Source organism: Ixodes scapularis, unplaced genomic scaffold, assembly GCF_016920785.2.
Source record: "Ixodes scapularis isolate PalLabHiFi unplaced genomic scaffold, ASM1692078v2 ptg000460l_1___fragment_1__unscaffolded, whole genome shotgun sequence".
Classification (NCBI taxonomy): Eukaryota; Metazoa; Arthropoda; class Arachnida; order Ixodida; family Ixodidae; genus Ixodes; species Ixodes scapularis.
The window spans coordinates 1,856,366-2,000,544 of record NW_024609981.1 but is presented as its reverse complement, the minus strand read 5'-3'; the positions used below and the strand labels follow the sequence as shown (position 1 = coordinate 2,000,544).

The following is a 144,179-nucleotide window of genomic DNA, read 5'->3' as shown; positions in this document are numbered from 1 at the left end:
ACAGCGGTAGGATTCAAACTGATTTTTATGTGCCCGCGACGCGCGAGCCCCGCCTCTTCTTTTTCTTTTGTAGACCGCCTTGTGCTGACCGTGAGGGTCGCTATAACGTCATCAGTGACGTCACTGATGACGTCACCGGCATCCGCATCGTCATCATCACTGATGACGTCACCGACATCCGCATCGTCATCGTCATCATCGCTGATGACGTCACCGGCATCCGCATCGTCATCGTCATCATCAGTGATGACGTTATCAGTGACGTCACTGATGACGTCACCGGCATCCGCATCGTCATCATCACTGATGACGTCACCGGCTTCCGCATCGTCATCGTCATCATCACTGATGACGTCCCGGCATCCGCATCGTCATTGTCATCATCACTGATGACGTCATCAGTGACGTCACTGATGACGTCACCGGCATCCGCATCGTCATCGTCATCATCACTGATGACGTCACCGGCATCCGCATCGTCATTGTCATCATCACTGATGACGTCATCGGTAACCGCACCGTCATCGTTACTGATGACGTCATCGGCATCGTCATCGTCACGTGACCCCCCTAGGTCACGTGACCCCCACCCAAGGTCACTTGACCCCCCCCCAGTACCCTTCCCTCCTCCTCCTCAAGAGCTGCGCTCTAATTCGCCGTTACAGGGAGTTGTAAACGGCTTTCACTTTTTTCTTTTGCTTTGCAGTAAACAATGACTTCCTTCGGTTATGTGGCCTAAGACGAACTTGATACTTTTTGGGGGCCAGGAGTCGTCGGGTGCCGAGATGGAAGCCACATTGTTGCTTTTCGTAGTACACAACTTTGAGGCAATGACTTTGAGGCAATGACTTTGAGGCAATAACACAAAAGTTAACAAAAAAAAGCGTTCCCCACTTTTTTATGTGTTCGCATTTTGCAAAACTGTAGATTCGTCTGCCTCTTCCCCATTTTTCTTAGAAAGTAAGCTGTTCTTCTGGGGCTGAACGAGAACACTTTGTTTTACAAATATACGAACGCACAAAAAGCGCGCGAGCGCCGAGCGAAGTGCGGACGTCAGTTTTAAATATAAACACCGCAGTGCGAACAATAATAAACATTTAGTAAATGAGCTTTTCTCTGCATTTGTCGATTTTGCAGTGAGCTTCTCTCCGGTCTCTCCGGTAAGGTTTTCTCCACCGCCCGTTCTCCGGTGAGATTTTTTGTCCGCCGCTCAACAGTAACAGCCGACCAAGGGCTCATCGCAGCCAAGACAGTGCAATCGACGAACACCACAATAAGAGGCGTGCGGGTTCTTGTCTAATACATTTGCCTCTATTTCATAAAATACTGAATCAAGAGTGTGTTGGTTCGGGTCAAACAAAGAATCCTCAGCGCGACTTTCACAACTTCCAAAATAGCAACGTGTCACGCCTACTTCCAAAATGCTTGTTCTGTTTTTAGCTTTACTAAATTTTTTTTGTGGAGGGCAGAAATCCGCCTCCACAAGCTGATATGCAAGGCAATTGTCGAAATTAAAACAAAATCGACGAACTCACGTATGTTTCTTCCACATTTAAAATAAGTAAACATTTTAAATGCATATCTGCAGATCAAATCGCCTATCCTATTTCGAACAGAAAGAAGTAGTAAGACAGTATCTACTCTTTGACCCTTCGGTAGCTTTTGTCTGCCGGCATTTGCTAACTTCAGGCCTCACGCAAGGACCGCTTGAAGCCTGAAATCTTTCACTCCCCTTTTCTTGGCACAGAATGCCGACAAAGAATGGAACATCCTCCCACTGAGGCGCTCCGGTGATTGAAAACTAATGACTTTCACCTACCCGCTAAATATCTCCGCCGCCAAAGAAGAAAAGAAGAAAAAGAAAAACAAGAAACTTTTTACTTGTATTTCTGCGACCCCAAAATACCAACAAAGAAAGAAACATCATCTGAAAGACGCGCTCGGGCGATGTACAACCTATTACTCACTATCACGATAACCCGCAAAACAGCTTTGCCCTAAAAAAAAAGAAAAATGTTTTTAGAGGCACTTTTTTTTCCTCGAAATCCCGACTGTCAACCCGACGACCTTGAAGATGCAAGTAGTCCGTAGCGCAATAACGCATTGCGCAATTTTGAGAGCAAGTATTCCTGGATACACTCATAGATGGCGCCAACTGACAGCTGGATTTTTTGACGTTTTGATAGGCTACAAACTTAGTTAAAATTTATTACAATGAGAATCTCTGGAAAAAAGATCTTGTTCTTTAATATTGTCGAACCTAAATTTGTATTTAGGCCCCGGTTTATTTTTAAATGTTTATGAAGCACGGAACGAGAAAAAAAGGCTTTTTCAATCATATTTAAGTTCCCGTAAAATATTTTAAGCTTAAAAATCGAAAAATGTAGCTCCGCAATATTACTCAGTGTTTTACTATCTTTCTAATAAAACCAATCCCAAGTCAACCCGTTCGGTGATTCTCGAGAAAAAATACTAAAAATTTGCCATTAGAATTGCATAGGGCTCGGGAGGTGCGATATCCCCTAAAGCAGCTGCCTTTACGAGCCGATGAGTCTGATCAAAGAGCGTCAAAAACAAACTTCATGGCGTTCGTCCTGTCTTTGTACGCGCTATATCATCACCAGACGCCTCATGAAGAGGAAAAGCTATTTTTTGGTGCACGAGGGAGTTTTTCCTCTACGGAAAAGACTCGCACGTCTAGCATGAAGGTTCGTGATGGGATGTGAATGGGCCTTGGGCTGCACTTAGACCTCTGATAAAACGAAGTATAGCTCAATCCCAAGCACAATTGCATACATAAAAATTTAAACTACAGTCGACGTTATCGATCTACAAAATATGACTGAGAGTTTTGTTTTTCTGTCTGTGATGAAGACCTTGTCCCCAATAATGACTGAAAGTGAGGTCGACTACGACACCAGAGAGAAGTAGTTTGTTATTTCCTGTTATTTTGTAGGAAAAATAAATCAAAGCGAAACCACACAGGTGGTTTTGTTTTTCTAGATTTATATACACTGTGGTCGGGTACGATCGACCTGCTGGTGCCCGCGACTGTCTCGGGTAGAGCAATTATTTTTCACCTCGGCTGGCTTTTAGAAGCTTTTATAAAATACAACTAATGCCGACCTTTGGAGGGGCTTAAAAAAACAATTTGAACTCAAGGCCAACGAACTGTAAAACGTAAAAAGATCAAATACAAAACAACAAAGTGCAGCACATCCCTTGCCGTCTTCCTCTATAGAACGCAGTAGCTCTACATTCAGTCCCATTGAATGGCAGATCATTAAGCGGACGAACAGCGGGATATCCACTGTTACTGGAAACAAAATGGAATCGGTAGGTTCTTGCTTTCTTAAGTCCGAGATTTGCTCTTACATAAGTGGCCTTCTGAGCATATAATATACATCAGAAAGAAAATATTATGTTCTAGAGGTCGATACTCTAAGAATTCAGGAGCCTTTATTTTTCCCAAAATATTAGAGAATGTCAATCTCTGGAATCTAGAAAAAAAATCACAAAAGTAGCAAACTGGATAATCTGTTCGGTGATAAAAAAAAATTTCAGCTTTGGAATTGAGCACAATTTTTCACGACGCTCGTTGCCACAGTGGGGGACATTCAGTTCTTAGTTCTAATCCTGCATTCAATCCCCGCCATTTGTCTAGCTTCCTCCGTCGATTGCAGCGATCACCTCTCCCAGCTGTTTTGTGGAAAAGCAGTCACTCCAGATTTTTTAGAGTGCAGATAGCATAGTCTTTTGAGCATGATTACGATCGCCCTTCTCCCAGATTTATTGGCTGAACTGAGACCAGTGAGTGGTGCTGTGAGTACACTATGGCATACATTAATGCGCTTGTAACGGTGAAGTGGGTAAGAGACAACAGAGCGCTTTAGGAAACACTCTGTGCACATCCGACGCTGTACGATGGGCCCTCCGGTACGAACTGTGCAAGCGCTACCACAGAAGACTCGAATATGCGCAGTTCGTACCGGAGGGCCCATCGTCCCGTATCAGGTCTGCAAAAATGGTTCCATAAAACTCTTCAATCAGCGTCTATTTCGTTTCCTTAGTTTAGTAACGGTGCCTGGAGCTCTGCCGGATGTTGCGATCCTGGTGGTTGGTCCTAGGAGTTCCGGAAAAATGCAAGAGCAGACGCGAGTGTCGCTGTCGTCACGGCGTCTCAACTCATGGCTGCCGAATCTTCCGCGGTCTGTCAAGCTGGAGAGCAATCTGCATAAGAACAGGCGTCCGCCAAATCGAAATCGACTATTTAAATCCCTAAATGTCAAAACCGTTGAGCAAATGTATCCTTACAAGCTTCTGTCAACGTATCGCAGGGCTCTTCAACACAATAATGTTCATTTTATTAAACTAGTCAACCTAAAACATCGCGTCATCCTACGCAACCTAAGACAAAATGAACCCTGGATGATTCGCCCAACGCGTACAAATTACCTAAATCAGACGCTCCATTTCAGATTGTCCACCATGTTAAATAGTTTGTACAGAAAAGGTCGCCATTTTGAATCACTATCACATAGGGAATTAAAAGAACTTACTTTTCTAGGCGATTTTTGAATACTGCTGATATTTTTCGTTATGAACTGGATGTATTATTTCATGTACGATTGTATCATTGCTTTAATTATTCGAGTTCTTCTTTCACTGGCCTGTGTGTTTTTCGTCTATATGTTTTCAACAAATTTAGTATTGTATAAATCAAGTTTCTGCATTGGTGTGTACTAGTCTCTGTACACTGTGTAGGTGTAAACTAAATTTTAGTCGTTAAATTGTTTGAAGCTGTCGCAAACTGTACGGGGGCTGGGACCCTTGTCAAGCTGCTCTTTAGCAGCTTTTTGCCCCAGTCCCTGTTGTCATGTAAAATGTGACAACGAATAAATTTGATTTGATTTGATTTGATTTGACCACCGCTGCTGTAACACCGCCAGGGTCTCGACCGGCGATAGCGTGAAACTTCTATGAAGTCTCCAGGCGGAAATCGAGGGAGCACTGTTTTACACGCGGTGAACGGACCATTCAGAGGCGCGTTAAATCTGCGTAATCACCGGTGATTGTTTCCTTTAAAATCTCCACTGATCCTCGGGTCGTCACCGCGTCCGAGTAGACCATTCAGTCGCCACCAGTCAGGATTCCATCTCCTATGGCAAAACCGTAGCGCTCAGTTTTCGGTACCACCTGCAAGAGACCCAAGTGCGGCGCAGATTGGACGTCAGCGTTCGACCGGGACTCGCAAGAAATCAGTGAGAATAGGACTTCCTGGAAAATGCGGACTCACCACTGGAGTCGAACCTATGTTCCGCTAGAACCTCTTGCGGGTGACGCCGAATAATCAGCACTATTTGTTTGTTTGTTTATTTTGAGTGACCAAAAACAGCCAAAGCCTATACATTGGGGCACTTGTTAGTAACATTTCAGATAGCATATAAACGCAAACAAGAAAAGTATGGTCGCTTCACACACCTCTAAAGGAAAAACACAGGAATTGAATAGTTGCAAAGCATGAGCATTATTTCAATACATGAAGCAAGCACTTCCTAAAATGAGGTTGGTTAGGGTTAAAAATGTCAATGCCATCTGATTCCAGATGATTGAAGTAGTTTTGCAGTCGGCCCGAGGGTAACGTGAAATCGCTGTAATTGACATGGAAAGTGCGACTAGAACGAACATTTCTACCGTGTGTATGATAGTTAATAGATGTGACCAGAGAGCTAATATCGTAATTAGAATGTATGTATTTAAACAAGAATAAAAGGTCGCGCGAGCATCGTGTTGAAGCAAGGTTAGTGATTTGCAATTGTCTAAGCACTTCGTTGTAATCATATAGATCGTGTGATGGGGATCTAAAATGATAGGTTCTGGCAAATCTTTTCTGTACGCGTTCCACATTATTGGAAGCTGTAGCACTAAGGTTGTTCCAAATCACAGTGCAGGGGCCCTAAGCTGGACGCTTGGCGAAAACGATGGCGAGAAATCTGGCGGCTGCGATTGGCCAACGCCACACTTTACCTTGGCGCCGGCCAATCATAGCCGCCGAATTTCTCGCCGACTTTTCCGCCAAGTGTCCAGATTAGGGCCCCAGAAGTCCTGTTTCCGATGTGGTCGGAATCGATGGCATCATCGATTCCGACCACAGCCGACGCTAGAATCTGATGGAGTCAATCAGGCAGCGTCAAAAGAACATCGTCACGGCGTTTGTCGCTTTTGTGCGTTTCCTATCGCCGGCTGAAACAATCAGGAACGGCGAATGCTTCCGTGATCCTGCGCATTTCTTTCTGCGTGCGATTGGTTTGCCCAGGGAGAGCAGACGCACAAAAGCGACGAGCACCGTGACAATGCACTTTTAACGCTACTTGATCGGCACCATCGGATCGTATATCGTTGGCTGCGGTAAGGCCCAATGTGCAGTGGAGTGTGGGACCCTCGCTGTGATTGCGAAAACGCGCCTGTGGACGGTAGAGACCTCAACCGATACTTTACTGCGTCTTTCTCCTCGCAACCGGGACGTAAAGTGAACATTTAGATATATGCTACTGACCGCTAAGGGCAATGGATAGGTCTAAACAGATAACGCAATTAGTTTTTTTGAGAAACTAAGATTTGTGTTTTTGCATGCATATTGTAATATATTTATTTCCTTTGCATTGTAAACTATGTGGGTTAGACTATTTCTTTGGGAAGGCTGCAATGCCTTCCTCTATGCTAAAACATTATTCAATAGAACAACATTATCTGAACTCGGAATACACCATTTTAATATCACAGTAGCCCATTTGAAGCTTCGAAGCAAAAACGAAAAAAGGGAAGTTTTTGTGTTTTTATCAAGTCGTGTAAGTGTACTTACTAGAACCAATTACCAGAATATCCAGGACTGCATGAACGCTTCTAGAAAGATATCCAAACTCAGATGGCACTTACCATCAGATGCTTCCCCCTTTCAATGTGCTCCTGAGGGGTGCCGAAATAATATTGACCTTCGGGGCACACCCTCGACACATTACGTCAGTATTTTCATTCACTTTCGCTCTTGTATGCTGAAAATAAATTCTATAAAAAAGGCACGGAACTTTCGTCTAGCCTTCATTTTGGATAGTGAGGACGGTTGTGTCATTGGTTCCCCGAAGACACAGCCAACGATGCCGCCGAAATCATACAATAATCTAATCAAAAACACTCCGACTCCAGTGCTAGCCTAGTCCACCAACTGCGTTGGAGCGTCTAGAATATATAACGGTAAACTGGCTGAATCACGAAGCCTGCGAAGCCGCGGGAACCCGAGAAACAGGCGCCAAGAAGATCGACCAGCCGGCGCTAGTTGCCCAGAGCCCAGCCCGTACCGGTACATCACATCGGTATAAACTGACAAACGCCAAAACCTACGGCTCCAGTGAACCCATAGAATCGCTAAAACGTGGCACATTACAGCACCGGCGGGGAGGTGTCACGTGCCTTGCTCCCACGCCTGAATTGGCGCATTGGTGCCGTAGAGACCAGCGTTTGCCGAAATCTGCTGAAACCGGCTTCTTCACTTACTTGTGACCTTGAGACCCGGCGCTCCAGTGGCGACGGAAGGTGCCGTCCGCAAGAAAGAAACCTGCGTGGACAGGAGCTCGCCGGGATGGCGAACAAGGATTCGGAGTTTCTGTTTTTGTTGTTGCTTGTTCTTTTGTTTTTCTCCTTTCACTTCCCATGGACTGGTCCGTCCCTGGGACAAACCGCTCGCTGTTGCTCGGTTGCAAAACTTGTAGAAAGCTTCCCTCATCGATCGGAAATTGCCTGCTCTCGGCACGACGGATCACATTACACTGACAGCGAGTCTTCATACTTTTGCCTCGTCGCACGGCTGCAAAGTTCGCTTGCGTGCCGTTTATACTTAATTGTAATTGAATTGAAATTTATTTTCAATTATCTTGTATTTGATAGGGACAAAAGCAACATAAGGGAAGTATAAAACCAAAAACTGTACGCGATTAATTGATAACTTGCGTTTTAGCTGTCAGCACGTATTCGAACCGTACAATGCTGGAAGTCCATTTTGCTTTCAGATTGAGACCCAAAAAGCAGACTAGCTAGAAACGATTACGTTGTCATACTACAAAAAAAAAAGAAAAAAAGTCCCTTAAAACTAAAATCGGCAAGTACCTTTTGTTGCCGCGAAAGTTATATTGTTTTCAAGTTAGAGGGGACGCAGTAATTGTCACTCAAGGAGCCAACATCTTCACGCTTGTCAATTCACTATTTCAGCTACGAAGGCCACCGGCACAGACACGCAAAACGTGATTGACTAAGTCTACTCAAACACGTGAACATTCTTAACCAATATTTGTCGACGAATCAAAATGCCTAGGGTGACTTTCGTGTAAAATTCTCTCATCGCATTTCCAGTTTGCACGAGGCATCCTTCGCTAGTGTACAGTCAGTGTTGTAACAACACAATAGAAGTAACGGCATAGCTGATAACGCGTTACTTGCTGTCTTTTTTTACATATAGTAAATAAATAATAACAGCTTTTCATAGACTTTTTATACATAGTACGCTCTAAGGGCTGAAGATAAGCCTAACTTCAGAAAAAGGAGTCTGCACTGTTGCATTGTGAATGGTCTTTTATCGTTCCCAATGTCAGAGGGCACGTTCTTTTGGGTCTAAATCTGTTTTTACTTTCAACATTCGCTGAGCTCTCGCAGTAGAATGCATCCACTGGTGCTCCCAATCGCTTTGTGGGAAAGTTCATGATTCCATATTTGTCCAGATTTCTTGGAATTTTCCCCGATTTTCCCGGATTTCTCAAGACTCCTTACAGCGTTCGAAGAACCAGAAATAACCGATATTGAATATCACTTTTTTTCACTTGCAGCATTTTCCTGCCATCGCCTGCCTGGAACCTCGGTATTTGTTGGAGTATCCCGTCGCAGTGGCCGCCATCTTAGCGACCATTGCTGCTGCTACCGTGTGGCTTCAGACAAGACACCAGAGAAAGGGCATCCTCCCTCCGGGCCCCAGAGGCACTCCGCTTCTGGGTTTCCTGCCCTTCCTTGGCAAAAACCTTCATGTCATGTTCAGAGACCTCGCTGAAATCTACGGTCCTGTCGTGAGGCAAGTGTCCAATCCTTTTACACGCACGTGTGATCACCTAGTGCTCTAAAACAAATGACTGCGCGCCTATCTTTTTTACGCACAGACCTTTTCGAAACGATGTGACTATGCTCTGTGCCGCATGAATGTAAGAACACACAATAGGGGCGTTACGCTCACAAATAGGAGATTGGAAGATTGGCGTAAGAGATTTGTGCAAGTGCGAAATTGCGCACAAAAATGAATGTTTTATGTGTTCGTTGTTTTCGTTGAATCCGAAAAAATCAAAAAAAAAATCCGGAAAACTTCGAATTTTGATGTTAAAACTGTCAAATAAGAAAAAAAAGACCGCATTACACGTGGTGAATGATGTTGATTGGGGCGAAGCTCTGGTGGTGCTGATACGCTGAGCTGCAGCATGCCGAGCTTTTCGTTCGTTTTCATCCATGTCAGAAAGAGAATATGGGGTATGGAATGTGGTTATATACGCATTTGAGCATTTGACCGCAGCGCCCTCTGTTCTATAAACGTTGAGCCAATGCATGCAAAGTTTAACGCGATTATATACGCATTTCACCGCAGCGCCCTCTCCTGTATAGAAGTTTAGAGGCTACATGCAACGTTTCATCCACATCCCCACCTCTTGAGTTACTACCACATCTCAGAGCTCCCTACTCGTCCTGCAGTCGTGGCCGAGTGGTTAAGGCGATGGACTAGAAATCCATTGGGGTCTCCCCGCATAGGTTCGAATCCTGTCGACCGCGCAAACATTTTTTTCTTTTGTTAAGAAGACAGATGGGATGGCAATCGATGTGAGCACGGACGCCGGACAAGGCTAGACACTAAGAAGCTTCGCCCCTAAAGAGACCGCGTTTTACAAATAAATTTTATCAGAGCACAGCGTCAGTGGTCTGAAGGAGGCTTAAACTTGAGTTACGTGTGAAGTCTCGAACTTCTGAAAGAAATGTTTGTCTTTTAGCTTTTTAATGTTCCTTCAGGACAACAGGTCGTAGTACCCGGACTTCATTTATTTAGTTTTTGCGCTTTCTCTTTAATCGGGAACAAGTAAAATAAACTCGAAATTTTAGAGAATTCGTAATTTAACAAAAATAAACTCCGATAAACTCCGAATTTATGCGAAACTAAATTCCGGGAAACACCCACCGAATTTCACGAGAAATAAACTCCGAAAACACAGAATCCTAGATATAAATTGAGCTTCTTGTTTCCGTTAACTGCTGGTAAACCCATAAATATCGCACCAAGCCGGTCTTGCCAAAATCGGGGAAAACCGAAAGACTTAGAATGAAGGCTGCGCTTGAATAAGAAAAGCCCATTCTGCACAGGAAGAGTTTTGGTTTACAGCTTCACTTTTTGTTGACTTATAACAGAACTCGTACTGAACTGTCCGCGAGGTGGCTTTTTTTCCTTCGGAAACGACTCCCCTTATCCCGTTCCTTTGTATTATCAGTACACAGATGTTTTCATAACATTTGAGCCTTGACCACGTTCCTTACAGGTGGGGGAACCCATGCTCGTATCCAGTTTTCTTGTACATGGGCCCCGATAAACACCGATTTTCTTTTTGTCCACACCGAAAACTGATACCGAAAAACATTGAATCTATGGGGAGAAGATAAACCCCGAAAAAGCACACCCCAACTGTAAGCAAAATAATCCCCTAAAGCACAGAACCCTAAAACTTATAGACCCTTTTATTTGCAAACGCCACCAGGCGGTTTTCCAGTGTATGACATCCCAGCGCCAAAAGAACAAAGAATCGCGAGATGTGTTCAAAGTTTTCTAATATTCTTGCAAACCAACTTGTCCCCTCCAAGAAGTTGTATCGCACAATTGAATTTCCTCGCTAACCCTCTACCTTTACTCTTTGTGTAGCATTCATACTTTTTAGCACTGGTGACATAAGCAAACTGGACGGGGTTGCAAAAACGGAGTGACCGGAAGTCGCTTGGGACGCAAGCAGCGGTTCGTGCTTGTAAACAGTAAAAGAGCCTATACGGTTTAAAGCCGGGGTCACACTGCATATACATCATACAAAAGACAGTCTGCACACAGATTCGAACGCGAGTCGCCGCGAGATTCGTGCTTCGAATGCCACATAACAATGAGTTCGAGAAGAAAACTTGACACGCTGCATTCGAACCACGGATATTGCTGTGACTCGTGTTTGCAGACTGTATTTTGTAGGATGGTGCACATCGCGACACTGCTAGTGTGAACACGACAACAACACATTTTCGCATTTTATTAGCAAAGAGTATTAGTGGGCACACAATTTCACTCCTTATATTAGAGCCCCAAATGAGCTCTTTCTATAACAATGATATCTTTGATGACAACCTTTCGGTTCTTAGAGAACTGGCGATCGCTTGTTCGTGCTAACAGTGTCGCGCTCTGTACGAGTAGCGTGACCCCGGATGCTTAGGAATACTAAACCAAACATTTCATTGGCCATAAGTGCCGCAAAGTCTTTCCACGAGCCAGCGGCCGCCGGAGTGCGCGAGCACAGCCAACGAATTTGACGACAGAGTCCTCCATTCACGCTGAGAATGATAGTGAAATGTGTGAACTCCGGGGAAAAGAGAAATAAAGACAAGCTTTGCATCTCCATACAGATGCAAAAGGTAGGCGATTCATTACTCTAAAAAGCACGTAGTTTCCACCTGTGGTGATGAAAAGCATGTCTTTACCCTTCTTTAGCACGGCGCCCGCACATATCCCTGTCATCTTACGCGGTACTGGGGGACAATGACGTCAGTTTCGTTGTATGCGCTCGCGCACACCGGCGGCCGCTGGCTCGTGGAAATATCGTGCGCAACATATTATGGACACTAAAGTGTTTGGTTCAGTATCCCTTTAACGGGAGCACGGTGTAAGATAATAGGGAGCTTTCGTAGATCGTCTTCGCCATCTCGCAAGGCCCTGCGCAACCCGCTACGATAGCGGGAACTCCACAGTCCAGGCTATCGGCGCGCAGGCGCAGTAGCAACTTCTTCGTTGCGGAACGCTTAGCGGAGGGGGCGACGCGGTCTACGAAAACTCCCTAATACTCTTCAGGTGAGGACAGTTCGCTCTTCACTCTCTCTCACTATCGTTTCAAGCGGCGTCGGCAGGTGACTCGTCGACCCGTGGGCACGTACAAGACGGCTCGTGCCGCCTCATGTACCACATGAACGGGAGACAAAATTTCCTGGGCCGAATTTTAAAGGAGGTGCAGAAAGGCCTCTATGTATAGACCTTTCTAAAAAAGGGCTCCTGGCCGGCTTCATTTTCAATGTTTGTACGCATGGTGCATGCATGATTTGCTCGCTTTCCAAAGAGATGAACATGCGCGTGCTGGGCTGTGGAGATTCCACGCTCGGCTGAGGACATGCATATATTGAAAAGGTGCATAGTAGGCGCAAACTGCAGCCCGTTAAAGCCTGATTCCCGTGGTGGCTTGTATACTTGCAATTCCGCAGTTGCGATGTCGCTTCTGCGGGAAAATAAATGCCCGAGGGAAGTTGCTGCGCCCGACCTCCCAGCCTCAGATTCGCAAGCAAAATCGCACCATGTCGAACGGGCTTGAAAGGTAAAATACCGCTACCATCCATTAATTTGTCGTCGCTTAGCCGCTGCTTTAGATACCGTATTTACTCCAGTAATAGCCGCACTGCTTATGAAGTAAACCTGAGGGTTCGGTTTTCCGCGGAGCACGCGGATTGCCAATCACCGCGATCGGCAGCATGATTCCAGCGGTTTCCAGGACAGAGATAACGTCTTAGCGTGGTGATACTATCTGTAGAGATTGCATTTGATTGAAGAATCGTGTTCTCGATCTGGTTATTCGCTATGTTATTTATTCGAAACACGATGATTGGCTGTGTATGTGTTCTGCGGGAAAGTAGACGCAAGGGCCTTGTTCATAAATAGTGCGGCTATTACTCGAGCAAATACGGTATTCTTCCTGTGAACAGGTGACTTGGATTGCTCCTTTTCAAAGACATCCGAACGTCTGGTATTACATTTAGGAATGCCACAAAGTTTCGTCGAATCTTGAGGACTGACTGCTTCGGCGAACCTCCGAAGTTTTGGCAAACTCGGTAAAGTTCAAGCAACCTCTACGCAAAATTTCAGAATGTTGAGAACCACTACTAATACAGGTGCTTTTTTTTAAGTTTCATAGAATAATCACTAATTATGCCCTCCCAATAGAGAAACGAACATGTTAACTTTTATTAAATTAATCAGGTCGCCAAAATGATGCACCCTCCTTTGCCAGGCGGATCCACTTCATTTTAAATTTTCGCGAGTACGCATACTAAATAAATTTTTGTCGTACTTTCCTCTAACTTGCAGCTGAAAGTTCGAAAAAAAAAACTAGAACCAACCCGATTTCTGAAGGTACGCAACACCCTTATTGCAACCTGCATTGCCAATTTTTTCTCCTTTTCCAGAATAAGAGTTGGAACCGCCAACATCGTGGCCCTGAACAGCTACGACTCTATCAAAAATGGTCTGTCCAACAGCGCCATACAGGGTCGCTCTCGCAGCGTGTTCCTTGACCAATCCAAGTCGCCAGGTGTGCCTTGTTCTACTTCTGACAGCGATAATAAATCATGCGAAAAATGCCTTACTAAGAAAGCTTAATTGGATTTTCAGAGAATGTGGAAATAATCTGAGCACATGCCTATGATAACGATCCTAACCGCATGATATTTGTAGATTAGAGATACTTCACCACAGTGTATTTCCTAAGTACCCCTAGTGTGCCGGGAAATATTGTGAAGAGGTGGAAACGTTCCTACGCTAAGTGACGCAAGCTACCGGCCAATATACTGACTAGAGAATCTAGCATTCGGCCATTCATTCATGCCTTTTGTACTTTTTAAGCTTGCTCACGTAAAAAAAAAAAAAATCTAAAATTAAAAAAAATTAGTTTATTAATTCAAACGCATTGGGTGTGTAATGACAGCGACTAATGCAACCTGCTCGTTTCGTATCCTTCAGGCATTGCAACTCTCAACGGAAAAGTGTGGCTAGAGAACCGTCAAATGTGTTTGAAGCTGCTTCGAGAACTTGGAATGGGAAAAGCGTGCCTCGACGAAAAGATTAGGGTAAGATTTGGAAGCAATGAACTTCGGTTGCTGTTTGAGCAGCTGCACAACTATGGCATCGTCGTCGACGCAACGAAATACGTCTTCGGAACATCCGAACTAGACTTCCTGAGGGATAGAGGGACCCCTCAAGGCATGTATCTGTTGCCTTCTGAAGTCCAGGTCATCAGGTACTTCCCGCAGCCAACTTCATTGCGCACGCTACTGGAATTTTCGGGTCTCGTTAATTTCCATATACGTTTCATAAACAACTGCGCCCAAATTCGCAAACCACTTACACACTCCAGATAACCGGCACCGGTTATATGGAACCGGAGGTCACTAGAGGCATTCACGAGTGCGAAACAAGCTCCCGTCAAAACAACACTCCTTGCATATCAATGACCTCAAGCACCCACAAGGCTCCTGGGAAGGGACGTTCCCCCACAAGTTCATGTTCCGTCCTCATTCCCCTTTTAAAGTGGGAAGAACAACACTGCGGTGACAATGCATGCGGTCAGGTATTTTGCCCCAAAAATAGAAATAGTAGGGTGTCTAAATTTTTAGCGGGGAAGGGGGGGGGGGGGGGGGTGGGATCGAGAATGGAGGAATCGTTGCAAATCAAGGGGTTGCCTTCAGAAAAACAAGGGGGTGTGTAGGAAAATCACCGGATTCAGTGTTTAGATAAAATAAACTCCTTTCTGAGTCTCCAACTTTTTGAACTTAGATCATCTGCTAAAAGGCACCCAATTACTACTGCTCAAAGTTTTAAGATTAAGGAAAACGAAACTCATTTTGTTACTAGACGTCCGGCATTTTCGTGAAGTGTGTAATACATTGTGACATCAAATCATCAGAAGAAGGAAAAGCCCATCTTTTTTACGCGTTATTTAGCGGTTGTGCACACGAAAATCGCTATAGCACGGTCGCTGTAGCGATCTAATAACGAAACTTATGAGACGTCGTAATATGTATTACCAACTTCATACAAAGCTTACATATGTGTGATCTCATTTACTTCGATATATCGGTATATGGCGCGCACTTTTCAATAATTACCCATAAGTGAACCAGAATTTGCAGGGAATTCCCACTAAGCTCTAATTTTCATTGGATGTAAGGGCATTTGAACAACGAAAACAACCCAAATGTATGTGCCAACACCAAGCACGATCATTCAGACGCTCACTGTTCGGGCGCAAAGCGCACTTGTTTGCTCAGACATTGATCCAAACACCATCACTGTCCAATCATTCGAATAACAGGCATTGGTTCTCCATGAAGCAGACGAACAAACATTAGAATACTTTATGTTTTTGGTATAAATTAACTGACATAAATAAGTAAGCTGTTAGTGACGACGTCAGCGTAGCATTACCACGCCACAACCTGGTAACGGGCACCAGCCGTTAAATTCGGCGAGCAATCTCTCTGCCAACAAATGCAGCTAGCTTCATCGGCTCGGAACATCTTGACCTTTGATAGCCATCGCAATAGCATCAGCTCCGCACCTGTGATCACTGGCGGGTAACGCCTCAGTCCCATTTGCTGTCTTAACCTTGCATGTGACCGTAGCGACAACCAATTGCGGTTTTGCGTTGGACGTCTCAGTGTAAGACCCGGTACATAAGTGACTGCAGCGAAATTTACCGAACCGAAAACGTATTCGACATACTTATTACGATTTTATTGGGTATGACTAAAGTACTGCAACAAATATGCTATTCCGTAATCACTGAGAGCAAAAAAAAAAATGCAGCCTGTAGATTGTCATGTTCACCTTTCTTGCTTCCTGATTCGTTCATCTTCATTCTTATCGGTCAATGCCGCAGTCTCGTTGGCTGCGGAGCCATAATAAGATACTCGTGGCACGCCACGCCCCACTGCAAAGTAAGTAACGTGTAATATCCGCTCATCATGAATGCAGGACGAGGTACGGTGTCTCCTGAGTCAAATTTCGGAGCTGAAAGGAGAGCCTGTCTTTATCAGCAAGTACACCACACCCAGCATATCGAACAACATCACGGGCCTCCTGTTCGGGAGAAGGTACGACTTCGACGACCCGCGGCGCGTCTACCTGGACGAGAACATGGACGGCGCCGGAAAGGCCCTTTCGTCCGGATCACTCGTCATGTTCCTCCCCACCTGGGTGTACACCATCGGGGCCCACCTGCCCCTCACAAGGATCTACGCTATAAAGCGCTGTTTTGCGAACATCGTGAACTTCACCAGGTGAGCCACCTCTTCAACGGACACGTGTTTCCGTGTTCACGACTCGGGAACAGCCCGTTGATAGTTGCTCTTGTACGACCCAACATATTCTTTACCTTCTCTATGAGTAAGTTACCTATGTTTTCGCTGCCTCCATTTAGGATAGTGCTGAATCGTGTCGTCTGCTACGACCGTCGCCATTTTGACTCCAGCGCTCTGCTCCTTCGCTTCCCTGTAAGCGTCGCGTACAGTAGCGAAGTTCGGCATTACAGAACTGATTCTAACAATGAGTATACTTTGCTCCTGTCACAAGAAATGAAAGGCCTATGCCTTCCTTGTTGCACTGGCCGCCGATCACAACGATTTAGATAAAGCCACTTTCTTGAATGTGTCAAGGTCCATCATTTTCAATGCCAGAAAACAACTTTCAGATTCTGACGAACACGCGTCTGTGGCCAAGCTAAAACAAAACAACAAGAAAACACTCTTAGAGGTCAGACGTCGTCAGGACAGGTGAGTTTGTCCAGCAAGTACACAAAATTGTGAACGACGACCCCAGAAAGTCAAGGAGGACTATTGCCAAGCGGCTTGAGGTGGCAATCTAGTATCAGGTTTGTGCTGCATGGGGACTTTAAATACCAGTCGTACGTGATGAGGAAAGGGCAGTTTATGTTTTAGCAAAAACAAAAATCTGTCATCCAGTCCAAGCGCCTGTTGTACATGATCAGGTACCCTGAGGAACCGGACTTGCTTTGGTTTTCTTTTCACGAGAACTTTGACCAAGACCAAAAGGTGTTCGGGAGGACTGAATTCGCCATGAGGTCCCTACAGTCATGGTGGATAAAACTTCTGTCATTTCTAGTCATCGTAGCTGTTGTGAACAACGAGGGTCACGGCATGCCGCTGCCCGGCATGTAACACGGCCTTAGGGTCAACTCGAAGGCATACATCAAGACACTGGGCACTGTAGTCAAACAATGGATAGAAGGGGTGGCCTATGGAGGCTTTGCATTCTTCAACAAGACTGCTTCATGCCCCACGGGCCAAGCGACCCAGTATTGGCTGGCTGGCGACCTTTACAACCAGGTCATCCCCGAACAGGTGGCCTCCCAACTCTCGAAATATAAACTCCCTGGGACAACTGTCTGAGGCGGCGTCGAGAGAGCGACCAACAAGCGGCCTTAAAACTCCAAAGTCGTAAAAGGCTGCCAGTGTGGACACTACGGCCAACACCAACGAGGACTCCTTGATCAGGGCATGCAGCCGTTTTCGAAGCCGTATCGAGTCAGTCATTTCCGCTGAAGTTGGTTTTATCATATGAAGATCCCGAACACGAATTGGAAACAGTATCTGCCAATTTGTTTTACAAATATATTCATATTTTCATAAGCATCTTTTTGATTCAAACCGCCGTTATGTTCTCAGATACCTCGTGCACCTTATGTTACCAATTTAGTGGTTTTTTGGGGCCTTCAAGATTAAGCGTTCATTAGTTACGACAACCTTCCTATGGCTTACACGAAAGTTCCAGGTGACAGGCGCTGGAACACCTGTTCAATTTTCTTCCTTTTTTCATTCCAGGGAACGCACCAAAGAATATCGACTGTCACTGGACGAAACTTACGACCAAAGTTTCATCAAAAGCTACCTAGAAAAGACGACTGATCACCAAAAGCGTCCGTCGCCTTACTTTAAGCGTATGTGCTCGTATTTTTCTTTTTCAATGCACCGATCTGACTAAGCGTTCTACGCATGCGTGGCTCCGCCACAACCATAGTTCATACACCGTTCCAAAGTCTGCAAAATCACAGTCCAGCGTGGGAACGCCACAGCCCAGCACGCGCATGGTCATGGCTTTAGAAAACGAGCGAAACACGCGCGACATGCACGAGCTCTGAAGAAGCCCGTTTTTAAAGTGGTCTATTAGCGGCGAGATGCTTCGGTGGCGCCCTCATTCGGTTACATTTCGTGACGTCATTACCTTGTGAACAACAAGCTCGATGGTGTTTGTAATGGGCATTCTGGAAGCCTGAAATCATAGTGGTCTCAAAGCAACCCCGCCAACCCCGTCAAAATTGAAGTTCTTACATTCCTCTTATTTCCGTCGATGAGACATCCCTTGCTGACGTCATAGTCAGCATTCGGCCAATTGTGGTGGGCCGACCACAGCGACGCTTTCGATCGCTCAAGTCGCCAATAGGAGTGGGGATCGGTGGCCGAGTGGTTTAGCGCACACCAGCTCGGAGCACGTGGAGCGAAAGCTCGCGCTGCAGAACCCAGGGATCCTGGGTTCGAGCCCCACCCCTGCCCGTTTCGATCTGGATGAGCATCGTACCGGCGTGCGGTCGTGTATCACTACTGCGTGGTGCACGTTAAAGATCCCAGGCTAGCGGCTGTACCGCACTGGCTAAATTTCTCATCTACAGCTGGGAGACTCGTCGCCCCTGTGAGGCAGACCAAGTTCTAGGCTGTATAAACACACACACAACCCAATTTTTTTCGCCAATAGGATGCAGGAGCCAATAGGCATATTGTTAAATTACCCAAGCATCAAGGAGAATGCACGGATTGGTGTTCCACGCGCCACACTCGCACGCCTTCCCCGTATAAAAGATTCGAAGTAAATAACAAAATAAAGCGTTGACAAACCCGTGTGCAAGATGCAATTTGTTTTAGGCATTTGCTTTGGAAAAGTTACTACTTATGAGGCCAGCACGTGCGGCGCGGGGAACACCAATCTCTGCATTCTCCTTGATGCTTGGGTAATATAGCAGTAGGTCTATTCACCAGGCAGCTCGTGCCCACCGGCTCGTGCCGTCCCGTGTTCTGATCACGCAGACCCTCAGCGAAGTTGTCGCGCGTGCAGGGTAACTATGATTCCCACGATGGCCGTGTTCCAAAATGTACTCGATCTTACACCAGGGTGTAACTAGGGTAAGGGTTTTGCACCTTGGCGTTTATAAACCTAGCCTTGTCCAGCGATATTCAATCTGAGTTGTCACGTGACATGACCCGCCGGAGTAACTCGGATCCGTTTGGGCAAGATTTGGAACACAGCCAACGTAGCTGGTGTGACGTCATTTTCGGCCGTGCCAGTGTTTTATATGCCGCGAGCGTTAAGTTCGCCGTCTTAGTTGCACACCGTAGAAGTTGTAGTTCGAAGAAACCAGTAAGTGGATATAACCGTCAGTACCCAACAATGGCGACACTTGCGAGTTATGTATTGACTATTGAGGACCTAAACACCGAGAGTGTTAGTGGCAAAACGCACACTTGTTCTCTGAACTTCTGCTGAAGAATACTAGCAAACAAAGAAACTTAAATGATGTCTATGGATTAGCGTCCTTTTTTTTTAATCGTTTACTCCTGAATTATATTTCTCTCGGTGTATCAAAAACAATAAAACCGTTATAAAGCTTGTAGGTACGACAGGAGCGGACGCCTTTTATCTTAAAAATACGTTCGTTAAAATATTTCGAAAGCAATAAACCACAAAAAGACTATCGAGAAGTTCCGTATAGTATAGTATCCCGAATCAAATTTATGCCTATATATGGGTGCGCCCTGGAGTTTTTCAAGAGGTACTTCAACGGGTACCCTGGGTACATGCCTTCTCTTGGTCTCGTAAACCAATTTTGCTATTTAGGCCGTGACCCAGCAATGGAAGTTGGATATCCCAATTCTTATGAAATGTTTACTTTTTATATATTTTTTTAAATATTTACAACACCTCTCGGTGTTCTTTGTAGTTGTCACTTATAAGTGTGCACGTATTACGACATCCTCTGCCTTGTTGCTTTCCTCCTTTGTGATGCACTGCTAGTTGACTCTCAGGTAAAATAAATTACAAAAAGGGAAATGGAACTTGAAATTTAACCAATGTTGTTCCCATTTATGCAACATGAAAAAAAAAATGCCTGAACTTCTGAGTCATTGCAATATAAAAGCAGATGGAAAACGTACTAAAAAAGGAAGAAAGACGTTAATCTATCGATTCTAGCAAATTCAATTAAATAGCGAACACCAGAGTACAATCGCGAAACATTCGAATACTAACATATTGTCCCGAGTGGCAATTGATGAGGCGACGAAAACTGAATCAAACTAAACGTTTAATGGGACCAACTTGTGCACAAACAGAAAGGAAACAGAAAAGAAGAGTAGAGCGTCGCGGGCATCGAAGTCGGTGTAACAGCAGGATCGAACGCTGGGGCGAGACTGACTGCGGATCGCCACGCAGAGCCCTTTATGTACACGCGTTGGCACTGTGGCAATCGGCGTAGAAGGTTCGGTGCGTTGAACTTTCGGACTTCGAACAAGCCCAACAGGGTTCTTGAATTTACCAGAACATTAAACTGAAAGAATAGATAAGAGACGCGTAACTCCCAGGAATCGAACACGGAAGTCAAGCGCGGTAACCACTCGGCCACGCACGCGCTCGCTCGCCGGCGGGCGTGGCAATATCATAGTTGACGAGAATCCTCGTATCTCTGGCCTTACTGCATATGCCCAACCTTCCCTAGCCCATCGCCAGGCTGCACAGCATCTACAGAAAGGCACGCACTCCGTTGTTTGTAATTCAATGTATCGCAATGGTACACACAACATTGTTATTGACGAAGGAAACACTCAAAGTACAAATACCAAACTGCCACGCTTTCGCGCTAATACCATCTGATCATGGTGCCATGTCATGTTTTAACCCCGCCCAACATTTTTCTGAAAGCCTTGTCGCCACACTATACTTCGTTTCAGCTTCGGTCCAGACGCAGCCAAAGCTGCAAGCGCGAGCTCCGGGCTTTCAGCATCCCTGCCAAGCACACGCGCTCGTGCAGTGCAAGCACTGTTTTGGGCCACATGCTCGCGCTTGTAGCATCGGCTGCGTCTGGACCGAAGCTGAAACAAAGTATAGTTTACCTATCGCGTGTCGACGCAGCGGAGTACATTCCGGGCCACGTGCAGACTTTCTTCGGTGCCGGCACCAACACCATCAACCGCATGGTCCTCTGGCACCTCCTCAACTGCGCCGACAAGCCGGACTCGGTCCAGAAGCGGATCCAGGCCGAGATCGACGAAGTGATCGGCCAGGAGCGCCAGCCGACGTGGGAGGACCGCCATCGAATGCCCTTCACCGCGGCCTGCGTCTGGGAGATGCACCGCTGGAAGCCCGTTTCGCCCTTAGGAATACCCAGAGGGTGAGGGGCGTTCTTTTTATATCCATTCCATGTAGCGGCGTAGACGTTCCATTTTACCGGAGGGGGGGGGGGGGGGGACAGGACAGGCTGAGAGATCTCCGGAGAGAGAGGGGGGGGTGCAACGTGGGCATTATTTTGTGTACATGCCACTACTAGAAACTCGTTACATTGCACGTAAACAGCGTTTCGGTAAGGATCATGGCCCAGGCCCGGGGGGGGGGGGGGGTGCTCCGCCCCCACACCCTCGATCTCCCCAGGGGGGGCACGAGCCCCGATGCCCCCCGTAGTCCACGCCTATGATTCCATGGTTGTTATATTTCATTGGACACCCGTTCGCTGTTCTGTGTAACTGAAAGGAACGTTGTATGCGTGAGTTGAGAGAAACTCTGTAAGATAACTTTTCTTTGCATTTTTGTACATTGAGGGCACAACGTCACAGAGTCTAAAACATTGGAATATCGACTGGTCACCACAAAGGTAAATATGAACTGAAGATTAAAAAAAAAAAAAAGAATAATACCGGATGTTGAAATAATTTTTGTCCCATTCAAAAGTTCCTTGCGTTCTTTTAGGGATAAGAGCGCGCGGGGGCACCAGGGCGACGAGCTCTGGTTGATATGGTTAGTGAGTAGACGCAGAGCTAGTTGCCTTTGTTTCTACTCACTGTTCGAAAGCGAACGCCGGACACGGTCGTTCGGCGTTCGGCTCACGTCACGTTCACTGTCGATCATTGGAATTCCACACCAAAAGGGGAAAGCAAACCATATCGTATCGGTCATGCGCACGTTTATCGACTACGATTCTCAAGGACTTAAAATAAGATTATCTAGATATAGCCATAGCCTATGAATCGAGCAACCTTATTACGGAGTGTTTGGAGCATCGGCCACCAGTATTCGCCCCTTTTTTTGTTTCGCAACAAACTCAGCGGCGCCATCTATTGGGTAGACGCACACGTCAGGTTCATGTATATTTCCTAATTTATTTTTCTCACAATTTTTTATCATAAGAGCGAATGAAGTATGACAGTGCTATAAGTGGCCAATTCCAGAAGAGATCGCGCATATTTGATATCGAAAATACAGCGAAACCAGCCGTCGATAGTTCAGAACCGCAGGTGGTTGGACACAATTTGCACACTAGCGCCACCACGTTTCAACTCACGCGAGAAAGAGCGAATATGAGAATCGTTTGGTCCCAATGCCTGCACATTATCCATTGGCTAAAATGAACCCCGATATCTCAGGGCTGAGGAGGACACAGAGATCGACGGCTACTTCATTCCCAAGGGCACCGTTGTGATAGGCAACATCTGGGCCGTCCACATGGACCGGAACCTGTGGAAGAAACCCGAAGAGTTCGACCCGACGAGATTCCTCGACCAGACGGGCACCAAGATTTTACCCAAGCCCGACTACCTCATCGCTTTTTCCGTTGGTAAGTTGACGTGTCTTGCGGGCAATTTCTTTTTTCTTCATTACCCTGTCTTGTTTGTCGTCTTCTACATTTATGCGTTCCAGGGCGAGGAGGGGTTTTTGGAATAATAAACACGACTTCCAGGATTCGCGTCCGCGCAAATTCTGGAAACTAACTTTGCGTTCAGCGCGGGTACTGGCCCAATACCACCTAGTGTAGACATGGCCTGCGCTTTTAGGTTATTGCTGGTGAAACGCTCACCCAACCCGAGCGGCAAAAACGCTGAAGCTCAATGCTGCCCTACAATGTTATTTTTAAAACTCCGCAATAAGGTTGCTCGATCCATAGAGTGAGCTACATCTAGCTCACTCTAATTGAAGTCCTTGAGCACCGTAATTGAAGTCTAACTGAAGTCCTTGAGTATATCATAGTTGGAGGCTGAAGCTTAACGACATTGTGTGCTAAAGCGGATGCCCGTATTTTGCCGTCGCCACCTGCTATCATCGCGTTCGTTGTGAGATGCCACAAGAGGAGCTGCTTGCGACGCGAACGCCAGCTAGGTGGCGCTGTGGGGATCCACTAGTGGTGACGTTAGAGAAAAAGCCTAGGCTTTGCCTTCTTGGTGGTATTGACTGGACGCGAGTTTAGCGTTTGCTTTCTGGGCCTTGATGACTCGAAATGTTCTGGCCGTAGTTGACCTGGTGTATGCCCCAATATAATTTCCCTTTTTTTTCGGATTTTATCTATCCGCAGAGGAGGCAGAGATAATGGCATGATTGAGAGCGCCTCTGCCCCCTGCAGTTCATACAATGGAAAAAAACATTGCAAACAAGTCCCAGTGAGAGTAAATAACAAGACAGCGATTGTCATAAAAACAAATAGAAACAGTTATTATAGAAATATTTGAAAAATACATGAAATACAATGACGCAACTCAAACAACTATACGCAAGCGGCACAGCTTGAACAATGTGGGGCGATATGCTTTTCGTAACACAGAAGTAAAATAAAATTAAAATAAAGATAAAAATAGAAACCAATTTTTACATATCTACTAAACGTAATACACAAGGATTTATAAAAGAAAGGGGAAACAAGCCAAACCAACACCAAACTTGAGGCTACAAAACTGAAAATGAAGATATAAAAGATTTCTATACGTTACGTTTCATTGAAAATAAATATAAATTAATATACATGCCTTAAATAGATGAAAACTCGTCTGAAGATTTCTTTTTTTGTGACCATTTGAAAAGGATAATTGAAATTAACACCAATGCCGGGGGAATTTATTAATTTAGTCGACATGTACGATAAACTGTGCCTGTCATGGTTTGTTCGTATGCTTGGGATTCTGTGTTTCGGGTCTCGTAATGAGTAGGCCCAAGAATGAGGTGTCTGTGTAAGATTGTTTTTGTAGATACACTGAGATAATTAAAATTGATTTATCTGGTTTGTTTTCGATATAATATTGACTCGTCTGAAAACACCTGTGGTTTAGATGTAACCATCTTGAACGCGGATACTGTTCGCCGCGAGATTCGTCCGCAGCAGATGTTTGCTAGTAGCTCAGGTACCAGAGAGCATTACCAAGCCATCCATAGGAATCAACCGATGAAAAAAAAGCACGTGGTCCACACTATTGAACGAGACGCTCGTGGCCAGAGCTTAATCGCAACTATATGGAGACGTTTCCAATGTTTTCATACACGTTATTTATAAAAATGGAGCCTTCCGTGTAAATGTTTTCAATACACACCAAAATTGAACATCGCCTGAAAATAAGTTGACGTGTGATTTCGTTCGCGTTAAGAGAACCTTCCTTGTTATCAGCGGATATAAGCCTGGCTGTTTCGCTGTGCCTCGTTTACCATAAAATGACTAGAATGTAATTGATTTTAAGCAGCATGAGGGTTTCATTTGAACTTGATAAAACTCGGGGACTTGTGGGGAGGGGGGGGGGGGGGGGCTGAAATGTCTTTTAAAACATATATGCCAAAGGTAACTTCCTGAAATTAGAGAAACTTCCCCTTAAAAAAATTACAACCCAAGAAATTAATTGAGAAAACAAACTTAAGTGCCTCGACGTGTCATAAGTCAAAAACCAATTTGATCTTTCTGTTCACAACTTCTTTTTGTTTTCGAACCCTAAAATTCATCCAAACTGCAAGAACTTTTTTTTTTTTTTTATCTAGCAGGTTCTTTTTTATAATGAAACAACCACTTGTTACTTTGTGTATACATAGATTCTATGATGCTATATTGTGCGTGTTGCTTATGTTTTTAAAAATAGTGTTTTGCTCGAGAGCCCCGATAAGTTGGGTCGAATTCATATATAAGACCATTTAAGTATATAACATTCGCAGACATTTCTTTAACGAACTTTTTTTTTTGCTTTAAGAACTGAGTCATCTGCCTTAATTATGGTTAGTGTTTCACCTAACGTCAAAAAATAGACAAATTAAGAAGCGGCTCTATCTTTAATGTGCCGTGTGTTTATCTTTTTTAATGATGAGTGTGCATGTAGAAACTGAGAACGAGCAGAAGATGAGAGCGCGCGGGAATACCAGTGCGCCGAGGTCTTGTTGGAATCATTAGCGGGTTAGCGTAAAACTAGGTTCTTTGTCTATACTCACAGTTCGAACGGATTCCCACGTGAAGCGCCAGCCTCCGCCTTCGAACACTGAGCGTCTGCACACTAATTTCTTTTGTATACAAATAAAAGAGTAGAATGATGAAATGTTACGCTAGGTGGCGCAAGCTGCCGCCCGTTACAAAGGGTACAGCTATTACCATCCATCTATCCGTCCATCCAATCATTCAATGATGTTCCGAATTTTCCGAACGCTCTCATTTCCTCCTGCCCCCCACTGTCTACCTGCGTAATAAAGCTCTCGTTTCAGGCAAGAGAATGTGCCCTTCGGAAGCACTGTCATCGTCGCAAATCTTCGTCTACGTGACCAGCATCCTTCAGAAGTTCAGCGTGCACCCCGAAGACGACACTACCCAAATCAACCTGATCACCGATTGCGTCACGTTCAACACACCGAAGCCCCAGAAGTTACGCTTCATCCGTCGATGACTTGCGAATGACAACGGAGGCGCCGTCAGCTCCTTTCATCCGTGTCTGTCTGCTTCTTGCCGAAAAAAACTTCGCATCGTGTGTTTGAAATTACTTAAGAGCGTGCACAGGGTTTCTCCGTCGGCATACTTCGGACGCAAACCCGCGTATGCGACTCGGAATTGACGGCGCGGGGGGCGGCAAAATTGTTTCTACGGGACTCCGAGCCACGGGCATTCACTTCTTGCGCACCCGCCTTCGTCACGCGGCACGAGTCCGTGCACGTATCTCCAATGGACTTCTTCCAAAACCGACGCGCCCCTTCGCGGCGAAATACCACGCAGTGCACTCTGGGAACTAGTTGGCCACTCAGTTTCGGTTTCGACTGAGCACTTTCATCTCGTGCTATCACGCCGCGACCGAACGCGCTGCTTGCGTTTTTGATTATCTGACTTTTCACGAACGTACAATACACTCATTCTCGAGCGATACAAAACGAAGACCGGGGCACTTTCCTTGGTTCCCGAAACACCGGATATTGTGCGTGCGTATGCGAACGTAGTAAGTCGTGGTTTAGTCACCTCACCCCACGAGTGCATCTTTGAGCTCAATGTCGGTAATCCCGTCTAGTACCAGTGAACTACAACTGAAATTTGTTCGTCTGGAGCCTTACACGCATTTTGTTTGCCAAACGTCCGCTTCTTGTTACTTCACTGGGCAAAAAGCAAGCCGCATCCTCACAGGGTATCAAAGTTGAGGCCAGCGTTTACGCATGAACTTTTAAGGAAACGCAATAAATTCGACCTCACTACTGCACAAAAGTTACTATGATGTCTTCCTCGTGTCATCATATATCTCCCACTCAAATTTTATGCTGATAGAAGGTTAACTTTTCGCAAACGCTGAGATCGGCTAGCTACGACGGAGGCCATACAAGCGTCCCCTACTCCTCGCTTAGCCTTTTTGGACGAGCTTTTACTGACGCCCGAGATCTGTGCCGGGAACGGTGTCTGAAATTATCTCGGCATACTCAGTCAGAGAGAAAGCAAACACATAACAAATATCATGGCCATTACCAACCGTCAAATGCGCTTTGAATTCGTTCGAGCACTTGTCTGAAGAATGTCGCACCGTGCGCCGGACGGGCATGAACCCCAATGCGGTGCGCATAGCGGTTCATGCCCGTCTGACGTACTTCCGGCGAACGGTGCGACATTCTTCACACAAGTGCTCGACTTTTGCATTCTTAAAACAGTCTGTATGCGCGAATGTGCCTATATGATTTCAGGATAACTTTATGCGCATACGCGATGTTGAATATTAGTGAAATGCAAGCGGGTGAGGACTTCACTTCGTGCAGTGCTGCGTGTCAGTACAGATAAGAGATAAGAAGTGTTTTAAAATTGAGCTTTTCGATGGCACCTCCGAGTTTTACCTCGCATAATCAGGCACATTAAGAAAAACAGTAATTGCAAAAAGAAATATTTCGTCTATGGACGCACGAAGCAAACAAACTTTCTGATCAACAACACTAATGTAAAGGCGCGAGCTCGATATATGCATACTTATTGTTTGCTACAGCTTGTCGATTCGTACACAAGCAAGATCCCCGAGCACCCGAGCTTCGCAGCGTCGAGAATCCCAGCACTGGCTCGTCCACATACCTCGATTGGAGCGCTAACAGGAAGGCTCAAGTACAAAAATACAACAAGCATGTGTTAAGACAAGCTATACGTCTCGGGCTTGTGCTAAAGCTTCGAGGTCTGGCCATTTAGGCTAGTTTCGAAACCACAAATGACGCTCTCGGGACCAGAAAACAATCTCTTGTCGACGTGTCGACCGAAACCGAAACCATGCCACCCTCCTCCCTGGCCAACTAGTTCCCAGAGTGCAGCGCGCGCTGTGTTGCATGCAGGGCTTTATGGAAGTAGTCTATTGCCGCACAAGCAGAGACATGGCTGCGGCCAGATGACCTGCTTGCAAATGTCTATAGCGCACTTAGTAGAATCTGGTAGAACCTTGGTGGAAAAAAATAAAAAACCAGGCATGTTTCGACTCATTTGCAGTCATTTCTTCGTGCGCCCTTTTATGTTATCACACCCCAATTTATGGGTGTCGGCCATCGCGCCTTTTTTTATTTTCCTTTCTGACGGCCGTATACCGAATTCGGAGGGCGTACTGTGCAGTCACAACACCCTAATGAAAAGGTGTACAGCGGAATCACACCCTAATTTAAAGGGGCACTCAAGTGGTTTTCTAGTTCGTGTTTTGATAATGACAACTGAATCTAGACGCCCTAAGTATCCCTAAAAACCAAATAATATAATCATACGGTGATTATTTTTTTAATAAAAATATAATTGAAGGCCGCCAAACCTCGGAACCACCCAAAAACGAAATCACTCTCATTGGTCACCGTTCACACATCAAAACGATCTCGGGCCAATGGTGTTGGACGACGTTCCGTCGCACAGTGATTCTGGGTTAGCCGCACCTGCCGAACTTCTTTGTCATTTGAGCTTCGATCATGGCGGAATTCTCTACGCTCGAGGACCTGACGCCGCTAGAGGTTGAAATTCTTCGGCGGGCAGCCGACCTGGGGATGATTACCTATGACCAGGGGCGGATTCAGAGGGGGTTCCGGATGTCCTGACCCCCCTCTTGAATTCTGCGTGTGTAAAAATTTAGGGAGTGAAAACGGGAAAAGAGGGGGGGGTCTTAAACATATGATACGCTGACCAACACCTGACCCCCCCCCCCCCCCCCCCTCAAGAAATACCTGCGTCCGCCCCTGCTTACGACGCCACTCCGACGTGCGATGTCTGGCCTCGAGATCGACCTAGAGGTGGCGCTACGGTCGCGCTATCGTCATCATCAAAGCGGGGATAGGAGAACGGCCGCCCCATAGGCTCTCCACGGTCGCGCGCGAAACGGCGTAGATTCTTGCGTTTATTTTGTCGCATACTATCGGTGGGAAAACAATTCTAGCGGAAAAAGATGCAGTACTGTTCGGTACTTCAGTGAAGATCGAATCGTGTTCCCAGCGTGCGGCCCAAATTTATATAATCGCTTCTGTGGGAGCGTCGTCTGCTGTTGGCAGACGTTGGAAGGCATGGATCGCCACGACTGATGCCTGTCTCCGGCTGAACTGGAATATTTATGTTAATATTTGTTTCTTTTAAGATGGATGTATCGGTTCATCAACGTGGGAATTAGAAAAAACAATAAATTCCAGCCCAGATAACATAATACCGGTACTGTGGGCTGTGAAATCGCAGCTTCTATGCTTTTTTAACGTCTAGTTTTTGCAGTAATATTAATATTTAAAATGAAGATAAAATGGCGCTGCATTGGAAATTACCATGCTTTTGAGTTCCTCTGCCCTTTTACTGTGCCATAGTGTGGGTAATGTTTTTAGAGTCTGAACAAATCTACCGCGTTGCGATGAGGGGAGAGTGTCTCTTCTAGTTAAAATCTGCAAACTGCGCGGTTGGGAGGACAACTGAAACAAGTGTAACAAACTGTTCTAATATATCTGCCGTGACTGTAATAAACGAGTGTAACCAAGCGACGCAGCAATGTTCCTATTATTAAATGCTTTTCTCGGTAGTGTGGGTTCACCCGCTTCAATTTTCTTGCTGAGAGCCGCGGATGTCAAGAGGCTAATACTATAAACTTCTGGCTAAATAATCTTCTATTCAAACCAGGTAGACTTTGCAACCCAAACAAACGACGCGCACTTCAACACAGACAGCATCGGCCGCAGTGATACTTTTTTACTGATGAGGGCTAGCAACCTTCACAAGACTTTCCGATCACCCCCCGCCCTCACCATAACGTATAACGGGACTGGGCAGTTCATCGATTAACTTTCAGATTATTCAAGTAATGCTTTAATTGCAATTTTTTGGCCGGTTAATTGGAGTCTTGTGCTGGAGAAAGTCAACAAGGAGTAAGAAATGCCTGCTTTAATATTTTTTTACGTCCTTACTTCTTTTGTGACACAGGCTTGCACGGTAAAACACTTCAGCGTGGTTTACCATTTATCATTTCGCCGAGGGTGATTATACTGTTTAAATAATAACTTAAAAAATACTTCTCTTTAAAAGGCTTCCGTGTTCATATTTATGTAGGACTCACAACGTGAAGTTTATAATGGGAATGCAATATGCCATTTATGACATAGTAAAACCATTAAAAAAAATTCGTTTTAATGTCTTTCACGCAATATGACCGGGGGAAAATCAACATACGGATTTATTGATTGATTAGTCTATTGAAGGATAGCGATCAGTCGGGTTAATTTTCTAATCAAACCACAGACCCACTCAACATTCAATGCTTTATGAAAGCCGCGGTTTGTGCGAGATAGCAAAGATACGTGGGACCAGCGATTGTATAAAAAAACAACACACTAAGATTATGGAAGCCTCCGACTTAATAATCATCGCTTTGCTGTATTTCTACGCATGGCAAACGATACAACACAACCTTTAGCAAGAAGAAACGGCAACAAAAACATGAAACATTTAATAAAGAATGTCAAGCTCAGCCTGAAACGGGCTTGCGTCGTCGAAATCTATGCTTCTGAGCGTGCGTCCGTAGCAGACGACGCACGGCGGCATCCCCGCTTTCGCGCGTTTCCAATTTCGGCCGCACGGTGGCAGCGCTTTGAAGTCGTGTTCTGGTTCCGAGGACGACGAAACGCAGACCATTTTGGCCGTTCTTCGCTTTGCGGTTGGGGCAAGTCGTAACCAAACCAACGTTTAGCATCGCAGCGTAACCTCTGGTACGGGATGTCAAACGATGTCGCCACGTTGACTTTCGTCTCGGGAGGACGGCAGGCTGGTTCAGACATGTGCAACGAGCGCGTTACCTACGACTGCGTTCGTTGCAACCGGAGCGACCGGAACGACCGCTCTGCGCCACACGTACACACACCTGCTACCACTGCAACAAGCGCAGCGGGTCCGCAGCACGGCGACCGCGTCTACGCCGCCGTCAGCTCTTTCAGAGGCGCCTCTAAAAAGGGGACGCACTGCCACTCAATGCCTTAACAGACAATTTTCTATGGCCTGAAGCTTTTTTTTTTTTTTCATGATAGGTTTGCAGGGTACAGCGGATGAAAAGCAAAGAAAAGAAAAAGATGCAGTACGCCGTCTCGGACGATCAGGACCCTAATACACGACTTTGCCAATAGTACAAATATCGCCACACGCCTTTTCTACGATTATAAAAGACGATGTAGTCTTAGCAGCGATATAGCAACGTAGAAATATGGTTCATGATCAGATAGACGTTGCGAGCGTTCAGGATTGCTAACACTATTCACTTTTCTGCGGTCATGAAAACACATTTCTCGGGGAGTCTGGTATTCAGCGCACAGCTTTTACAGCGGTGAGGACACGAAACATGGTTTTCAAACCCGACGGGAAAAAAGGCGGTAGCCAGAGGAACGCGAGAAGCACGAGCGAACATTCCATCGCTCGAGACAAGGGTGTTTCGGCGTCTCGCCGCAGCGGGGCGCCCGTTACATGCCTCTTGCAGAGCCGTTTATACTGAGAGAGTTTGGCCGATGGGCGGAGCTTGTTGGCCGCTAGAACAAGCGGATTTCGCGATGAAACAATATGGCGTTACTTCTTTGTCTTGTTCATTCCTGTGAAATCGCGTAGGGTTCCTATGAGTCAGATCCACAATATGGCGGACGGAAGTGGTCATCCCCCGGTTGTCAGACTACGCTGCTGTGGTTGTCAGACTGTCAAAATCTCCTTAAGAAGGCCAAACTCTCTCAGTATAAACGGCTCTGGCCTCTTGCAGAGCTGTTTATAGTGAGAGAGTTCGGCCTTCTTAAGGAGATTTTGACAGCCTGGGCCCGTTTGCTCGAAGCACTAACCGCGGCTAAAGTTAGCCGCAGTACCTAGGAGGGGGATTTTGAGATCACGTGACAGGCTCGGTAGGGATGCGGGGAAACATGGCGGTGCCCCAGTGAGTGATCGCCGCTCGCTTTGGAACTAATATGTCGTTGTGGTTGCAATATTGGGCGCGTTAGTCAGCAACGAATGGTGCAGGAGGCTTTCGCTTTGCCTTACCTCACTTAAACCGCAAAGCATGGGCAATGGTGCATGCTACGACTGTAGTTTCACGCGTCGCACGTGCTGGCGTCTGCAGTAGTAACCGTTCTAAAGCAAAAAGTATAAAACAAATTTTGCCTTGCACGCGCGTTCGTTAAAGCCTTATTATGATTTTTTTACTTCAAATCTTTTATAAGAGAGAGGCCAGCGCGCGTGAACCGTAGAATTACACTTCCAGCGTTCTCCTCGCGATGCTTGGATAATTTAGAAAAAAGTCTGTCGGGACGCTGTCTGCTTTTGTGTGCTATCATCAATCCGCTTTCTAAAGACGTTGCCATGCCGACAATTATCGCGTTCATTTAGGCTTAGGAATGCCCCGAATCGAAACACTACCTAAAAAATGCGGCGATGTCATTGCCCATGCTTTGCGGTTTAAGTGAGGTAAAGCAAAGCAAAAGCCTCCTGCATTATTCGTTGCTGACTAACGCGCCCGATATTGCAGCTACAACGACATATTAGTTCCAAAGCGACTGGCGCTCATTCACTGGGGCACCGCCATGTTTCCCCGCATCCCTGCCGAGCCAGTCACGTGATCTCAAAATCCCTCTTCTAGGTACTGCGGCTAACTTTAGCCGCGGTTAGCGCTTCGAGCAAACGGGCCCTGGTAACCACAGCAGCGTCATCTGACAACCGGGGAGGACTACTTCCGTCCGCCATTTTGTGGCTCTTACTCATAGGAACTTTATGCGATTTCTCAGGAATAAACAACACAAATAAGTAATACCATTTTGTGTTATTGCGAGATGCGCTGGTTCTAGCGGGCAACAAGCTTCACCCATTTGCCAAACTCTCTCAGGTTAAACGGCTCTGGACTCTTGTAAAGCCCCTCTATACTGGGAAAAGGGGCGCCATTCATTATTGTGGACATGCTCAAAAAACGTGCCGCGCGGCAGTTCTAGGAAGAACATGGCATCTGAAATCTAGATAGAGTGTACTAGAAGGGACGAGTGGGGCCACCGAAGTGCTATTTAGGTACAGTCGGCACGGAATGAAACGCGAACAGTGGGTGCATGGTTTTCGCTAGATGTTGCACCTCCTGAACCAGATGGGAGCTGCAAGAAGATGGCTCATCCTTCGATGTGTTAGGCTCTTGCTCAGTGCATCCAAACCTTCGGTGTTGCGCCTCTAGGTGACTCACCGTGGGTAGAAAACCATGCGCTTCTTGTTCGCGTTTCATTCCGTGCCGACTGTACCTCCACAGTCCACATATGGAAAAAACCGGCTAATCCAAGTCACTTCGCTCGTAGCGCCCTCTCGGACGCTACGAGCGAAGTGGTTCGGATTAGCCGTTTTAAGGTGCAACCCCACCGTGCATGACGTTTTGGTGCTTTTTTGACGGCTTATTACTTTCTTTCTATGTATTTTAGAATTATAAAGTTAATGTCAAATTAAAAAGCTCTTTTTCTACAATACTTTAATGTCTCAAAATTACAACTATTTTTAGTTGTTAGTTAATTATTCAGCTTTTAATAGACCACAATTTCGGTCATTGACCAAATTTTTTCTCGAGTTATAACGTCCCATCGTCCACGATATTATACGTGAGCGATCGGTTGGATGTAATAAATTAAAAAAAAGTAAGGAACGAATTGTGCAGATAATGTATATTTTGAAATAAAAAATAAAGTTTAAAATGACATTTATTTATGGCGCTATATAAACGAAGTCACGTCAACTAATCAAAATACCGAGACATTAAATTATAAAGTATCCTTCGACACTACATTTTCTAGAACTTTCACATTGATATATTACACGTTAAGAATGTTATAAGACGTCAAACTTTTCCCATTCAGTTACGGCAGATTGCAGTTTCCTATTATAAAATACAGGTGGCGACACGTGTTCAAGAACAGCTTGATGTGCATTTTCCGTCGTGTGCCGCTTGGAACGCCGCGTCAAAGACAAAAAAAGCGGCAGATGTCAGGGTGCCAGATGCCTGGATGCCCGCAGTGAGCGAGCCAGAAATGTCAGAACAACAAGCGCGAGGCTGCGGGTGCACCACAGCTGCTTTTGCGCGCGTTCAATAGTGCTTCGGTACACATGTCTGACGTAGAGCCACTCTATATGGCAGCGTAGCTGCCAGAGTAGCGACACGACGCAAAATTATCTAGATACACGACATCAGAGGCGCCTATAAGTGATCTCCATTTTGGGCCTGGGAGGTTTCTATGGTAACCGTACTGCTAGCGACACCGGGCGTCAACCTTCATCTAGTTGATATCTCCATTCGTTAATTGAAAGTGGTAAAAGACCTAAAAGACGCTTTGCAAGGTGGTACGGCACGGGCCTCTGGAGGAGCGGTGCCGGTTCTTCTGTGAAATGAGACGATTTGCAGCGTGCACGGACAAGGCGAGGGGTTTTCCGCGCCGCCGGGATGGCGGCGGCTTCGTGGGACGAACGTACCGTCTTTGTAGTTTCGAACTTCGCTCCTATGGAACAAAATCCGATTACGCCGGCCAGGACAGGACGATTGCCTTGGGACAGGACTGCTGCTCGACTGCCCCATAGTAAGAGAATGTATGCTTAGCACCATAATTCTTCAAGACCCAATCATTCATTCAAGATGAGATGATTTCACCGACTGGCGGGGAGCGAAGTCGACGACGGTATCACCCTAGTTTTGGGCGATGAACAGTCGACAGAGTTAAACCAAGAAGGACAGCACGGTGGTCTACAGAGGATTGTTAACGCCATCAAAAGAGACGGACGCCGAATATGAGGTGTTCTTGCCGACAGGCCAAGTGGTCGTCCGGAAGTTTACCGGCATGCAAAATGTCAATATTTTTATCTGGTGTAGCACGCATACCCGTGTTAAAGGGGCCATGAAATGATTCTTTAACTTCTTCTTCATTAGCTTTAATACTCAACTCAAAAGAGAACAGTGGAATCACGCGGTCGTGACATGCTAAGGCACCGGTGCGATGACCTCAAGCTTCCACCGTGCTTTTTAAGCACACCATAGAACTTGTCATTCGCAAGTGCACTCATGTGCACTCGTTGGCCACGAACGCGAATTCAAATATTTATCGACGAAATGATTGTTTACGAGCGCATACGTCCAGTGACGCAGTTTTCGTGTCAAATGCGTGAGCTGGGGTCGGCTGACGTCATTTTGGCTTTTGTAGGCACTGGAAAGAGGATATTTAGAAACATACACACATGATGATAGCATCATAGCACACGAACATTAATGAGTAGAAAACGGGCCCAGCTACAGAAAATAAATATTACACTCGTAAAAAATAATTGTCTGTGACTTGTTAATTACAAAGACGAACACACCTCTGAGGATATAAATTTAATAGTGTGTGATGACGCATTCTTATAGAGCAGGTCATTTCATATACGTCATTTGAGCAAACGCCAGCTTGTCACTTGAAAAAAAAAAAGAACAAAAAAAAAAAAACACTGCGATCAAAAGCAAGCTATTGGTAAAAAAGCACGCTATATCAAAATCTTCAGAACTGTCAATTTGTAAAATCGTCGATTAGTACAAAAGGTTAAAGGTCGCAGCCGCTTCCTCGCTTAAAGTTGCTGTGATTATTCGGTGACCCAGGGCTGAAACGAATTCCCCTAAGCCCTACACACGACGTATACCTTTCGTTTTGATTCTCAGAAATTCCAACATTCAAAGGAAGCTAGAAAATGCGAAAATGTTATCCTAAAAGCTATATCGTAAGATCGTTGATTAGTACAAAACGTAAAGATCGCAGGAGCTTCCTCGCTAAAAGTATGGGATTACGCAGTTACCTGGGGCTGAAACAACTTCCCCAAGGTCCAACATGCGACGCATACAATTCGCATTGACTCTCAGACATTACAACGTTCAAACAAGGCTAGGAGTATGCGAAAATTGCATGCAAAATGTCATCGATCCTCGAACACATCCAGGAATATGAGCACCGTTACAGCGATATGACTGATGCTGTCGCACAGGTGCTAATATCGAGAGCGATCTTGCACAGAAAAGGTATAAATCACATTCTTTCAGATCTTCACGTTATACCTGCGTCAGAGAGCACGGAGAAGTCCGAAATCGTCGGCAAGCAGCGGCACATTACGACTACCGCGCACCGAACAAACTCGTATCCACCAGCTCTGGGCGCTGTCATCTTACCGGTGACGTCACGGCTCTTGAGAGGTCACGTGACGAGTCGTCACTCGGTTGCTACGGAAACCGAGCCAGCTCAGCTCGTTGCTATGGTACTGAGTGTGACCAATCGCGGTGAGAGGCGGCACAGGGAAAAGCGTGGCGCTACTCTGGCAGCTACGCTGCCATATCGAGTGGCTCTAGTCTGACGCGATCCAAATGAAATTGGCCTCATGAAAGGGATTCCGCCACGTATGCGAAAACATTTGTTTTTTTTTCACTTTCAAAACTCATTTTCGCAATCAAACTATGCTTGTCGGAATGGTTCGACTATATTTTGTTTCAAAAACCACCTATGTGGCTCTTAAGTGGCAATGGCTTGAAAACAACACACAAAACATTAAAACGTCTCAGTGTTTGTGAGCCAACGCGCTGGCCCATGAATCCATATTTGTCGGCTTTAAATATCGCCGAAGTGCTCACAATCTGACGGCGGCCAATTTGAGATTTCGGTTGCACGTCAAAAATATCTCCAGTTATTGAAACTAAACCCAAAATTTTGTTTTATTGGGCCGTGTTCAGTGATTTTTTTTTGGTTTGGCTTGTAAACCCTAAGATCTGAATATATGCCTTGTTTTACCTTAGTTCGGAGTGCAGCCAGCGATATGGGCTAATGTAGCTAACGTTTGATGTAACCACTGAAGCAGCGCCCAAAGCGCGAGGTCAAGTAGTTCGTTTTCTTTCTGAGCCTGTGCGGTCGGGCTAAACTATAGAGCTACTAAATAAGCTACGCTTCACGCACTACTTGGTGCTTAAAATGATGATTGTCAGTTCCATAAAGCTTTATCTGAAATCACAGGAAACGCTTTTTCGTCCTCCCCAAATGTTTAAACACAGTTGGCGACAAAGCAAAGCAATATTACGTGAGCTTCCCGAAACTAAGGCTGAGGAAGTCGCAATTTTGAATCATGACGCTCGGCAGTTGCGTTTAATCTGTGCTAACCACCAAGATGGCAGCGCCCACAACAATATCGGGGAAAAAAGTGCCGATACTCTAAGCGTTACTCATTTGGTTCGGCTCACAGGCGAAACCAAGTGCAGTGGGGGATCGTTGGCCGAGTGTGTTGTGGCACCACAGATAAGAGCACGTGGAGAAGTGCGCGAGTGCGAGCTCCGTTCAAAGCACGGAGCTCACGCTGCAGAACCTGTAGCGCCTGTAGGGACTAAAGCCCCTCGACGTGTTTGCGTTGGTCTTTCAAGTATACGTCAAATGTGTCAGTGCTCGAGGCCCGTTTTTCGAGCGGCCCTTGGAGACAAATGGCGGCACAGCACTAAAATGTCTGGCCCTTGAAACGAATGGAGGCTGAGCACCCGCTCGTGGCTCGTGTCTTGCGCGTTTACACAACCTGTGCCACAACAATGTTTGGCTGTACCTGTAAAAAACGCCTTTATCGAGGGGCTTTAGCAGGGACCCTGGGTTCTGTCGCCCATCTGCATCCTATATACCAGGAGTGGCCAGGCTGACCCGGCCTAAGAGCCGCAAACAAAACCACAAAACTTCCAAGAGCCGCGGTTGGGGGGGGGGCAAACTTTTGTTTACAGCAATAAACAAAACTCGAACTACTTTCTATCTATCCGTGTCAAAAGCAGTCCAACTGTGTGTAAGGTAGCAATAGCACAAGACTGTCCCGCTACCTGTCTTTCCATTTAAAATGCGTTCCATTTCTCTTTTTGGGGAAGTGCTTTTGTTACCGGGATGGTGGCGGGGGGGGGGGGGGGGGGGGGGGTGAGGGGTAGATAGGGACCCGCGAACCGCACTTTAACACGCGAAGAGCCGCATGCGGCTGGCGAGCCGCAGCTTGGCCACCCCTGCTATATACCGTCGTGCGATCGTGCATCACCGTAATCCACAGTAGAGATCCCGAGCTAAAAGTTGTACTGCACTTATTATAATCGACGACGGGTAACAATGTCGCCCTACAAAACTCCTGCTCTCTAAAAAACTAACGACTAATTTTGAATGCGCCGTTACATTGCATTTTCCATGTGTGTTCGCGTGTGTGCGTTCTTTTTTTTTTTTTTTGTCTACATCTTTGATTATGCGGCTCTTACTTATGATGAAACAGACTATAGTGGTGGGACTTCTGGAAAAATATTATATAACTAAGGAAATGACACGTGAGAGCAAAAGAGAAAAAAAAACGAAAAACACATAAGCGCCCTTAATAAAAATAATTAAAATATAGAATTGATTATGATTGTGTTTTCAAAGGTTTGAGCACACCAAAAGCTATAAAAACGAGCTCGATGCTTTGGATGGTGCGCTTGTTTACTGGAAGTGTAGTTCAGGGCAGTATGCTCCCACTTGTATGTTCCGTTTCGCTCGCACGATAAAACCAAATACTTTAATGGTAGTGTATTTAGGGAAACAAAGCTTACCTTCTGTATATGTGCAATGCCCTCAGTTTCCGCGTGATTACACGCTTGTTTATCATTATGGTTTTCGTTTCCCACTACGATTCCGTTCGTGCTCTTTTGTGTGCTCCATGCATTAGAGACCAAGGTAACCCAGGAGCATTTCATTACGCAGATTGTAAAAAAAAACCTATGCAACTTGCCACGTGTGCCACAATCAATACAAAATATTCTAAACTTCATATGTGGACATTTGCGTGAGTAAACTGTGTTGTTTGTCAAGAACAACCGCGCTTGTATGAAATCACGTGGGAAAGACTCGTTCTAAGCATGCGACCGTTGACATGCAGTGAATACTCATAACCGGCGCCGAGATGATTGGTAGCTGTCAGCAGGTGGAGATTTTCTATTAACCCCCAAAGTTAGACTGTTTCCTTCTTTCTGTTGTGAATATTGCCGCCCGCAGAGCCGAGAAAGCAACGCTCGGTCACGGACTTCTATACTTCGTTTCAGCTTCGGTCCGAGCGCAGGCGATGTTATGAGCTGAAGGGCCAATCAAACAGCGAAAGAGGCACAACGTCATGGCGTGCTCTCTGCCGTTGATAGGGCCAGCTAGTATTCGCCGTCTCTCTGTGCGTGCTCCTCCGCCGGCTAGTCCTATCAAGCGCAAAAAACACGCCATGACGCTGCGCTTTTTGCGCTCTTTGATTGGCCCTTCAGCTCATAACATCGGCCGCGCTCAAACCGAAGGTGAAACGAAGTATAGAAGATTCGCGTTCGCTCTTGCACCAGACGTAACTTTCGCCCTGCTTTCTTGTTCTTAAAAGTGCCGATTCATCCTCGCCCCGCGAGCGCGCGACGCTCGAACCTTCTTTCCCGAATTTTAAGATAGTGACGCACTGTAGATAAGCAACTACCCGCGACCTTGTCGAGTCAGCCTCGCTCTCGCTCTCTGTTGCGTTGCCGAATCGCCGCCTGCTATTCTGCTGCCTCGACGCTCTTTCTTTACTTTTTTTTGTCTGACGCAAGTTCGCCGATTAAACCTTTATTTTTCAGTTCACATTTCACGAGTTCACTGTTTGTCCTCTCGTCAACTTCATTCGTGACAATATAAATGTGATCACATTGACATATATGTAACCGGTCTCTGAAAATTCCGATAACGGCGCACAGGCAATTTTATATTTTTCAATGCGTCGGTAGTTTTGTTGTGTATGTGTCTCGCCATTTGGCTCAGGACGATTTTCGCGTTTTTTCTCTGCTCACTTTTGCTAAAGACGTGAGCTCGGAGTGTAGGCAACGAGCCCCCTTGCACGAGAACTGGCGCAGCCGTGCGCGTTCCAAAGCTCGTGCAGAGAAAAAACAAGCAAGGGACCAGTGATGTCAAATTCAGGCTATAGAAAATACCCCACCGTATAGAAGCGCCACCATACACCATTTCCCGCATTGATTTACAGGCCTGGAAGGCGATCCCACCTCCATCTGTTGGTTCAGAATCACACTAACCAAGGGTGGGGTTTCACCTTAAGGTGCAACCTAGAGCCACTAAATAAGCTGCGCTTAGAGTATCGGCACTCCGTTCCCCGACATTGTTGTGGGCGCCGCCATTTTGGCTCGTATGCAGAACAGACGCAACGGCCGACCGTCATGATTCAAAAGTGCGACTTCCTCAGCATTAGATTCGGTGTTAGGAAGGTCATGTAATATTGGTTTGCTCTGTCGCGAACGGTTTAAACATTTGTGGAGGGCAGAAAAGCATTTCCTGTGATTTCAGATAAAGCTTCAGATAACCAGCAACCATGCTTTTAAAGGGGCCCTGCAATCATATTTAAGCGTCTACCTTTTTTGCGGTTTCCACGTCTCTGGGGTTGGGGCAAGCCAGCGGGCACGGAGAGAGTAACTAAATATCAGTGTGTCATATTTTAACCGGACGACGCGGAAACCTCCTACACCGACGAGGGCGACCCGCGGTACCGAAAGCGCGCAAAATGTGACGTCTTTGGTCCTGGGCTTGCCACTGGTCAAAGCCGCTAAGAGCTTTTTTTTAGTCGAGATACAAAATATAAGTGTCGCGAACCGTTTCAATTATGTATGAAAGTAGTTTTTGTTCACTACTTTAGATCAGAAAAGAAACAAATGCAGTTTAGAAAGTACGGAAACGAGAAATGACCCGTCGACATACCCGCCACCAAGCGGCGGAAAAAAACGGCGCATACTAGAAAAGGCTAGTGGGAGGAGGCTACGACAAACGAGGAGCGCAGAAAGGTCCCGGATGTACGCGGCGGCGCTGTGATCGTATACCGGCTCAAGAATCCGACCGGTTCCGAGCGTTCCGAAGGCCTTCGGCGCGGGCCCTGCTGGCGATTTGGCCATTTGGCGGTTCGTCAGCGCGAAGTGGCTCCCGTTCTGAACTGATCTTTACCCCGTGTTTGCAGTAGTTTGTGGCCAACGAAATGTTATGCCGAATTACTGTTTAGTCGCGCTGCAAATAAAATGCGAGCTGCCCTGGCCGCCCCCTTCATACAGCCTATCCAACACGTGCTTTAGTGGCGCCCTCTCGAGCCGTCGACACGGAGTGCGGCGGCCGTGTGCGCCGATGTGCTCACTACTCCTCCTCTAGTTCAAGGCCACGCAAGGCAGGACCTAAGACGTCATGGAGTAGGTTATTTTTTGCTTGTTTTTGTAATTCTAATTTGCGTATAACTTTTCAAATAAAGCGAAATTTGAAAAAAGGAAAGTTGGATTAGGTTACTACGTTCAGTACGCTCATGTTCAGTGCAAATTAAAAACCAGTCAAAAAGTCATTGCAGGGCCCCTTTAAAGGGCTACTCCACCGATTTTTTCATTGTCTCCGATTTGCTTGAAATTTTGCTAAAATAACCAACAAACATCGCGAAAATAGTATCCCAAATATTAGGTCAAAATATTGTTTTTTCGCGAAGTTATTGAATTTACAATTTTGGTCCTCACCGTGTTTTTCAAGCTCGAAGTCTCTACTGGCAACAATGAAAAAGTGACGCCAGTGGAAGGCAGGGGTTCACTCTTTGGGCTGTAGATTTCGTTTTAAACTGATTCGAAGCAGTTTCATGGTGTCAAATGAATGCTTGGGAAGCTCGCTGCAGTACCCGCGCTCCAGCACGGAACAAATGATCGGCATATTCTATTTTTTGGCTGCTTGCTCGACTGGCAAGCCTGCCTGCCACTGACGTCACGGCCCTGAAAAGCGCGCGTATATTTGAATGTTGGTTTTTGCATCATTTTCATTTGCCGATTTCGCAATAACTATTATGAATTTCGCGATTCTAAATAGCATACCGGAGAGAGTAAAAACCGGGGAGTCAGAAAATATAGTTAGTTGAGGTAGCTCAAAAAATCGGTGGAGTACCCCTTTAAGACACAATATGGCCAAGTGCCGTTACTCTGAAGCGTAGCTTATTTAGTGGCACTAGTGCAACCCCACCCTTGGTTAGTGTGATTCTGAACCAACAGATGGCGGTGGGATCGCCTTCCAGGCCTGTACATCAATCTGAGAAATCGTATGTGGTGGCGCTTCGATACAGTGGGGTATTTTTCTACATCCTGAATTTGACATCCCTGGTCCCTTGCTTGGTTTTCTCTGCACAAGCTTTGGAACGCGCACGGCTGCGCCAGCTCTCGTGCAAGGGGGCCAGTTGGCTACGCTCTGAGCTCACGTCTCCAGCATATGTGGTCCGAACAAAACGTGAAAATCGTTGTTGTTGTTGTTGTTGTAATGACAATCGTGAAAATGGGAAAAGCCCGTGCGTAAATATTATCCACCCATAACGGGGGAAAGACTCGCACGGGCTGGGGAGAGAGGAGAGAAAGAAGAGGGAGGAGAAGGGGAAGGTTGATTTTGATAGTGGCGGCATATTAAGATATTCAAATAGTTAGTTGCAGAATTGGAGGGAGGGGGGATGCCTAAAACCACGTTAAAAGGGGAAAAAAACAAAAAAAACTTAGAATGTGCGGAGTGAGTTAGGATACACCGGATAAAAGGTTTGGAGACACGAAGTGTCACACCAAGCGGCATAAAAGTTGGGTGGCGTATAGTTTCATCCGCGTTGTAAACTACACATGGTCACACTGGAAGAGAAATTCGGGTACTCTTAAAAGTATCTGCAGCAAAAAATACTAAACCGTGGCGGAAAGCAATGGCGTCACAGCTCTGTGGCGGAAAGCAATGGCGTCACAGCCGAGTTGCGAGGCCACTTGCTTCCAGGAACTCTAGAAGTGCTCGAAAAGTGTGTTCTGCGAGGCGCTTGCCCCCGTTCGGGAACATCAGTTGGCGGGGCGTTGTCACCAACGTGCGGGATGTTTGCAGGGCAGTGTGAAGCACAGTTCGAGCGCTGCTGTATTTTGGACACGACCACAGCACGTGTTCGGTGTCCTCCAGGGTCCCGCAGCGGTCGCAGTTCGGACTATTTTTGCGTGAAATCTTGTGCAACGTTTTTGCCGTAAACGGGCAGCCCGCTCTCAGGCGATGCAGGAGGCTAGACTCCTTTCGGCTGAGTTTCGACTCCGGTAGGGAAGGAGGAGCCCTGCCAGAGGCGACACCGTCATGAGGATGCCCCATTCGTGTGATCAGGTGGACAAGACGCTTGGCCTCACTGAATCGGGGGATGAAGTAATCTGGGGTCTCCTGGCCATGAGCCTTAGCCGCCAGAGAGTCCACCTGCTCGTAGCCTTTAATGCCACAATGAGATGGAATCCATTGAAATGCTAGTCTCCATCCCTTGGCTTCAACTTTGCGGGCTACATGGGCGGCTTCCTGTGCGAGTGGTGGAGCATCTTCGAGGTTTTCAAGATGACAAAGGGCGCTTCTAGAATCTGTTAGTATAACTGCCGCTTGAGGCTCAAGTACAAGCAGCGCCTCAAGAGCCTTACAGATAGCTACTGGTTCCGCAGTTGTTGACGTTGTATGAAAATTAAGCCTACCAGCTTGCTGCACCGCCATGGACGGGATCAGAAAGGCCGCTGTAGATGTTGCTGTTTCGGGCTTAGTCGACCCATCAGTGAAGACATGTAGCCAGCCTTTATACCATCTATCTAGGTGATCCATAGCGAGGGAACGAGCTACGATGGGAGCGACAGATGACCTTCGTTGGAAGAACGGTAGAGTACCGGTCACATTCAACGGTGGTAAGGTTGTGCGGGGTGGTGTCGGTGGGAATCGCCTTTTGGGTGGTCCGATCTGGTCCTCGAATTCTATTGTGACAGTTCCAAGGCAGGATAGCGGCCGTGAGCGGAGTTTGGATAGAAGAGATGTCGTCGATGAGGCGTCTTGGAGTCGCACTAGATGGCGCATTGCTCGTTTTCTTTTGTGAAGCGAGATCGGGTTTTCTCTTGCCTCAACTAGCGTCGCTACATTTTCAGAGAATCGTGGAAGCCCAAGGCACAGTCGCAGCGCGCATCGATGAAATTGCTCCAACTGCTGTATCTGGTGTCTGCCAAAGTTAAGTAGTGGTACAGCGTAAAGTATTCTTGAGAGGATGAGTCCACGGTACAGAGCTAGAAGTCCCTGTGGAGAATGGCCCGAGTTCCTTCGTCGGAAGCAGCGAAGAACGCCCATCAGCTGACGACACTGGATGAGTAGTCGCTTTGCTTCAGGGCGCCAGGTCACGTGGTTGTCGATCAGGACGCCCAGGTATCGTTGAGTCGTAACATGCTGAAGAGGGATGTTACCTATCTTTGGAGCATTAGCTACGGGTCGGCTGGGTGTTCCGTTAGGACGGTAGCAAAGAAACGCGGTTTTTGTGACAGAAAGAGTGAGCCCGAGGTCTTCTGTAGTCTTCACAACCTCGTCAAGTGCTCTTTGCAGCTGTGAGCCGATACTTTTTGTAGCCCTTGAAGGACCGACGCACCAGAGTGCTGCATCTTCAGCGTATATCGCGATGTGCAGAGCTGCAGGAGACTTGGGCAATGTTTTTAGAGAAAACGGAAGGGCGGCCATAGCAAGGTTAAAGAGGAAAGGACTTAAAACACTGCCCTGAGGAACACCTTGTGTCACCGAACGACGGCTGCTGACGGCGCCAGGAACTCGTACGAAAAATGATCTTCCTGTAAGAAAGGCGCACACGTAGCTGTACAATCTTCCTGTAATGCCGAAATGTCGTAGCCGCTGGCGAATTGTTGCATGTGGTAAAGCGTCAAATGCCTTGTGTATATCTAGGAACACACAATACACTGTCTGGTGAGATGCTCGTGCCTCCTCTAAAGTGGACGCTAGGTCGCCAATTGCATCAGCAGTGCAGCGTTTAGCGCGAAATCCACAAAGTTCATCAGGCAGCGCACCTATAGTCTCCAAATACCAGGTTAGCCTACGTAACACAAGTCGCTCCATGAGCTTTCCTACGCAGCTTGTAAGCGAGATGGGACGGTACGAGTCAAGTGATTGTGCTGGTTTTCCTGGTTTGCGTATAGGCACAACAGTAGATGTTAACCAGGCCTCAGGAATCTCAGCTGTGCGCCATATAGCATTAAATGCCTCTAGTATGGCCGAGTACTGTGATCTGTCAAGATTTCGTAGTGCCTGATAAGTTACCCCATCAGGTCCTGGAGCACTTTTCCGTCGACACCGACGCAATGCGAATTCAAGCTCTGAGATCGTGAAGTCTGAATCAAGAGCAAGGGGAGGCCAGCTTCTACTATTCGCACTGGATTCCTTACCACTCTGGTAACCTGGAGGTAGTGGAATGGGTGTCGCGAAGGCGTCAGCAAGTAGCTCAGCTGTCTCCTGCATTGTATGGCCAATAGCAATTGCGAGACCTGCGATTGGATGAGTTGGCATTTTTCTCGATGATAGTGTCTGGGCCATCTTCCATGCACGTGAGATACCTGACGCTAATCCAAAGGAAGAGCAAAGTTGGTCCCATTGGTGCCGCTGGAGCCGGGATGTGTGCCGACGGAAAGCCGCATCAAGTTGTCGGTGCCTTATCCAATCTGCGGGATCGTTCGTTCTGCGAGCTCGCCTCTGGGCTCTCCTCCGGGCCGCCCGAAGTTTGAGGTACCTGAGGTCGGGACTAGGACGGGTGATAGGAACTCGGATCGTTTTCGTAGCCAGGGATACAGCGTGAGCGATTGCAGAGGATGGGTCTCCCGCAAGGTTAACCACATGTCCTTCCATGTGAGTCCTAAATGCATCCCAATTGGTGACGCGTACCTCTTTGTACATTGGCGTCGGAGGTCTTGGTGAAGTGATTGTTATGGGAACAAGTTCGCTTCCCCATGTGTCGGGTTGAGCATTCCACTCTGCTGTTATATTCGGTGAAACAAAAGTGAGATCCAAGACACTCTGTTTAACTCCCGGTCTTACAAAGGTTTCAGTTCCGTCATTCAGCGCTTGAAGGTGTAAGGACGATGTTACAATCTCCAGCTGAATTCCTCGTCGAGTAGTCTGCCTGTCTCCCCATAGCTCGTTATGGGCATTAAAATCTCCACAGATAAAAAGGTGCCCCGTAGAGACATTTTTTATCTCTCGTAGCTCTTCGGGATCCCAGCAGACGTTTGGAGGAACGTAGACACTAATGATAGAGAAGAGTTCTCCTCTAGAGCGAACTGTCACACCGACGTATTCCGCTGCTCCTTTTGCGATTGAGGATAGGTCTAGGGGTTCTTGATGAATCCTTGCCCGGACAAATAGTGCCGCCCGAGACTGGCCGTCATTTCGTTTTGATGCACTTAGGTATATCACATATGGCCCAAGTCTGCAGTCTTCAAGAAGAATACGTGGCTCTTGAAGGGCCAGAATGTCTATTTTGTTTGTCAGAAGGTGCTGGCGTAGGTCAGGAAGGCGAGATCTAAGGCTGCGTACGTTCCATTGGAGCACAGTGGGTAGTTTAGGTTTTCTACTTTGGGGCTTTCGACATCTTCCGTCGTGGCTCACTGTTGTTTGGTGAAATAGCGGTCCAACTGGTCAATGACGAATATGACCACCCATTGTAGACCACATGCCCATGGTGTTTGTAGGGGTGTGTGAAAAGAGCATGCCATACGTGCAGCGGTTTTGATAATGGACAGCCAGTCCACATCTGGAGTCGGTAGCGAAGATGGCTTTGGATTTGTGACATTCGTTGTTGGAGGCTTGAGATTGCAAATGTTCTCCTGAGAAGGCGGATTTGTTTGGTGAGTATCGCAGTCCATTTTCTCCGTTATGGGGTCGTTGCTGGGTGTAACAGCCTGCTTTTGTGGAGGGGACTTCGGTAGAGTGCGGGACGACTGTTGAATCCCTTTTGCTATCATTGAATATGTAGTGCCGGTGACGGATGCTGATGCGGATGTTGAAGCGCATGATGCTGGAACAACTCCTTTAGCTTCCGGAACAGCAATTTTCTCGGGCGCAGTGTGTTTCTTTGTGGTCACCGTCACCAGAGATCTTTGAAAAGGGGTCGAAGCGCCGTCCTCCGTGAGATTACTTTGGGGGTTCTGTATTGCTGCTCGAGCAGTCCGTAGATCGACAGAGTTCACCTTCGAGTAGTGAAGAATGTCTCGTTCATTCTTTAATTTCTGGCATTTTGGGGATGTTGCCTCATGCTGTCCTCCGCAGTTCACGCATTTGATAGACGTGGAGGTGCATTTCTGTTTTGTTTTTTCGTCAATTGTTGGATGCTTCTCATCGCATCGGCTGCAAGCAACGGAACGCTTGCACGTGACAGCGTAGTGTCCGAAGCCTCCACACCGGTAGCATTCAGTCGGACGGTGGTGGAATTCCATCACTGGATGCCGGACTCGCCCAAGAAGAACATGGCTTGGAAGCTTGCTTCCACGAAAGGTGATCCATACGCACTCAGAGGAGCCGAAACGACGTACTCGAGCGATCTCCGTATCAGACTGCAGTCGTCCAGCAATTTTTGTTTCAGGAAGTGCTACGTCGACGTTCTTGATCACACCTTCGACTGTGGGACCTGCAAGGCCCTCGTACGCCTTCACTGGAAGTCCGCAGAGCCGTGTGCATTTGAGCAGTGCTCTTGTGGTGAATCCATTTCTCACATCCACGGCAATTAGGTTCAGACGCTCATTTGGCCTGATTTGGACAATGCACTCGGGGCACAGAAGTTCTAAACCGTCTGACAGCTTTAGGCTGCTCAGACTGCTGATGCGGTCACCTTCTTTTGTTGGCACAAATATCACGGTGAGGCTTTCGGTCCGAGGGGCGTCCTTTTCCGAGTCTTGACTGGATGTTTCCTTGTACCGACGTTTTCGGGGAGCACGGGCTGGATACCATTCACCGCCGTCGTCAAGAGCAGCATCCGAGTTCAGAATCTCGCCGTCCGGAGAATCCTGGGCGTCCATTATGATTGGGTCATTGTCCGTAGTTGGAGGAATCTTACTAATGGTGGCTTCGATGTTAGGGCTCAAGTTGCTGTTCTGATCCGTGTTCTGGTCAGCGTCGTCTTGGGTGGCGTTAGGCATGATCAACCGCCGGCGGAAGTGGTTACCCACTCCGGAACGAGGCGGAAGACGTTGTAGAGGCCTCTTGGTTAGTTGGGGATGCAGGGATGACGAAGATTGAGAAACAACCAAAAATGCGGAGGTCTGAAAAAGCTGGACTGCTGTCAAGGCCGTTTTCCTCTTCCCCTGTGAAAATCGTCCTGAGCCAAATGGTGAGACACATGCACAACCAAACCAACGACGCGTTGAAAAATATAAAATTGCACGTGCGCCGTTAACGGAGATTTCAGAGGCCAATTACACATATTTCAATGTGATCAGATTTATGTTGACACGAATGAAAGTGACGAGAGGACCAATACTGAACTAAAAATAAAGGTTTAATCGGCGAACTTGTGCCAAACAAAAAAAGTAAGGAAAGAGCGTCGAGGAAGCAGAAAAGCAGGCGGCGATTCGGCAGCATAACAGAGAGCGAGAGCGAGAGTAACTCGACAAGGTCGCTGGCAGCTGCTTATCTATAGTGCGTCACCATCTCGAAGTTCGGCAAAGAAGGTTCGAGCGTCACGCGCTCGGGGCGAGGATGAACTGGCACTTTCGAGAACAAGAAAACAGGGCGAAAGTTACGTCCGGTGCAAGAATGAACGCGAATCTTGTAGAAATCTGTGACCAAGCGTTGCTTTCTCGGCTCTGCGGGCGGCAATATGACGTGCTGGCCCCTTTGTCATGTATGTGATTGGCTCTTTGTGGATTTCCAGAGAAACGAGATGACGGGATAGACTTGGGTTTCCAAAATTCTAGCTTGAGAGAGAAAATAACTGCCTAAAAAAATAAAAAAAAATAAAAAACTATTTTTTGGGCGGTCAGGTCTCATTTAGGTAGGTAGGTGTTTATTTTGACAAAACCACAAGACTGGAAAACAGAAAATATGACACTCAGGTTTAGAGGTTGAGTTTGGTAAACAAACCCAAAGTAGGGCTGGTGCGGGAGTCATAATATTAAAAAAATGCCAAGGCTAAAAATTAACTCACCGCAATAAATGATAATAATTAATTTTAATACGAATTCAGTGATAAATGCGATGACTGGCCAGGCAAAGATTCTTGGTTTGTGGATAGCTTTTCCACAGTTTAAGCAATGTACAGGACGTCCCCCCCCCCCCCCCAAGAAAAAAAAAATACAGGGTCTTTTTTTACCGCAAGAATGAACTAGGCATCGCCGAACGCTAATTTTCCGCCCAAAGGCCGCGCTAGAGGTCACAACCAGATGTCAAAGTTCAGCCCGATCCGATACCTTATTCAAAATTATAAGTGATTTTCTGAAAAGTTCATAGGGAAAATGGCGGCCGACGGAGTTTTCGAACACATGGGGCTCTATGGGCACCAGAAACCGAAAACGGGCAAAAATGGGCTTCATTTTCCCATTGAAATGCTAAGAACATTACTTATACCTTTTGAATAAGGTGTCCGTTCTGGATGAAACTTTGGCATCTGGTTGTGACCTAGCGCTACCTTTTGGCGGAAAATGGGCGTTAAACGATGCGCGTAGTTTACTTTTGCAATAAAAAAAAAGACTGTAATTTTTTTTTGTGACATCCTGTATTATTCTTGATTTAATGATTTAAGCGCGCAAGTAGTGGCGCGCAAAAAATGAAAAAGATGCAAACGGGTAGAGTTTGACGTTTTATAACATATAGTGTAAGCACGCACATGGTACGCTGATTAAGACTGAGACAGCGCTAAATTTTACACTAGCGTTGAGCGTATTGGTAGTTAAGGTCTATCAAAGGCTAAAGCTTGTACACATATACTGCTCAGGCCATTATGTTTGAATGCTTCATAGTATTTTATTACCCTCATATTTGGTGTAAGTTCTCTCCTGATTGCTTACAACAGAAAGAAGGAAACATTTTAACGTTGGGTTGACAGAAAAACTCCACCTGCTGACAGCTACCAATCATCTCGGCGCCGATTACGAGTATTCACTGCATGCCAACGGTCGCGTGCTGAGAACGAGTTTTTCCTACGTGACTTCATACAATCGTAATTGTTCTTGACCAACAAACATGTTTGCTAAGGCAAGTGGTCACATGTGAAGCTTAGAATATTTTGTATTGATTGTGGCACACGTGGCAAGTTGCATAGGTTTTTTGTTTTTTTTAGAATCCACGAAATAGAATGCTCTTGGGTTACCTTGGTCTCTGATAATTCATGTAGCACACAAAAGAGCGCGAAATGAATCGCAGTGGGAAACGAAAACAATAATGATAAACAAGCGTGTAGTCACGCGAAATCTGAGGGCATTGCACATATACAGAAGGTAAGCTTTGTTTCACTAAATACATTACCAGTAAAGTATTTGGTTTTATCTTTCTAGCGAAGCGGAACATACAAGTGCGAGCATACTGCCCTGATCTATTTTTTCAGTGAACAAGCGCAACATCGCAAGCATCGAGTTCGTTTTTATAGCTCTTGGTACGCTCAAACCTTTGAAAACACAATTATAATCAAGTCTATTATTTCAATTATTTTTATTAAGTGCGCCTATTTTTTTTTTGTCTGTTGCGTACACGTGCCATTTTCTTAGTTATATAATATTTTCCAGAAGTCTGACACCTATAGTGTGTTTCATCATAAGTAAGAGCCGCATAATCAAAGATGTACCCTATTGAAAATTCCATCAAGCTACGTAATTTGGGACACTGACTGCCAGTCAGCAGCCCTGGTGGAACGTGATGGACCATCAGACGTCATCTGATGGTCCAACAGATGACGTCTGACTGCCACTGCCAAGGGAATTTCATGAACAAGGGCAGCATTTATATAAGAGTAAAGCTATACGCATTCATAAATATCGCCAAATGTCTCGATAAAACAAAATGTTCGAGAAAAAAAAAAAGAAAATAAAGCAGGACCACCGCGGCTCGAACCCACGACCGCTAGCGTACAAATCGGACACCTAAACCACTGTGCTACGCCTCCTTTTTTTTTTTTTTCTTTATTGCATGGAAGCACAGACACAGAAGCACATGGGACATAGTTGCAGTTTTGAAACGAGAATGCACTGAGATTATACAAGCTTATTCAGATACATTTTCACCAACAGTTTTACAATTCAGACAAATTTGCACAGCTCTTCGGGGGCGCAGGACTGACTCGGCTGCATCAGAAATCAGGAAACAAAAGGCACTTTTCAAGTCGCCAGTACCATCTTGGCTTTTCCCCGAGTTCATCAATGACACTTGTTACGTGATTGCATGTTTCGATAAAATTTGATTTGGTAGTCCTTGGTGGTTCAGCGTTTCTGTCTATCATGCGAGTCTTCCAGAGACTATGCATACCAAGCAAAATAAAAAAATCTGAGGGAAATGTGTCTGGATCTTTCACAGGAAGAAAACGAATAGAGTATGCGTTGATATAAAAGTCCTTTTTGATAGTCCTTTGAAGCACATCCCAGAAAAGGTATGCATCTGTGCAAAAAATAAAGCAATGCTCAATAGTCTCTGGCGTGTTGCATAAACGACAGTTGACCGACCACGGTACAAAAATTCCTTTGTCACGTAACCATGGCTTTACGGGTAGTGTGTTAGTATGAAGCTTAAAGAAAAATGTTTTTGCAGTCGGGGGAACGCGCATCCTGCGAACTCGTTTTAAAACATCTTGATCTGTACTGTTTGGATAGTGGCTGCGATATAAAGGGTCTGGAAATAGCGAATCTATTAGGTTATGGTAGAGCTCTTTTCTGGAAACGGTGAATAAATAATCCAAAGAAAAACGCACTTTCAAAAACTCAAAAGCTTCGACGACTTCTTTGAGAAAGCCAAAAGGTCGCGGCATTGCCACATGATCGGATGAAACAACGAGGTCAGGGAGGAGATCCATCAGGTGAGTTTGGAGAAAGGTCCTAATGAACGGCTGGGAAGACGTTCTGAGGAACATGAAACGTGAAACAATTTTCCGTACAAATAAGTGGGTTAAGCCTAGTCCTCCCGCTTCGATAGACCGAAACAGATTGTCGCGCCGCATTGGCTCCCATGAAGAGTCCCATATGAAGGTCGCAAATATCCTATGGAAACCCTGAAGGTGTCCTCGGGCACAGTGAATAACCTGAAGCACGTACCACAGTTTTGCGACTAGGAAGATGTTACATGCAGTAGCGCGGCCAAACACCGAAAGATGATTAGGCTTCAGCAAGTCGGCTCTGCGCTTAAGATTTTGGACACTTTCTGTCCAGTAGCGTGAGCTATTTCGAACACATTCTAGTGGCGCGCCAAGGTAAGTAGTTGGCACGCCAGACCACCCCATTCCTGCATAATCCGAGGGCGTTGTCCCCCAAGTCCCATACCAAAGTCCACAGCACTTGGAGGTGTTAACCAGCGCTCCAGCTGCCTTACAAAATTGCTGGGTTAATTGTAACGCAGCGTCGATACTTTGCTTATCAACACAGGAAAAAGCTACATCATCGGCATAAGCCAGAACTTTCACTTCATGAGATAACAATTTATAACCCTTTACGTCTGTACTTTTCAGTATACTTAAACACAGAGGCTCCAAATATAATGCAAACAGAAGGGGAGACAAGGGACATTCTTGCTTTACAGATGAATGAAGGGGAATTGGTTTGGAAAGAGCGCCGTTAGCTATTAATCGAGTTGTTGCTTCGGAATAACATATTTTTATACCGTTAAGGAGGACCTTTCCTACATTTATGTGTTCTAAAAGAGCAAACAAAAAGAAATGGCTTACGCGATCGAAAGCTTTCGCTAGGTCAATTTGAAGCATGGCTACTTGATCTTTTAAACTGTCGCAGCAATGAAGAACTGATCGCGCTACGTGAATGTTTGTCTGGATTGTGCGGCCTTTAATCCCGCATGTTTGGTGAGCTCCAACCACTCTTGAAATGGCACATTGTAAAAGTTTAGTAAGAATTTTGGCAAATATTTTGTAATCGACATTGCAGAGCGCTATTGGGCGATACCCTTCAACAGTCCTTAACGTGTCAGAGTCGGAGCTTTTTGGTATTAACACGGTGTGACTTTGATAAAACGATGGAGGTAACCTGCCATACTGAAGTGAAGCTGTGAAAAGTTCAAGGAGAAATGGGCATATCATGTCTATGTGTTGCTTATAAAATTCTGCTGAGAGGCCATCTGGTCCAGGTGCCTTCGAGCTAGGAAGAGACCCCACGGCCTGGCATATCTGTTTGAGAAAAAACGGTCTAGTAAATAGTTCGGAGTCCTCGTCACTCAAGCTGGGCAGCAGTGAAACGAGAGGCGCATACTCTTCATTTGATGGGGGGGAGACCTGACCAAATAAGTTTTGATAGTGTTGTGTGAATGTGGTCATAATGTTTTCGGTATTTCTTGAGTAAGCGCCGTTACATAGCAACTCCGGAATTTCTTTAGCTAAGGCGTGCCTGCGCTCGTCATCTAAAGTCTTTTTAGTAGGTTGTTCGGCCAATACAAGGCGTTGACATCTTGATCGCACAGCCGCTCCTCGGTAACGCTGAAGCTCGTGGCGTTGGAGCTCAGATTTGAGAAAGCAAATTTCCTCATGAAAACTACCTGGTTTTTCGCATTCCAGCTCATACAGTTCGTGAAGGCTATGTGTAACTGCACGCCTGTCAGCTTTCTCATGATATGCCTGAATACACGCACACTCAATTGCGATGTTTTTAGCTTCTTGCTTAAAACTATCCCACTGTGCAAAAATGGAAAGATCGGTATTACTACGAATAGCCATAAAACAGGTAATTAGTCTCTTATTAAAGTCATTGTTTTTAAGGATATTGCTGTTTAACTTCCACAGCGCCCATTTTGGTCTAGACATCTGTTTGCGTTTCTCGCCTAGCCTCACAGTTACAACACAATGGTCAGAGAAGGATACCGGCGTTACCAAATATTCAAACGTGTGTTCCAAAAGACAACTAGACACGTATATTCTATCAAGGCGTGCGTGGCCAGAACTTTGCAGGTGCGTGAAGCGATTGATGGACGTTCGAGAAGCACCGACGTCACTTAGGCAGTGTTGGCGCACAAGATTCTCGAGAGCGATACTGCTGTTGTCGCGTCTCAGACTGATCGTCGAGCGGTCGTGGGCTTCGCATACACAGTTAAAGTCGCCAAACAGGACAATACATTTGTCGGTGTCAAGAAAAGCATCTAAATTTTGGAAAAGTGAAAGTTGACTTGAAGAGTCATTATAGGCATAAACGCAAATCAGCCGCCAGTGAATTCCCTCTAAGTAAATGTCACAACAGATAAAACGACCTTCAGTGTCAACCGTGTACGAGAGCGAGGTGTAGTTCACGTCTTTGCGGAGAAAGAAGAAACAACCAGCCGATAGCCCCACAGCGTGACTCACACAAACTTCGTACCTGTGTAGAAAAGGCTGGAGCGCACTTGTTGTGGCCTCCTCCGACTCTATCTTTGTCTCCTGAATCGCAACAATGTCCAGCCGCTCACGTTGCAAGAGCCGACAAAGTTGTACCTGCCTCGCACGAGATCTTAGACCTCGGACGTTTAGTGTTGTGAAATTTAGGGGAATATTCTTAGCTTCTATCCGTCCTCATAGAGACCGCATTTCAGCGTTGAACGACACTCGCCACACTTTAGGTAGCTCCTGGCTTCGCGTTCGGCTTGGCACGGGACCCCGATGCCTTCTTTTTGGCGACGTCTCCGTCGCCAACACGGTTGAGTAGTGTTGAAGACCAGCTTGAACACGAAGGTGCCTCTGTGTCAACCGGTGCCGGTCGCTTGAGTGGTTGGCTGCTGCTCGAGGAAGGGCCGTCCTCGCTAACTGCGTGCTGAGGTGTAGTCGGAGCCTTGGAGACAATCGGTACGGGAGTCGCATCAGGTTCCACGTGCGCATTCTGTGTGGTGCTGGTGTTTGGGGATGCTGCAGGTTCCAACACTGGAAATTCTTCATTCTTGTCGATGTTTTGTGATGGCTGGATGTCTGTACTGTCCCCGGGCCTTGCGTCTCCTGAAGAATGGGCCGATTCTACAGGTGGCAATTCCCCGGTGACGTCAGCTACCTCACTGACGTCCATTAGGAGCTCCGCCGCTGTGTCATCTTCGTGTGTTTGACGTTGTCGTAACATGTCCGCATAGGTGGCGCCGTTGACACACTCCTCAGTTAGGTGACCATACCGCCGGCAGTTGGAGCACCTCGGTGTTCTACAGTAGCGTCGAATATGTCCCACTTTGTTGCAGCGCAAGCACAGCGGAGGTCGGCCAGGAATAAGGACGAGGCTCTGGCATCCGTAGACTTGAAGGAGATGTGGTATCTGACTGGCATTGACACTATCTCCTAACACCAGTACTACCTCTCGGTTTAGAGTCTCCATGTGCTCAAGCTCGCTGCACCTCCATTTTTCTCTCTTGATCGATCGCACTTTGCCAAACGGGGCGAGAGCTTCGATAACTCGTCGATCCTCTAGATGCTGTGGAAGCCAAAGAAGCTTTAGGTTTACTTCTTGCTTGTCCGGGTCAATGATGAGGCACTTTCGGCCTTTCACACGGAGCTCTCGTTGAGCGACGAGCTTTGCCTTGGTAACAGCGTTGACACACGTCAGCATCCAGACGTGAGACATCTGGAACTGTCCGAGGCTCACAACGTCCTTCAATTCGACGATGCCACGTAGGGCGTCTCGAAAATCAGGAGCTCGATACGGGCGCGCCGAGAGGTCCCCATGCAAGAAAACGGGATTCAGGCTCAGGTTACCTGATGTCAGACGTGGCAGGATTATCCGGTAGTCTTCTGTAACATTATCAGAAGTCATAACGTTTCCTCGGCCAGCGGCCGGTAAATTTTCCCCGGAGAACATGGAAAACGTGGCCGTTCGAAACGGCGTCTTCTTCTTTCTCCCTGTGCTACGCCTCCGCTACGGAAACTTGATTTGACTATTCGTTTTATACGAGACGCTTCGGCTGCAAATACAGTTAAGCCGTCAGCATGTTATGCAAAGCACTCGTACATCACTCGCCGTACTTCAGTTCTACTCACCTGCCATGCAGAGTACTTTCGCGTCGTAGAACGATCCTTTTCTTCGCGCGTCATCGGCCCAGTAGACCTGGTACACCTTGTCGTCTTCAACTACACCGCTAAACTCCCTTACATCGTCGGAACTCACAACGGGCTGGGTCTTGTCGAGTAGAAATTCTACTAAAACATAAGACATTGTAGAGCCCGGGCAGGATCGACAGGTTGGAGCAAGCGGGCAAACAAAACGAGTCGAGAGCGATCGTTCATGAAAGCTCGGCGAAGCCTCTATGGGCGAAGCGAAGCGCGAAGTGTCTTGTTCGGCGCTTCGGCGGGCTTCTGATCAAGGCTGTCAGTCGGTTGCGTGTCACATCTCTAACGTCAGCGGTTTTATGGGCTCACGTCCCGAAATCGTTTTCTCGTGCATAGATTACTTTTCGTATTCATAGATATGACGAAATAGTGGTATCCGAACGAACTTTAAGTAACTTTGACCGTACTTCTGTCTGCACGTCAAAGCTTTCTGACGTACAGTCAGAGGCAATCGATGTACAGTCAAAATCACCACCAGGACATCCTGATGGCATTTCGCGGCGGCCGACTGCCACCAGGAAACCATCAGAAAGCCGACAAGCGGGGTCTGACCGGAGTTTGACTGTCGGTCAGAGTAACTTGTTGGCCAATCAGACATGCTTGACGTACAGTTAGGCACAGTCAGCGGTCCACTAGAAAACATTGACTGCCAAACAGCGTTACATTAATGGATCTTTCCTTCGGGTAGACAAAAAAAAGAACGGGAACAAGCGAACACACGTTGAAAATGCAATGTAACGGCACATTCAAAATTAGTCGTTAGTTTTTTGGAGAGCAGCAGTTTCGTAGGGCGACGTTGTTACTGTTGAAGGTTATAAAAAGTGCAGTACAACTGTTAGCTCGGGGTCTTTAACGTGCATTACGCAGTATAGGTGGTACGCGATCGCACGACGGTAGGATGCAGATGGGCGACTGAACCCAGGGTCCCTGCTAAAGCCCCTTGATAAAGGCGTTTTTTACAAGTACCGCCAACCATTGTTGTAGAAACGCGCAAGACACGTGCCACGAGTGGGTGCTCCGCCGCCATTCGCTTTCAAGGGACAGTCATTTTAGTGCTGCGCTGCCATTTGCCTCCAAGGGCCGCTTGAGACACGGGCCTCGTGCACTGGCACCTTTGAGGTTATTTGAAAGACCAACGCAAACACATCGAGGGGATTTAGTCCCTACAGGTTTTGCAGCGTGAGCTCCGAGCTTTGAACGGAGCTCGCGCTCGAGCATTTCTCCACGTGTTCTGATCTGTGGTGCCACAACACACTCGGCCAACGATCCCCCGCCGCACTTGGTTTTAGCCTGTGAGCTAAACCAAATGAGCTACGCTTAGAGTATTGGCACCTTTTCCCGCGATATTAGTGTGGGCGCCGCCATCTTTGTGGTTAGTAACAAATCAAACGCAACTGCCGATCGTCATGATTCAAAAGTGCGACTTCCTCAGCATTAGTTTCGGTGTCAGGAAGCTTGTGTAATATTGCTTTGCTTTGTCGTGAATTGTTTAAACATTTGTGGAGGACGAAAAAGCGTTTCCTGTGATTTAAAAAGCTTCAGATAACTGACAACCGTTATTTCAAGCGCCAAGATGTGTATAAAGCGTAGCTTATTTAGTGGTTCTAGTGCAGCGCGACCGCATAGGCACAGAAAGAGAACGAACAGCTTGACCTCGCGCTCTTGGCACTGCTTCAGTGGCTTCATCCGCCCGTAGCGTTGGCTGCGCTCCGAACTAAGGTAAAGCAAAGCAAATATTTAGATCTTATGGTTTCACAAGCCAAACCAACAAAATCACTTAACTCGCCCCAATAAATAAATACAAAAATTGCGGGTTTATTTTGACTAATTGGAGATCTTTTGACGTGCAACCGAAATCTCAGATTGGCCTCTGTCGGCTTGCGGGCACCTCGGCCGATATTTAAACCCGACAAATATGAATTCATGGGCCAGCCCGTTGGCTCAGAGACACTGAGACGATTTAATGTTTTGTGTTTTGTTTTAATATCTTTGCTAGTTATGAGCCACAGAGGTGGGTTTTGAAACAAAATAAAGTCAAACCATTCCGACAAGCATAGTTTGATTGCGAAAATAATTTTTCCAAGTGATAAAAACATTAAAATGTTTTCGAATACGTGGCGGAATCTGAAATAGCAGAATGCACTTCATGGCGCCCATTTCATTTGGATCGCGTCGGGAATGTGTACCGACGCTCAGTAGAACGCGCGCAAAAGTAGCTGTGGTGCACCCACAACCTCGCGCTTGTTGTTCTGACATTCCGGTTCGCTCACTGCGGGCATCCAGGCATCTGACACCCTGACATCTGGCGCTTTTTCTGTGTTTCACGTGGCGTTCCAAGCGGCACGCGACGGAAGATGCGCATCAAGCTGTTCTTGAACACGTGTCGCCATCTGTACTTTATATTAAGAAACTACAATCTGCCGTAACTGAATGGGAAACGTTTGAGGTTTTATAACACTCTTAACGTGTAATATATCAGCATGAAAGTTCTGGAAATTGTAATATCGAAGGAGGCTTCATAATTTAATGTCTCGTTATTTTGATTAGTTGACGTGATTCCGTTTTTATAGCGCCATAAAATAATACCATTTTAAACTTTGTTTTTTATGTTAAAATATACATTAGCTGTACAGTTCGTTGCTTACTTTTTTAATTTATTACATCCAACCAAACTTCCACGTAAAATATTGTGGACAATGGGACGTTATAACTCGAGAAATAATTTTTTCAACATTAGAGACTGTGGTCTATTAAACGATAAATATTTAACTAACAACTAAAAGTAATTGCAATTTCTAGACATTAAAAGATTGTTGAAAAACAGCTCTTTAATTTGACATTAACTTTATAATTGTAAGATACATAGAACGAAAGTTATAAGCCATCAAAAAACACCAAAACGTCATGTACGGTGGGGTTGCACCTTAAGGACGAAGCTCCAGGCTAGCCATGTCCGTATGTCCGTCCGATGTCCGGCGTCGGGTGCTCGTGTAGGGAAAAAGCACACAAAAACAAACGCATCTCCACGTGCATGGTGAATGATGTTGATTGGGGTGAAGCTGTGGTGGTGCTTGTCTGCGTAGACGCTGAGCCGCAGCATGCCGAACCTTTCGTTCGTTTTCATCCATGTCAGACCGAGAATGTGTGGTATGGAACGGGGTTTTATACGCGTTTGAGCACTTGACCGCAGCGTGACATGGATGAAAACGAACGAAAGGCTCGGCATGCTGCGGCTCAGCGTCTACGCAGACAAGCACCACCAGAGCTTTGCCCCAATCAACATCATTCACCACGTGGAGATGCGGTTGTTTTTTTCCCTGTACCTTTGTATCGAAGCATATTTGGTAACGGTCCGGAACAATATGTTTTGAACGTGAGAAGGAAATGCGAGTGTCACCGTCTGCAAAAACCTTTTTTTTTTAACTTCACACTTCCACGTTACCTGTCAAGCCTCTGCGTCAAGAAAAAGGCATTTTCGTTCCGTGGTCAGTGAACTGCCGCCTTCGACACCAACCGGACACTATAGAACATTGTTTTATTTTCTGCACTGAAGCTTACCTCTTCTGGGAAGTGTTCCAAAGAACTGTGAAAAAGATTTAAATATAAGTGCCTACACAATCCGCTTTCCTTTAAACCCGAATGACAGCTTCCCTTATGATCTGTTTACACTGATGGGTTTGCATAGTCTCTGGAAAACGAGAATGATTGACAGAAATGCTGATGCTCCCCGGACAACAAAGACGAATTTTATAGAAACTGTATCACATGTACGAGATGCATTTGACCATATCGGTAAACGCCCAGACTGGTATGCTCTCTTAAGTGGATGCATTCATCTTCCGGATTATAAGACGTATTATTTTATTAAAAAAACGCCTTTCGTTCCAAACCCATGCTTAACCGCCAGACTGGTCAAAGTCATAGAAATAATAGAACACCGGACTATATTTTTTACACAACCTAGACGTCAGTTGTCACGTACATAAAGTCACCGCGACCCGACTTGTTGTCACAACGCCATGCGACATCAGGACGACGCCTTGACGCCAACGTCGACGTTGACAACGTGCGTTAGACATCAAGACTGCGTTCTGACGTCATATTGCGTTGAGAACGACGACGAAGTTGACGTTGATGACAACGACGACAACGTCACGGGACGTCAAGATGACGGCGTCGTTGTCAATGTGACGTCATAAGGACGCTTGTTGTCAGTTCGTCGACGTCGTTGTCAACATGACGTACACAACTCGACGTCACGAAGACGTCCCGACAACTTAAGGACGTCGACGCTAACGTCATCGTCGACGACGTTACACGACGTCAGGACTTCGTCGTGACTGCGCGTCGACGTTGATGCTGGCGAAGGCGCCGACGTTACACGCCGTCAAGACTTCGCTGTGACGTTGACGTTAACGATGACGTCAAAACGACGTTAACGTGACGTCATAGCGATGTTTGACGTTGCGTGGTGCGTCGACGTCAACGCCGGAATCGACGACCACGTTCACGTCGTCCTCGACGCGGCGCGCGACGTCATGATCGTGTTGCAACGGCGACTTGATGTCGCGTAACGGCGTCGTCTCAACACGACGCGATGTCACGACTGCGTCACAACGGCGACTTGATGTCGCGTAACGGCGTTGTCCTTAACACGATATCATGACTGCGTTACAACGGCGACTTGATGCAGCGGAACGGCGTCGTCCTCGATGCGACGGGATGTCACGACGGCCTTACGACAGCATCTTGGAGTCGCATAACGTCGCAGTCGACGATGACGTCGTGGCGTCGTCGTAACGTCACGTCGTCGTGTCGTGGTACTTTGACGTTACCTCTGACGTCAAAAGCATAAAAAGTACGATATAGCCTTTAAGGGGCTATATTGCTCATAAGACCCTGACCTGTGTCGTTGCTCGATCGCACGTAGCGAAGCTGGCGCGCTGCGATCGAAGTGGCTTGGTTTCACTTGATTGCTTTCCACATTTTGAGGTGCAACTGAAAGGACTAGCAGAGCCTGTAGCTCGTCCCACACGTACTTTCTAGTACAGTCTAATCTAGCTCAGTGCTGCTCTGTGCCGCCCTGACCTTTCCAAGGGCTGGACGTTGCACGTGCCTCGTGCATCGACGCACCTTGCGCTATTTTTAAAACATGAAGAGGCTTAGACTCCTGTTTGCCGCTCTAACTTTTCACTTTCGGCGGCCGCGTCTCGTAGCGATGGTTGTACGAGTGTCATTGCGGGGAACGTTTGTTCAAGCCGCTCGTCGCTCTACTTCGTCTCAGCTTAGCATGGACTACTGTTGGCCGGACCAGAGCCGTATATGTAGAGAGTTTGGCCATTCGTTGGGAAGTATAGGAGACAAATGAAGCGGCGCCATTGGCCGAAAGCGGGCTGGGCGTGTTCCAGGGCGTCTTCAGAAATTTAAATGTGACCAACCAGAAGCCGGAAATAATACCCTGGCGGTGGTCGCGAGAAACAAACCTGATAACTGCATCGGAGTAACTTTCAATGGCTGAAAATATGGTACACGTGATGTTTCAATCACACTCATCTAAAATGATGGTGGAAGAGTGCGACTAGCGGAAAGATCGACATAATCCTTACGCCAAACGCCGAGCGCCGGGAATCTGCCGTCAGAGCGGTCACACTCTGTCCGCGCAAAACAGAGTTGAGGAGCGCATTCGTTTCTTACATCTTTCTGCATGATCATGATGAAACAACACGTGCACCCTATTTTCAACCACAAAGAATTACTACACTTCACTCTTACGCACTTATTAAAACCATATACGAACATAGACCTTCGATGATCGATCGGCTCAGAACTATTTCTCGCTACCACCGCTGGGAGATTCTTTTCGGCTTCTGGTTGGTCAAGAGAGCACGCCAAGCCCTCTTTCCGACTCTGCCGCAAAACCCTGACTCTGCCCGCGCCTCCCATTGACCAAACTCTCTACATATACGGCTCTGGGCCGGACGTGCTAAAATCGCGAGCGAATTGCCAAAAAAATTGGGTTGTGTGTATGTTTATACAGCCTAGAACTTGGTCTGCCTCACAGGGGCGACGAGTCTCCCAGCTGTAGCTGGACGGCGTCTCGGCGGCTGCGCGAGCGCTCGTGCGGTGCGAGGGCCAGTTAGGGCAGTCAAGGGTGGCGTCTCGCGCTGGCACAGCCTTGGCGGTTAGTCCATGCTAAGGTGAGACCAAGTATAGGCATAAAGACGTTCGTCCTCGTTTGAGTTTTTGCGCTTCGTTATCTAGTGATTGTAAGAAATATTGTTGGGGCGGTGACGCGAACGAAAACCATGGCAAAAACGCTAATCGTTCATCAGTGTGGTTAAGAATGGCAGGCGCAGCTGGTCTCACACCGATAAAATTAAAAACGCAGCGTACCTCGATAAACAGTTTAATCGAAAGGACGGCACAGTTTTGGCCAAGTATGCAAGATGCGAGTGCGTGTATCCAAAGCGGGAAACAATATTTTGCGTCGCATAAAAATACCTTTTTTCTTCCTTTCGCACTCTAAGCCTCCGCCGAGCAGTTCAAAAATGGTGCATTCTGCGCACAGAAGCTTTCCACAAGCCAGCCATTTAATGCCTTTGTCTCATGAAAAGGTCATAGCATTTCCATCGAAAGACATTTGTGCGATCGGTGAATCAGCTCGAACTCCCGAGTAAACGTCGCACCTGAAACGCGCCGTGTAAGGAGCGCACTCTCGTACAAGTTCCCGAAAAAAAAAAAAAAGTGATCGATTACAATTCCTCTCGCTTACACACGCATTCAGTTAGATTACTCAATTGCTTGGGACGGAAAGTAATTGTCTGTTGCTTGAAAAAAGTAACCGTTACTTCTCCGATAACTTCACATTTTTTAAACGGCAGAGTTTTCTGCCGGTTTGAACGCGGGTCGTTCGTACTCTCCATTATCGGATTAGAATCACCGATTCACGACCTATTTATCTTCATCCAATAAATGTAGTAAAGCACCCTCTTGTCGGAGACTTGGATTCAGGATTCCCTGGTAGGGCAACTTCTACGCACACAGGGCGTTGTTAGGTAATTCAAGGAAAACATATTAACGAGTACAAGCTATCGTAGCACTTACAAAAGTAATCAGACACCTCTCGGGAATACTTTCTAATAAACGTAATCAAGTGATTAGGCAATTACCCGAAAAAGTACTGTCGAGACCGGTTATAACGAAGTCAAAATCGGAAACCACTTCGATATATATATATATATCAGTGTGTCGAACCGAAAAAAATACGGGTTCGGTTACGGTTCAGGTTCAGGTAAATTAATTTTGTTCCGGTTCAGTTCCGGTTCGATTAATTCGACCCGCGAACCGGTTCGCGAACCGGTTCGAGGCGCTGAACCGGTTCGCGAGCCGGCTCGGAAATTATAAATGACAAATTGCAACATCAAAATAAATTACAAATAAAACATCTGAAATCAGCAGGACACCGATGAAAACAAATGAAAAGTAGTCGAAACTAATAGTGCATAACGTTTATAAAAGCCAATACAAGCGGCAAACAACGACTGTCTGATGACAGGGCTGTCTGTCACGGGCGCTAACTCCAGCGTCTGCTGTGCGTTGGTTTGAGCGCACGCGCCCGCTTGAGTCCCATGACTACGCTGGGCAGGCGACGGAAGCAACAGAAGCTCGGCAGATCCTTTGTCAAATTCGAAAGTGCACGCAGCTTCGCTTCTCCGCGAGCGACTAGGGTTTGTATCCCTGTTGTTTTTTTTCCCCGCATTTATCGAGTTTCCGGTACGAAGAAATACGGCATGTAAATCTTGACACTTCATAGCTCGATATACTCTGACCGGTGGTTGGGGCAGCAAAGAGCAGATATAATCCATGAATGCTCATTTCAACTGTAAATAAAATTTCTTTCCCTCCCTCAAACATTATCAAATTCCACAGCCTTTTCTTTTCTCATTCCGATGGAAGCAAGCTTCAAGAACTCGCACGTTCTAGAAACGTGTTATGAAATGAGCACACAGCCGCATTTAGGATTTACGAGATTGTAGAAAAATGAAACCCCGTGACGCGATTTTTTTTTTTTTTTGCACAGCCTTTTAATTCTTTTTCTTCCGTGCTAGCCGCGACCAGCCCAATATACTGGTTCCTATGTCAAGATTCATGAATGCAGCGTTTGTCAAGATTCATGGATGCAGCGTTTATATTTCTAAGACTGAGTGGAGAAGAAAGATATGTAAGCGAGGTGTGTGTCAGTTGACGGCACTTAAAAAATAAATGACATTGATAGCACATTCATTGTCAACAGCGCGTGGCCGAACCGTTTTGACATGAGCCGGTAACCGTGATTTTTTTTCCGGTTCAGTTCCGGTTCGGGTTCATCGCGATAACACTATAACGGTTCGGGTTCGGGTTCAGTTCCGGAAAAAATACCGGTTCGGTTTCGGTTTTCGGTTCGGTTCGGTTCCGGTTCGACACCCTGATATATATTCGCGACTCCAGCGACCTATAGGGGGCGCCACCACCAAACAAACATGGCGGCTGAGTCCAGGTCGCGTCGGCTCGGCCGCGCCGCCTGAATGGGTGGCGCATTCAATTTAACAAATTTTCTTTTGTTGAATGCCCAATTTTATGGGTATTTGAACTGAGACAGTTAAGTGTAGCCGGTGCGCATAAACTTGCCGAGCATAGTTTTGTTTTGCCGGTGTTTTTTGTTCTTTTCTTGTCAAACTTTCGTTTCGGAGACTTCGATCAAAACCGAAGCTATGTGCTCCGGAGAAACGGTAATAGACTCTAATTAGTTTTGATCATCTAAGGAAAGCGGCGAGGGCTACAAAATTGTTCCATCGAGAGTAACTTTTAGCTAACTCGCATGGCCTCGACCATGCGACTTATCTGTCCGCGAAATTGAGCTATGTGCCTGTCCGCGTTTCAAGAAACAGCTCCAGTCGTGTGCTCGGTCAAGAACACAGGCTGCAGGAAAATTACAAAAATTAAGCAAGCGCTTCTTGAGCCAAGGAGCATGTCAACTCGCTGGCGCTTCACTAAGCAGCTGATACTCGTATTTTAATTCAGGCTTTAGTAGCAATCGAGAAGTCATTTTGACGAATATGCGGATTATGTATTATATTACGTACTATGTCCCAGTAAAGCGATATTAGTATATTCTTCGGGTTGAACTATGAACTCAGTTAACTAACTATTAGGTGAACTGCTGAATGAAAGTATATTTGACAGACAGAGAGATACTACTTAAACTTAGCCAAATAGTTCTAGCCGGTAGAACGGAGACGAGTGCGGACAAACTGAAGAGAGTCTTCATTGGAGAATCACGCAGAACCTCTCTGGTATTGAACTTGACTTCGAATCCTGAACGTATAAAATGAGTATTTTTTGTGGCCGGTCAACCTCAGCAATGTAGACGTATATTGCTGCTGGCTTCGACAGGGGTTATAATATAAATATTGGAGGCGCGATAGATCCTATGACGTGACAGCTTCTAACTTTGCGAGACGCGTCCCCCACCTTTTGAAAGCAGATAATTTCCCTCATTAATCATATGCAGCGAGCAAGTTTTCTGAATCAAGTAATTGCGAAATTAGCCCAACTCCTTCAATGTGGTCTTTTTCGGCGAAAAGCCGCCAAGATGAATAGCCAACGCACCGACCCGCGTTAGTGGCTCAAATTAACTTGAAGCTAATCGAGCACAACCAAACTCAAGAAAAGCAGCTATCGAACCTTCCCATTCACTTGACTGCAACATTGGTGTTCCCTCCAGTGAAACACTTCGTCTGTCGACCTCAGTCCACTGTTCTACATTCTTATAAAGAAACCATTTATCAGTTACCAAGCAGTCGTCACTTTGAATGTGATTAGAGACAGACGAGAAATCAAAACGTTTTTCCGTGATTCCTCCTCATCCAAAAAATTGAAAGCACGCGACCGTGTGTTGTGGAGTAAACGGGCTTTCAAACACGTGATGGAAAGAAACAATCTATTGAGGCTTCACCACACTAATGAACACTCAGGCAAACTTTAAAAAATTACGGACCCTCGTCAAATTACATTGCTCGACCCGCGCCGACAGCACGTGTCCGCGAAAGCCATCAGAGACGCGGCGGGGCGCGGAGCGACCTGGACCGACTGGTTCCCGGTTTTCCCGCTTGGCGGCGTCCGTTTTGCTGGAGTCGCGAATACATATAAGTCAAAGATGCGTACTGGGACCGCTTGAACCGCGTAATAAACTTCGAATTAGTAACTCCGACAGTACGCATTTTTGACTTATTAACCTTTCCCGGTCCATTGTTTTTATATTTACCTCACTTTACCTATATATATATATAAATATATATATATATATATATATATATATATATATATATATATATATATATATATATAAGTCAGAGATCCGTACTTGCGGAGTTGCTATGCTAGGAGTTTATTGCATGTATTTCGACAGTTTCGCCGAGAGGCTCGGCTTCGTCAGGAGATGCCATCTCCTGACGAAGCCGAGCCTCTCGGCGAAACTGTCGAAACTGTATATATATATATATATATATATATATATATATATATATATATATATATATATATATATATATATATATATATCCTAGCATAGCAACTCCGCAAGTACGGATCTCTGACTTATTACATTTTCCCGGTCCATTGTTCTCAAGCTACTCTGCCTCACCTATATATATATATATATATATATATATATATATATATATATATATATATATATATATATATATACCGGGTGTTTTTGCGAAGACTTTCAAAAATCCTAAAAATTAGGGCGATTGAAAAAAGAAGAAACTCTCTTCGGGAACAAACTACCAGCCACGGCGGACGTCAGGAATTGCCAAACACCTACTAATTAGCCAGATAATTAATTAAAACTTGTTAATTAACTTTTTAATTAGTGGAAATAGAGATATGATTCCAATTAGAAAGTTGCTGAGCGTTATCGAAAACCACTGAATCAGTCATTTTCAGAAAGACTTTAAGCGCTTGAGAAGAGTAGTAGCGCACTAAAATTACCACTCGTGGAGCAGGTACAAGGCTGGGGCTAGATAAGAGGAGGAAAAATCGCGCGGGCGCCTTACCGCAAACGCTAGCCTTGTACCTGCTCCACGAGTGGTAACTTTAGTGCATTGCTATGCTTTTCAGGTGCTGAAGATCTTTCTGAAAATGACTGATTTAGTGGTTTTCGATAACGCTCAGCAACTTTCTAATTGAAACCATATGTCTATTTCCCCCAATTAAAAAGTTAATTAACAAGTTTTAATTAATTATCTGGCTAATTAGTAGGTTTTTGACAATTCCTGACGTCCGCCGTGGCTGGTAGTTTGTTCTCGAAGAGAGTTTCTTCTTTTTTCAATCGCCCTAATTTTTAGGATTTTTGAAAGTCTTCGCAAAAACACCCGGTATATATATATATACATCCGCTATTTCGTTATAACCGACTCCGATTATAACAGGGTGCAAAAGGGAATGGGAAATCGTTATTGCCACGTTGTAGCCGCTATTTCGTTATAACCGACTTCGTTATTACCGGCCTCGACAGTAACAGTTTACGAATAATTTTAGTACTCGTAATGAGAAGCGTACTAGTCTGCTGTGATCAGGACTGCAAGCGCTGATTTGACCGATCGCTGAGACGTCATTCGATGGGAAGGACACTGCACATCCTTAGAGCCACTATGCGTAACCTACACTTCGGAGTAAGGACACTTCAGCCATCTTGGTGCCGAAGATCATTGTTACCAGTTAGTAACCTGCAGTACATTCAAAGTCACAATCTTTATGTTTCTTTATTTGGAGAGGAAGGCTGGAAAAAACGGCAACTCTGTTGCTGCTTGACAAGTGGCACTTTGCGATTTAAGTGAGGTAAAGCAAAGCGAATGCCTCGTGTACCGTTCCTTGCTGACAAGAGTTCCCGACACATCAGTTCCTAATGCGAACGACGCTCGCTGGGAGAGGCACTGCCATGTTTCCCCGCCGCCCCTACTCTGCCGGTGACGTGACATAAAATCCCCCCCCCCCCCCCCCCCCCCGAAGGGAAATGTTGCTAACCTTTCTGTCGCGATTAAAGTTAACCAGCTTCGTGCAAACGGGCCCGTAGGGTTAAAACGGTCCGGGGCAGAGCAAAACGACATCCCTCGATCTTCCTCACACCGCACCCAGAGCCTCAGGATGCCGCATTTTATAACGTAACTATAGCCAATGGCGGCGGCTCCGCACTAAGCACCAAAAGAGAAGCGCCCGCAAGAAAATCAGAAAGTAGAGTCCCGATACTCTAAGGTTAGCTCATTTCGTGGCCCTCCCTAGCAAAAATTCCGATAGAGATTTGTATCGGACCAATAGAGATTTCTATAGGTCCGATAGGAATTTCTAATGGTCCCATCGGAATCTGTATCGGTCCTTGAGGAACGTGTATCGGTCCCATAAGAGTGTGTATCGGCTCCATAGGAGTGTGTATCGGTCCCATGGGAGCGTGTATCGGTCCCATAGGAACGTGTACTGGTCCTATAGGATTGCCTATTGGGCCTAAAGGAATTTCTACCGGTCCAATAGGCATTCCTATTGGTCCCATAGGAACTTAGACTGGTCCCATAGGGACTTTATTGGACCATTAGGAATCTCTATCAGTCAAACAAAAAGTTTTGTTGGCCAAATAGGAATGCCTCCTTGACTAGTGGAAACCTGAAATCATTCAATAGGAATGTCTAAACCAATTGTGCATGTCTATTTGCGCAATAGGAATGAATTAGACATATGTCTGTCAAAATAGTCCGTGCCAGAAATACAACGGCCCATTTGATGCATGTGTTATGTAACCTGGGCTGTGTGATGCAAACATCTATTCCACGTCCAAAGGATGAGTCCACACTAGAACACCATGTATAAAAGTATACATTAGTCAATTTACTCGTGCGACAATGTTACACTTTTTTTCTCAATATTTTCGAATGGCAAAAATGGTTCAAGCCCAGTTTACATAACCCACCATCATTGTACATCAATCGGTTATAAAAAATTCATATAGATTTTTAGGGCAATACTCTAAATAAAACTTGGGAGCCTGGTGCGTTAAAATAATTTACTAATCAAGTACTGTAAGGAAAGTGTAAATAAAATTAATGTGCACGAAAAATAAAGAAAATGTCTTGATGGATTGAAACAAGAAATCTACTTCCTACTCCATTTCACCCGAAACAAATAGCAAGTCGGTACAAGTCATGATTTACACATTTATTTCCTATGTTTATAACAATAGTTGTGTTCACCCTATTTTACTATTAAGTCTGTAAAGACATTTTTACGGCATCCCTCTATCGCGATTCGGTCAGTTTCGGTTTCGATTTTGTAAGGAGCTGGTATCCTTGAAAAACAGCACGGCAGGGACGAGGAAAAAACGACGAAGAGAACACAGGATAAGCGCTTTCCTGTGTTCTTTTCGTCGTTTTGTCCTCGTCCTGGTCGTGCTGTCTCTCAACATGAATTGTCACCAACTTGCCCAGCTATCTATCCCTATCGAGCTCGTACTATTTACGGATCCTAATCGCTAGCGACACCACACATTTTTTTTTTTCCCGACATTGTTTTGTCGTGCGTCGGGAGCGTTTCTGTGTCGTGGGACAGAAATGCTTTTAGACATGGAAATGTGCTAATTTGTTCAAGTTTATCTATCTGTGAAGTTTCCTCTTATATTGATTCTCTGCGAGAAGAGCGTGGAAGACCCACGACGCGACAGTCTAACGAGTAAAGGGGTGTCCAAACAGGACACTAAAAAACGCACGACTCCGACAAACCGTGAAAATTGAAGCGGACGCGCCCGCTTCGCGCCCGCTTCAATTTTCACGATTTGTCGGAGTCGTGCGTTTTGTAGCGTCCTGTTTGGACACCCCTTAGCTCAACACAGTTGGCAGGGATGGGCAGTATTTCAGATACAAGTATTTGTGATACATATTTCAAATACAAGTATTTGAAATACGTATTTCAAATACTTTGTGTATTTTGCATTTGTATTTAATTACAAATTGGGTAATGTATTTGACGTGTGTATTTAAATACTAATACGTGGTTATTTAAAATACAGTTGTAATAAATACAATTTTGTGGGTGAAAATAGATGTTTTTATGCATGTGTATGTAAGATATAAGGTCTGTTCGATTCGCCTGAACTGGTTGAACTAGTTCAGCAGTGCAGGAACTGGTGCATTCGATTCAACCGGAAGTTGCACGGCCGCTGCACCGGTGCGTTCGATTCATTCCAATTCTGAACGAGTTCGGACCCAGTTTCTCAAATTCTTGCACCGGCTCCGGAGTCAGTTCAACGTCGGTGCAGAAGCAGACGACAAGAGCAGACGGCGATAGCAGACGTCTTGTCCGTCTCTGCTCGCGGTACCATTTTTCGCAGCTCTTGCTCAAATGTCTGCGATGTTTAACAATAACGCCGATACGGAGGTTGCATTTCCTCTCATTTATGATAATAACGTACCCGCGGTGGACGCGGAATTGAGATCATAACCGAGGGTAGGAATTTGCTTGATTATGATATTCTGAAAGCGTTTGAGGCACCTGCTCACGTAGGTCTGGCTCCCTGTATTAAGTGTTAAAACATTGGCTCACGCAATTTTTTTTTTTTTTTTTTACATATACTATATGAGGATCTACAGTGTTGATATTCTTCTTTACAAACACGGGGAAAGGTATTGCACTTTGATAGTAGAGCCCTTAGTTACTCATCGATGCATACTGACCATTCCGATACATCGCAGAGGTCTGGGATTTAGTACATTGGCCCTCGCATGCCCCGTAGCTGAGCATAATACTGCATGCTTTGTCCGCTGGTATTTGTGGACGACCACTAACTGGCCTGGGGAAAGCGCCGAGAATTGGCAATGGCTTGGTAGTTCCACGCAGGTCATTCTTGGGAATCAGATAAACGCTTCAGCTTGACGCCAAAGTTACGGTCGATAACTGTCTTGGCCAAAACGCTCTCGTTTGGCCTTCGTCTTCGAGGTGGCCACTACAGACCGAGCGCTGCTGCCAGTGATTCCCAACGCAAAATCATCCTGATGCCGCGAAACTGTCGTCGAAATGCGAAACTCGAAAGACTTGGAATAAATCTACTATTGCCAAATGAATGTGAAAGACACGAACACTTACGGAAACGACACGAACCAAACGGCCGTTAAAAATGGAGACAGAAACACATTTCGTGCAGAAAAAGTTTTTAGTCCTCTCGAATGAAATATATATTCACAGAAAAGATTCTGTTATTATACTTTACAACTAATGAAACACGATGGTCTCATCAAACCGCGACTACTTAAATGTAGCGTACGACGTGGCGTGGAGAAACAAGAGCAAACAAAATGCAGACGACACCCTGCGCTTTCGCTGGGAAAGCCTATCACAGCGCCAGTCCTAGCGCGGCGGCTGCACAGGTTGTGCGCCGCTGCTGCACGACTCCTGCACTCGTCTGAACTCGGACAGAACCAGTTCAGAACTTTGTGGCCGAATCGAACAGACCTATAGTCTCCATCGTTTATTCAGCCATGGGGCTTTTTTTTTTTTTTTCTCCTCCGGCTTTATATTAAAGGCACTGTCCAGAGCAGGAAGAAAACTACGTTCTGCACCGAATGCAGTGTCTCTCAATCAAGCACAAGCGTTTAGTGACTTTGTGATTACAGTGCTAGTCCAGGGCAAGAATAGTCACGAAATCGATGTTCACAGGCAGACTGCCTAAATAAGTGCCTGTGAAAACTTGTGATGCTTTCCAGCCTGATTTCCATCCATATTTTTGCCTGCAACATTCTAAATGTGCGGGTCGTCCAGATTTTCGTAACTGGTGCGAGTTGCAACAATAAACAATTATCTAGCTAGTGCTGCGCGTCTTGGTCATCTCGGTTCTTTGTTGGTCTATACCAAAATGTAATCGACAAAAAAAGTTGCTTGAAGATCTGTACTTTTTTCACTTATTACGTCCAAGCTGATTACATTTTTTGTGATTATATTTCTATTACGCTACTAGAGCCTCGCACACTAACTCCTGAGTGTGCGATGCAAAATTAAAATGAGATACGCAGAAACCCGTTGTGCCCTGAAGTCGCTGACACAAATTTTGAGGAATGTATTTGGAAAAGTATTTGGAGGAACCAAATACATCTGGTTGTATTTGTATCCTGTATTTAAATACGTTTTTGGAAATGTAATTAAATTTGTAATTAAATACATTTTGACGAAGTATTTTGTATTTGTATTTTGTTACATATTTGCATGTATTTTGCCCATCCCTGACAGTTGGTAAGCATGCTTCTTTTGGTCTTTGCTTGCATTGTAGACGCGTAGAAGTTATTTAGAAAAACGCCCGCAACCTCAAATAAATAACGCTGTCGTTACTGCGAATGCGCAGACCCAAAACGAGCATTGGGGCTTGGGCTTTGAGGCCCGTTATTTCTTGGAAATAGCATGGGTACCGCAAATGGCAGCGCCCACGACATCTCCGTTGATCGCGTCTTCAACGCCCGCCACTCACTCGGGACTGCGTGAGTCACACTTGGCGACCGTGGTTGTAATAGTCAGAGCGTATTGAAAATGTCACATACCGCTGGATTCAGAGCTGAAAGCTATCAAGGCGCGTGTGCTTACGATCGTGGCAAAAATGTAAACATGCCAGGGAAGTGGATTGTCGTGGCCTCGGAAGTACAACAGAGCAGCTTGGCAGTGACAGAAACATGGGGCATTGAGTATAAAATAAATATACAAATGTTATTCCACACAGAAAGCTTCTTTAATTTTGAAGATATAACATTCTAACTTCAAGATAAAAGCTATCGCGACATCTTGGTGGCGCTTTAAGTGCGAGATGCTTGCATTTTGGGTCCCCCGCAGCGAAACGCTTTTGCCGTCCATAACGCGAGATGAAGAAGCGCCAGTTATTCTAAACTTCCTATTTTCTCGGCACACCTTTGCTTGTTACGCTTCTTTTTTTAACAAGTTCTGTTTGCTTTATTTGTTCTTATGTTTGAAACTGCGTAGCACAGAAAAAAGTTACCACTCATTCCGAGTCTGGTCCGAGGAAGGGTAGCTTATGTCAACAGAGCACACTTATTGAACTCCTTAATGCTACCTTAAATCCGTTTCTTTAGAAAATGTCTTACCGGTCTAGCAGTGGACTGATGAGGTCCCACTATAAATTGGTTACATTGATCCTACTTCATTTCATTGGAGAAGTTACACTTCCATAGTATTCGGTTCACGCAGAGCGTGACTATGCCTTTGCAGTCAAAATGGTTCCAAAGGATAACCATCTTTTGAAGCGCGTGACAGCATGCGACTATTTTTGAAGTTATGGAAGTGGACTGGGGGGCATGGTACTGTTAAGGCAACCAGGGCAAACTTCGATCGCCTGACCTTCCCGAATTGATCTGGGTTTACATACCTATGTATTTGTTGACCGAGCTAAATGAAGCGTTGTTAGGAATCCCACAAACACAAAGCTGATATTAATTTGACATTATTTAATTTCAAGTTTCTTCAGGAGGTTGACGCTTGATAAGTTTTGAAGGCAGGTAGGCTCATGATGAACACAGAAAACAACGGAAGTCCAGCCTCTTAATTTTATTTTCTTCAGTCTGAAATTTCCAGCATGCTCAAGCCATCTATTGAATGGCTTTGGCCTTAATCACTTTCTGTGGTGATATCATCCTTCACCTTTGCCATGCCGCCGATTAACTCTTTTCATTTGTTCTACCGCTCATTTCAGGATTTCAAGCAAGCAGTATGCCATTATGCTCTGTCACATTCAAGACTCAGTTTGTGACAGTGTTCAGCATCCAGATGCCTTCATAACAGGAGCAAGTGTACCCCAAGACTCTTTTTTGCATATTAATGTGTATAAAGGCACCACCACACCCTGTGTGCTCATGCAGATGACCCATGTGTCAACACACCAATAGGCCGATACACCGATCGGCCAATACACCTATAGGCCAATACACCAATAGGCCCATACACCTATAAGCCGATAAACGTATAGGCCGATAACCCATAGGTGTCAATAAACCGAGGCTATCTGTTTTCTCTATGGTAATTTTTGCTAGGGCTATAACTTGCTCCTCTGACAGGTTTGAAAAAGTTTAAAAAATAGCGCTGCAAACAAAAAAGAGGGCTACAGTGCGCAGCGAGACCTTTATTACAAGATGAAGATACCAACACTCGATGAAAAACAGACACTGAGCTCATGCTTGTATGTGGCCGTCCTCGTCGCTTTGTCCGAGTTCCTGCTCTTTGGCGAATCCAAGGAACACCTGTTTTATTGTAAAACAAACAGGTGGTCAGAAAGGATTGAGAAAAAATTGCGGTGGCTTAGCTCGACTATGCCAGGATATACGTAGCGTGAGCTTATGCGCACAAAATGAGAGGCGCTATCAAGCGGCTCCGGTGCAGTGTCGGATTTGGCTACTGCGCAACGGAGGCGCACAGCTGGGCACGCGGAGGCGCCAGTGCGTCTGCCGCGGCTATGACGTCACTCCTCTGGAATGCGTAGACCGGCGAGGCGCGCGCGGTGGCGGCGGAGCGCGCGGCGGCGGCGGAGCGCGCGGCGGCGGCGGAGCGCGCGGCGGCGGCGGCTCCAGCGCGCCAGCTGTGCGCCGTGTGACGTCACTGCTCCTCGCGCTTGCACAGCACGGCTATTTGAAAGCCACACGAAACTGCTCAACTTCGGCCAGTGTAGCTCACGCTTACAAAAGGAACCTCCCCTAGCAGCACATTTTCTCGGCTCATACTTGGGACAGTTCGGCGCAAGCTTGGGACAGAATTGAGCCAACTTGGATCTAGCTCGCGACAGTCTGGCATAAGCCTGGGCCGCGCAAGTGTGCTATTTGGGACAGGACTTCTAAATTGATCCAGTCATAGTATAGCATAACTCTCAAAATTGTCATGCAACCACTACCCAGAACGACTGAACGTCCCTTTAGTTTTTTCGTGGTGCGGACCGGTCCACGAGGTAACAATGCTTAGAATGATGCGCAGAAAGTTAGGACGGTAGCGAGCTGGTCATTGTCAAACATGATTTACTAAAACCCTGAGATTAGGAAGAACAAGGGATAACACATCACCGAAGTCACAAGCAGAGCTCAGTGTTTTAGACTTCTGTGACGTGTCGTCCCCTGATTTTCCCTATGATGCTTTCATGAGCGCTTTGCTTAGGGTGGAGACATCTGGCCCTTTTGTCCCACACGTTTATTTCTCTTTTTTGTTCAGAAGCGCGTGAAACAGTGTGTCCATGTACGCGTTTGTGGCGCGGACTGCGCGATGGCGACATTTTGTTTTCGTTGATGTCTTTGTATTTTACCCGTGAGCGCGTGCTGTAGGCATCGGGTTACAAAGGGTGGCATCACCCTAAACAGAAGGAGATTGAGGCATCCTAGTTTTCCCTAGTATCGAGGTTTTAGTCAATTATAAAATAATGCTTCTGTTTCGGGTAATTTTATACTTCGTGCTCTGCCGTAACATCGAAGACACTAGTTAAGCATCAATCTCCCGTCAAGAGTACGCTCGGCGCGTTGTACGGGGGATTTTAAGAGTTACTGACTGCCCAGTTACTGCATTTACTGTGAGGCAACCTGTCCAAGACCGGTTAAAATTATTCTCGACATATTGAATGCTCCATGAAGGTGAATACGTCCAGTACGTTTTTTTTAACGAATTGTGGAAGAATAACTAACTAGAGTCCTTTCTCGCAAATTATGCTGAACATTGAGTATGTGAGACTCACCTGTTCCAAGGTCGTCTGGCTGAAGCTGAATTCTTCTATGGAAAACTTGACCTTGGCTGTAACAGCAGAAACAAGCGATGTATTGGATGTAAGATAATAAACTGCTACTTAGTTATAGCGTTCACTACCCGGGAGCGATTGCCGCTATAGTCGCTGACAGCTTAAGAACGTGCGTGTTTTGAGCACCTTCTTATGTGTCCCAAGTCCGTGTGAGAGCAGCATTAGTCGACAAAAACGCCAAAGTCTGAATCACGGAGCTAGAAGGGAGAACATCGCATTTCCTATGCTGCCAGATGCTATCGAGGAAACGGCTGCACTTTTATCATTACAAATGCAATAATATGTTTCCATACAAAAAAAAACAAAAAAAAAAAAAACGAAGGGAAAGCACCTAAAAATACATGTTTTCTGAGACATATTTACTATGTTTACCTACAAACTACTCCGTGGAAAACTTTGCAAAATATGTAAAAATGTGAGTCTGGAAGTGCAGTTCGCGAATATATAAAAACGATTTACTTAGCCATCATGGAAGGTCTGTGATAAACACAGAAACCTAAGTAATTTATCTAAAATATATCAATATTGCACGTCAATATTAAAAAAAAAATATATTCATCTTTTATATATTTTTTTAAACTTTTACTGAACTCCTTGCAGTAACTTGAGCTAACTTGTAATTGCAAAACCTTGAGTAGCATAAGACCTCCTTGTGAGAAAAACGAATACAAACCTTCACTCGATTTGAGCTAGCTTGTCTTAGAAATTACAGAGAAGACGCAAGCGACCTGGTGAACTTTCAACATTGTAAAACCCGACACTGTTGTCCCCTTTCTTCTTCTTTTTTGTGTCCTAAGTCTCCGGTTTTACTATGTTGTCAGCTTGTCTTCGTTACAAGGGCTTTGCCGCACGACGTCGGCTCCAAAGATATATTCTTAAACCCTTTAGAGTGTTTATATGTGAGCTTATACAATGATGGTGCGAGTCATATTTTTATGCTTCTGTAAACATATATATGACAGCCCTTTTTCTTGGGAGGAACACTCAGCTGTATATGCCCTCCGTAGCTAATATTTCCCAGATATACTGTACCTAAATTAAGTTCCTTGTCGCGTGGGCATTACTTAGGTTTCACTATCGTACTTGCACAGCGTATATTCCCCATAAAATCACATACGCACTGATACTCCTTTTTTTATTATTATTTTACAGTAGGGCTATAATATGTACATGGAATATTTAAAATGCAATAAATCTTTTTTGGACAAAACAAACTGCAAAACACATTAAGAAAACTCGTTTTAAACACACATTCACAAACTATTTCACAGCAAACAATTTTGAGCAAACTTTGTAAGATATAGGAAAATATGCATCTTGAGGTTACTTCCCGAATGCATAAATAAAATTTGCGCAACCGGCTATGTTTTGTTATGAATGCGAAAGTTCCTTTTATTCTTTAAACTCCTCTTTACAGTCTACAATAGCACTGACTAACTTGTGATGGGAAAACATGAGAGAATTTACAACTTCGCAAAGAAAAAAGGATTCAAAACATTTCACTCAAAGCAAGTTGAGACAACTTCGTTTCAGGGGTTCTACCACACATTTCCGAAGGTTTGTGGGCACCCTGGCGGCTTCCCAGCCCAGTTGCCCGACTGCGAGGCAAAGGTGCCGAACGTTTCCCGCGTGGTGGCGACGTCACGCCAGCCGCACGCACATCGCGTGCGCCGCCTTGATAAGGCGCATCAGAGGTGGCGCACAGAAAGTCGCTGTCTGGACTCCGGAAGCGCCGTTAGCAATTTTAATCGTCTTGTCCATGGCCAATTAAATGTAGTTTCTTGTTGTTGAAACCGTTGGCTCCGTGTTATTCCTCCGGGTCGGGTATGCAGCAAGGTAAACCGACCACAATGGCGCCCAACCGTGGTATGCTAGCCACTCGCAGGAATTTCACGGGGCTTGGTTTCTTCTTTCGGTTTTTCCCATACCCCGTGTTTCCTATCGTTCTTTCGTGCTTCCGTCACGTCCCCGTTTGTTGTATTGGCGTGTTTGTGACTGTGTCTTTTTGACTGCGGCAATCGTTTTGCGCGCTTGTGTTGGGTTTTGGGGGGCGTTTCTTTTTTTGTGCTTGCAGGAATGCTTGCAGGACGCAGCACCCGGATGAAAGTCTGGTCCGGTACGTTCGGGTCATGCAAGAGCTCTTCAAGAGGGAGGACCCGAAGTCACCAGAATCGGACAGAGTAGCTCGGGTCAGAAGACGGTGTCACCCCAGGTACCACGGCTACCTGATCAACCGCACCTTTGCGACCCTTGAAGAGCTAGCACGGGGCGCCCGCCTCATCGAGGAAGCTCTTCATGCCGAGCAGAACTACGTGCCGCCGCCACCAGCCAAGTATGCGCTCGAACCGGCATGGGCATGGCGGGGCCCCGAGGCCTCCACGCAAGTGGACTGTCCGAACGAGTACTCCCTTCCCCACCACGTCAACCAGGAGAGTTGGCGTGGCATGCATGGTGATCTCAAGTGCGGGATAAGCCTATGTTCGCCTAACTCTCCCCGAGAGGTCCCCGGAGGTCATAGCGAGGCCCGTGAGGGTTTCGGGCGGGGGTCGCCACGACAGGTGGGAGGTCGTTGGCCGTGCCCTATCGTAAGCTGGGGCCCAACGGAGATCACCACCCGAGCGAACCATCTTCATCAGTCTGTTCCTGCAAGTGCTGGCGAAAACTGGCACGGTGCGGTCGCAAACCCGCAGCCCAGCAGCATTGACCCCCGCCGCAACGGAACAAGCCCTCCCCTCAACAGCCAGTCGCAAGCCTGGTGGAGGCCCTCCCCATAGTGGTTCCTTACCCGATCACTGGAGGCAGTCCGACGGGCACCTCGGTGCGGGTGACCTAAGCGGGCAACTGTCGTCGGACTGCTGCTACCACTGCGAGCAGCCCGGCCATCACCGAAACCAGTGTTCAAGACTTCTGGACACTACAAACAAGAGGTGGCACGAGACGGCGGCAAGGGGCCGGAACTAGAACCAGGGAAACTACTACGGCCGGTGACACTGAAACCAGACAGCCACTCGCCGACGCCCGTTGCAGTCCCTGGGAGCAGTGAGGCGGTGGCACAGATCCCATCGGTATGTCCGAATCCAGCCCGAGCCTAATATCATTGAACCGCGCATGACGATTTCACTGCTCGATTTTCCCGTTGCCGCACTTTTGGTTTCCGGGGCCGCTATCTCGCTCATAGGGGATTTCGTTTTCGAACTCTGGAAAGCAAAAAAGATAAGCCTCCGGGAGTGCTAGACCCGTTTGCAGCTAGCTTCTGGTACAGCGATAACAGCTTTAGGAGCCGTGAGGCTGCAGATTCGGTTTAATGGAAAGAAGCGGCGTCAGCGATTTCTTTATCTGCCAGGACTCGTTGTACCCGTGATCTTGGGCCGAGATTCCATTACAGGCGAAAGCATGACGCTCGACTTTTCTGGTGGTGGATACCGGCTGGGACAACAACCGGAGCTGACTCCGTTTTCCAAACGGGAGGACTGCATCCCTAACCCGACCACTGCAGCCCAGTTCACCACGGTGCCAGACGTCTTGCCTGTCGGCGTTCCTGACCATGATACCCCGCAAGCTACGTAAGCTTTTCATCCGGTACATGCATGACTCTGCCTTGGCAGGACACAGCAGTGGGAGCAAGACTTACGAAAAGTTATCCCAAATTGCTACCTGGCCAGGCATGAGGCAAGATGTGCTCCGATATGCTCGTAGCTGCTCGGTGTGCCAGAAGGCAAAACCACGTGATGGCAGCCCCCCGGTCTCACGCAACCAATCGCGAGTCAGAGCCCTTGGCAGATTTGTTGCTGTGACGTCATGGGGCCCTTTCCACGTAGTACCCATGGCAATCAGTGCCTATTCGTGGTAACCGACCACTTCACGAAGTAGGTCGAGTTATTCCCTTTGCGGAAGCTAGATTCGCAAAAAAATCTGGGAGTGTCTACTCTAAACATTCGCTAGGTTTGGCTTTCCTGCACAGCTTGTAAGCGGTAATGCCTCCTATCTCACGAGTAAGGTGTTTGTGGACGCATGCGCGGTACTGGGAATCAAAAACAAAAGAACTTCCCCGTACCACCCGCAAGCAAACATAACGGAAATGGTAAATCGGAACCTTAAGATGATGCTAGTGGCCTACACCGAGCGCCACAAGGACTGGGACGCGAAACTGCCGAGCTGGCATTCGCAACCCGTACGACCACTAATCGGTCAACGGGTCTCACTCCTGCCCAATTGAATTTCGGCAAGGAGCTCGCGTTCCCGCTTTTTAAGAGTCTCCTTTCTACAGAGTCAGGGGGAAGGCTTCGCCCCTACGTGCCGTTCGCAGAGGACCTGCGAAAGCGCTTCTCTGATAACCTTCGAGAGGCCCGAGAAAATCTCCACGTCGCCCGAGTACAGCAGGCAGAACAGTACAACCAGGGGCGACGTGACTTGCAGTTCGAGGTGGGAGATTTTGTAGTCCGGCGTACTCACCCACTGAGTGACGCCGCTCGAGGCTTCGCAGCCTCCCTCGCCAACAGGTGGGAAGGTCCGTTTCGCGTGCGTGAGAAGTGCTCGCCACTCGCTTACAAACTAGTTAACTCTGAGTCTAGTGAGGAAACCGGACCTGTTCATGTCACCGACCTCAAACGATTTTTTCAAGCAGAAGACGAAGATTCCTCACAGGACCGGAACGACACTGACGGCAGTCCCGTTCCGGAAACCCGCTTGTCTCCACCAAGGCGGCGGTATAGTACACGAACTCATCTCTGTTACGTCACAGCGCGGTGGTGGCGCGTCGGACGCACTTCCGGTCCGGGGCTGTGGGCGGAAGTGCCCATCTGAGACGTGTATTCCTGCGTTGTTTTGAAAGGAACCAGACAAAAACCTGCCTTCTTGTCAATATGCTGCGACTGGGGCTGTACCAAAAGGGTCGAGAAAGGTTTGAGGGTCAGTTTTCATGCCTTCGGTTCGTCCGAGAACGTGGATATGTGCCGTGAAAAGAGAAAACCAGACGCCATCGGACCACGATTGCTTGGACGGGAGCATTTTGGGTTGAATTCACGGATACTTCTGGATATCAGATTTATTTGTTTTGTTCCAAAATGAACGCCGGAAAACCGTCAAGTTGTACGGACCACCTGCGGACTACGTGCAGTGCGTGTTGAAGTTCAAACGGTCGCCTGATCGTTCGAACTGTCGTCTGCTCTTTCGAACGTTTCTGCTTGTCGTCTGCTCTTTTAGAGGACACCGGAAGGAGATGTTGATCATTGTTACCAGTGGCCATCGCCGACTTGTTATGCCTGATTCACTTGGTTAGATTCTGCTTGCGATTTTCAGTATCGACGTCGACCATCTCAGCTACGGTTCACGCTTTTGCAGTCCGAGCGACGTCGCTACTGAAAATTGCGAGCGAAATCTCATCATGTGAATCAGGCTTTAGCGTACATTCTGCGGCGTCCAGGCGGAATGAATCGCCGTAAGTCAGATTATTCACGCGAAGTTTTGCGGTGTAACGAGCCTCGTTAATTTCGCTGACGCCGCTCAAGTAGTCAGACACCGTTAAGAGGACGAAGAATCAACAATTCCAACGCGAAAAAGAGCGCGGGGACTCACACCGAGGCCGACAACATCGCATTTCAATGTTTTGTTTATGGGCGACGGCGAGCTTCTTGCCCGCACCCCCATCGCGCATGCGCGGCGCCGGTGGCGTCTGCTAGGGGCGCTCCGGGCGCTCCGGTTTGTTTGTAAACATGAGTTGGTGTATAACCTGCGACGTCGGTCACACCAAAGAGAGGAACCTTTTTTTTTCTGCTTCCTTGGCTTTGCCTCTCTCGCATTTTGGGGGTAGTTTTCTACTTCCACGTATCTGCCCCCTTTTCAAGAGAGGGGGGAGAAGATTGTGTGCCCACCTCAGATCCGTTATTTCAAACTTTCTGGAAGGGGTGCAAAGATAACGTCAGGCTCAACCCTCAACTGAGCCCCATGTCGTCTGCTTCCTTGTTTTTCTGTGGAGCTGGCTCATGGAAAACACCGTCACCACAGCCGCCATCGGAATGACACGGCGGCCGGTCTCATGGTGGACCGGGCCACCAAGGACGCCGGCGCGCCAGGGGCGGCCCATGGGGAACCATGAACCGCCGCCACCCTCTACAAGATGGAGCGGCAGCTGGCTCGGATCAAGGACCACGTGCAGAGCAGCCACCTGCTGGAGGCGGTTCAGAGCAACAAGGTGGAGGCCTGGTTCAGAACAAGCTCAAGTGACAAGCTGGAGCTGACAGGAGCCGCCGCGCTCGTCAGCAGCCGCCGCGCTCGTCAGCAGCCGCCGCGCTCGTCAGCAGCCGCCGCGCTCGTCAGCAGCCGCCGCGCTCGTCAGCAGCCGCCGCGCTCGTCAGCAGCCGCCGCGCTCGTCAGCAGCCGCCGCGCTCGTCAGCAGCCGCCGCGCTCGTCAGCAGCCGCCGCGCTCGTCAGCAGCCGCCGCGCTCGTCAGCAGCCGCCGCGCTCGTCAGCAGCCGCCGCGCTCGTCAGCAGCCGCCGCGCTCGTCAGCAGCCGCCGCGCTCGTCAGCAGCCGCCGCGCTCGTCAGCAGCCGCCGCGCTCGTCAGCAGCCGCCGCGCACGTCCAGCAGCCGCCGCGCACGTCCAGCAGGCGCCGGCCGGACTTACAACGTCACTCCGCCCAACAGCGTCATCCGCCCCCTGACGCCCCCAACGTCTCCCGTCATCGACATGCCGGACGAAGCTTGGGTGGGGTGGGGGGGAAGTGTGGGCACCCTGGCGGCTTCCCAGCCCAGTTGCCCGACTGCAAGGCAAAGGTGCCGAACGTTTCCCGCGTCGCGGCGACGTCACGCCAGCCACGCGCACATCGCGTGCGCCGCCTTGATAGGGCGCATCAGAGGCGGCGCACAGGGAGTCGCTGCCTGGACTCCGGCAGCGCCGGTAGTAATGTTAATCGTCTTGTCCATGGCCAATTAAATGTAGTTTCTTGTTGTTGAAACCGTTGGCTCCGTGTTATTCCTCCGGGTCGGGTATGCAGCAAGGCAAACCGACCACAGGTTATAAACGTTACCCAGGACATTTATGTTAAAATTTAAAACATTTTATTCAGAAGCAAGACAGTTTTACTTCTACGCTAGACGTAACTTCTGACGTCATTACATTATTTTATTACTTGTATTACTTTATTTAAGATACACAAAAACAAAACTGTCCCATATAGAGAATGCTCTAGGCATACGCAAGTTTGTGTTGCGCAGGTTTCTCTGTAGACTTGCGGCCTCCTTGCATATAACGAATTCCATAGGTGGGAAGCCTGAATACCCTTCACAGGTTTCACCGCTGTCCAATCTGCTTGCTTTGCCGCACGAAACTCACTAACCTGCACCGCAGAAATGTCGAACATGCAGACATTTGCGACTTTTTCATGGAGCACCTCCACGCGGTCTTTGGCCTTAAGAATCGTTGGTCCGAGCGAAGATCTTAGGTTAGTCAGCGTTGCGTGATGTTTAAGAGCACCACAAACTCAGTCACTGGCACTTTTTCCATGTCCGGCGGCCGAGAAGACCCATTTTACCGAAGAGTACGGTTTCCGCGACAATTCGCGCTATAGGGACCGAGTTTTGACGAAAATTATACCAGACCAAAATTATATCAGAAAAATTGGAAATAGTGATTGTCAACATAATCTTGTATTGCCTCTGTGGGCAGAAGGGCATGTGATGCGTCAAGCGTTGTACCATCGCTGATAACGGCAAAGCTTCGCGTGCCTTGCGTGGAGATGACCACGCGTGCGACGATAAATAATTGAGGGGTTTCTGTTTCAATGAAAGCTCTACGCTTCGGATAGATAAATAACAGTCCAATTTTGGCGAAATCAAATTGGAACGTCACTCTCTTCGTTCGTAAAGAGGTTCTTGTGTCAACGTATAAGTTCTTGTTGAACGTCACGAACATAAGAATACCTTACATACTTCTCGCCCCAAGGTTAAAACTCTCGCAGAAAGGCGACAGTGTTCATCACTCTTTTTAATGAGCTCCCCAGTTTCCCACAATGCGAAAAATACGTCCTCCTCCTCGTCAAGATGAAGTGACTCCAACGAGTTGGTCTGCATCCTGGGACACTTTTCGCAATCGCGTAGACTACAGTCGGCTTGTTGACCAGTGCTGAGGCCGAGGCGCTTAAAGGGGTAGGGAAACGAAATTTCAGCGCTCATTTTCTAGCTTTAATGTGTTGCATGTTGCACCCTAACCTCAAAAACACCAGTCTTCCGTTGAAAAGCACAAGAAAACTAATTTTAAAGTAAATAAACGATCTTTCAATGTGCACCTGGTGGATGCATGCGGAGCCTATTTGGGAGGTAGTCTAGCAACGTTGTGGAATCTGCTACGTAGTCGTGACGTAGCAGATTCCTTCGGAGCAGCGCCGCTCTTTGGCATTTCAACGTTTTCCTTCTTAGCTTTCCTCCTGAACTCACAAATCGCGCATTGTACCAAATGGTCCAAGAAGACGGAAAGGAAGGACTCCCCTCTTTCTCGGACCCTCGTTCGTGCAACCGGAAACAGCCATTCTCCCCCTAGAAGATCAGCCCGTCGCTCAAAACTCGAACAAAAGTTGCTTTCCCCACCCCGTTCAGCCCTAAGCTGACAGTGTTGTGGAAGCTACGTGCTCCTTGGGCCAGCCACACGCTCGTCGCCCCACGGGTACCTCGAGCGGCTCGGTTGTAACGCGCTGACGCTATTGACACCACCACAACGCTGACAACGCCACCAAGGGCAAATCTCATAACCACGCTTGCCTTGCTACTCCACGAACGTGGGAAATCTTTTCTTTCTGTTTTTGTTTGCGCCGGACATCCCATGACGCATCGCGCTCTCCGCTCGCTTCTCTTCGAGCGCTTGCTCGAGTGCACCGTTTGGAACGAAAAATATAGCGAATCCTTCAAAATACAAACGTGCGATTATGATTTACGGTTATTATCCGTCATGCTTGACTCATTTCCGAACGAAATTTGAATATTTCAATTTATGTTTCCGCACCCCTTTAAGGTCGTACTTATTAAACGCCTTCCCTGGGGAATTCTAGATTGCCGTTAGAAGCAACCGAAAATTCGCGCAATTAATGCAGGCACACACCTCGTGCTCGGGACTTTTTTTTACCTATTTTAGCCCCAAGGCATACAAATTTGAGATATCGAGTTCCCGATGAGGACTGTCCTTCCTGAACAGCTGGAAGGCTTCTTTTCTGAGCGGGTCATAAACCTTTTCGCGATTTTGTTCTTTTTGTCATTGATGACGGCTATGGTGACGTCCTTTTTGCTTGGGCTCTGGACAAAGCGTGCGAGGTCGTCGTGCGTGTAGTACTCAAGTGCAACCCTCACGTCTTTGGCATTCGCCTTTTTCCCTGTGTAGGGATTGGGGGTTGTCCATGTGCCTCCTTTCCGCTTCAGTCTCCTTGTTACAGCTATCATGCAGGGAGTCGCTTCCGACACCAGACGCAGTAATAATTTCTTGGAGATTCTTTGTTGCAGAAGTGTGTACAATCGATTGGGCTCCTGATGGGAGCTGGATGGATTCAGTGCTTCGAGGAAAGGTTCGAACCACTCCGCATGGTGCTTACAACGGTCATCAGGGCTTTCATAGCGTAAACACTAAAGAGCTTTCTTCTAAACGAAGAACTCACTAAAAATAATTTCTTCGTGTATGCTGCGGCCCTCATCTTTTTTTTTAATGGCTTTACGTGGTTTTTGGTGGAGTTACTAAGGGACTAACAGAAACAAGTTTTGATTCACTCCGAGAACAATTTCATCCGAATCCATGAAAGAAGAGTCAAATGTACTCAAGTTCTGGAGTGAAGCAATCTAATTCTGAATGCATCCGAAGCAATGCTTGCATAGAAACTCAGATGTTTTTACAGTTAGTGGAGCCACTAGTTTTTCTAACCCGACTTTGTTGAGCTCCTCAACGGGCACAAGGTGCTTGCTGCCGTGCAATTTGTTTTCTTGTGTCTTCGTAGATAGTCTACACAAGAAAATCGCACGGTGATAAATCTGTTGGCCACGAGTAAATTTCCTGCTGGGTTCAAAACTAAACGATATTCTTTGATGCACTTCATAAAATGGCCGTCTTCGTTGACATGTGCTCTCCAAATGTTCATGTAAGAGTTTCTGAATGCCTCTCTCCAGGCTCCAAATGTTTGGTTACCGAGGTGAAACCAAAACAGCATAAAAATGTGTTAGTGGTTCCCAACTTTTATCTGTATTCATTCTATGTCTGTACTTTAAAATGGTAAGCCATGTTGTTTGTTTTCCATCTCACAACGTTGAACACCAAAATAGCAACCACCCGGATACTACTTCCCTCGCCTTGTTTTTAGGGTGACTGACTGTTCTTGCGTGCGCGCTTCAGTTTTAAGGCGATCTGCTATCCCTACAGTTCGCAACCGCAGGCAGCAGTGGCGTACGCCGACACTTCAAAGAAGATCAGAAAAGGGGGCGGGAGGGGGAAGAGTCCTTAGGAGGCAATGAGAAAAGGAAAGATAAAACGAAGCTTGGGACAGTATTATGACATTCTGAAAAGCGTATGCCATCGCAAACGAGCTGGTCAGGAAGCGTCATAATCTAACACCTTGAGATTAGGAAGTTCGTCGGTTCTCGTAGTATTGACGGAGTTTATCTTTGCGGGTGCTTGGCGGAGGATACTTGTTCTTGAAAGCGTGTCTAGTGCTGTAGGGGTTTAGCCTGTCAAGCCACGTCTGGTCAAATCTCGGAAGATTTCATGTTCTCTTTCCTTGCACGTCTCGTGTTTTGGTGCGGTTAATAAACTTAGCTGTTCTTGAGATTTTGTATTGTGTTGTCGGTTCTTTTTTATTGCTCCTAGCACCAAAGTTTTCAGTAATTACTGTTGTAGCGTGCGGATTGAGTTATCGCGACTGAGTCATCGCGGCAGCGCCGCCCGGCTCGTGACGTCATGTCTGTGATAAAAACGCTGCGCTCAGGAATAAGCACTTTTTGTTCGCCAGCACGCCATGGTCTACAGTCACTTCATTTGGCGACGAGGCTGTCTACGTGTCCTCGTAGGCGACGGAAAGCGACAGCGAAGCGAGTGACCCGAAGGAACGCACGGCCACGGAAGAGCAAGCGCAGCTTGTCATCCGTTGAAGCCTGCCAGCGACGCTACATATTCCCGGAGTATGACATCGCAAGCAGCACGCCGGCCACCGCCTTCGTGTACCGACAAAGGGCAACGAGCAACGCCCCCGAGATTTCGCCTCGGCAACTCGACTTGAGCAGCAACGGGGACAACCTGCTACGCAAGGGAACGTTGAGCGGATGAGTACTGTGTTTCTTTTGGGGTTCCGAAATGTCACGCTTGGGAAGAATATCGGAGTTTGACCCTAAGACACAGAACATTGAATCGTATTTGGAACGATTTGAACATTTTTTAGTGGCAAACGACATAAAGGACGAGAAAGTGCTTCCCGTATTTCTGACAGTGATAGGCCCTGAGGCTTATGAAGTGCTAAAGAGTCTGGTCGTGCCGGCGTCCCCTGGCGAGAAGTCGTATGCAGTTGTTAAACAGTTGTTACTAGAACATTACAGCCCTAAGAGTTCCGTTATAGCGGAGCGCTGTAAGTTCAACAGACGTGTTCAGGACGAACATGAAAGCGTAGAAGACTTCATAGTTGCATGAAACACTTGGCTAGGAAATGCGACTTTGGCAACTTCTTGCAAGACGCCCTTCGGGACAGGCTAGTAGCAGGCATACGTAATGAAGAGAGCCAGCGTGCCTTGTTTGCCGAGGAAAACTTAACGTTTGAAGGCGCTTGCAAGATTGCGCTCGATCGAGAACTGGCGGCTCGAGACACTGCACTCATGCAATCGAGAGACAAAGAGGCATCGTTAAACGCTATAAAGAGTCGACAAAAGGGACAATCAAAGGGCTCGAAACCTAAAGATGTTCAAGGGCCTAAAAAGGAAAGGTGTGAAAGATGTGGTAGGAGTCATGCATCGAATGTTTGTTGGTACAAGAGCTTTGTCTGCCGCAAGTGCTCGAGAGTAGGACATTCGCAGAAAATGTGTCCAAACACAAGGGTGCCGAAGAACACGAATGCTCTGAAATGTTCTGACGAAGACACTGAGCATGACGTGTACCATTTTATAAATACGACTCAATCGTGTTACGAAGTGAGTGTTCAAGTTGAAGGGAAACCCTTAATCATGCAAATTGACACAGGGGCGGCAGTCACAATTGTTCATGAGAGCGTGTACGGCTCTGTTTTTCCACATGTAAAATGTCACTTCGCACGTACACTGGAGAACATCTGCAGCTCAAAGGACAGTGTGATGTCGCTGTTGTGTACAAGGGTCAAAGTATGACGTTGCCCGTAGTAATTGTCAAAGACAATGGAAGGAGGCTTCCAGTGCTGCTTGGACGGAACTGGCTCCAGCGTTTAAGGCTGGACTGGCATGAGATTGGCCAAGTCACAACGGAAGATAGGGCTCAGTCACTGCAAAGGAAATACCCTTCCGTGTTCTCAAAAACACTGGGCACCATACAGAAGTTCGAAGCGACGATCTTGCTGAAGTCTGGTTCGGTCCCTGTGTTTAGCCGTGCTAGATCTGTTCCCTTTGCTTTGCGAGAGCAGGTAGAAACCCAGCTGCGCAGCATGGTAGAAACGGGCATGCTTCGACAAGTAGCGCGCAGTGACTGGGCAACACCACTTGTCGTTGTCCCAAAAAAGGACGGTAGTCTCAGACTCTGTGGAGACTAAAAGGTAACGATAAACCCTGTTTTGAAAACCGATCACTATCCGCTGCCCAGGCCGGAGGACCTGTATTCTGTCCTCGCAGGAGGCAAGGTTTTTTGCGTACTTGACCTCTCTGCGGCGTATCAGCAGGTGCCATTCACTCCAGAGCCCAGACCATTTTTGACAGTTAACACGAGCTTGGGTCTTTTTGAATTCCAACGCCTTCCCTACGGTGTGGCTAGTGCACCCGCAATATTTCAGTCTATGATGGATGAGGTGCTAAAAGGCATTCCGCACGTCGGATGCTACATTGACGATGTAATCGTGGCAGGATCTGACATGGCAGACTGCCAAAAGACTCTCGAACGTGTCTTGGGAAGGTTGCGTGAGTACAACATCACGCTCAACGCGGACAAGTGCCGTTTCTTCCAAGAATCCGTGACGTATCTGGGTCACACGGTGACCGCAGACGGGATTTACCCTACAGAGGCCAAGAAAAGAGCGATCTTGGCAGCACATGAGCCCACCACCGTCACAGAATTGAAGGCATATCTGGGCATGTTGAACTTCTATTCGAAGTTTTTACAGAATGGTTCAACAGTCGCAGAGCCGCTTTATCGGCTTTTGAAGAAGGATCAGAAATGGTCATGGACGAAGGAATGCAGCGAGGCGTTTGCTAATACGAAAAAGTGGCTGACTAGCAGCCAGTTGCTGACATTCTATGACGTCGATAAGCCGATCGGAATGCTCTGTGACGCGTCCTCGTATGGCGTAGGAGCAGTTATCTTTCACGAGACTGCTGACGGCGAAGAGAGGCCTATCGCGTTTGCCTCGAGAACGTTAACGCCAGCCGAGAAAAAGTATGCTCAGTGCGAGCGCGAAGCTTTGGCGTTAATATTTGGTCTCAAAAAGTTTCATCGCTATCTTTTTGGCAGAGAGTTCACAATGTACACTGATCATTAGCCGCTACTAGGCATTTTAGGCCAGGAAAGGCCTGTACCGACACTGGCCGCCGCACGAATGCAGCGTTGGGCCATGGTGCTGGCAGCTTATAAATATCGGCTGAAGTATCGCCGAGGGAAAAACATGGAAGTGGCTGATGCTCTGTCGAGATTGCCTCAGGCGGTGCCCGCTGAGGAAGAACCTGTTGAGTGCCTCTCAGTGTTTCAGTGCCTCCCATTGAACGTAGAGGAGATTGCAAAGTTTTCAAAACGAAGCATTACATTGTCCCGTGTTGCTGAGTTTACTCTAAATGGTTGGCCAAGACCGCACGCGCAAGAACTTGGGCCTTATTACGTGCGCCGCGACGAGCTTTCACTCGAACAAGGTTGTGTAACATGGGGTGTCCGTGTAGTGATCCCGGAACAGCTAAGGGACCGCGTGCTGAACTTGCTGCATGAGGAGCGTCCAGGCGCCAGCCGCATGAAGGTGCTGGCACGAAGTTTTGTATGGTGGCCTGGAATTGATGCGGCTATCGAGCATCACGTACAGAAATGCCAAATCTGCCAAGCAGTTCAGCCCGCCGCCCGTCCAGTACCACTGCATCCCTGGAGCTACCCTGCCCGGTGCTGGTCGCGTGTGCACGTGGATTTCGCTTTAAAGGGTGCCCATGTGTTTCTGGTGCTCATCGATTCATTTTCGAAATGGATCGAGGTTTGGGTGATGTCTTCTACATCCACCAGTAAAACATTGGAAAAACTTCGAGGAGCCTTTTCTGCTTACGGTTTGCCCGAGGTACTAGTGAGCGACAACGGTCCGCAGTTCACGTCAGCTGAGTTTGCTGACTTCATGAACGCCAACGGCGTGAAACACATTCGCACCCCGCCTTACCACGCAGCCTCTAACGGTGCCGCAGAGTGCACGGTTCAAACTGTGAAACGAGCATTGCTCAAGCAGGTGCTCGAAGGCGAAGCAACCGGTCGGCAGTGTTCTCTTCAGGAAAATGTTGACAGTTTTCTGATCTGTTATCGCAACACACCAAACAGCGTGACTGGAAAAACGCCCGCCGAACTATTCCTAAGGCGCCAGCCACGCACAAAACTTTCCCTGCTTAAACCCGACTTTGCCGGCGCCATGCAACGCAAGCAAGAACATGTGAAGGAACAACGCGATGTGTCGCGAAGTGCTGAACGTGTGTTCAACGTGGGCGACCGTGTTTTTGTGAAAACAGTGCGCGGTGAGTGTGTCTCCTGGGAAGAAGGAATCGTGTGTCAGGTTTTCAGTGCTGCGACCTACGTTGTGAAAGTGCTCAACCAGCTTCGCTTCACGGTCGCTGACCACCTGCGTCCTCGACATGCGGAACCCATCGTGAGACCGGGCCGTACGACTGTGGATGACGATCCATCGATACCGCCACCCACGAGCTTTCCAGCCCAGGTGCCGTCAGCACCACCCAGTGCGAAGGCACCGACGCTAGCGGCGCCACCTCCAGACGCGGCTGGTACGACGCCGACGCCTGACGCAACAGCACCAGCGCCACCCGCAGACCCCGCCCGGGAAGGACCGGCGACACCTACTGCAGCAACGCCGGTTCCGTCTACGAAAGCGGAGAAGCAACCCCTTCGACGAACTTCTCGCGCATGCAAGCCGCCTGACTGTTTCAAACCCGAGGACTTTAGGAAATGAACATTTTTTGCGTGAGGGGGAAGGAAATGTTGTAGCGTGCGGATTGAGTTATCGCGACTGAGTCATCGCGGAAGCGCCGCCCGGCTCGTGACGTCATGTCTGTGATAAAAACGCTGCGCTCAGGAAAAAAGCACTTCTTGTTCGCCAGCACGCCATGGTCTACAGTCACTTCAATTACGACTTCCTACGCTCTGGATTAGAGCAGCACTGTCGTACAGACCATGTCGGTTCTAGAGAATATCTCTTTGGAGACGACGTCGTGCGACAAAGCCCCTATAACGAAGACAAGTTAGCTCGATCAATTAGAGTGAAGGTTTGTTGTCGCTTTGCCCAATTGGAGATCATATGCTACTCAATATTTTGCCATCGCAAGTTAGTTCAAGATACTTCAAGGAGTTAAGGAAAATTTAAAAGAAACAAAAGATGAAGGTCTTTTTTAAACAACGACGTTCACTTTTTTTGCTTTTAGATTACGTTTCTGCATTGATAGCAAAACTACATGGACGGCTCAGCAAATCTTTATATATTCATAAGCTGCATTTGAAGACGCACATTTAGATATAGTTTGCAATGCTTTGCATAAATTATTTTTGTTGATAAACAAATTGTGAATGTGTTACTAAAGCGGTTTTTTTTGTGTGTGTTTGGTCATTAGCTTTCCCATTTAAATATAATAGTAAAAATTTAATATTCCGTTTGCATGTTTTACACTGTGTATAAAATCAACGAAAAATAATTAACTACGTGTCTGCTTTTGTGTGACAATGGCGGCTGTGCAAATTAAAATAGCGAAATCTCGACATCGTTTGCGCCTCGAACTTCTTAATTTTATCTCTGGGAAAAATTTAGCTGCAGCATTCACATATAGCTGAAGGTTCCTCCCAAGAACATGGCTTTTACATATATTTCTTACTGAATTATAAAAAAAAAATATGACCCGGAAAATCATTGTACGATCTGACCTTTTAGTTCATTGACGCCTTAAGCAATTTACGTTTATGATCACACACGAAGTCTAGAGATTACCTGCGGAAAAGGCTCCTGTATAAAATGTAATGATTTTTTGGTCTTTAAAAAAAATAAACTCCTCCCCTAGAAAAAGATTGTTTTTATGGGACGAGAGTAGAACGCGTGTGGTCATAATGTGAGCTTTCCCCGAAAAACAGAACTTTTTTTGCGAAATATTTCCATCTCGACACACACATGATTCTTAGTCAAGGGTACTTCTGGTATTTCGGCATGTCAACCGGAATAATCGCACGCGCATGTCACAAAACAACCACCCAGAAATAGCGAGAGAAAAAAAAAAAAAATTCGGGTAGTAATTACGTTGCGAGACCTATTTTCGTGTAAGAAGCTATTTCAAAACGTGCCCCTGTTTCGTCCCGTCGTCCCGAATTTAAAGTATGAAACAGAAGCACGTCGTTATTCGCTCTTCCTCGCGTGAGTTGAAACATGGCGGCGCAAGTGTGCAGGGAGTCCTTGGTCACTTCAGGTCCTGCACTAGACTTTGGGTTTTCTAGTATTTGTAGGATGAAATTTACAAGTTGTCTTCGTAGAAGGGTCGCTTATGGCGCTGTAAAACGTAATACACTCTGATGATGAACGAATGAAGCGCAAAAGAATTAATAAATATTCTCGGTCCGGAAGTGCGCAAGGGTTACGCGAGAGATCGCGCCACTGAGTTTGTTGACAAACAAAAAAGGGGGGAGAATACTCAAAGTGACTCTTGCGACCTAAATATAGCGCTAAAATGATTTTGCTTTCGGGGAAAGTTTGTTTTGTGGCGTACGTATTCAGCCGTATGTATTCGAGTAACAGAGGCGCACTGCTTACGAACAAAGCCCGTGAGTCCGCATTTCCGCAAAGCACTCGAGTAGCCAATCACCGCGACTGACAGACTAATGCCAGCGACTTACGGGACAGAGATAACGTCACGTGAAAATGCCATCTGAGCAGATCGTTTTGTTCCGGAGTCTGGACCCCGTTATGCGACTACATTGTTTCGCTATTTTTTTTTTCTTTATGCTGAACTGCGATGGTTGGTGGTATGCGTTTTTCTTATGATTGTAGACGCGAGAACCTTGTCCATGAGGGGTGCGCTTCTTATCCGAGCGTCTGTTTGCGTTATATGTTTCTGCTCATATATGCAATCATTCTTGTATCTTTTGCATTTTGCATTATTTGTTATATACCTATCAATATTGGTGTTATCGGGAAGATGCCGATCACTACGTTCTTTTTTGAAGCTTTTTGTTTATTGCATTTTTTTTTGTTTATTTATGTACCTATGTGAACTGTAAGGAACGAGTGTCTCGTCAGGACTCTTAGCCTTTTACACTAGCCCCTCCTTCGTACCCTATCCGAAAAGCCAAACCAACTAAAAAACGAATAGTCATATAAATATAAAATACGGTATCTAGGCACTTTAAACACTATCTATGGGCACTTAAATGTCTCTTTAACATGTTTTCTACCTCACTTCTAGAGTCGTTGGGCTTCAACCAGTAAAGAAAAAAAACTCTCAAAACGTCTCAAAACAAAACTCTCCTTCCAACCAGGAGGGACTGTTGTCCCTCCTGGTTGGAAGTGAGTTCAAGCACCACCCGGACTACCAGCACTGGAACAGAATGAAGAAGGCCTGTTTCGACCGTCTTTGGTATGTGAAACGTAGGATTGTTTTGGACAGTATCAAGTGTGGTTCTAGGCGCGAGGAGAGCGGGAAGTCTTGGGTCTACAATAATGGTGGTTGTATGCCTCAGACGTCGTTTGTTAACCCGTACAGTGAACTTATTTCGTCAAAATCAGAAGAAATTTTGGGGAGAGGACCGAAATGTTGTTTAAACATAAAGCCATCAAAGCTGGATGTTTTTTCGTGCATGCAGACTATTGCCAGGAAGGTTAACCCTGATGAGCGAGTAGCGTTTATAGATGGTGCTGTTAGTAAAATGGAGAAAGTGATGGGAAACGGGTATCCAATTGACAAGAAAAGTTTTCGTGAAATCAGTGGGGTCAAAAAAGACTTAAAAGCGAGGTCAGTGAAGTTACTGCAAACGGACAAATCTGGGAAATTCGCCATCCTTCCCGGGTCTGTCTTTCGAATGAAAACGGACGAAACGATGAATTCACTTTTCTATGAATGGAATGGAAACCTTGCTAAGCTAAGGGCAAAGATCGGTTCGGTTCTTAAGGAGGACGATTTGGAAGGTGTGGCAAAGAGTCTGATAGGTCCAATGCGGTCAACGCTAAGTGTAAAATTTTTCTTAAAGGATCATAAACCGGAAATGCCTCTTCGGGCGGTGATTAACGAATGTGGCACGTCGCAGAAATCAGTTTCAAAGTTTCTACAGAACGGTCTAAAGTTTACTCATGTAGAGAAGTCATTGTCCCTCAGGAATTCGAACGAGTTAATCAGTATATTGGAGGTCAACCACGGGAGAGAATGTTCAGTTTTATCGATGGACATTAAGGACCTCTATTATTCTCTGGAGAAAAATAGATTGATGACAAGGGTGAAGGATGCGCTAGAATCGAATCTCGTTCAGTTTCAATCCCAAACAGGCATTTCGCTAGACAGTTTTCTTGTCATTCTTGATTATTATCTTCAATATACGGTTGTGGAGTATGAGGGAAAAAAGTTTGTACAGAAGGAAGGCGTGTGCATTGGGTCCTCGGTGGCACCGGCTTTATCGGAGGTGTATCTGAACTCGTTGGACTCTGTTTTGGTTTCGGAGAGGACATGTGTTTTGTGAGGCGTTATGTGGATGATATTTTTGTGTGCACCTTCCGGGATGACCTGTTGAACGGTTTAGAGCATTTGATAAGATCAGCAGTCCCTGAACTACGCTTCACCGTAGAGAAACCGGAGAATGGAATATTACAATTCCTGGATCTGCGGATTCACACTGATAAAGGTCTCTGCTGGGAGTACGGCAAAGAAAACCCGAAACCTGTTCTGTCAAAAAGTAGCTGCCATTCGAAAACGGTGAAAGCGGGAGTGGTAAAGTGTTTGATAAGAAATGCTCTAGACCGATCATGCATACATTTTATCACAAATTCGGTGGAAGGTCAAGGGAAGAGACTAAGAGGGGCAGGGTATGAAGAAGAGTTCATCAGAAGGAATTTAGATGTACACACCAAGGAGAAAAAGGAAAGAGATGACACGTCGAAAAGATGGATGGCTGTGATCCCGTATTTTCATGGAATTTCACATTACCTGAAGGCGTGTGCTAAGCAGTTTGGAGTTGAAACAGTTTTTAGTTCTGATTTCAGGTTAGATAGATTAACTCCTTTTGAAACTGAAATGCAAGAGTGCAGGAAAGGTCACCGTGAAAAATCGATCTCGTGCAGAAACAGTGTAGTGTATGAAATTCCGATGGCGTGTGGCTTTTCTTATGTAGGGCAAACTTCGAGGTGTGTTAATGACAGACTAACAGAACATAAAAGAAATGTAAGGATTAACGCTACTAATTCTGAAATAGTTAAGCACATAAATGAATGTAACAATTGCACTGCTTTGTGGTCTGAGACGGAAATAATACATAAAGAAGTGAATGACAGTAAGAGACTGGTAAGGGAAACCATTCGGATTAAATCAATCGGTAATTGTATAAGTCAGGCTTCATTGCAGTTGGGAAACAATGCTAAAGCATTTTTAGGACTCTAAACAAGTTTCTTTTTTTTCTTTTTTTTAAGGGTGAAGTGGTTTTGCGCTTTTTAGAGTGAGGCCTTCTGTATCTGTCTGTTCTGGTTGTCGTTCCGGTTTGGAGATATTCTTCCCAGTTCTCTTTGTGTTCGCGGACATCGTTGGTCTTTGTACTCAAGTTTTGGGTCTTGTTGGTTCGTGGGTGTAGTGTCAGTGACACACAGAGAGAAAAGAGAAGGAAAGGAAAAATGAAAAGTTTTTCTTTCCGGACAAGTGGATGGTTTGCCCCTGTTCGTAGTATTGCTTGAGGGGGCGTCCCTTTGCATTGTTGTCTTTGATTTTTTTTTTTCTGGTGTGTTGTGTCTTTGAAAGGGGCGTGTTGAGTGTTTGGGTGACCTTGTGGTTGTGAGTATAGGCTCCTTGCATTGACGTCACATCGCACACATTTGCACACCAAGTAAAAGGAGGAGAGGGAAGCTGCTTTTGTAAGAATTTTGAGTGACCAGTTAATCTTCTATAATCTTCTGGGAGGAGAATAGCGACGCCTGTGCAAATCCGGAAGGCACAAAGGAGGGTCCTGATAAGAGGGGAGCTCCTTCTTCCCCTCTTCTCTGGAGGGTATCGGAAATGACGTCATGTGCAAGGAGCCTATATAAGGATGTGGGACTAAATAAATCTTTTAGCTGCGTTTGAGACGTTCTCTTCTTCACTTGTCTCTGTCCCTTCTACTTTTAAGTTTCTGTTTCTACCCCAGTCTCGGGTTAAGTTCCATCATCTCAAAACGTTTCTTTTTTTAATTTCTTTTGTTTAAAGTTGGGGCAACTGGAACACGGCCGGGGAACTTACCGTCATCCATGGCCACGAACACGTTGGCAAGCGAAGTTACGCCGGCCTGGGGAATGTCGTACGTGAGCCTGTCCTGGAATCCCTCCCGGAGCTTGGCCATCGGGAAGACGTCCTTGATGTACGTCTTCAGGTTGCCCAGGTTCTTCTCCCAGGCGCCGTCTCGCCGCTGCATCTTAATGTCCAGCGTGTATCCGGCTCCGTACCTGTTCTTCAGGTGCTGGGTCGAGCCGAGGCACCTGCACGGGTTGCACACTGTTCGTGCTCTCGTGTCGTACTAGACGGCTCAACCTAGGTTCGCAAACTTGCATTGCGTTGCCTCCTTCTAATTAAAACAGAAATCCAGCTGCACCTCCAGTTACTTAAATGCAATACAAATATTTTCAACGGATGCAATTAGAGCAAGTTGAGAAACAGGATATTGCTGAGTGACGCGCAGACAAAAACTGCAAGGCCGCGTCGGTGACTCTAATGGTACGTTTACACTTGCTGATCCGCCAGCGAATCCGCCCAGCTTTTGCCGCTGGGGCGAAACGCTGGGCGGAAAACGCGGCGGCGAGGCGTATAGGTCCGGGATCTATTTCTGCTGCCGAACGAGGCGTTTCGCTGACCGGAAGTGGCATTCTTGCGCAGCGCGACGCTGCCTACGTCATGAGTAGGCGTTCTTCCGGGAGCTGCAACGTCCGGGATTGGCCAGGAGAGAGAGTCGAGGTGGGAATTCTCGCTCCTCCTCGTCAAATTCCACGCGATGTTACGAGAACAGCTGCCGGCGCCGCCACCGCCGCCGCCGCTCGAAGGAAATAGATGTAAACGCAACCCGCTCGTCACCGCCGCCGCCGGGAGCGGATCCGCTCCCGCGGCAGCGGATTTCTTCTCAGGTGTAAAAGTACCATAAGGCAAAGTGCCGGCCTGCGGATCCCCAGGTGACGGGTTCGAATCCCGGCAGAGGTGCCCGCAATTCGCCGGAGGCTTATTGCAAAGAAGGAGCCGTGTAACCTAGCTTTCAGTTTCATGTCAAACTACCTCCGGTGCTCTAAATTAATCCTCAGTCCCCTGCTGGAACGTTCCAGATACCCGTCATTAGATCGACCCGTAAAACCCCAGTAATTAATAAAAACTGAAAAAAAAGCAGACCGCGAATTTGTTTCTTTACTACGTGAAGAAAGCGGACCTGACATAACACATCTACGTAATTTCACCTCATTAAACTTCCCATCCCCCATCACCGTCAGGTAAAATGATGCTACACAAGCTAGGTTAATTTGTATCATTCTACTACTACTACCACAATACTGGATACACGCGTATCTTAAACAGCAGTTAAGTGTGGCCGAGGTCAGACTTAACTGTGGTTCAGGATGCCCGTGGAGCTAGAGTTTAAGACGTTAAATACACCAGTCGGAGACGCGATCCAGCTGCAGCGCCTGGACAGTCTCGACCTACCGTAGCCAACCTACGCATACACCTACCTGAGTGCACCTCGGACCATGATGCCCACTTTGGTGCAGAGGGCGTCCGCTTCCTCCATGGAGTGCGTGGTGAGCAGTGCCCCCACGGTCGCCCCCCTGGGGGAACGTCGAGCATATGGTGTCCCACAGGAAGCGTTTGGACTGGGGTCCATGCCTGTCGACGGCTCGTCCAGAAGCACGACGCGTGGCTTGCACAGCATGCTGATGGCGTAGCTCAGCTGCGATTAGGCAAACCTCTCTCATCAAAGGCAACGAGTGGTGCACCATTGTGTGTCTCGTGAAAAACTGGTCTTTGCGATGTGCATTCTTCGTATGAAGCACTCGCGACAACTTCGTGCGTGTGTGGAGTGAGCGTCTGCAGCGCTCTTCCGCTGGAACGGGTGCAAACGCAGCAGAAAAACACAACAAAAAAGTGGCAGCAGGAAAAAAAAAAACTTCTTTGAAAACGAAGATTAGATCAAGGCACAATATTTTGCTTCACAAACAGCCAACCCGCTGAATGCCCGCTGAAAAGCAGGTGCACGCATTTTACAGCGAAGCTGTACATCACTCGTTGGTCGGGTTTCTTCGTGTCCGTTGACAGAACTGTAGTCGACTGTTAAAATAGTCGACAGAAAAAAATCGCTTGCGTGTTATCACAGTTCTTATGCGCATTATATCTTATCATGTTGTTTTGACACTTGGGGATAAGCGCGTAGCGTTCCCCGCCTGCGTTTTGCGGTAAAGATTGCTTTTTCGTAAGTTGCCGCGGCAAGGGCGGAGTATGAAGTAAGGAGTGATGTCACTAGTCCCGCTAACAACGCGAAGCGCGTAGCGCTCCCCGCATGCGTTTCGCGGTAAAGATTTAGGTTTCATAACCTGCTGCGGCAGCGTACAAAGTCTTTCATATATAAAAGAAAAAAGTTTTGATACAATGCGTTTACTTTTCTTTCGTCAATCATTTGGTACAGATCCTTTGGTGTTTACAAATATGAACTGCCGCTTGCGTCTTAAGCGACTTCCGGTCACGCCGTTTGTGCAAGCCTGTTGAGCTTGCTATTCTACCGGTCCATAAATGATACACGTACATCAATGACCGCGTAGCATCAATGCTTCACGAACAACAAAGTTTGAGATTTGACGAGGGCATTCGGCTGCACAATTTTACATCCTGGAGGAGCCAAGTTGGTTTACAAGAATACTCGAAACGTTTAACTTATCTCGCACTCTTTCGTTCTTTTGGCGTTCACCTGGAGAATTAGTGGTTAAACGTGTCATCCACTTTTCAAGCAGCGGTGATAAGGGGGCCTTCGTTCATTCTTTTTATAAACCGGAAGTTCTCTGGGACGTCAAAGACTAGAGCAATACCTGGTGAAGTTTACTATAGAAAACGTGACTACAGTGCAGTGGGCAATCGTTGCCGGAGATACTCCAGCTTCGCTGTCCAACCATCTTCATAGCGTAGATTTTTAATATCAGTTTTAGAGTGGATCGCGTCTTTTCATTTCTGTAATATTTTGGCAGAGCTCGTATCTTGTCTCCCAAAGTTGATATCAGTCATTTACTTTGGTTTGAATTTTGACCTAAGTTTTCCTTTCTTTAAAGGTGGACACTATATTTTGTTTTATATTATGTGTAATTTAAAACCGAAGCTACAAGCACGAGCGTGTAACCATTTGATGTTACCCTGAACGACGCTAGCACTGCAGAAGCGCGCGTGCTTGGCAGGGACGCTAAAAGCAGACTTGTACGCAATCCGTTACAAGTAACGAAATTACTTGTAATCCCTTACATTTATCAGTAATTTAGCAACGGAATAATTGCATATTTTCTAGAGTAATTTTGAAGTAATTCCCTTACATTTTTGACGTAACGAATTCCTTGTTATCCGTTATATTTTTTTTTCAGCTCCAGCCCCCCCCCCCCCCTTCCCATTCTAAATAAAGATTTTTTTTTTTTTCATTTTTGTAAAGTCGAGTGCAGTGACACTGTCACGCGAATCGACCAGCGCAAAGATAGGCTTGACACTCCTCAGTTCCGCAAAGCCTTTTTTTGCAACACCAAGCCCCTGAATCTATCTTTCTTTTAGACCCTAACATCAATGTCAAAAAATCCAAATGAACAATTCTTCAAAAAAAAAAAAAAGAAAAAAGAAAGGGGGGGGGGGGGTCAAGCTATTTCCGCTTCTTTTTTTTTTAGTCCTTTTGTTTTTTCTTTGCGATCGAAGACGGGGAGAGGAGGACACCAAGTGATTGTGCGCCTCTTCGAGAAGCTCGAGGGGACAAGTGCACTGAAAAGAATTAACAATGTCCTTCTCGGTTATAGTGACTACGACCATGTACAGCTGCAACGGAAAAAGAGTAGCACAAGTGACCGACGACCGGAGCGGCAAAATCGCAACACGCGGCGCTACTGTTCCCGAGCGCGCCGATAGCGAGAGTGCCAGTCACGTTCCATGTCTCATTGCGGGGGGGTGGCCGGCAAAAAACCGCCCATCCTAAAGCCCTCATTTTAACAGCTATCTTATCTCTCAATTTTCTGCCGGCCACCCCCGCGTTGAGACATGGAACGTGACTGGCACTCTCGCTATCGGCGCGCTCGGGAACAGTAGCACCGCGTGTCGCGATTTTGCCGCTCCGGTCGTCGGTCACTTGTGCTACTCTTTTTCCGTTGCAGCTGTACATAATGTCACAACACGAGACAACGCTCCGTGTACCCTACCCTTTTTGTGAGTCAGCTTTTTGCGAGCACTTAGAAAATGGCAATAGTCTTCCTTTCTTCTTCTTCCTGTTTTGCCCCAGCAGGACGCATCTTATCTCAAGCAGATATTTTTACAAATAAAACATAATGGTGGCTGACCTAGACTTGATATTCTTAGGGTGCCTTCATCCCTAGATAGTCTGGGCTTGAGGATAGAGTGAAATTCGCGAGTGGGGCCATAGCGCGGTTTACTTAGTACTCTACCCTTTGCTGCCCGTGGCATCAGTGGACGTCTATCTGGAGAACACCGGAGTAAACTGCAGTCGGTTCGTGCTCCGTGCGTTTTTGAACGGCACCAAGGTGCACACGGCAAACGTGCGTTTACATTTCCTTGTTTTAACCGACGTTCTAATTAATTGTTGTTATGAGTGTTCTTCTTTTTCTTTTATTACTTATATTTATATACTGGAAACTTTTTTTTATTCACCAACGTCTCAAGTGAGGCTCGAACTGTTCAGAACCAAAGGAAGAAGAATATCGAGACAAACCTTATTTATTATTTAATTATCACCTTACTGTTACAACTATGTTTTGCTATTGATGACTTCCACAGCTTCGCGATTTAGACAATAGAGAATTTTAGTAGATCGGTCCGATAACAATATCCGATACTTCGCCGCCGTCTTTGCGTATGCATCATATCGTTATCGGGTACCGTTATCGCGGGTAATGGAGGTATCGGAAGGATCTACTAAATCTCTCGAATAGCAGGCAACGGCTGCAACGACGAAGCTTTGCTCTACATTCGAGGTAGATAGTACTTCCCTTGCTTCGCTAAAAAAGCTCAATGCAGAGCATGAAGCATTCGTGAGGAACAATAAGGCACTCCCATCCAGTGCTTCAGCTCAAATGGTGTTCAGCGTAGCAGTCGACATATTGAGTAAGAAATAACACGAAATGTCTGACGAGACTTTCGAGAGCCAGCTGTTGCACAAAATACTCAACGTCATTAAATGGAACAGGTGGCAACAATAAGAACTTTAATAGCCCTCTTCCCTTTGTTCCTTACTTGTGGACAATAACGTTAAAAGTAACGCCACGAAAGTAACGGATTACTTTTTGGGGTAACTGTCAGTTACTTTCATGGGAAGGTAATTGTAATTGTAATAAATTACAATTTAGCCTTGAGTAATTGTAAATGTAATTCCTTACTATTTTTCAGTAACGTCTACAAGTCTGGCTAAAAGTATGCAGCTTACTCTTGTAAATTCTGTTGTGCTCGCAGCGGAGGTCAAACGAAGCATAGGATCGGTGGATATGCGTTGCACTTTATTGAAATATAATTCAAATTGATTTCCTCGTACTGGTTCGGTATGAAGACGAAGACGTAAACCAAGATGCAGATGCCCTTTGTTGTGTACGCTTAATCTTTCTGCTGGGGGGTGCAGAGGTACGAACTAGTGCACACCGTATCACAATGGTAAGCAAGGGGAGACAATTCCTCTATACCCCTTGCGCAATTAAGTTTGGTTCGACAGGTGGCGCCATCTTATGCGGGATTTTTGCAACTCTGAGACGGCCCGCGGCCGCAATCATTGGAGCCGATCTCGAGCTCGAACGTCCGAATGCCTTGCCGAACTCTGACGCAGACCTCGTGTCCAATCGATCGGTGCTTAGGCTTTCCCAAAGTTACCCATTTTGGCCACCAGACGCGCTGACTAGCAGCTGACCAAAGCGCATCCTGTTCACTGCCATAAGTTTTTTGCTCAGGGAGTAAGCACCACGTAACAATGTCATCTTCAGTTAACTCTAGGGCAAAAAAGCGGGGCCCAAGCATATAGCAATGACATCCACGATTCTCAACCGTAGAGTCGGAGACGAACGGACGATACGGGGACAAACGCATACGTCTCCGGTTTAAATCATGTGTAACATTAACCAGCTCGCCTGCTTAAAACTTGTGTCTTCAATGCAGCAATGACATGGCAAAGAAACATTCGTTTCGATTATGACTTTTCGTTCTAGAAAAGCATACGAATTAGTGTCATTATTTAGGTGTTTCTGAAGTCAGATAGGTATTCATTTTACGGCTTTGTCTTAATGAAGCCAAAACCTTGCATAGTGCTCCTGTTTGTAATCCGCCGCAAGAGCGATGCGCCCTACATAGTTGTAGCGCGTCGGAACTTAAGGCATAAAGAAAGATATTAATGTCCATAACAAGTACAGGGTGAGGTTTGGTAGAAACACAAGTTTCTTCCTGGCATTATGTCTCCTTAAAAATTCGCAGCTCGATCATAGTTGAACACGAACCTTCCGCTTCGTTCCGCCGGAGAGTTGTTTCGCTTGCTTTGCAGCGTGCTCTTGAATGTTCAGCTTCTCCATTAACCTGAAACAAGCAAGGAAACACAGCTTAATTAGTGTTTACTTTTAAACCAAACGTTCAATTCACTTTCGTATGTTTATGCCTTAGTATATGAAGTTGTCATACCGAAATCAAAAGCAGGATAGGGTCACATCTGGATAGCAACAACTTGTTGTTCCCTAATCGGCAGGGTTGTTGTAAGAATCTTTCGTGTATTACCCAACTGTTTGAACTTAATGCTGATATGCATACTAATCTGCATTCTTTCAAACAAACAAGCACAGTCTTCAAAGACTTTTAAGAATCCATTGGCCGGGTCCCCCCCCCTCCCCCCGCCCCAATAACAGATTAATATACAAACTCACATATCGAAACGTTAACAGTAACATTGTCTCCTGGACTCAAGCATACCTGTCACATCGTGCTCAATATGTGATCGTCGATAATGCACTACCCTTCCTCAGTATTTCGCCTTCGACGTCCCTCATGGTCATGTTCTAGGGCCGCTACACTTAAAAAAAAAAGCCAGTGCTTCTACTTTCCCGCGCAACACTCGGAGAGCCAATCACCTCAACATATGGAGGCAGCTCAGCGATTGACGATGCCGAAACTATGTTTGGACCACGGATGGGCAAAATACATGTAAATATGTATCAAAGTACAAATACAAAATACTTTGTCAAAGCGTATTTAGTTACAAATCTAATTACATTTCCAAAAAAGCATTTAAATACAAGATACAAATACAACCAAATGTATTTGGTCTCCTCCAAATACTTTTCCAAATACATTCCTCAAAATTTGCGTCAGCGACTGCAGGGCACCTGCAACGGGTTTCTGGGTATCTCATTTTAATTTTGCATCGCACACTCGGGAGTTAGTGTGCGAGGCTCTAGTAACGTAATAGAAATATAATTTTAAAACATGTAATCAGCTTGGACGTAATAGGTGAAAAAAGTACAGAGCTTCAAGCAGCTTTTTTTGTCGATTACATTTCGGTATAGAACAACGAAGAACCGAGACGACCAAGACGCGCAGCACTAGCTAGAGAATTTTTTATTGTTGCAACTCGCACCAGTTATGAAAATCTGGACGACCCGCGCATTTAGAATGTTCCAGGCAAAAGTATGGATGAAAATCAGGCTGGAAAGCATCACAAGTTGCCACAGGCACTCATTTAGCCAGTCTGCCTGTGAACGTCGATTTTGTCACTATTCTTGCCCTGGACTAGCACCGTAATCACAAAGTCACTAAACGCTTGTGCTTGATTGAGACACTACATTCGGTTTTTTATTGTTGCAACTCGCACCAGTTATGAAAATCTGGACGACCCGCGCATTTAGAATGTTCCAGGCAAAAGTATGGATGAAAATCAGGCTGGAAAGCATCACAAGTTGCCACAGGCACTCATTTAGCCAGTCTGCCTGTGAACGTCGATTTTGTCACTATTCTTGCCCTGGACTAGCACCGTAATCACAAAGTCACTAAACGCTTGTGCTTGATTGAGACACTACATTCGGTGCAGAACGTAGTTTTCTTCCTCCTCTGGACAGTGACAATAAATTTGAGGGATGTATTTTCGTCCACAAAATTGTATTGAATTACAAGTGTATTTGAAATAGCCACGTTTTAGTATATAAATACACACATCAAATACATTATCCAATTTGTAATTAAATACAAATGCAAAATACACAAAGTATTTGAGATACGTATTTCAAATACTTGTATTTGAAATACTGCCCATCCCTGGTTTGGATCCAAAAAAGTTAAAGCCGTTTACAACTCCCTGTAACACCAAATTAGAGCGCAGCTCGAGGAGGAGGGAAGGGTACTCAGGGCCACGTGACCTCGGGGGGGGGGGGTCACGTAAACTGGGGTGTGGTCACATGACATTTGGGGTCACTCGACCCCCCCTGAGGTCGCATGACCCCCCGGAGGTCACTTCACTCCCAAGGTCACGTGGGGGTCACGTGACCTCGGGGGGGTCAAGCGACCTCGGGGGGGGGGGGGGGTCACGCGACCCCTCCCCCGAGGTCACGTGACCCCCCCGAGGCCACTTGACCCCCAAGGTCAGGTGGCCCCCTCCCCACCCTATTGAAAATATTTCTAAAGGGCCCGTCAGCCTTGAAGGATTATGGGACCTCACAGGCCTTCAAAACCCTTCAAAAATACCCTTCAGAAAAACCCTTCAGGGATACCCCATAGAAAAACCCTTTAGCCCCACAGCCCTTCAACCCGTACGACCCTTTAGCCCATCAACCCTCTAGACGCCCAAATGACTGTGAACCATAGACAACAATGCAGATCAAAACATTATTGAAAATTTATTGCAGACATTTAGTTTTACATGCATATTATAACTCAAAAATAGGATAAAGAGCAACGCTTGCTCAAACCCGGCGCAAGGAGCTGTAGACGAGAGATCAAATCAAACAGGGACAACTGACTTCTTGATCACAAAGAAAAAGATCTTTCAAAGTACTCACAATGCCGCTGGGTATATTCCTGATGTACCGTAGTTCAGCTAATAAAACCGAGCAGGTGCACCCCACAGACACATACACAGTCTCAGTAAGCATGTTTAGCGAAAACCACGACGTCGCAAGCAGCACCCGCCGCCGTCGAGAAATCCCGAGCACAGTCACGGTTTTGTCCATGATGACGTCGCGCCGGCGTCTTCGGCGTATATTTCGCTTGCTGGATGCTTCTGCAGTTGAACGGACGAAGAGCCGCAAGGAACAAGTCCGAACAGCGGCCGTCATCCACCGTCTCAGGACCCACAGTGGCATAATCCCGGTGCGCAGGCACAACATGTGGTGGGACGCTGACCCCCACTGCCAGGCTTTGCAGCGAGTAAGTCGACACCGGCCACCATCTCCTTGAATGCGCCGAACACGATGGCGCTCGAGCGGTGCTGAAGGCAGCCAACGCCGAACTGGGGATCACCTGCAGAACCGAGGAAGAAACTGCACTGATCAAAACAGACCAAGGGGCGAGCCCTCAAAGCCATGCATGCTCACCTTCCTGGAGGAAATTGGTCCGCTCCGATAATCCGCGGCGGCTCTTGGGCTAACCGGAACCGCCCACGAGCAGAAAGAAAATGGCTACACTGGCGGCTGGCCTCCCCCGCTTGCACACACCACCCTCTCCCGCCGACCGCTGGCCTGGCTGCCTTGCACCCTCTCCCCATCGCCGGGCGGAGAGAAACGCAGTGTGGATTCTTTTTTGGGGACCGTCCCCCGTCGAGGAGCCGGTTCCCCGAACGAGCCGCTCCCGCGTGCATCCCTGTTCCTGGAAAACGCGCACTGCTCTCGGCTTTTTTTTAATTTTTTTTCTTTTATTTATGGTTCCACGGATTTCGCCTCGAGCGGGCAAGATTGCGTTCGCCTCAAAACGCCGCTCGGTCAATACCACTCGGCCAGCGGCTCGTCAATTCTCCACATGGTGCGGTCGCCCTCGGTGGCCTCCTTGGCGACCGAACACCCGGGCAGTGACAGACGGGTCCAGGAGCCCACTCGTATTTGATAGAAGAGCAGTAATAAAATCTGACCGTACATACATACGATCGAAATTTTCCAAATACTTATTTTTGTTTTCTCGTAGCGTACAATGAGCAACTATGTTCTAATTCTGCGAAATGTGTTTTCGCCACCTAAGCCTTTGCCCACAGACATCTGAAGAAGCCTGAAGGTTTTTCCGACCCTATTAGAAAAGTTCTTGACAGGCTTTCAGACGTTTCAAGGCACTGTAAAGGGGACTTCAGACATGTCAGGAGAGCTTCTGACGGGGCCAACGAACCCACCAGGAAATATCGGTGCACCTTTCAAACATCTCAGAAATTCCTGAAGTCCCGTCAGAGCGATTTTCAATAGGGCAAGGTCACGTGGGAGGTCACGTGACCTCGGGGGGTCACGTGAGACATCGGGGGGTCACGTGACCTCGGCGGGGGGTCACGTGACCCCCCAGAGAAATTTTTCCGCTAGATTTAATGGGGAAATTTTTCGGTTAAATTTAGCGGGGAAATTTTTCCGCTGATTTAGCGGGGAAATTTTTCCGCTGATTTAGCGGGGAAATTTCAGAGCGCAGCTCTTAGGCGCCCGTTTCCGGCTTGAGCGGTGTCGCCGTCGCCGTCTCCGTTGGCGTCGCCGTCGCCGTCGGCGTGACTAAGGTCACCCTAAGGTCACGTGACCCACAAGGTCACCCCAAGGTCACGTGACCCCTCCCAAGGTCACGTGACCGTCCCAAAGTCACGTGACCCCGAGGTCACGTGGCCCCTTCCAAGGTCACCTCAAGGCCACGTGACCCCCGAGGTGACCCCCACGTGACCCCCAGGTCACGTGACCCCTTGAGGTCACGTGGCCCCCCTCCCCGAAGTCACGTGCCCCCCCCCCCCCCCGAGGTCAGGTTACCCCCCGGAGCACATTAAAGAATAAGGGGAGGAGAAGAAGGGGGAGGAGGGGTCTACCCTCCCCTCAGTACCCTTCCCTCCTCCTCCTCAAGAGCTGCGCTCCAATTCGGCGTTACAGGGAGTTGTAAACGGCTTTCTCTTACAACAATCTAACAAAACATTCGGATATTTAAGAAGGCATATTTTTCCTGCGAATTCCTTTGTTAAATATTTTAGCTTATATTACTCTAGTCAGAACTAAGCTGGAGTATACAGAACCCATTATTTTAAAACCAACACATTTCAATGCTCACTCCTCCATTATGCATATTAGATGGTAATAGCCTGCCCTCAAGCTTGGTAACTGGCAGTATTTACAAATGTTTTTCGCGCAATGTTTCTAAAATGTTTGAATAATGTTTACATAATGTTTCTTGACATTTTTTTTCGTTTTTGCAGTGTTTTTTTTTATTATGGGTATTGTAGAATATCGAATTTCACGCCCTCTATTGTAATGCCTTTCTCAAAAAAAAGATTAAGGCGAAAAAATTAAATTAAATGAAACAAAATAAACTTGGGTACGTTACTGCTAACAACTTTCACGACACTTTTGCAACATGCACTTCAGGCCAACAAGATCTCTTCTCTTGGCATAAGTAAATGCTCGCCTTGAACATAAAAAAGGTAACAACGGATTCATTCTTGGTAGCCATTAAGATTGACCTCAAAGCATCTTAAGCAACTGGCAACAAAGAACATGTCGGTGAGCAGGTGAAATTTTTGAAAATTTCTCGGCTGCCAGGGAGTGACGGACCGGCTCCAAGTACACACCTTTTTTGGTGGACCATTGCGACAATTTTTTTGCCGCACTCTATCACTTTGAGCAGTTCGGTTCAATCAGGTGACCTTTGTTAAAACTTTCTAGTTTCCACCATGAGACTTAAATTTCCCCTGAATCTTGGACACGAAAAAGCGTTTGGGAACAAGCCGGTGCGGCCGAAAAACCTCGTAAGGCCCTCAAAAAACTTCTTTACGCGAAGCAGATCAGCCATGCTGGTTGCAGTGGACAGATCATACTTGTGGCCTCTGCGGCCTTAGCTCCGTGCTTACCACGCAGTGGCGGGGCCGATCTCTTGGGACTTGATTCCCCTGAGAGTACCGAAGAGATGCAGGTGCTCCTGAAGGGTGAGGTTGTTCCAGAGGGCGTCGTGTTGGGGGCAATAGCCCAGCATCTTGAACGCCTGGCACATGTTGGACGTGATCTCGAAACCGCCCACGGCCACCTGGGATACAAAGGGGAGCAAGAAAATGGAAGTAATTTGCCAGAATAACGTGAGAGTTCTAGGAATAAATGTAACCCCTGGAGCATTATTTGGTCATCAGCCATTATAATATGCCATACTGCTCATTGGAAAGGCCTCCACACACACTAAAAAGTCTGATGCTCAGCTACCTCACCACAGAGCGTATGAAGGGTCAATCTATCTTATAACAATTATGCTATTCGTATGTATAGACAGCCGGAAGTTAATTAGCCTCAGTGGGCGTCTGGTGTCACAGCTGCAGATGAGAGATGAAGCCAGCGTGGTACGACCGCGTCGGGTGTCTTTAACGTGCACGACGCAGTAGTGATTCACGACCGCACGCCGGTACGATGCTCATCCGGATTGAAACGGGCGGGGGTGGGGAGTCGCAGCGACAGCTCCGACACGTCACGGCGAAGTTGTTGGGCACTGGTGTCGCGTTCGCGCACCGTGGGGTCTTGACGGCGAAGCCTCTAGGCTTCGTTTTAACGGGCATGCACCTCACTGTTCTCCCTGCGGCGAACGGCGAGACGCGTGAGCGAGTCTTTCAGCGTCTCACAACAAGCACGACGGTAGCACACGGCGACGCCAACACACACGCGTCTGCCGCTTGGCACCGTGTACTCCCGTCAAGGTTCAGCGCGTTCGCCGCTTGGGGCGGCTCAAGGACCCACTAACGACGCCGTAATGCGCAAGTCTTGTCTTCTACGTGGTATCGGAAGGGTGGACACGGCTGAACACTAGTCAATGGGTGGCGGCTTGCGCCACCAAGACGAGGCTTTTAAACTCAACAATTAACTCCGATTAAATCCGGAATAAATTAGGAAAGGTAAAGAAATTTTCTGACGTCACACTAACTGTGGCCAACTAGCGGGTGCTACTCGAGACCTACACGCAAATGGAAAAGCTCTCTGCCTTTTTACTGCGATGTGTCCGCGGAACCGCAGCACGTCAGCCGAATCCACGTCGCCTATTGGGTAAGAGCCTACCTCACCAGCACCGCGATCATAAACAATAAAGAGCCGGCGGATGTTTCCTAAAAGTTTCGTTAAATATTATTCAGATCCACATTTTGTAACATAATTAGAGATGTGATGAAAATTGACGAATTTGATAATCTATCGCGTGGTAAACGAGGCAAGAAAAAGACCCTACTGTGCCTGCGCAGGCAACCGACGAGCGTCGTCCGCTAAACGGGTTTGCTCCAGGCCGCGCTTTCTTCGCAAGGAAGACTTTTGTTTTCTGGCTGTTCAAGTAGTGTTTACATTGTTTGTGATCGAACGTTCGTTGGCTAGCCGAAAGGCTGCAGTGTACCGAAGTGCCCGAATTACAGTTTCTGCAGTCCGGTGGTTAAAAAGAAACAGTTGCAGTTTCACCGCTTGCCACTCGATGAACCACGTCGAAGCACTTGGTGCAGGTTCATCGGTTTGAGGGACCCCGGGTCTACGGTCATTCGTGTATGCTCGGAAAAGTTTAACGCCGAGCGTGATTACAGCCACATTCGCATGTTCTCCGCGAATGCGGGCAGGTTCCAAAAGGCCTCCGCCTGAAACCCGATACGATTCCGACGCTTCGGCATCTCCCCCGAACAGGAGAGAGTCGCCAAGCGTCAAAGGACCACGGTGACTCACACCGCGAGCATCAAACAAATTTCACCATGTGGAGAATAACAAGTGCTTTAAGTGTAGACAACTCCATTGACAGTACAATATGCATGCGCTAAATTACTGTCGAGCCATTGCGGACCCGCAACCCCGAATCAGGCATACCGGCGTATGGGACTAGTCCCATGCTGTCGCTGTAGCGCAACATATCTAATTGAATTTCGCTCAGCTGCGATGTGTCCATAGCTATCACGGCGATGAGAGGCGCCAATTCCGAAAATACGTCGGTGACATCAGCGCCATCAGCGTAGTAAAAGCTACCGGCGCACCCCCAACTCGCCGCCGCTAACGCTCCCATTTTCCTACTGCCGAAACAACTTCCGGTTCCTGTGCCAGAGTACCGTCACAACCGTCAAAATTACGCCGCAGCTTGTTTTGCGGTCAGTTGGAGAGAAAGAAAAAGTCGATATTTCATTAAGTTTTTTGCGTAGAAGTTAATGAACCGAGACGAAAACGGATGCCTGTTCGGCATTCAGTGAACATTGAAGGTTTAATGTAAAAGTTATCTGGGCAAAAGTAGAAAGGTAATTTTATGGCCCCAGCTGTGGCGTAGCTCCGTGGTAACGCGCCCGCTTCACGTGCGGCGGACCCAGGATAAAATCCCGAGAACACCGCGGCGGGCCATTTTTTTCGAGCATTTGGCGATATAGACGACGGACACCCTACGCCCTACTATGGCAACTACAAGGTGTCAAGAAAGGAAATTTACACGGTCTTTTTTACCGCAAAAATAAACTAGGCATCGCCGAACGCTCATTCTCCGCCCATAGGTAGAGCTAGAGGTTACAATCAGATGCCAAAGTTTCAGCCCGATCCGATAACTTAAACAAAAGTTAAAAGTGATTTTCTGAAAATTTTAATGGGAAAATGGTGGCCAAATGAGTTTTCAAACACATGGGGCTCTATGGCACCAGAAACCGAAAACGAGCAAATATGGGCTCCATTTTCTCAGTGAAATTTTCAGAAAATCACATAACTTTTGATTAAGTTATCGGATCGGGCTGAAACTTTGGCATCTGGTTGTGACCTCTAGCTCTACCTTTGGGCGGAGAATGAGCGTTCGGCGATGCCTAGTTCATTTTTGCGGTAAAAAAAAACCTGTAATATTTTTTTTCTTTTTTTTTTTGTGACACCCTGTATTTGAACTACAGCGACAACGGACGTCATTTCGAGTGATTTGAAGACCCGAGAGTAACTATCGCTGTAATACAGTATGCATTAAAGATATGATTGGCACGACGAAGTGAAAGTCATGGCCATTAGGCCTGCACAGTTCGCAATTTTAGTGGCACTTTTGTTTTAGTGCCTGTCATTTTTTTATCCTCTGTAGATTGCAGTGATTGGCCCTCTGCTCGCTTTGAAAAGAGGGAGAGTTTGTTTTAACGGGAACTGTTTACTGATTCAAAGGTTATTAAAACTAAAAAACTTCACAATAATGGTCAATATTACCTCTAAATACTTAATATGTAAGGATAAGAAAACGGAGTACTTTCACAGACAACCACACTATCATTTAGCAACGACGAATGTTTATTTCCGGACACTAAAAATTTGCGCGTTGACCAGAACGGGCGACGGCTGAATGAAAGGAGGTTACGAACGGGAGCGCTAATAAGGATTCAGTCACCGTATCGGTGATTGCCCACGTTTATGATTTTTCTGGCTCTGGCTCTGGCCTGAAAAATTCTATAGCACGTCTTTTCAGGGTTCACGATGCATATGAGACGTTCTGTTTTGCTTTTTCGATGACGAATGTTTCAATGATTTCCCATCCGAATCACTGAGGATATGTTTGTTCCCAGGACCTTGGTACAGTCAAATTTTGGTACGCACCCAATACACTTCTTCGCATGAGCAGCGATGAAATGTGTACGATGGTCGGCTTTTGATGTTGCCTCGTTTTGATGCACTCGTAGACAGTCTTTTATGCAACGGCCAGTTTGGCCAATGCATTCAGCTCCGTACTTGAGGAGCATCAAGAACACCTTCTCAGTCGCACATTCTCTGAAGTGGGTGTGGTGTTTATGATCAAAGAACGGCTTGGCCTCCTTCCGGTTGACTCTATGAAAGAATGTGGTTGTCTGTGAAAGCCCTCCGTGTTTTATTCTTTCTAAATTAAGTATTCATAATCAGAACACGCTCGCCTTAACCAGTCCGCCTCTAAAGATCACAAGCACGTCCGATCACGGCTGTTTCTGATGCACATCTGTTATTAACTTATCCAATTGATCAAGCAGTTCAACTGAAAATTTGCTGTACGCCATCGGAAGCCACCGATCCACTTGACCATGAGCCTTCGATGACCTCAAGCTTTGGAGCTCATTTTTAATTTCCGCGAATTGTAATAAAAACGCCTAAATTTAGAAATCACACGGCATGCAATTTTAGGGTGTACCTGTATATAAAATAAGAAGGATACAACTAAAAGGTATTCGCAATTTTCACGATCTATAGAGGGCGCACTGAAGCCTATAAAAATACTGCTGTCATCTGAGTGGCCGACGTTGGACAGCTGCACGCGGTTAGGTTAATGACGGGTCAGTAATTCTGCTTTGACTAGATACGAGCGAGTTTAGACCATACATTATTTGTGTATGTCAGAAAACCAAGAAACTAGACAGCGATATTTTCACACCGCAGAATCATCGTAAGTTGCGAATGGAAGTGCGTGTCCTCGCCATTCACGGAAGTCCAGTAGGTACGTAATCTTTCGGCTTATAATACCAACACTGTATTACAACGCAAATCAGTGTCGTAAGAGTAAGTACTACAGGGTCAACCTGCACCGTCTCACCCTCCCGCTGGAAGGGCTCTCCTCCCCGACGATGACCTTCATGGTGGTCGTCTTGCCAGCCCCGTTGGGCCCCAGCAGGCCGAAGATGTCTCCCGTGTCGATGGCTAGAGACAGGTTGTGGATGGCCACCTTCACGCTGTGCCGGGGCCGGCACTGGCTCCCTCCTTCGTACACCTTGCGCAGCTCGTGCACGTACACCACGGGGGGCTGCGTTCGTCGTTCATAAGCGTTCGCAGACTCTTCCAGCGACAGCCACTGAGGAACAACCTCTCCCGTACTCGGCACGTCAGATTAAGGCACGCCGGACGTCGTAATTCAATGTAACCAATGAATAAATTAAGTTCCCTTTACTTTGTAAATGCCTTCTTCCAAGAGGAGCACCTATACAAAAAAAAAAAAAGTAACGCCAGATAGTTTTCGCCTCGGTACATAGACATCGCATGTATCCTATTACATGAGCCGAACGATAACGCCCCAAAACGTTAATTGAAAACCCATATCATTGTACAAATCTTTATTAAATCTTTATTGTTGACCTGGAACATAAAAAAATGACTTAACATTCGTCGGTACGCCTCCAAAATAAAATAATGTTTTGTACACCCCAGGTGAGAAGGACATATTTCACTTCCAACCGATTCACCCAGGCATGTAAGTGTCGACATGGTAGAGCTTTGATTGGGCAGAATACGTCAAGAGCTCTGCGGTTAGTCAACCTCCTGAATACTAAAGTTGGCATTCAGGTGCCCAAAGGGACCGAAGTGTAATGGTGGCATGAGCAAATATAAATATTATTTGTAGCACATAGATTCGGCGGTACGTTGCACCACCTAGGCTAGCTACTTACAATTACTCTGCTTCACCGTGCTATCAGGCGGCAAGCGATTTATTTTTATTTCACGCTTCGCCATGATTTCTGGTTACCGCGCAACTACGCTGCTTCGAATTTGCTCTCGTTGAGCGCTGCTTTTGGTTTTGCGAATGGTTTACCACTCCTCCGTGTTGTGCGGTAGACGAAGGAATTGTGGCTCGAGGAACAGCAAAGGTAAGACGTAAAGTGCGCGAAGTAACTGAATATCGGTTGTCTCCGTTTAACATCGCAGTGCCGAAGATGAGGAGTCTGAATGACTGCTTTCGAGACGCAAGTTTCCTTACCTAAGGGGGGAAGCCGGCTTCGGAAATAAATACAGTTCGCGGAAAGCTCGTGTTACGCTTTTATTTGCGACGGAGGAACTTTGCTCCCCTGTTTTCAGGACGAAAGTTTCTCCCTTTCTGAAGGAACATATATGTGTCAAGAGCTTTCCTCTCTTCTGGAGAGGACTATAGTCACCCTTTTTTCTAAAAGTTCCTTTTCCATGAGCTCGAAATTTTGCGAAATACTGTCTGCGGAGGCTAATGTTGTATTCGCTTTTGCGTGCACTTGTTTTGGTCACTCACTTTACAACTCTGTCCTTTATCAGTCATGCACTCTAACATTTTGTTAGGCTGCCGCATATCATCGCGAGACTGCTATATATATATACATACCACACATCGTTACAACTTGGATAATATCCAATGGATATCTATTTTTGCTTGAGTTGGGAACATCACATTTTAACAGGAAACTTAACTGTTTACATTTTTTTCAAGTGACGTCATTGCACTCTATACTGGTGGTCATCGCTATTTGTTCCTGCGGAGGAATAAAACCTGGTAATGCAAAATGCACGCTGGAGAAGGCATGCGTTCAGCAACAAGGCCGCCGCAGTAGCAGCTAATGTAAGGTCGGTGCAAGTCATGTATTTGAGATACACGAATTATTATTGCTTGGTGCAGCATCGTGAGGAACGGGACGAGCGTCTGGCACCACAAAACGCGCTTTCTGGCAAGAATGTTTTTTTTTTTGAAAACTAAGCACTTTTTGAGGCCACGCTCTCCTGTCTTCGTGCTATACGTGGGGCCGAGGAACCTCTACAACTCTTATGTTTTTGAAACTACCCCCTCCTTCTTTTCTTTTTTCGTTGCTCTGTCAGGTAACACTTCTTATTCCTGAGGGACTGTTGACTCTCCTCCGTTTTGGGGTGTTGATTCGACAATTACATTTGTGTTACCTGTTAACACTAGTGCTCTTGTTCTGCACCCAAAACTGTGAAGTTTAAACGAAGTACCGAGATGGTGGAAGCTTGGGGACGAACGTGAGGACGACACTCCTGTGAGACGTCAGAGCGGCTGTCAACGTTTGGGTGTCTCTCTGAGGTCACCAGGATCTTTCTTTTCAGGTATTCTTCCTGTACTCACTTGTAGTTATGTATAACGTCAGATTAATAAGCTACATTTAGTCCTTCGATTGCTTCTATTTTCCGGTAAAAAATTATGTGGTCATTCAGCAAAAACAAGAGCATGTTGGGTGTCTCACTGACGCGTAAATGTAAAGCGGGTCGTGCAACACTTTTCGTACTGCGATACACCCATTAGGTCTCCTCACCATGCAACAACAGACGCAAACAAAGGCTTTCCCTTTTATAACTTGCAATTAACACCCCGTGATCTGGCACAACTTATAGGCCATCATTGCTCATCATAGTCATGCGCTGGGGGTGACAAAGCATAGAGCATAGGCTCAGCTTCAGACAGTGTTAGAGTACGGCTATCATCATTTTTAAAGGTGCCATGAAACAATATCGGGTTGGAATGTCCATTATTTTGCAGAGGCGAACTGGTCCTAATCGCCCAAGTATACTCGCACACACCACCACAAATATAGCAGCTCCTTTGTCGCGGTGAAATTGCGAGGATAAAAGGGGACTATTTCTTGCCTTCGCGACACTCGATGACATAATTGTGGGATCGAAACCACCCGCCCGACGACAGTCGAGCGGAGCTCGTGGATTGGACACTAGAACTGCGTGAGCACTCGACTTCGGCTCGTAATCATCAATGCCTCGGCGGACACTTGGGTTGTGGCTCGTGTCCAACAATGGCGGCGATAAGAATAGCCGAACTCTGACAATGCCTGGAGCTCAGCACGCGTTTTCTACTTTGCCGATCACAGCCCGTGGGTATGGTTTACGTTGGCGTCATGGGATAGGCACAAGATCGCGTGGCGGCTTGTTCCGCCTCCGAGTGGAGGGGGATGAACGATGCTCATATTTCTCAAGTTTATCGGCGACTGCCATTGCCTAGAAAGAAAAACTAAGGCAAGTTTATTCAGGTAATAATGTTATTGAGTGATTCTAAGCAGTATTTAGCGAAAGTATAATAATCGTTGAATGGCTACTTCAAGTGAACACAAGCAATTACCCGAATGTTTACAGAGGCTGACAGTCATAAACCGAGCATTCGACTCGGGCTCTTGACGATCTAGTACGTCACGGTGTCCCGTGATTCGTGGTGCGAAGTCCTGATGCCATGCGACGTCACGGTATCGACAACGCTAATGAATCTAGTGATGTTCTAAATTTGAATCGACTTGACGCAGTGAGTCACGTGACGTCACGGAGCCGCGTGACGTGACATTTCTTTCAACGTCAATACATTATCCCTGTTGAGGAACTGCTCATAGACGCTGCTTTCATGAGCGGTACCCCTTCCTGCCCCCCCCCCCCCCTCCGGCTCCTCCTCCCGTCGTTTGACGTGCCCGACGGCTTCTATAATAACTGCATAAGTACCGAAGCACAGCGCCTAGATGGCGTTTCACCGTACTGTATGGAACACACAGTTAATATATATATATATATATATGGCGATTTAAACGATGGGTGGCGGACTGAAGCGAGTGGGGGGAGCTATCCCCCTCCACGGGAGTTCCACAACTGAGGTAATCTAGTAACGCTGATTACTTGACATCCTGTTTTGACAACGTAAGGTCACGTTAACACGTGAAACATGACTACTCGTCATTAACAATGGTGGTAATGCAAAAGCGCGCCGGAAACCCACAGCTTCTCAGACATTGCAGTTGTGCATATGACGATTTGATCAATACATAAAAATTCAGCTGCCGATTTTAATTCTCAAATGTTTAGTTTGTGATATAATAAAAAAAAATAGTTACCGTGAACTGTTTTGAATCGGTTAGCGGTATACTTTCTTACGGTTTAGTTCGGGTTCCGTTCCAAGATGGCGGCGAAGATTTCGGTTCGGTTGAGTTCCGATTCACCTAAAAATAATGTTTCTGTTCCGGTTTTCGGTTCGGTTCGGTTCCGGTTCGACACTCTAGCTGATTGCAGGTTTATAAACCCTCTTAAAACGACGGTGTTTTTCCTTCAAGCTTTAAAAATCCTGCAACATAGATGGAACTGTCAACACCTAGGAACGTGTATTTCTATAAAAATATACATCAGGGTGAAATACTTACGATATATAAATTATTACATAGTTGAGGAACGACCAAGAAGGATGTTGGAGGAAGAAGAGGAAAAGGAGGACTAGACCTCCGAAGCTCGGAGGAACAACTGGGTTGTATTTCAACCATCTCAACTCGTCGATAAATAACGCACCTTTTCATCGTAACAATATTACAGGTCTTTCTGCTCGGTTTTGTCTTTTTCACCCGCTACTCTGCAGCTTTGGTTGAAGATGTACCAGAACAGGGCGGGATTGTGAAAGTTATCCAATGCCCGCTCACCTTGGGCATGAGGCTGACATCCATGTCAGCGACACGGCGCCGCTCGTTTCTCACGTCGTCGTCCTCCTTCTCGGGAAGGTCGGAGTTGGGCGTGATGTCGATGATGCGCCTCGTGGTCCAGAAGGCGTCCGCGACCCGACCCCCGGCCTTGGCGATGTCGGCGATGCGCAGCAGGAAGTAGTGCAACGCGATGTGCAACAGACACTGCACGAAGCGGTGAACAAGCGCAATTTAGGGAAGGCAACCACTTCACTCCCACCCCCTGGGGCCCAAGTTCAGACGCTGCAACTACTTTACTGCACGACTTGAAAAGCGTTAACCCAAGAGCTGACCTTTGTTACCAATCGGGCGGTATTTGCCCACATCGCATGGTGCCAATAAGCATAACTCTTCCCGCTCGGATCCTGTGCTTGCGACTCAAGAAAAAAGCTACGGAGCTACATGGGCTCTAGTTTAGACAAACGTCTTTATTTAAAGGCGCAAAAAAACAAAAAAAAAAAGCAAGACAAGTTGATTGCAAAACGCCCTGCAATCGTGTTGCTACGTGAACCATTCTTCGTTTAGCGCTAGTAACCTCCAGGCATTTCTTCTCGAACTAAGCCTCCAGTTGCCTCCACTCCTCTCCACCCCACTGACTTTCCCCGTCGGGACGGCCTGCGTCCACAAAGTGTGGGAAATGACGGCTGCAGCCCATCAGGTGTCAATTTTTCCCGCTAAATTGAGCGGGCAAACAAAATAATGTGTAGGTCACGTGACGTAAATTTTCCCGCTAAATATAGCGGGGAAACTTAATTTGAGTATAGGTCACGTATCATCATCATGACGTCCATTTTCCCGCTAACTCTAGTGGGTAAACTCAATTTGTGTACAGGTCATGTGAAACGTAGTCGTGTCACCTAATGTTTCCAACTAAATTTAGCGGGAAAAGTGAATTTGGGTTGAGGGCACGTGACGTTAATTTGCCGCCAAATTTAGCGGGTAAATTGAATTTCTGTGTAGGTCACGTGGTGTCAATTTACTCGCTAAATCTGGCGGCAAAACTGAATTTGAGTGTAGGTCGCGTGATTTCATGTCATGTGACGTCAATATTTCCGCTAAATTTAGCGGGGAAACTGAATTTGTGTATAGGTCGCGTGACATAAAGTCTTAATTCATCATTTTTCTCGCCAATCTGTTTTTGGTGGTGGAGGGGAGGGGTTGAACTGAAGTGGGGTTGAGGTCACGTAACATCAGTTTTCCCGCTACATTTCCCCACTAGTTTCCTCACGGCTTCACAGAATCCGGAGCAACCAGCCAAATAACGTATCAGTCTAAAAAAAACTATCGCACATTACATTTGAAATTAAAGCCATCAATGTCCTCAGCTGCAGATAATCATATTTTTGTCTTGAGACATATGCCAGCACAGGGTAAGTTTCACGAAGAATGAGTAATCAAAATACATTCGCATGCGCTTCTTATTGGCTATGCTTTCAGGAAAGGCGGTCGTCAGAAGCTCTGCAAATCTTCTGGAAAGCGAATGCGGCTCGCGTTTATAAATCGGTGAACCTACTCGCATATTTGATCAAACCGTTTGCATTATGCTCGAGTATGACCTCCGAGAAACCTCAGATGGATAGCAGACGTCCCCGTAAGAGAAATATATTAAGGGAAATGTTTGTTGGTTAAACTTCGGCTTCACCTGTACAGTTCGCAAAAATTTTTATTTTCTTTTATGTTAGTAATAGTTTCAACTTCTTCCGTGTTACGTCTCACTATTAATGTGATATGAACTTGAATCCGGCAATATTTATTAACATGGAAAGGACCGAGGGTCATACTGAGGTGGGAAATAACCAGCATTTGACTTCGTGCATCCAGCTTTCAAAAAATAACCAACTTTTTTTTAATGGTCTTTTCTAAGCATAATAACTCGATTGGTTCCCTAAGCACGGCATCACGTGCTGCGTGCGCCTGATTTTAACTTTGGTACGCTCGCAACTCCACGTGCTGCACACACGACCGACATTCTCTTAGTAGCAAAAAGTCCTCCGTTTACATCACGGCCGGCAACAGCCCGTGGTTATTACTCTTCTTGCGTTTGAAATACTTCTTACAGGTCAATAGTTTTCGCATTACAGTTGCCGAGGCAAAACAGTTCCACAAGAACTTTCCGACACAATCTAAGAACCCCTTCAGGACCCCTTTGACTTATGCAGCGGCCGTCTAGGACGGGGCCCCAATCCTCGTTCTGGCCGCTGGATCAGATTGCTAAGACAAGGCGACTGTCACAAACCATTAAACAAATGCGGAGCGCAAGTTCGTCTCCTTCTTGCACTGCGGTTGCGATAATGTCAAAATCCCCGAGCTCTTATTGGCTGATTCAAAAATATAGTGGGTAGACCTCGAGGCATCCAGCATTGAGTTCTACCCACTATCCTTCCAATCAAAGCCAATCAGAACTCGGCATCGTTCTGACGTCATTGCAACCCCCGCGCAAGAAGCAGACGACTTGCTCTCCGAAATATTTCAGACGTGTCCAGCAGATACGTGCGAGACGGTATAACACGCACATGGGATAACGACTACTGCACACTTACCGCGATGTATGTGATGAGGATGTTGCTCTCCCACTCGAAGTACATCCAGCGGTTCGTCGGATATCCGTTGGACGCTTTCGTGTCGATGATGACCGACGTCTTGTTGCATGCAACAAGAAGTGAGATAAGTCAAACTCGACACATTCCTCACATTTAACCGAAGGCTTACCTTAAGCAATTATCGCAATATTTACGAAAGGCACACCGTAGTCACTGACGGCTTAAGAAACGCGGGGCGTGGCTCATCATGATCACGCCTTGCGATTGGTTCTTTGGCTTTCTTATCAGCTGATACCGCAATCCTATTGGCTGCGGAGCAATAATAGGATGGTAGGGACACGCCACGCCCTGGGCATTGGCGGTCAGTTACAGGGTGTCCCAAGCGGACCATCTGCTCTTAAACAAGTCGGAAAAATCGGCGCCTGCACATAGAAAGTTAGAACTTTTGCTGAATGTGCACTGAGCAGGTGAGTTTAACCATGTGAAATTTCAGAACGAAATTTCTTTTCTGCAAAGAAAAAAAAAAGAAAATGAGGGAAAAAGTTTTGCCAAAGTCAACGGTGAGCGCGTTTGCAGACGACCGAGCTTGCAACGCTATTTACCTGTAGCGCCATCTCCCGATAGGCGCAGCGAGCAGACGACACACTCCGCTGTCGGTGTTAGCTTTCATTTGGCTCAGTAGAGTCTGATTAGTTTATCAGAAACGAGACAAACAACAAATATTCAAGTAGTGAATATGAACGAAGAGAGACGTGAATGCAACCTTGATTATATAGTAGAGGCCTCCGTTTGGAATATAGAAGGGAACCAGTAAACAGAGTGCGATGTGAAGGGCGGTGGCGCTACGAGACGAGCCCATCATGTCCAGGATGGTGACAGGGACGGCGGGGAACATGGAGCACTAGAAGAGAAACGAAACCGCAATGTGTGCTCATATCGTGCAAAAGGAGAAAGCAGCTCTAAACTCGGGCATAGTTGTAAACCCGAGACTGGGGATACGGACAAGGGACAAAACACAGAACGACACGTTCTGTGTTTTGTCCCTTGTCCGTATCCCCAGTCTCGGGTTTAAAACTATGCTCAATTTACACCAGCTAGCCTGCACCCTCACCATTGCTTCTAAACTCGAACTCGGTCTGCGGTCTGAGTAGCGAACTACATTAAGCGAGCTTGACATGTGGGAAAGCAAACACAGGATATGTCATCAACGACCGAATATATATATTCGAAGAAACCTAAACTATCTAAAGAAAAAAACATGTTTTCTTTAGAATCAATTCAAGGCGACCGAATGCATTCTTGCAAAATCATACTATGCATACCACTGCGCCAAGCCACATCTCACTGACTAGCTCCTAATCACGTTCAGAATAGTCGGTCTTGAAAAGGGCACTGAAGTGGATTTCGTTTTTCACCTACGCAAAGTAGGCGTCCTATGCATCTACACTCTAAGGGCTCATTCACACTGGAAGCGCATCCGCGTTCGCAAAGCGGTTGCGAACGCGGTTGTATAAGGATTCAGTACAATTGCACGCGCATTTGATGACATCAAATGCGCGTGCAATTGCACTGGATCTTTATACAACCGCGTTCGCAACCGCTTTGCGAACGCGGATCCGCTTTCAGTGTGAATGAGCGGTAAAGGCTTTGTTATACTCCGACGTAACGCGCGCGCGCGTGCGAGCGCGTGGCGTAACCGACGCGACCGGCGGCGTTCGACGCAGCCTGACCGTCTCGACGCCAAAATGCAGCATGCAGTATTCCGCGCCGGCCGCGCCGGCGACGCCGGACCAGGATGCATCATGCGCTGGCTCCCGGCAGCCCGCGCGCGGGAAGCGCGGCGAATACGAGCAATAGCAGACGACGGGAGCACCACTCCGTGTGGCGTCATGTTTGAAGAATCGGACTCGGTCGTCGAGAAGCTCATCGAAGGAATTCGTCCTCGCCCGTGTGTCTACAACACGAGGAAGCTTGAGTACCGTAGACCGTGCGCTTGTCAAAGATGTACCGTATATACATTGACCGCCTACGCTTGCGGCGCAGGCAGTGCGGTGCAGCAACAGTGCAAGCGCGAGTTTTCGTCGTGCAAGGTACGTCCACGCCATCGCTCGAACTTGGCGCTCAAGAAGCGTGAGAATTTTCGTCTGCTATTCGAAACGAAAAGAAACCGGAATTGGCGCACTCTCGCAGGAAACGTGCCCTCGTAGTCATAATCTGCGCATGCGCCGCGCCGGCGGCCCACCGACACGCGCCGCGGGAGCCGCCAGGGCCGCCGGAGTATAAAGAGAATGAATTTTTGACGCACGCGAAGTGACTGACGTGACGTAGCCGACTTTGGCTAGCGTTCGCTTGCGCGCGCGTTTCGTTGGAGTATAACAGAGCCTTAAGAATTGCCTGCGCGCCTGCTTACCCGGAAAACGCTCAAAGAGCCAATCATTGCGATCTAGGAAATCAGCTGAGCGAATGATGAGGTGGAACATCTGCTTAGACCTCAAAATTAAGCCTGCGCTGTGGCATTACGCAATGCAAAGCGTCATGCTTGCACTGCGCAATGCAACAGTGCAGACTTAATTTTGAGGTCTAAACAGATGTTCCGCCTCCTCATTCGCTCAGCTGATTTTCTATATCGCAATGATTGGCTTTTTGAGCGTGTTGCGGCTAAGCAGGCGCGCAGGCATTTCTTAGGGTGTAGAATTACGATCATCCGTGACCTTTTCCCTGCTAAAAAGCGGTCAGACATCGCGACGCGCCCCTTTTCTGAGATGTGTCCCAGAAAAGGGGCTCCAGCCCCTTTTTCTGGGACAGCCTGGCTATAATCCAAAAAAGGGACTACCTACAGCCAAATCACGCGAGATTCCAATTTGGAGTTTCCTATGATGCTTAGGGTGCTCAAGTTGAGTTTGGAGCATAAACAAAACGATCTCAAAAGTCGCTTTAGCCCCCCTTCCGACAGAGTCGCCAGATCTGTTAAGGCGTATCGCCCGAGGATTGCGCATCTTTTCAGTGATTCGTCGCGTATTTCTGTTTTCCTAATGATTGTCCGGTGACGTTTTCGGTTGCAGCCCTCAGTCGGCAAAATTGGCGTTTCAACAAACGACGTTCAACTCCGACTCCATTGTGCAGACGAATACATAGCGACCGGCTGTGCTCGAATGAAAGCAGTCAGTCCACCACTAACATCGGACACTGTTTTCCTTTATCGACATTTCCCTACGCTGTACGAATCAAAACAGCGGGAGAGGAGGAGAGTGCGCGGGACGCCAGAGTGCTGTTTCTGTGCGCTTTTACCTCACGCTCTCCCTCTGTCTGTATCCTTATCGGGCAGGAGATCGAACTATAGAGGGCGCTTTATCGAGATTGTTGCCACACAACCCGGTGTTTACCAACACAGGAAAACAAAAAAAAAAAATCGAACATCGCCGAGCACGGTCTGGCCACGAGCGCTTCGCTTTGACCAGCGCTTCGGACGCACGAGGGGAGGCCTTCGAATCGTTATCTTCGATTTCTCTGATCTACAACAAAAAGAAAATTCGGTTTGTTGCCCACACGGCTGAGGCATGCTGCTACAGGCGTGACTGTTCGATCTCCTCCCCATGAGAGTCATCGTTTGGTGATGCGCGCTTTCCGAGGCCACATGTTCGTTTCCGTCCGCAATGTTCGAAGTCACCAAGACCGACCAGATTGCCAGGGCCCTGGGTCCCATACCAGCAAGCTGAGGAAGGGCAGCACTCCCTTGGCGGTCTCGTGCTTGTTGAAGAGGTGGGTGAGGACGTAGCAGACGAGCAGAGACGCCGGCACGTAGAGCAGGAACAGGATTACGATGGCCAGGACGGCCACGGGCTCGGTGAGGAAGGGCACGCCCATGACCACCAGGGCCACCACCGTGAGTATCATGGACAGCAGGTAGAGGATGGCGTGACTCAGCAGAACCGTGAACCAGTAGCCCGAGAAGAGCAGCCCGGACACGCGCAACTGGTTCTTCACCTTGTTCTAAGAGATCGAAGAGAACCGACAAACTATTTCACGTAGACCATTGTAACGTTTACGGCCAGATGCAGTTTTTTGAGGCGGTTTCGTGAATATTCCGGCCGGTTTTTGAGCTACCGATTCCGATCCAAGCTCCGCCGGTGTCATGTATCGATTATAAAAGAGTAAAGGCGCAGGAGAGTTGGCGTAGATAGATAATTTCTTTAAAACAGCTGAGACTAGATAAAGAAACTTGAACCAACCAAAGTAGAAGAAAGAATGTCATCCTTTACCTGTTTTTTCTAGTTTGGTTGCTTCAAGTTTCTCCACCTACCTAGTCTCAGGTGAATCTTCTCTTAGAAGCCAGTGCTATTCGCAGCATTCTACGTCACAATAAAGAAATGTAAGAAGTCGAGTTTTGAGTTTTAGGCACTGTAATTCACAACAAAGGAGCGGTTAAAACCTCCACAAAGCTTACAAATTAAAGACACAAATTTGCGATGAGGTACGATAAGCAGTTAAACTTCCTTTTTATGTCAGAGTAAAAAAAAGAATTGTTGTTAGCCCCTGGGACGTTATATATTAACTGAAACAATGGACTTGGCAAATTATTCTGACTCTGCTCCTGTTGTGTGTTGTGCCAAATCAGGTTCCCTAACGGTATCGATCGATAAGACATACACGGCGAGCAAGTAAGTACCCTCCTTCTGCTGCGGTAAAATGATGTCATGGAGCCGAGCTCTAAAAAAGTGAGCAGGCAGACCTTTTGTTCTTTAAAGATTTCAGACACGGTTGCTACAATGCATCTTGAAGGTTGTCGTGTAATGGCAACACACGATATCATTGGAGGGCGGACGTGTTATGTTGTCAGATGCAGCAATCGTGGCGGTTAGTCGCAGACCTTTCGGTAAAAACTATGAGCGAACGCAAGTGTCGCTGTCCACGCGGCATCACAACTCCTTGTTACTGAAGTACACGTGGACTGTCAAGATGTGACGATTCTGCAGCAGAACAGGCGTCTGCCACAAACAGAATCTCTGCTGTGCCTCCACCAGGATCGCGGCAGGTCACAACATGACACAAGTGAGACATCGTCGGGAAGAAACTGAGGGACCACAAACGAGAACGCTTTAAGACCAGGCGGAGTCGCGCTCCAGGCACTATAGGGAGGTTTCACGTGAAGTACATTCGAATCAAAATCACGTCGGACAACATATTGATGAACCTCCTTCCTATGTTTCAGTATGCGTTGAGGCAGTGTTTCACACCTTGCTCGAGTTCTGTTTTGTCATGATCGACGGCGCCTGCTAGAGCAGTAGGGGACATGAAACAGCGTCGGCTAGTACTCGAGTTTCCTAGATACCAGTATCTATGTCAATCCATCGGCGACCAAAGAGTTCCAGTAGATGCTGCCGAGGCGACTTTGAAATGGGCATTTAAAAAAATCGAAGTGTGGATTTATGCGGGCCAAATACGTTCCCATCCGGGCCTACTGAGTTCTATCGTTCAGGGAGCGACTTCCCATGCTCGTGAATTTTAACGAGAGCAAAAGCGACGCCAATAACTATGCAAAAAAAAAACACTCGAGAAAGTGGCGGACTCCGTTCGTCAACATAACGAAAGGCGGCTTAGCGGAAGTGAGAGAGCATTTGTGAAACCACTCTATACAATCTTAACCTTGTTCCCCAGAGGCTCCAGTTAAATTAAAATTCCGCATATCTTTTCTGGGACAAGTAAAATGTTTATGTGAAGTGGAGATTGTAAGATGAACAGCAGTGCCCTTCGCTTCATTTTTTTTTTCATCTGAAACACATAGGTCCTCCTCGGGTTGTCGTTCCACTTAAATGCCATTCAACTTACCCGGCTGTACTTACTCGCCAATGTTCTCCATTTAAAGCGTCCAGAAAGTGCGTTCTTACATTTATTCCTTTGTATAAATAATTATCTGAAACTCTGTTCTGTATACGTAAACTAGGAAATATGAGGCCCACATTTTCTTCTAGCTCATCGAAACTTTTTTCGCAAAACAGTTCCAGATATAACCGGATCTAGGTGGAACGGTATTAACCCTTTGATGCACGGTGCATTTTATAATAACATTTCAACTTACAACTTTGCGCGTAACTTTTTTTAAATCGCGAAAATAAACTTTAAACATTTTTCAGTCAATTGGTGACCTTTTTATGTTTAAATATGGTGGTACAATTGCGAAACCACTGTACCGCACCGGATAAAGGCTAGTTGCAAAAAAATTACATTTAAGAACTTACTTTTTTGTAGCGAAATAATTTACAAATGTCATATAATAACATGATGTGACAGCACAAGTATATTTAAAGATTTAAAACAGAGCGGACTGTTGTCGATCGTGCGGAGCGAAATTTTCGTCGAAGTTTTCTGAGCTCTCCGATATTGAAAGTTCCGCACCACCTGCTTCTGTATATTTTTGTCATCACTGCTTGATTGCCCAGGCTCCTTGTCTCGGGGTATTTTTTCAACTACGATGTCAGAGGTTTTCTGTAGCAAAAGAAGACTTTGATTGCATTTTCATCATATAGGCACAACTATCAAAGCTATGACAGCCACACAGTTTTGGTACAAAAAACTAGGTTTACCTTATGGGCAAGAAATACAGGTGAGTCACCCGATTTTACGTGTTTATAGGTACTTTTTAAAATTATTTCGAATTTTGAAATTTATAGGCGCGATACAGTGGTTTCAATAATGCCCCACCCCAATTTTTCGCCAATCGACAGCTTATGAATGAAGATGGCCATAAATAAAAGTGCTTTACTTCCTCTTCGGAGCTTTTAGACAAATGTGCACATACATTTTTCTTTTTTATTTAGGAAACACGTTTTATAACGGCAAAGCGCTTATCATAACATGTTGAAAGCGCATGCTCAAAAGCCTACTTCCAGCGAACTAGAGTGTATCATTGGGGCAAAAACTTAAATATTCTGATTTTCGTCCCAGAGAGGGCGTTATCAATCTGCAAAGTGCGCTGGTTTCAGATTGATACCACAGTCCGTTGCACTCCTAGACCACATTGTTTTGGTGGTAACATTTTGACACAACCATACACCAAAGGGCTAAGAGTGTAGTTTTCCGAAGAGAAAGGCAGAAACTCGAAGAGACTGGCCTGCCTGTCCTCGACCACTTCGACGGTGATGAGCGACGGCATGTAGGCGATCACCACACTCATCACCATCGTCCAGGTGTAGAGTTGCGGGTCGAAAACCGTATCGACTCCCCTCTGGGGCCACGGGTAGGACGACAGCTGCACGCGGCGACGGCTCAGCGCGTCCGCCGACTTCTCGGAGACCACGAACAGCGTGTTGAAGGTGAGCGACTGCAGGATGGGCAGCGTGTGCACGTACGAGTCGTTGATGAGCATCACCAGCGGGTTCAGGTACTGTGCACCGCCCACGCGGTCCGGAAAAAAAAAGAAAACACAACAGAGATGGTAAGTTGAATTTTCGTTGTGCTTCCTGGCATTATAATCACAATCGCGAGCCTGTAACTTTTTTTTTTGACAGACTGTCATGAAAGGAGATAGCTGGAGCAACTAAGTACGCTGCGATTAAGACCCAGTTCAGTAGCGCCACTCATGTTGCTGCGTAGAGCAGCGTTGCACCTGTTAACAACCGCAAGAAATTGGTCGCGGACAATCAATTACTCTTGTAATAGATTGTCCATACTACGGTTATCTATATACCTACAACTTGCCTTCATTTGTGTAGGATCTACGGTCATCCTAAGTTGCCTTCCCATACAATGTCCCTAGCAGGCTGCTACATGGTCAGTACACCTAGGACGCCGATAGAATGTGCGCGGCCAATTGCCTACACGGGGCTTCTATAGGGCGAATGTTAGGAAGGCTATGCTCCTTCTTCACGCATGTTACCATAAAACGTTGCTAGAACTTAAATAGTTTCTTTTATTTTAAGGAATCACTGACTTTTCTCTTTTGCTGACCTGCCTAATAAGATCGTTTGGTCTCCTGCCTGCTAAGCCATCTTGCACCAGAGCAAAACATTGTCGCCTGAGACGTCTGACAACACCTATATTGTAAACGACCCGATTCAAGTGGCACGTAAATGAGCGTCACGTGATGAAGACAGGCAAATTACAGACGTAAAACAAGCAGACAATGAGAAGAAAAATGGCGCTACTTTTCGCTTTCCAGTAAATCTAAAGACAACCAAATCCGCAAATGAGTGCAATCTCGCGGAGTTCTAGACCGATCCTGATGATTCGGCCAACGTTCGCAAGGTCATCAAATGAGTCTTAGCAGTAATTAAACGCGGCTTATGTTTCCGACCTTAGTTTCCAACGTACGTTTCACCTTATGAAGAGAAAACGTTGAACTTCGGAACACCGTTCACTTTTTTTTTTTTTTTAAGTATAGTCATATAGCGCAAATCACAAACATGTTTGGTTCGCGGAAATTGGCAAGGTATGAGTAAAAGAATCAGTTTTTGTTTTTTATGATTGACACCGCTGCTGACTTATATTTTCTAATGAGTAATAGGCCCTTTTCAAAAGTCCATCAAGCAACATTGGCGGTTGCCATTTCTTTAGAACGAAGCGTCTGATTGGTTTCGAGTTTCGCCGAACGCTTACGTAGTACTCGTTTTCGACACCAGCTGATTCGACTTCACACCGAACATTGACGGTGCCCTCGTTTCCAATAGATGCTCAGAGCATAGAGTTATTATAATGTACGCTAGAGGTTCAAGTAGCGCTAGTGTCTATGCGACTTCCGGGAGGCAAATTGAAGCAGACAGCAACCAGTCTACTTTTGTGGTGCTCCCGTGCATTCCTTTGGGGAAACGCGCGTGCCTTTTGTCTCTTCAACGGACATTAGCTCAAATAACTGTCGTTATTTGGGTCGTACCGAATAGTATGTACCTTTATGAAGATTGTAAAGGTGTAATTGTTTAAGTAACTACACGTTTCTTTACCACTGGACGATGTCAAACTGCGCTATATTTCAGGTCCAAACCTCTGTTCCATGGCTGGTATGTAAAAACTAGCAACGAGTCTAAGCAAAATAAAAATCGAAAGGAATGTGGAGTGTGTTCAAGATTCGCTAGCATTCCAGTGGTACTTATTTATTGTTAGTATGCCCGTCCTGACACTATATGAAAATGACTCCATCCTGCATCTTTACGAGCGGTTACAAAAATACATTCGAAACGTAAAGAATGAAGTACGTGGGCCATGAAAGGTGTGCCTTTTTATTATTTCCTGTCAGGTAGCTCTTATCGGGCGCCTGTTTTCTGGCGTCTCCCTATTTTCAAAGATTTCGTGCCTGCGAGTGATGTTTTCGACGCATAACAAGCAACTTCGCACATATTCATGAGCAAAAAGTATAAAGCAGAACTTATGTTTTTTTTTTGTTTTTTATTTTGACCGTCTGCATGCACAAGGAGTTACTTATCCAGTTTTACTGCGTAGCTCTTGCCGTCTCTCTTGGTTTTCCACATGTCGTTCGTTCGTTTGGCACGTATAGACGCTTTGCAGCAGCTGTGCATGGGCGCCGCCATAACCGACCTTCAGTTTTTGTTTCCATTTATTTTGACCGAATCTCTCCATCATTACCACAGCAGGACAGGCTATTGTCATCTTAGATCCAACTGTGTCCTTCTCCCCAGAATTGGCCTTTCCGGATGCTCGGCAAAGTCCGCTTCAGTGGCTTGGTTTCTCGGTATGAGAGGAGAAGGTCAGTAATGGCGGCTGTGATCTGGCGCGTGTGCAAAGCGTCTATATTCTCCATGCTGGAAAGCGCCGGCGTTGTGTTCGCGCTAACAGTGTCCCACTGTGCACAGAAATGCATGTACGAAGCCGTTTTAGCATCATTTTTATGCCACAAATTTAAAGTAAAAATGCCATAACTGAATAATTGTTTCTTCTCCGAGACTGAGCAATGTTCAATGGACGTACGATTTATTCGTGATATTTGCTCTTCTAATTGAGAGCAAGGATAAAATGCACAAAATGTAAGAGCGCAAACGAGCTGGTGTACGTTGCACATGGTTGAAAAAACACCGAGACTGCGGGTAAACGACACAACACTAAAAAGTCTCTTTTTAGTGTTGTGTCGTTAATCCGCAGTCTCGAAGTTTTTTCAACCATATAAAATACACTCGCTTTTTTCCATAGAAATACATTACCGGAAGTCAATTTCCGACTGGTTTCTGTCTGCTTCGATATGCCACAGCACACTAGCGCCAGATGAACCTCTAGCGTGCATTATAATAACTCTACGGCTCAGAGTATGTGACCAAAACAGTGGCGGACGGGCAATGGTGCGCAATTGTGTAAAGGTCGATTATGTAGATGAAACTAACCCCCCGTTCGCCCCCAATCTTTCAGAGAATCTAGAGGCATTGATTGCTCCTGCCCGTTTCGATCTGGATGAACATCGTACCGGCGTGCGGTTGTGTGTCACTACTGCGTGGTGCGCGTTAAAGACCCCAGGCTAGCAGTTGTACCGCGCTGGCTAAATTACTCTACAGCTGAGACAGCAGACGCCAACTGAGGCAAGCTAACTTCCGACTGTATAAACATACACAATCTTTTTTTTTCAGAAGGAGTGGGATTATGTAGAGAAGCTAATGGGTTTTTCTATGGGTACGAAGCTGTCGGAAGTAAGGTCAGAATGGGAAAAGCACCACGAAGTTCCGCCTGGTTCCAAACAGCCACAATAATGAACACGGAATTCAGAAGAATAGTAATACGAAGGACTTACGCAGGCAGCCACACTTTCTGAGTTCGCAATGACATTTGATTATGATCACAAATATTCCTGCTTTGCTCAAGGTGGCCTAGTTTACACACCATATTGGTGATCTTTAGTGCAGCAAGAATATGTTTTCTCAGAATTAAACGTCGTTGTTAACTGAACAAATGTAGCTGTCTGTGTAAGTCCTTCGTGTTTTTATTCTTTTTACTTCTGTGTTCATTATTTCATTTTTTTTCATGATTTAGTCCTTTTGTTTTTGTTTCTTATGTGTTCATTATTTTATTTTTTATTTTTATGAGATTTTAGTTAAAAATATGATGCCCTCGTCATTTCCTAGTCCGGGAAACAGTGGTGACCTCGTCGTGTTCAAGGAGCAGTAACGACCTTTTCATCTTGTATAGCTTCCGCGGCGAACAACGGTGTCTGTGTGCGTGTGCGATGTGTTAATCACACGGGAATATTTGACGACCGAACGGAAAAACAAGGCCAGCGAGGAGCGACTGGGGGCTTTGAACATCACACGGTGCAAGGAAGGACTTCAACGACGAGGCTAGCAAGCAAGCCCTTGTCAAAACTGCTGTGCTCGACCGGAGAGTTGAATCAAGACTGTGACTCTGTGAGTAAGAATCAACGACTTTGGAACTTCCGTATAGTTTACAGCTTAATTGTTGCCTTCCGTTTGTTTTATTTTAATAGGTGTCTGTGTGCTGATACATTTTTAGTTTATTTTAATGGTTGTCTGTGTGATATTACAGTTTTGTTCCTTATAATTTTTTTCTTGAACAGGAAAGTGCTTGTTTGGAGTTTTCACGCTTTCTTGTATAAAACTTCTTTTGCAAACCATACTCTCGGTCTGCTCTCTCGACAACCAATCCCGCCAAAGGGCTGTGACTTTCCGACGTCGAATGATATGTTACAATGTTTTCTTTCTAGCGATCGCCTACATTCTATCTTTGTAGCATACATATTTGTTGGAATGACAAATTCCGAACCAGGCCAATAAAGATTGGTCAGTGGGCTATTCTGTAGATATATCTACGTGAACACATGTTTGGGGCAGTGTGGGATAGCAGTACGATGTATATTTTGTGGATACTCATAGAAATGCGTTATATGATCCCATGTCTGGACCTGGAAAGTATGATAACTGTCCCATGGCAATAATTTTCATGTGATGCCAGAAGGAGCATCACATGAAAATTGCTTTATATGGGGTGGGTACCCTATCTACCAGACCCAAACACGGGATCATATAAAGCAGTCTATATATGGTATATAAGGAATTGGGCAGATATGGATATATAAGGAATTGGGCAGATATGGGTATATAAGGAATTGGGCAGATATGGCTATATCCATCCAGATATGGCCTGATTGTGCATATCTGGCCATATCTGCCCAATTCCTTATATATACATATCTGTATTTTTTAATATAAGTCCAGATATGACATTTCTGTAAGGGCATTTATGTCGGTAGTGCCATCAGCGATGATGCCGTAGAACGGACTGGACTTCACGTCCTTTACGATCTCTCGTTGTACAGTATGGGCCATAATCTCTATAAGTTCATTCTGCACGTCCCCGCTGATCCATTTGTCCCTCTTAGTCAGCCATGTCTTAAGCGCCGGAACATCCTCGGATCTCTCTTCGAGCAAATTTCCGTCACCTTTACCTCGCCCTCGAAGAGCTTGGCCTGTGCGGCAGAGGTAACGTAGTGAGCTCACTATGACACGCAGTACCACCCTGGCCTCTTCCTGCTGCTTACTGCACTGCTGCGATAGGAGACGCAAAACAGGAATGCCTCCCTGGCGTGACAAATGTCGGCTCATGGAGTCGGTGTGAAACTGGCTCTTTTCATGTGATCGAAACTTTTCTATGGCTTTTTTCCAATTGTTAAAGCCAGCCTTGACAAAGGCTGGCTCCATACTTCCAGCGTTAGCGTTTCCCTGTTCTTCGTAACGTTGACGGCATTCGTGACAAAAGACTATGGCGCTTTTGCTTTCGTAAGAAAGCTAAGGAAATTTCACAAACCAATCACGTTGGCACGATCTACCGCCTTGGTTTCTGGGGAACCTGTAGTTTTCGGCTGGAAGTGACCGGCAGTTGGACAGCGCTGACTCGCCCTCGTTGGGTCTGCTCTTTGGATTTGTGAAGGCGAGCGAATGCGCATCCCTTACAAAAAATTTATATCTGGCCAGATCTGAAGATTTCAGATATGGCCATATCAAAAATTGGCCACATATAACCTGATATGGTATATCTGCCAGATATAGCCTCATAACGCCAGATATAGCCTGATACCCCTGGCCAGGTATAGAAATCCCAGATCTGGCTAAGTAAGGAAATTCCAGATCTGGCCAGGCGTTTGAAAAGTACAAAAGACTGAAATCAGCACTTTATATCTTTTTATTGTCTACAATTCTCCCAGGTGCCCGGCCCGCACTCGAGGAGTTATGGAAACGGTGATCCTTCAGCTCAATAGTGATCGCTACTTTTGACCAATTCCATGGTTACACAGTTTTGAGTGTAATTCGTAGTCACCCTGAACAAGCCTCCCATAGGGCTGAAGTACCTGTCATATCACTTTTAAATTGTCTCGTCAATGGCAGCATTTAGGATACTGTACATTCTGTCCAAACTTCAACCAGGCTGAGCTGCCGAAATCTCTTATTATATTATCATCCTCGTGATTGTTGTTTATTGTTTATTGTTTATTGAAATAACCCCACAGCGCCCGTGAGGGCATTACAGCGGGGGAGGGGCAAATACAAAATGAACATGACGCCAAAGAACACTTAAATTGCCTAAACAGTCAAAACTCAAAATGTGACTTACCAGGAGAAATCAACATGAAAATAAAGACAAACGTAAACCCAAACCAGCGTAAAACTAGACACTGCACTCGTGAATATATATAGAAAAAGCTGAAGTTTGTAGAAATAACAGGTTTTAAGAATCTGACAATGCCTGATAAAATTGATAGCTTACGCTTGTTGAGACGATCTCTTCAGGTAAATTGTTCCAGTTGAGTATTGTACAAGGAAAAAATGAGTATTTGTAAATGTCTGTTCTGCTGGAAAAAGGCCTAATTTTTCTGCTATGATCCAGGCGCCGAGAGATAAAGTGAGGTGGAAGTAAATAACGCATTTTGTCAATTCCGCACTGATCGTAATATATGCTGTGAAGGAGTTTCAGGCGGAAGCATTTACGACGATTCAGTAGAGGCTGCCAGTTAAGATCGCGTTTCATGGCAGTTACACTTTGACCACGCGAGTATGCATTAAGGACAAATCTGGCGGCTCTGTTTTGTATCAATTCTATACTATTTATCAGGTACTGCTGGTGGGGATCCCAAACTTCTGAAGCGTACTCTAGAATGGGCCGAATATTTGTGAGATACAGGGTGTTTTTGACCTCTTGAGGAGACTTTTTGAAATTACGTTTGATGAAGCCTAGCATCCGATTAGCTTTAGCAGTCATATACTCAATGTGAAAGCGCCATGACAAATCGTGGGAAAAGTAAACGCCTAAATATTTTACTTGTGGTGACATGTTGATGGGAATGTCGTTAATCTGGTACATGGTGGTGATAGGGTTACGCTTTCTAGTTACACGGACAAAGTGACATTTGTTAACGTTCAAATCCATTCCCCAAGTACTACACCAGTTTGCTATGCGGTCAAGGTCGGCCTGCAGAGTGATACAATCGTTGACCGAACTTACTGCTCGATAAATTATACAATCGTCAGCATACAGGCGTATACTAGAAAAAACGTCTACAACAATGTCATTGATAAATATTAAAAATAAAAGCGGCCCCAACACCGAACCCTGGGGTACACCAGAAGTGACGGAAATAAAATCAGATGACTTGCCATTAATTAACACTGCTTGAGTCCTGCCACTTAGGTAATCTGCTAACCACCCAAGAACTTTACCATCTATTTTTAAGGACTTCATTTTATGCAGAATATATTTATGTGGCACGAGATCAAAAGCTTTCCGGAAATCAAGAAAAATACAATCTGTTTGAAGGCCTTTATCGTATGCGTTTGCTAGGTCATGGTAAAATTCTACTAGCTGAGTAGTGCATGACAAGCCTGGGCGGAACCCGTGCTGGGATGGAGTGAAAAAATTATTTGACTGTAAATGTTGAGCGATACTTGTGTAGATCACATGTTCCATAAGTTCAGAAGACGTGCTTAGCAACGATATGGGCCTGTAATTTTCAACTTTGTTTTTGGGGCCGCTTTTATGCACAGGCACAACATGAGCTTTCTTCCAGTCAGAAGGCAAAATACTATCTGATATAGATCTGGTAAACAGGACGTGCAAGAACATAGCGAGTATACCTGCGCATTCCTTAAGAATCTTGTTAGGAATGCCATCAGGACCTGGAGACTTATCAGTTTTAAGTGACCCCAGAAGTTTAACCAGTCCGTCAGAGTGGAATTCAATTTCCGGCATGTCACGGAATTCATTTACTGCGTTTGGCAGAGCCAAGTGCACCGCAGTTATTGGGGGAGAAAAAACTGATTGGAAGTATCTACTAAAGCATGTAGCTTTTGCTTGGTCATCGTGTATGGTCTGTTCAAGTTCTTCAATTGGTGGTATGCCAACCTGGTCCTTCTTGTTGCTTTTTACCAATTTCCAGAATTCTTTAGGGCTCCTTTTAAGACGGTCACTTAAAGTGCTCTGAAAAACATTTTTAGCTAATTTAAGTTTTCTTTTATAGAGTTTACTTAGGTCGCGTAACCGATTAAGGGACGCGGCAATAGAAGTCCTGCGGAAAGTTAAGTATGCGCGCTTCTTTTTCCTCAAAATTTGCCGTAACTCTCTATTTATCCAAGGTTTGTTTTTTTGCTTTCTTGGAGAGAATAGCTTGTGAGGGATGTAAGTGTCGATTAAGGCAGTAAGCTTAGTTTTAAAAATGTTCCACAGGGTTTCAACGTCCATCTCATAGCTGTGCATTTCAAAAATGGCAAAAAACGCTACAAGTTCGTCAGCAAGGCTAGCGTAATTGCCCTGGTCGTAAAAATAAATCCTGCGTGGGGACTGCAGAGCCGATAGCGGACGTTTACACTGTATACTTGCTGTAACTATGTCGTGATCGCTAATGCCCGGAAGGTTTGTGACTGCAGAAACAACTGTTCTGGAATCGCAAAGAAGGAGGTCTAGTGTACTTGATCTATTGAAGTCCACTCTGGTTGGTTCAGTGACGTATTGAGACAACCCAAAGCTTGAGACAAAGTGAGAAAATGTCGTGTATAATATCGAAGAGCCGGTAGTTAACATTTGCTTATCGTGCCATGTTATGTCAGGCAGGTTAAAGTCACCCCCAAGTACAAGATAATCACTTGAGATGGAAGACAGCTCATCAGATAGGGATAACAGTGATTCATGGGTTGCGCTGGGGGGCCGGTAATATGATCCGATAGCTAGGGTTTCCCCGGAATTTAGATAAATCTTACACCAAACCGATTCACACGATGAACAAGGAACATTTATTTGCGAACTCTGAAGGTCGTTTGCCATCAGTAAAAAAACGCCACCACCATGTGTAGTTCTATCCTTTCGATAGGCAGAATAATTGGAAGGGAAAATTTTTTCGTCAGCTATCTCTTCGATTAACCAAGATTCCGTACCCATTACAATGCTAGGTTGCGTCGTAGCGACAAGTTCAGCAAAGTCATCAATTTTATTTTTTATGCTGCGACAGTTAATAAGTAGTGCCTCAAGGTTCGTCACAGGTGGTGGTGACACAACATGTTTCCGTGGTAGTAGCTATGATTCATTCCGTTGGGCGGGAACTGAGCTTGATAATTTCATTAGTTGGCGTGTCGACTCGTCCCAAGTATATACCTCGCTGTTGACTATTAATTTGTCGTAACGTAAAGATACTTTGTCTTCTGGCTTTCGAGTATGTTTTATGCTATTCCAGAGTTCTTTTCGTACTAGCTGGACCCTACGTGAGAAGTCTTCAGATATGAACACCTGCGACCCCTTCAGTTTACTTGCGTTACGAAGGATATCTAGCTTTTCGTTGAAATCGTACAGACGCAGAATTACGGGCCTCGGTTTACCTTCTGTCAAGCGCCCCAGTCTATGTATCCTCTCAACACTGGCAACGGTAACACCTAGCTTCTCTTCGAAAATACTTTGAAGCACCAGTTCTTTTAACTCCGTTGCACTTTCATCTTTAACCTCTTTTATTCCGTGAATAATTAAATTATTCCGCCTTCCTCTGTTTTCTAGGTCGTCTACTTTCTCAGTTAAAAATGTTACTTTGTCGGATAGGTGCTTTAGGTTTTTCTCACACCGCTCTACCTTTGGAGGAGCCTTTGATAATTCTTTGATAGTTGACTCTATTGCTGTTAGACGTTCGTTAGTGCCAGACATGTGTAGCTCGAGTTTTGTTTGCATTGACCTTATCTCAGCCGATAAACTTTGCTGATTGGTTAAGATTGCCGCAAGTTGTTCCTCCACAGTAGGCCCAGGGTTGAGCTCCACATCGCCACTTAGGATCAGTATCAGCATACACAGAGAATCAAAGGAACCAGTAAGACTCTCGCACACTGTTTTTGGGCAGGGCAGCACAGCAAGACACAGGTAATTGCTCTTGAGCGTGGATACCAGAGTAGGTTTACCAACCTGTATTAAAAATAGGAACGGGTTCATGGACGTCCGCATCGTTGCTGCGCTGCACTGCCCACTGACGATAACAAGCCTTGGGGGGCGGATCCAGGATGTAGTTGATGTCGATGATGGTGGAGCATCCCATTCCGCCCGAGGAACAAAGTCTGCCGTCGTAGACCAGGAATCGGTGACGGGCTCGAAATGGTTGAAGCTTGAGTTGGTGACCAAAGATGTTCTCGCTGAACAGGTAATGCTGGTAGACGCTGGCTCAGGCCGAGGGCAGCGTTGCGACACCGGGTCGACACTCCAGGCAAGCACCTGTATTAAAAATAGGAACGGGTTCATGGACGTCCGCATCGTTGCTGCGCTGCACTGCCCACTGACGATAACAAGCCTTGGGGGGCGGATCCAGGATGTAGTTGATGTCGATGATGGTGGAGCATCCCATTCCGCCCGAGGAACAAAGTCTGCCGTCGTAGACCAGGAATCGGTGACGGGCTCGAAATGGTTGAAGCTTGAGTTGGTGACCAAAGATGTTCTCGCTGAACAGGTAATGCTGGTAGACGCTGGCTCAGGCCGAGGGCAGCGTTGCGACACCGGGTCGATACTCCTGGCAAGCACCTGTATTAAAAATAGGAACGGGTTCATGGACGTCCGCATCGTTGCTGCGCTGCACTGCCCAGTGCAGCGCAGCAACGATGCAGGAATTACTTAAAAGCCGAGAAATCACAACCAAAACCGGGATTTAGCTCGGATTCAGCGAAGCTGTTTATGACATTTTAGCGTTTCTAACTTAATGTCAGCGTCTTTGAGGTTGTACGAGAATGATAATAATGTAAGAGATATGTCTGCGGCTCACCCAGGTTGAAGTTTGGACGGAATGCACAGTACTGACATTGGCGGGACATTTTAAAAGTGGCATGGCAGGTACTTGGGTTCTGTACGGCACGTGTTCGGGGTGACTCCGAATTAAACTCAAATCTGTGTAACCATAGAATTGCTCAAAATTTTCGATCAGTAGACAGCTGAAGAAACACAGTCCCTATGATTCCTCGAGTACGTGCCGAGGCGCTTACGGGATTTAGCAAATTGTCTATTCGGGCGTAATGTTAACACTGAAATAATTAAGCTACATTGATATCCTCGTGAAAACCAGCACAAATAATCTCAAACTTAAGCTTGTCAAAGCTGAAGTTTGGAATTATTTGTGCTGATATTTAGCTTGCGAACAATAAGTCATTCAGAGTTTTCTAACAAAGAATTTTATTTAACTTGTTTTAACTTTTTAATATATTGAAAACCGGCCGCTAGATAAGTCTGTATATACGCCAGATAAGTCTGTATATACGCCATATCAGGCTGTATATGTGCCAGATAAGTCTGTATATACGCCAGATAAGTCTGTATATACGCCATATCAGGCTGTATATACGCCAGATAAGGCTGTATATAGGCCGTATATAATCATATAATGTTTGATATGGCCAGATATGGCCCAGGTATAAGATTTCCATACGGGATTGCTTGCTTCATCGAAGCTAGTTGCTCCTGTTGTCACAAATGAGGTCAAATACGTATGGTCACATTAATCTTTTAGAAAAGGCTTCTTGTTCTCGTATTTCGAGCGATTCGTTATCAAAAACTATCGAGCTTCCGCAATTTCTTCTAAATCTCTGCCTAACAAAATCGTATCGTCAGAATAGCAGGTAGGCGAGACTATTTTGGCCATAAATGTATAATTTTTAGACGATTGGAAATAGTGAAAACTACTCACCCGCCGAGCAATCTGGGGACGGCAGGGACAGCGTGGAACGAGGAGCGCGGCCCTCTGCTGATGGTTGTACATCACCGGCGTTCGTGATGTCGGGACGTGTTGGACTGGTTTCTGCAAAAGTTACGCCATTTATAACTTTCATAATTCAAGTTTTAAACGACAAATTGTGTTCTATAAAAACTTACCATCACGGCCTGCGCCTTGAACTTCACGATGACACTGCTCGAGAGGCCTTTCAGAACAGGCATCTGGTAGCGATAGGAAAGCGAGGAAACAAGCAGTGTGATTGAATTGACGCATTTACACAAACGGAACTCATGATGAGCTAAGAAGAACTGCGGAATATCTTACCTTGAGAATCTCCGCTTCCTAGGCATGTACGCTTTGGGGCTGGTAGGAAGAAGCTGGTGATCTTCTTTGGATGGCCAGACATTGCATGTAATGCTGGAGTCGAAGAGACACTGACTGACGCTGACTGCATTCGCCTCTGACGGGTTGGACCCTCCCGATGTCGTTGGGAAGGTAGGATGAGCCCCGATGATCTTGGAGCTTGGTGGCGGGCACGTTGTTGAATGATGCTCTGACTTGCTGCTTCTCGTAAACTTCAACGTTTATCTAAACGCATTCAACTTGGACGACCACCTCTCTGGTTCCGAGTTTAAGACGAACTCCGCTAATTTCATTTCTTGCTTTTCGCATCACAACTCTAACTTTCCCTCGCTCTCGAAGGAAGAGCCAATAATTTCAAACCTGAAGATCATCACGTGCTCTCGACCGGACCAGTCGCCGGCAAGGACATCTTGAGACCTTCCTAAACGAAAACAACCGTCAAAGCTCGTCAAATATGACAGAAAGCGTCCGGTCCGAGGCGACAATCTGGCGCCACACATGTCTCGTCGCAGTATCCCCCACGCTACGACAACAGCAACACCAACAAAACTATAATCCCCGGGCTCTAGAGGCCCGCATACTAAGCCCCAGTTGGCCCCCGCGCGCCACTCCCCGGCCTTGCCACGGGCAGATCGGGTCCAGCTTGCTCTAAACCCTCGTAGCCGCCGTGCTGATGGACAACAGACATTGGATTAAAAAAAAAAAAAAAAAAGCGCGCTCCCGAAATTAATTGTTCTTGTCTAAAATCTCTACGTGCGACAAGACTGTGCCTTGCTGCTCCGTGGCTTGCACCTAATATGGACGCACGTGATGCCTTCGTGACGAGCACCTGGCTGGAAGTATATATCCCCGAACTATTCTTATGAGGGCAAGGGGGCTGAGCCCCTCCATAAGAATACTTGGGGGGGCTCTGGCCCCCCCCTGCCCCCCTCTTCCGGCGTCCCTGGGCCGTTGCCATAGAGCCCTTCTTCTAGAACGCCAAATCAAGCAAACTCCTTTTTTAGGGTTGTGATCTTTTGATAGCAGTGGTGTCCCCCTTCTGCTCTATCACAATGTACTTGCTAAGGTAGTCCACTACAAGTAGGTAGGTGACACTGTGGAGATAGAAGAAGTCAATGGTGACGATTTGCCATGGTTGTGTTGGAGACCGTCTGTCTCCCAGGGGCTCTCATTGGTTCGACCGCTGGTGTTGCTGGCAGAGTTGGCCGTTGGAGACCATTCTTCTGCCAGCACCCGTTTTCCGAAACAATGCCGCGGAGCAGGGCCTTTTCTGTGTGGGTCTTTGCAGAAGAAATGGCACTCTTATAAACTGATGTGAGGGCAAAGCTAACACTTTTCTCAGAGCGGGGAGGTTCAGTCGAGAGCATATCTGCCTAGCTTCAGACCTTAAAGACCCTGAGGGTCTTTCCTTGAGTAAAGCAGTTCTTTTTTCGAGTGCAGCTTCCACCTTTTTCTCATAGATGTCTTCGTTTATGGCAACGAAAACTGCCATCTTCTCTTACTCTAGCAGGTTTAGCTGGGCGTTGCGGAGCTCCTCTATTGTTGAGTATACATATGACTTATGTGGAGGAGGCAAATGGGCACAAACGGAATGCACAGCTGACCCTACGAAGTTCTGACGATTCTTTTCGGGGTTGCTGGCTGCTACTTTGTAAACGGATGCCAGTTGGTCTACCCTTGATGCTGGAAGGTCTAGGGCGAACTTAAGCCCGTGAGACAGAAGTCCCACCGTGTCCGGGGAAAGCTGTTTGTCCAAAAGTATGACGGGGTTTCAGCTGAAGTTCGAAGTCTTCTGGCAAGACTTGCGTACCTCCGCCAGGATTTTTACCCCTGCGGCCTCCAAGAGCCCGACTGCAGAACTCCTGAGGAAGAGGAACAAGGGGTCTGTGGCGCAAAACGTACCGAGGAGTGCTGTCGTGGCCGGGGAGAATCATTCTCTTGAGTCGAAGTTCCTGGGATATCTCCATTCTTGAAATCTGCATGATCCTGTAGCTTGATACCCAATTATGGGAGTGGAATCCCAGCACAGTCCACGGAGGCGTGGGCCACGTTTTTTCGCAAACAAAGCCCCAGGGAGCGTAGACGGAGCCACAGAAAGTTAATTATTGAGATGTAACAGACGGCTTGAAAGAAGTTGCGGGGATCGAACACAGGGTGACGGGCAGACGTAATGAGTCAGGACATGAAGCTCACACAACTTGAATTAAAATTTAGGGAGCTTGTTGGTAGAGATTTACAAACACAGAAAGAATAAACACAGAGGTCGATAACACAGACAGTACATATCTTCGGTTTTTCTTTTAAGTTATTAGGTGGTTTTCCCTCTTATCTTTTATCACGGAGACAGTATATCGAGGTCGGGCGGAGTAAATCTGGTGCGGTTTTTGATCCGGTCTGGATACTTTAGGGAAGTGTTCTGGGTCCCTTTTTATTTTCAATATTTATAAACAATCTACCCAATGACGTTTCAGTTCAAATCAAACTTTTTGAAGACAATTGTGTGGTTTATAGTAAGATCAAAACAAAAGATGATCAAATCAAATTAAACCGTAATTTACAAAAAACAAATAGGTACTGGTGCGACAAATGACAAATCGTGGGGTTTCCAGACCATATCAAAATCATTATTCATGTTTATAACGAAAACGAAAAATCGTCTGGCCTATAATTATGACATGAATGGTTCTGAGCTTTAATAGTTAAAGAATTTAAGTACCTAGGTGTAGTATTTAATCTTGACTTAAGATGGAATACCCATGTGAACAACGTTTGCTTCAAAGCTAAAAAAGCACTGTGGGGCGTCAGACGCAACCTTGCCGAAGCGACTCCTGAATGAAAATATGTTCCAAAAGCCAGGGGTAGTCAGAATGAAATACGTTTACAGTGGCTTAACACAACAACAAAAATTTAACAACAACACAGACGCTTCGCCACCTATCCAGGTGGCATCATCAGTATGAACAAGTTGGTGGTTGGGTGAGTCAAAACCAGTCGACTCTAATCTAACAAGTCCTCGTAAACGTCCGGCAGGGGGCCCCGGTTCGTCTCGCACGCCTCGGGGTCTCGGCGGATAAACCACGATTCCACAAACTTCCTCGGGCCTCACCGCTGCTTTTGAGCCAAGGTTGCCGCATTGTCCAAGTCAAACGTATGTCCAGTCGTCCAGCTGTGGTCAACAAGCTCAGACTGGCTTCTCGTGGCATGTGTGGCCTTCACCACATCACTTCTGTGTTCCTTAAGTCGGAATATACCACCACCTCTCAAGCCGAGAGGCAACATTGCGACGTAGTCTCCTGCCGAGAAGTTATACAATGCTTGCGGCGGAGAGGCATCAGAGTGACTGCGAGTTGGATAATTAAATATAGAGATCACTACATCAAGCGTGAGGTGGTACATATCCTCAGGCACCATTGGCATTTCACTCCAAGTCACACGTACACCGTCCGTATTTGAAAAACATAAATCTAAAGCATTGCCTTACTTATTAAGAACATTGTTGAGCTGCTTCAGGTCCAAAAAAAAAGAGAAGTCTAAAAGATGGTTGCATTTCTGCTTCCAATAAAAGTTGTCAGTCAAAACGTTGGGATCAGTCCAGTTGATGCCTGGGGCGTTAAAGTCCCCCAAAATAATAAGATTGCACCCCTGTAACTTGTTGAGTTTTGCTAACCCAACAAGAACGCTGAAAATCACCAGGTGGCGTTTGTGGAGGGAGATAGAACAGACCAATAAAATCACGTTCTCTCTTTGCATACTCAATTTCGACGAACAAGCTCTCAGGAAAGTTTTCTAAATCTTGACCCCTCCTTGAGCTGTCGACCGCGACCAACACACCGCCTCCCGCTCCAGCTCCTTGAAACAAGTCACGGTCGCGCCGATACACAACGAAACCAGGCGGAAAGTAATCGGAGGACCCGATGTTAGGACGTAACCAAATTTCCGTTAGACAGAAGATAGGGTAATTAGA

General features: G+C 46.4%; 3 protein-coding genes and 1 pseudogene across 3 annotated transcripts; 1 reads left to right on the top strand and 3 right to left on the bottom strand.

Moving 5' to 3' along the window:
* The first annotated feature begins 12,663 nt into the window (after positions 1-12,663).
* On the top strand, positions 12,664-26,249 carry LOC121834071 (cytochrome P450 2C15-like). The gene is made up of 9 exons (XM_042287815.1): positions 12,664-12,683; positions 13,549-13,673; positions 14,102-14,208; positions 16,115-16,419; positions 16,795-16,911; positions 17,980-18,095; positions 21,335-21,593; positions 22,840-23,030; positions 25,913-26,249. Exons 1-9 carry the CDS (start codon positions 12,664-12,666, stop codon positions 26,089-26,091), a joined length of 1,419 nt encoding a protein of 472 aa, XP_042143749.1. The 3' UTR covers positions 26,092-26,249.
* A 25,029-nt stretch (positions 26,250-51,278) lies between these two features.
* On the bottom strand, positions 51,279-52,139 carry LOC115313189. The gene has a single exon (XM_042287814.1). The coding sequence runs from the start codon at positions 52,137-52,139 to the stop codon at positions 51,279-51,281; it is 861 nt and encodes a 286-aa protein (XP_042143748.1).
* Positions 52,140-54,723: 2,584 nt separating this feature from the next.
* Positions 54,724-55,869, bottom strand: LOC120842068 (the record flags this gene model as incomplete). Its single annotated transcript, XM_042287817.1, has 1 exon — positions 54,724-55,869. A coding segment is annotated over one exon (1,146 nt), but the record flags the coding sequence as incomplete, so codon positions are not given.
* Positions 55,870-74,370: 18,501 nt separating this feature from the next.
* Positions 74,371-140,073, bottom strand: LOC121834070 (annotated as a pseudogene).
* Between the last annotated feature and the right edge of the window lie 4,106 nt (positions 140,074-144,179).

Excerpts from the sequence above, each read along its gene's own strand:
- LOC121834071 (XM_042287815.1), top strand. The coding sequence starts at position 12,664 with ATGTCGAACGGGCTTGAAAG. Across the intron at positions 16,420-16,794 it reads AACATCGTGAACTTCACCAG|GTCCATCATTTTCAATGCCA; the intron begins GTGAGCCACCTC and ends GAATGTGTCAAG. Across the intron at positions 23,031-25,912 it reads CCTCATCGCTTTTTCCGTTG|GCAAGAGAATGTGCCCTTCG; the intron begins GTAAGTTGACGT and ends CTCTCGTTTCAG.
- LOC115313189 (XM_042287814.1), bottom strand. The coding sequence starts at position 52,139 with ATGCGGCGCGACAATCTGTTTCGGTCTATCGAAGCGGGAGGACTAGGC.